The 136,470-nt window shown below is 45.4% G+C and overlaps 4 protein-coding genes and 2 non-coding genes across 10 annotated transcripts in view; 2 read left to right on the forward strand and 4 right to left on the reverse strand.

The window, feature by feature from the left end:
- Positions 1 to 43,370: 43,370 nt before the first annotated feature.
- On the reverse strand, positions 43,371 to 79,794 carry LOC111981998 (LIM and SH3 domain protein 1). Its single transcript, XM_024013505.2, has 7 exons — positions 79,516 to 79,794; positions 69,350 to 69,444; positions 61,255 to 61,339; positions 51,468 to 51,575; positions 48,519 to 48,597; positions 47,577 to 47,695; positions 43,371 to 47,201 (listed from the first exon to the last, which is right to left on the reverse strand). The coding sequence occupies exons 1-7, from the start codon at positions 79,582 to 79,584 to the stop codon at positions 47,028 to 47,030; spliced, it is 729 nt and encodes a 242-aa protein (XP_023869273.1). The 5' UTR covers positions 79,585 to 79,794; the 3' UTR covers positions 43,371 to 47,027.
- Positions 79,795 to 80,304: 510 nt separating this feature from the next.
- Positions 80,305 to 95,066, reverse strand: LOC111980300 (plexin domain-containing protein 1). Its single transcript, XM_024011022.2, has 13 exons — positions 94,662 to 95,066; positions 84,683 to 84,828; positions 83,992 to 84,135; positions 83,830 to 83,899; positions 83,521 to 83,643; positions 83,311 to 83,429; positions 83,071 to 83,170; positions 82,870 to 82,962; positions 82,630 to 82,711; positions 82,487 to 82,547; positions 82,242 to 82,368; positions 81,707 to 81,864; positions 80,305 to 81,591 (listed from the first exon to the last, which is right to left on the reverse strand). The coding sequence occupies exons 1-13, from the start codon at positions 94,735 to 94,737 to the stop codon at positions 81,472 to 81,474; spliced, it is 1,419 nt and encodes a 472-aa protein (XP_023866790.1). The 5' UTR covers positions 94,738 to 95,066; the 3' UTR covers positions 80,305 to 81,471.
- A 1,893-nt stretch (positions 95,067 to 96,959) lies between these two features.
- On the forward strand, positions 96,960 to 97,031 carry trnac-gca (transfer RNA cysteine (anticodon GCA)). Its single transcript has one exon. It is a non-coding gene; the product is annotated as a tRNA-Cys (tRNA).
- Positions 97,032 to 102,980: 5,949 nt separating this feature from the next.
- trnac-gca (transfer RNA cysteine (anticodon GCA)) lies at positions 102,981 to 103,052 on the forward strand. Its single transcript has one exon. It is a non-coding gene; the product is annotated as a tRNA-Cys (tRNA).
- A 3,953-nt stretch (positions 103,053 to 107,005) lies between these two features.
- LOC111982111 (ADP-ribosylation factor-like protein 5B) lies at positions 107,006 to 112,101 on the reverse strand. Its single transcript, XM_024013684.2, has 6 exons — positions 111,749 to 112,101; positions 110,815 to 110,875; positions 110,559 to 110,706; positions 110,021 to 110,104; positions 107,703 to 107,854; positions 107,006 to 107,555 (listed from the first exon to the last, which is right to left on the reverse strand). The coding sequence occupies exons 1-6, from the start codon at positions 111,792 to 111,794 to the stop codon at positions 107,507 to 107,509; spliced, it is 540 nt and encodes a 179-aa protein (XP_023869452.1). The 5' UTR covers positions 111,795 to 112,101; the 3' UTR covers positions 107,006 to 107,506.
- A 3,802-nt stretch (positions 112,102 to 115,903) lies between these two features.
- The window catches only part of cacnb1 (calcium channel, voltage-dependent, beta 1 subunit), a 31,048-nt gene continuing 10,481 nt past the window's right edge, over positions 115,904 to 136,470 (reverse strand). The window contains exons 1-13 of one of the 5 annotated variants that reach the window (XM_070449608.1): positions 133,824 to 133,933; positions 130,341 to 130,460; positions 129,854 to 129,976; positions 129,399 to 129,535; positions 128,815 to 128,882; positions 127,100 to 127,260; positions 124,207 to 124,287; positions 124,045 to 124,103; positions 123,775 to 123,898; positions 121,393 to 121,539; positions 121,154 to 121,249; positions 120,760 to 120,945; positions 115,904 to 118,558 (exon numbers count right to left, since the gene is read on the reverse strand). In XM_070449608.1, the coding sequence (XP_070305709.1) occupies positions 117,995 to 118,558; positions 120,760 to 120,945; positions 121,154 to 121,249; positions 121,393 to 121,539; positions 123,775 to 123,898; positions 124,045 to 124,103; positions 124,207 to 124,287; positions 127,100 to 127,260; positions 128,815 to 128,882; positions 129,399 to 129,535; positions 129,854 to 129,976; positions 130,341 to 130,460; positions 133,824 to 133,859 (1,902 nt within the window). In that variant the 5' untranslated portion in view covers positions 133,860 to 133,933 and the 3' untranslated portion in view covers positions 115,904 to 117,994. Of the gene's footprint in view, positions 118,559 to 120,759; positions 120,946 to 121,153; positions 121,250 to 121,392; positions 121,545 to 123,774; positions 123,899 to 124,044; positions 124,104 to 124,206; positions 124,288 to 126,502; positions 126,532 to 127,099; positions 127,261 to 128,814; positions 128,883 to 129,398; positions 129,536 to 129,853; positions 129,977 to 130,340; positions 130,461 to 133,823; positions 133,934 to 136,470 lie in introns of those variants that run through there. The other 4 variants (XM_070449610.1, XM_070449609.1, XM_070449606.1 and 1 more) reach the window with 4 other exon arrangements.

Here is a 136,470-nt window from a genome sequence, read left to right on the forward strand (position 1 = left end):
CTGCCTGCCTGTGTGTCTGCTCTGCTGGGGCGCCTGCCTGCCAGCCTGCCTGCCTGGAAGGCTCTCCTATCCTCCCTTGTACCCAATCCTCCCTACCCCCAGGCAACCAGCCCAGCTCAGTACGCTATCTCTGCCCAGCCTCCTTATCTCCTCATCAGCCTGCCTGCCTATCCCAGCCCCCTGCTCCACACTGTCAACCGGCCTGTCAGAACAAGCTCACTGGGCTAACTGCAGGGACAACAAGCATTACAGAACACATGACGAGAGAGAGATTGAGAGACAGAACGAGAGAAAGTGTATGAGCATGTTCTGTGTTTACACACATGCAGGATATGATTATGACCTGCGGCAGTGCTGTGTGTGAGTGTGAGTGTTAGAGCCTGACCAACGGGTGAAACGCTGATTGGGGTCAGTGGGTCCACTAGCTGTGAGGAAATCCGTCCCACAGACAGAGAGTAATTCACTGTCTACAGCTCACACTTCATCCACTCCCAACAGCATTTTGATGTTCTGCCATTCTCAAACCAGGAGGATCCTCCCTGATCCGTGTTGTACACAAACTTCCCATTCCGGCAAACTACTAGTGGAAGGTCTTCTACATGCCAGTTATGGGACACACAGGGAGGGTTGATTCTGGTCACTGCAAATGTGGGACTAACAGGACCTCCGGGTCACGACACCCAGAAAGAACAAACACGATTGAATATATGCCATTTAGCAGAAACGTAAGAGTTTAATGTATGGTTGGTCCCGGGAATCGAACCCACAATGCTGGTGTTGCAAGCGCCATGCTCTGCCAACTGAGCCCAACACACTTTGAGCCATATGTGTGTTTTATTACCAGTAGGTGCTGCAGGGAAAGAGGTGGTAAGGTGCATGCCATGTTATTGGGTAATAGAGGGGCTGCAGTTCCCATCTACTTTCCTTCTCAAACTGGTGAGATGAATGTGTCTGTGGCTACCTGTCTGTCACTCAGCTGTCATTCTCTCTTTTCTCTTTCTCTCTGACTCACCAAGTCACCGTCTCCCCTAGCGCTCTCTCTCCCCCCTCCCTCTGTGTTCTTTCTCTCCCTCTTTCTGTCTCTCCCTCTCTCTGTGTTCCACACATTCCTGACAATACCCTGCTGTTCACTAAAGGCTGAGTAGGCAATGTGCTCCCACATCTGACAGGAGCATGGAGACAGAGCACCGCTCAGCTCACTGCAGCCACACACACAAAAACGCGCGCACGCACACACACACACCATCATGCACAAACAGATATACACAATATTAAAACAACAAATACACACCCGTCTCTCTCTCATCTCCCTCACAAACAGTATTCTGTTGTTACATTTGCACCACCAAACAAAATCTTGAAAAAGTTTGATTCATAGATCATGGATGTGAATATGCATATGGGCACACACCCAAAACATCTGTATACATAATCTGACTGGGGGAGGGGGGGGGGGGGGGTACTTAAAGGCCTCCCCTACTTAACCCCCTGGCCTCTGCTGGACCCAATGACAGGGGTCTCCTCCTGCCTCCTTACCCTCTCTTTATTGGGGGCCAAGTGTGTGACGAGGGGCCCCTAACCTCTGAACCCTGTGTGGGCCCCGCCCCCTGGCTTCAGGCTGATCCCACAAACAGATAGACAGTTATCTAGTCAGACAGACAGAGTCAAGGCTGCATCGCAGAACAAGACATGACCTGTCCCCAATTCCTTATTTGAGAGCCCTCCACAACAACAGTCACAGAGACAGGGAGACACACTCACATGTTTTCTTGTACAAGAACAACACACTTGAAACACACACACACACACACACACACACACACACACACACACACACATAAAGGGACACTGAAAGGCCAGACTGTCAGGAGGCTAAATCAAATTAGCCCTGCTCCGTTACTGAGAGAGAGCCTTTTGTTTTTCCACTAAACCACTGCACTCCTGACCATCAGATGCCAACATAATATAGAGACAGAGGATCTGTGCCTTGCTGCCCAATTTATCTGGCCCTCCACCCAGCCCAGGGGTAGGATAATCCACTGTGGAACCATCACTATTTTAGGCAGGCAATCATTAAGGACAGCTAAGATAACAGGACCCCCCATCTCTCCCAGGCGGTTTCCTTGAAAGTGCTCCTTTACGGGAAGTGTGTGTGAGAGTGAGTGAGTGAGTGAGTGAGTGAGTGAGTGAGTGAGTGAGTGAGTGAGTGAGTGAGTGGAATTTCTACACAACCATTAGCAGGGGGAGTACAGTATGTTAGTTTGCCCTGCGCTGCATAGCTGCATTAAAGGGGCCACACCCCTCATTGCCATGGTAAACAAGGTCAATGATAGCAGGTTAGTTTTTTTCAGAGTGGTCACTAGCTGGCACAGCTGCAAAGTCAGAAAATCTGATATTAAACCTAACCCTAACCTTAACCACATTGCTAACCATAATTCCTAACACTAAATTAAGACCAAAAAGGCTACGAAAAGTAGAGTAAATGGTGTGTGTGTGTGTGTGTGTGTGTGTGTGTGTGTGTGTGACCAGTGAGGTCACTGGTCACACCAGACGGGTGTCCTGGACGACGACAGACGGGCGTCCTGGACGTCGACAGACATGTGAAAGTTGCACGGACATTCCTTGACTGGAACACTACATTGAAACGTGGAGCGGATCTCATTTCTAACTTCAGTCTTTAGCTGCGTGGAATGAGACCTGGGATAGGAATGCTTATCGACATTTAAGTCATGGATAGCGTAAAAGATCCATGGTTCTCACTCGCCACTACAGAACCTATCTAGATGCGATTGAAGCATTCAAAACAACAGCATCTCTCTCTCCCTCCCATGCTCTTCAATTCAGGTTCACCCCTATCACTGTCACCACATCAGGCGTAGAAGCAGTACATACCACACAGCCTAGGGCTGCAGCAGTACACATACATCTGTGTTTTGGAGAACGTGTCGAATGAATGACTATGAGTCTCTGTGTGGATGTACACATGCTAGAGTGCGTCTATCTCAGGGCTGCCCAACTCTCTTCCTGGAGATCTACCCTGCTGTGGGTTTTCAGTCCAACCCTCTTCCTGGAGATCTACACTCCTGTGGGTTTTCAGTCCAACCCTCTTCCTGGAGACCTACCCTCCTGTGGGTTTTCAGTCCAACCCTCTTCCTGGAGATCTACCCCTGTGGGTTATCAGTCCAACCCTCTTCCTGGAGACCTACCCTCCTGTGGGTTTTCAGTCCAACCCTCTTCCTGGAGACCTTTACCCGCCTGTGTGTTTTCAGTCCAACCCTCTTCCTGGAGATCTACCCTCCTGTGAGTTCAGTCCAACCCTCTTCCTGGAGATCTACCCTCCTGTGGGTTATCAGTCCAACCCTCTTCCTGGAGATCTACCCTCCTGTGAGTTCAGTCCAACCCTCTTCCTGGAGATCTACCCTCCTGTGGGTTATCAGTCCAACTGTCACGCCCTGACCATAGAGAGCCCTTGCTTCTCTATGGTGTAGTAGGTCAGGGCGTGACTAGGGGTTATTCTAGTTTATATTTTCTATGTTGGTGTTTGCATGATTCCCAATTAGAGGCAGCTGGTAATCATTGTCTCTAATTGTGGATCATATTTAAGTAGCTATTTTTCCCACCTGTGTTTGTGGGATATTGTTTTGTGTTTGTGCATCACGTAGTCACGTTTAGTTGTTCGTTTATTGATTTATTGTTTTTGCTTTAAATTTCACTTTTTAATTAAATAATGTGGAACTCAACATCCGCTGCGCCTTGGTCCCGTTCTTACGACAGCCGTGACACCAACCCTCTTCCTGGAGCTCTACCCTCCTGTAGGTTTTCAGTCCAACCCTAATTTAACACACAACCCTCTTCCTGGAGATCTACTGTCCTGTAGGTTTTCGGTCCAACCCTAATTTAGCATATCTGATTCAGCTCGTTAAGGTCTTGTTGAGCCGCTAATTGGTAGAATCAGGTATCTACACCCTCACCCACTCTCCCAGGGTAGGTTCAGGATTGTAGAGGTGAGTGTGTGCAGTGCAGTGCAGTGGTACGCAGCTGCTGTCTGGCGTAGAGGCCTTGAGGAATGTCCGAGGGGCAGTGTGCTGGTGGTAAGGTGTGAGGAGACGTCGTAGCCGCGTTAAATGGACTCACACAGCACAGGTCTGTAACACTGGGTTTACATTCCATCCCTCCCTCTCTCCAGCCCCCATGTGCAATTCTACCCACTGCCCTCTCTCCAACGCTTCAACACAGGTGGACCAGAAACATGACAACAAATAGGTTTTACTTAAAGTATATACTTCCCGGGCTGCATTATACTCAACCTTTTTGAATGGTACCCACAAGAACACATGCATAAACCCATACACTGAATTTATACGCAGTACATAAGAAGTTTGTAAATGCTTATGTCAACAACCCGTTGGGAAATGCTTGGTCTTGATGTCACATGTTCCTAGGTGGTGAAGGCATCTGCTAAGAATCACGCAGGACAGGGGGTTTTCCCTCTGCAGCCTCACGCACAACACTTTCGATCCTGAGTAACTGCCCTGACCAGGAAATGATCTCGGAACAGCTGAATCAGCATTGCCTCTAGGGGTCTGAGGTCAGGGACCCGACTCACGTGACCGATCTAGGATCAGCTGAATCGGCAGGCCCATTTGAGTGCCGCAGTTTGACGCTCTGCTTGCGTGCAAAAGAGGGGCTTTCAAAGACGATTTGACCCACACTTCAGTGACACTTTACGTATACATCTGAAATGAACAGTTAGAACATGGTGGTCAAAAGATTGTTATGTCGATGGTTATCAAATAGTGAGCGTACACACACCATAATGGGAAGTGTTCCTCAGATACAGATATGAAAGGAAGAAAGCATATGCCTGATTGACATGCACAGAACCCAATGGGAACCACGTGCTACTGTAACACATGGGCAGCTGCATCATTGATTGGCTTAGCAGCAGAGATGGTTTTCATAACAGGACTCTCATATTTCCTATCAATAAGCTGTAGCATCACATGACGCAATACGCTCTTAATGGGCCTGCCCTTGCCCCACCCAGCCATCCATCTCCCCCTGTACCGTACAGTCCTCCCTATTGATTACAGCTACGGCATTGCTGCAACACCGATTCACTGCAACACCCAACCATCCGGCCCTGCAAACAACATGCAGTCCCCACTGGACGATAGAACTGTCCTACTCCAACTGACTCCCAGCAGACTCCCAGCAGACTCCCAGCAGACTCCCAGCAGACTCCACATTGAGCCAACTGACAACAGACTCCTCAGACTGTGGCCTATATTTTCTAATTCAAACGGCTACCGAAAACAAATGTAATATTAGATGTCCTCCCTCTCCCTGTTTTCTCTCTTTCTGCTGGTCGGTTTGCTCTTAATTGAATCAGTGTTCAATCAGGCCAGGCTGCCTGACCAGGGGAGGGGAAGGAGACGGGGAAACACGCACCACTTCTCCCCTCCTTAGACCCAGACAGACAGACACCAAGCTCTGTGGTAACGGAATGCCTGTTGGTCTCCAGAAGAGTCTCTAAAAACAAAATGGCTTCTCAATCTCCCTCTATATCAGGATTGGGGCTGACACTAGTGTCAGGGTTATAGGTGGGGTGAGGTCTGAGCTGAGGGTGTGGCAGGGCAGGGGTCAGGTCGGAAGTTGGGGCCGGAGCCTGTGACCAGGGTCATGTGCTGACTGTTAGGACCTTTAAAAGGAGGAGGACATCATCACTATTGACAACGGGGGGGGGGGGGGGGGGGGGGTTAGAGACGCAGGGTTTTCATAGATGTTTATTACCTTCTATTGCCTTCCTACAACTTTTTTCCCCATCCATCCTTTGTCCCAGTGTAGTCTCGCTAAACAAAATATTGTCTTGTTTTGAGGAAAATGGATTAGGGAAGATGAACTTTGCAGGAGCAGCAAGGAGTGCTTCAGAGAAGTTTGTCCACGGCACAGGAAAGTAGGAGACGTGGGGAGTAGGGAGATTCCAATTTTTGAAAGCAGAAGTTGATAAGACTCAGGTGATGTTGTGAAACACTGTGTGTCACAAAACACATAAGATAGACACCACACACACACAGAGACGAGAGAGAGAGAGAGAGAGAGAGAGAGAGAGAGAGAGAGAGAGAGAGAGAGAGAGAGAGAGAGAGAGAGAGAGAGAGGCGCCAGACAGTGTCAAAGGCCTTGTTAGGCTAAATAAAAGCAGATTCACCCAGACACAGCGCTCTGCGGCCAGGACAGGACATACAAACAGCAAAACTGAGCCCTCCTCTTCCAAACACACATAGACCACCTGGGAGGCCGAGGAGAACCTCTACTCTTATCTTATAGCTGAGCAATGTCACATCACCCTCAGAGGCCTCAACCACAACACTGGATGGAGGGATGGACAGCATTGCAAACATGGGATAATAACGTGGGATAACCTTTCACTTAAAGCCTCAGTACTTTTGGGGCTTTAAATGAAACATACAAGCCTTTATTCGACAGCTTTATGCAAAGAAAACAACTAAATATTGTGTGTGCAAATATTGCCAAAAAGTTTGTGTCTGTGGTCATAAAAAGTCATTTAGAAGGCAAGTCTCTAATTCAATGGGTTCAGTCGACCATTGCTGGGTTACTATGTTGCAACATGTGTAGTTCAAAGTAACAATGTATCAAGAAACCGTTACACTGTATATAGCTTTGTCTGGCTTTATCAAGTGGATACAGAAACATTTTGGAGAGGGAACACATGTCCTTGAATACCCAAAGTAGATAGGGAAAGACTTGCAGGAAAACTAACCGGAAAGACAAGGCAAGAGAGTCCTAAGATTAAAGCTCAATAATGCTGTTTAACACGTTTGTGAGTGAATTTTATTAACCAATCATGTCGACTACTTGAAATGGAAACAAACTGCAACAAACCGAGAAACTTCAAATAAAAAGAGTTGATGAAATTGCCAATTAAAACCGTTATCTGGGTATGGCGAGTATCGCTGGATAATGTAATGACGTGAGTTCCATCCCTGTGCCGGACGTCCCGTTCCGAGTATGACAGCTCCACTCAATGGTCAGACAGACAAAATTACATTATATCGTCCAAGTGTCAGTCCGTGTGGCTTTGAAATCGCAATTCGCACAGGAGCAGTTTAAGTTGTTTCTCTCGGACACTTACCCCCGCGTAATAGCAAAATAAACAATCAACACCTGCAGAAAACATATTCAAATGTTGGGGTGTGGACAAAGTTGCAGAGAACTCGTTAAAATTACGTGTTTTCTGTATCACATGTCTGTGTGTGTACACAGTAGCGATGTGAACTAATCCTCTTAGGAAATCACGCTCTCTGACCAACCCGATTGTCCAATGCAAGAGCTTCTGAGGTAAACCTTGAAGACTAAACATAGGAGACGAGAATACATCGATGACAACACAGTGGGGTCGATCACTTACTTCGTTCTCTGGGAAGGGTGGGATTCCAACAAGGCAGAAAGCAACTCCATTCATTGGACAGCTGGGATTGTTCAGCAGTAAAATGAGAGTGAGATTTGCTGCTACAAGAAGTTACAAAATAAGATATAAAAATCCGCAAATACAGAATAGTCTGTGAAGAACAGACTATTATAGCTTAGCCTGGTGGCGATGCTCTGTGGCATTCACCTATCCAGTTTCCTTCCTTTCCAACCCCCCTCTTTTCCGTTGTTTGGGCTGTTTGGTTGGTGTTGCTCCCCCTCCTCCGCCAGACTGGCTCAGCGTAAATCCCTCTCTTGCTCGGTCTGCCTGTTAAAACTGAGACAAACAGGCCGAGGGCGCGTTGGGAAAATCTGCGCGTCGATCGAGCAAAGCGCCTGCCTCCCATTACGGAGCACTCGGCTTGCCGTAAAGGAGGGTACGGGCTCCCTCTGGCTGTGCCAAAAAGTTTAAGTCGGGAATGTATACACTACTATTCGTGCCTCTTCGGAAACCGCGACGTGTGGGGGTCGCGCATGCCACGGCGTTCCCAAATGCCATTTAAACAAAGCACTTTTGTACCCAGATACAGAGACAGACTTGGGCAAAAATACAAAGAGGGTAAATGAAGGTATATATGAAGGTGAGGAAGCATGGAGCTGTTGCCTCGTGAGGCATGGGTTGAGAGAAACAAAACCGTTTCTGGTAAATTCTTAAGCCAGATGATTGCATACTGTATGGATGGGAATTAGTGGAAAGTGTGACCTAAAGTGGTATTTATAGCCCATTAGGTTGCAGGATAGACCGATTAGTACGTTTTTAGGTGTAACTAAATATATATTACTGCAAAACAACGTTATTACATGTGTTCTGGACTGGTATTGACCATAAAGAGGAGGAAAGAACAGAAAGGACAGAAAAGAGTGAGAGACAGAATAACTTAAGCAGAGAATGAGGGGAGAGGAAGGGAGGAGGATGCAGAGGAGAGAGGGAAAGGGTGCAGTGAGCTTGTTGGTGTAAGGAGACATATAGCGGGGTTGAGGCTTGGCTGGGGACCCATGTGGCTGCTATTACACTGGAGTGTGCAGGGGAGACGGGTGCAGGGAGCAGGCTAGGGAGAGCCACTTCAAAGCCGCCTGCCTGCCTGGGGAAACGGAGTCGAGTCACAGGGAGAAAGATACTTCCCACACACAGCTGCCCTCCCTGCCTTCCTCTCCTCCTCCCTTTCTCCACATGGCTGCAGACCCCCCTCGCCCACCTTGTGTTGATACACCAGCCGTGTCAAGGGCAGCTCGGCACCTGAACACACATCTTGAACTCAACCACGACCTTCAACTACTTCCACCTCAGCTCACTTCCAAAGATATCTATGAGAGTCTGCGAGGCTTCGGCGAGGCCCTGCCAGTGAACACATTTTTAGACACCCATTGCTCCATACCGCTGCCAGAGGGCCAGCCTATAGCTGGTCAGTCGGAGTCCTCCATGGGAGGGTGAGAGACCAGGGTTTTATCTCGGCGATTGTGCTCATAAGGTGGGAGAGCAGAGCAGGGTGGGCAGATGGTGCTGTCTGGAAGGGGTCACGTGGTCCCTGAGTGAGGGGATATGAGGAGGAGGGGGGTAAGGAGGGGGAGATGGGACTAGGGTCCGTGGTGAGAGTCAGAGAGCGTGAGGGCCATAGCAGCTGGTGAGCTGAACTGTTCCGTGTCCCCTGTGACCCTTGAGCACTGTCTATAGTCTGTAGGCTCTCTCTCTCTCAAAATGGCACCCTATGTCCTATAAGGTGCACTACTTTTGACCGCGGCCCATAGGGAATAGGGTGCGATTGGGGATGCAGCCCCGATCTCTGACTCAGCTTGACGTGTGTTTTCTGTTCAACCAGACAGAGGAGTAAATCACTTGTATCTGCTCTGGGTGGGGTGATACAGTGCCACAGCACTCCACCGTTCGGGTTTCTCCAGCAGAAGTCAACTGGCCTGTCAGCCCGTTGACTCTATTATCGATGAGGGTGAGACTGAGAGCGAGAATAAGCCCAGCCAAGGAGCCACTGTGAAGCCTTCTGTGAGGAAGTCTGTCTGTCAGGTGTTTGAGTGGGCAGATTTAGATTTGGCATACTACTACATTGTTACTCTGGTGACTGGAGTAGCTTATTTACTATTGTACTGTAGTGTGTGAGTAGTGTATTTACTATACTGTTGTAAGTCTGAGCGCTGTACAGTATGTGTATCTGTCTGGAATAAAACCACTCGGCCCCCTCCCTCCCTCCTTCTCTTCTTTCTCTGGGTCTGTTGAACAGCCTTAGTCATTGGCACACAGCCCACGGTCCAGAGAGGGTCCCTCTGGCCGACTGAGCGAGACAGAGTTTGACCCTGATGGGTGCTGACACCCCTATCTCTCTCCTCCAGGGGGTGTATAGGGGGAGAGCACCAAAAGACCACAGACCCTCCGCGCCCCCCCCCCCCGGCGGTCATTACATAAAAAAAGAAAAAAAGATGGCGCCGACCGAGATGGCCGCCTCGCTTCGCGTTCCTTGGAAAATTGCAGTATTTTGTTTTTTTGTGTTATTTCTTACATCGTACCCCAGGTAATCTTAGGTTTCATTACATACAGTCGGGGGACATACTGAATATACGATTAACGTCAACTCACCATCGTTATAACAGGAATATGACTTTCCCGAAACGGATCCAGTGTTTTTGCCTTCCCACCCAATACAATGGATCTGATCCAAGCCGGGGACCCTATGCGACGCCGTAAAAGGGGCAAACGTAGCGGTCTCTTGGTCAGCGCTTCGGAGAACGGGCACATCGCGCTCCACTCCCTAGCATACTACTCGCCAATGTCCAGTCTCTTGACAATAAGGTTGATGAAATCCGAGCACGGGTAACATTCCAGAGAGACATCAGGGATTGCAACGTGCTCTGCTTCACGGAAACATGGCTAACTCAAGAGACGCTAACGGAGTCGGTGATGCAGCCTGTTTCTTCACGCATCGCGCCGACAGAAACATACATCTTTCTGTAAGAAGAGGGCGGGGGGGTATGCCTTATGATTAACGAGACGTGGTGTGATCATCATAACAACACACAGATAACTCAAGTCATTCTGTTCACCTGATCTAGAACTCCTCACAATCAAATGTCGACCGCATTATCTACCAAGGGAATTCTCTTCGATCATAATCACAGCCGTATATATTCCCCCCCAAGCAGACACATCGATGGCCCTGAACGAACTTTATCTGACTCTTTTAAACTGGAAACCACACACCCTGAGGCTGCATTCATCGTAGCTGGGATTTTAACAAGGCTAATCTAAAAACCAAAACTCCCTAAATTCTATCAGCATATCGATTGTGGCTACCAGGGCTGGTAAAACCCTGGATCATGTTATCCACTTCCGCGACGGCATATAAGGCCTCCCTCCGCCCTCCTTTCGAAAAGCTGACCACGACTCCATTTGTTGATTCCAGCCTACAAACGAACTAAACACACACAAGCTCCCGCGCTCAGGTCTGTTCAACGCTGGTCCGACCAATCTGATTCCACGCTTCAAGACTGCTTCGATCACGCGGATTGGAATATGTTCCGCATTGCGTCCAACAACAACCATGGACGAATATGCTGATTCGGTGAGCGAGTTCATTAGGAAGTGCATTGACGATGTCGTACCCACAGCAACGATTAAAACATTCCCAAACCAGAAACCGTGGATTGACGGCAGCATTCGCGTGAAACTGAAAGCGCGAACCACTGCTTTTAACCAGGGCAAGGTGACCGGAAACATGACCGAATACAAACAGTGTAGCTATTCTCTCCGCAAGGCAATCAAACAGGCTAAGTCCCAGTACAGAGACAAAATAGAGTCGCATTCAACAGCTCAGACAACAGGTATGTGGCAGGGTCTACAGTCTATCACGGATTACAAAAAGAAAACCAGCCCCGTCGCGGACCAGGATGTCTTGCTCCCAGACAGGCTAAATAACTTTTTTGCCCGCTTTGAGGACAATACAGTGCCACTGACACGGCCCGCTACCAAAACCTGCGGCTCTCCTTTACTGCAAGCCGAGGTGAGTAAAACATTAAACGTGTTAACCTCGCAGGCTGCAGGCCAGACGGCATTCCCAGCCGCGTCCTCAGAGCATGCGCAGACCAGCTGGCTGGTGTGTTCACGGCATATTCAATCAAATCCTTATCCCAGTCTGCGTGTCCCACATGCTTCAAGAGGGCCACCATTGTTCCTGTTCCCAAGAAAGCTAAGGTAACTGAGCTAAACGACTACCGCCCCGTAGCACTCACTTCCGTCATAATGAAGTGCTTTGAGAGACTAGTCAAGGACCATATCACCTCCACCCTAGGACACCCTAGACCACTCCAATTTGCTTACCGACCCAATAGGTCCACAGACGAGCAATCGCAACCACACTGCCACACTGCCCTACCCATCTGGACAAGAGGAATACCTATGTGAGAATGCTGTTCATCGATTACAGCTCAGCATTTAACACCATAGTACCCTCCAAACTCGTCATCAAGCTCGAGACCCTGGGTCTCGACCCCGCCCTGTGCAACTGGGTCCTGGACTTCCTGACGGGCCGCCCCCAGGTGGTGAGGGTAGGTAACAACATCTCCACCCCGCTGATCCTCAACACTGGGGCCCCACAAGGGTGGTTCGTTTGAGCCCTCTCCTGTACTCCCTGTTCACCCACGACTGCGTGGCCATGCACGCCTCCAACTCAATCATCAAGTTTGCGGATGACACTACAGTGGTAGGCTTGATTACCAACAAGACGAGACGGCCTACAGGGAGGAGGTGAGGGCCCCTCGGAGTGTGGGTCAGGAAAATAACCTCACACTCAACGTCAACAAAACAAGGAGATGATTGTGGACTTCAGGAAACAGCAGAGGGAGCCCCCCCTATCCACATCGACGGGTCAGTAGTGGAGAAGGTGGAAGTTTTAAGTTCCTCGGTGTACACATCACGGACAAACTGAATTGGTCACCCACACAGACAGCGTTGTGAAGAGGCTGAAGAAATTCGGCTTGTCACCAAAAGCACTCACAAACTTCTACAGATGCACAATCGAGAGATCCTGTCGGGCTGTATCACCGCCTGGTAGGCAACTGCTCCCCCACAACCGTAAGGCTTCTCCAGAGGGTAGTGAGGTCTGCAAACGCATCACCGGGGGCAAACTACCTGCCCTCCAGGACACCTACACCACCGATGTCACAGGAAGGCATAAAGATCATCAAGGACAACAACCACCAAGCCACTGCCTGTTCACCCCGCTATCATCCAGAAGGCGAGGTCAGTACAGGTGCATCAAAGCAGGACCGAAGAACTGAAAAACAGCTTCTATCTCAAGGCCATCAGACTGTTAAACAGCCACCACTAACATTAGCGGCCGCTGCAACATACTGACTCAACTCCAGCCACTTTAAAAATGGAATTGATGGAAATTATGTAAAAATGTACCACTAGCCACTTTAAACAATGCCACTTAATATAATGTTACATACCCTACATTACCCATCTCATATGTATATGTATATACTGTACTCTATATCATCTACTTGCAATCTTTTTATGTAATACATGTACCACTAGCCACTTTAAACTATGCCACTTTATGTTTACATACCCTACAGTACTCATCTCATATGTATATACCGTACTCTATACCATCTACTGCATCTTGCCATGCCGTTCTGTACCATCACTCAATCATATATCTTTATGTACATATTCTTTATCCCTTTACACTTGTGTGTATAAGGTAGTAGTTGTGGAATTGTTAGGTTAGATTACTTGTTGTTATTACTGCATTGTCGGAACTAGAAGCACAAGCATTTCGCTACACTCGCATTAACATCTGCTAACCATGTGTATGTGACWAATAAAATTTGATTTGATTTGATTTGAACAACGCACAGCAGAGGGAGCACTTTGGAGGGTAACCTGCAAACAATCAACGTTCGTCACGTTTACTCGCTCCACTGCGCCCCATCTCAAACCCCCCTGGGCTGGGCCCTACCGCTGCTGCTGCCCGCTCACAGGGTCGGCTCGCGGTCCTACCCCGAACCAACCAACCAACCAAGGCATTAACGAGATGCCAACTCTGCCAAATTTGATAAAATGAGGAAAGAAAACAACTGCCATGCTAGATATCACTGTGGTTCACAGTCCCATGCCTCTGCACTCACTGTATGTTACAATCAATTCCGCTCACTCCATTTAGCTGGATATCTACAGTCACACTGCTCGTCTCACGGCCTGTCCCATCGCTGTTCTCTCGCCCTCTTTCTCCTCTTTTCATATCATTTATTCCCCCCCCCCAGTCCTGAGATTGAAGCCCTCCTTTCTGTGTGAGTAGATGCATGACACACACACCAAACGCACACACTTTTGTTGGTTCTAAGCTTTGTTGTCATACCCTTTCAACATCATTCACAGTGGGCCTCCTCAGTATGGAGTGGCGCATTAGCACACACTGCGACGCTGTCAGGCCTGTCACAGCACAGTAGCCCTCCATCGGACACAATTACATTTAGTGCTGCTGCTTGGACTGTGTCTGTAGCACTGCTAAGAGCTGAATGGACACAATGTTCGAGTCCAGCCAAGTCGTCTCTCCCTCTTTCTCTCCCCTCTCTGTTCATCTAACATCAACAGTGACCTTCACTCTGACCCCCATCTCAAATGTAATAATTGACGACCATTATAGCGGTCGTGGTCACACGGCACAAAATGTGCTCTGTGAGAGTGAAGTGGGAGAGATGGGGTCTCTGATCAATGTGGATTAGTTCAAGTATGTGTGTGTGTGTGTGTGGGGCAAATGTTACTGAGTGGAGTATCCTGGCGAAATAAATGAAAAGATAGTGTCTGTGTGTTTGAGATAGAGAGAGACAGACACTGTTTGAGAGATCCTCCTGTGTGATCATACAGTCATCTTCATAACATAGACACTTGTGTGTATGTCTGAGTGCCATGTCCCATAGAATGCAGTGAGTTTGACATCCTGGTCTGTCGTGACTGTGCTGCCTGTTGACACAGAGGATCCTGGGGCACTCTGTTGAAGGGGGTAAGGCTGTGGGGCTGTGGGAAGAGGTGCAGTGTGGTGACCCCTCCATGTCCAGATTCCACTGTGAGCCATAAATTCCCCATTCACAGTATGGAGGAGTAGGGGCATGGGTCCTCTCTTTGTTTGCCTGGACAACTGGCATGGAGAGGGGGAGACAGCTGACCAGTCAGAACACAGGTTGACGTTCATTGGGACAAGTCTTGTCCTGGAGGCAAACATGAGGAATTTCTGCCGGGGGTTTGAACTGGTTCAGGGAACAGAAAATAAAACATTATTTGAGGAAAAGAACCCGAACCAAAAGTGATCTATATGGTTCGGGAACCTTTATTTTAAAAGCAAGGGAACCGGTTAATAACGTTCTTTTGAGTTCTGGGCATTTTTTGGTCTCACAAAAATTGCAACAAAGCACCTATGCAAAGCCCTCACTCTGGTACTCAGAAATGTATTCCAGTTTTTGCCTGCCAGCTGGAAATCTCTGCCATTGAGTGTGTGTGTGTGTGTGTAGGCTACCTGCCCCGCCCCTCTGAACCATAGGTTACTGTAGCGTACTGATTATGTTAAACATGATTCAAAAATTAGGGAGATGTTTAATAGAATGGATTAACTTTTTCAATGCTAGTTAAGGATACTATAGTCATCACGTTTCACATTGGATGTATTAACTACAAAAATACGTGTTTGTAATTATAGTGCTGTTCTGCACACACAAGCTAGTTAGCTAGCTAACGTTCGCTCTGGTCCAACGTTAAACCAATTCGTAAATTCAGACATTCAAAGTTTCTCCATAGAATCTGCTCCTCCTAGGTATAATTCTGTAATCCTAATTCAGATAATGCATGTCATAACAAGATGCCCAGCGCCTCATCGCAAACTTCCTCCATCCTCTCTCGCTCTCCCCTCAACCGCAAAATGTCAGTTAAATCTCACGCCCTACAATGTGACTGGCGGCAGTGTGTGTGTGTTGGTCTTTCATTATGATTAAACCATGCCGTTACGGCAAAATACAATTGCTCTTAATTAACGACTTTCCTACACAGATCAAATTGTTTACCCACTCCACAGCAAGTTTAAAAAGGAACAGAAAGGAACGATATAAACCGGTACTTTTTGGGGGGGTTCCAAACAGTTCAGAACTGTATTTTGCTGGTCAGAACGGAACCAAAAAATACATGGTTCTGTTAAGATTTAAAAGATTAGAAAATAATTTCGGTTCAAACCCTTGATTTCAGCTAGATAGGCCAGCTGCAAAGTCAAAATTCTCTATATTGTAAAAATTAATGAAAAAGGAAATAGCTTTTTGGTTTTAATTTAAGGTTTGAACCAGCTAGTGAGCACTCTGCAGAGCTCCCTCCAGAACAAGATTCATGACAAAAAAAGATAACCTGCAGTCAAGACTGGTACAGACACACACCGGCATGGTGTAGTTTTGTTACATAACCTTGACTGGACTTCATAAATGTATGTGGATACTTTTAATAAACCATGTAGTAAAATACACAAAAATATCAGACATGGTGGTGTCCTTTTCTGGTGAAACCACTATGATGGTATTGTGTTAGTGCTATTGGTTAAAGTATTTAGGCTGGTATGTTATTGCAGGAGGCACAGGGCTCTCTCCACTCCTCTGGTAAAATTCCTCCCGGCTGCCCTCTCCCATTCCCCCAGCCCCTACTAGGTCACTTCTACTGGACAATTTCCTCAAACTCCTGTGCCCTTCCACCCATCCCCCAACCATCCTCATCCCATTGCCCTTTTCCCTGGTCTACTACCCAACCCCTTTCCTCATCCCCTTGCCATTTTCCCTGGTCTACTGCCCAACCTCTTTCCTCATCCCCTTGCCATTTTCCCTGGTCTACTGCCCAACCTCTTTCCTCACCCCTGCCATTCCCTTTTCCTCTAGCTGTCTGTCTTCATTCTCCTCTCTTCCACCGTTCCTCTAACCTCCCTCTGCCCCCTCGCTCCCTCTCTTCTTACTCCATATCCTTATAATCCCTCTCTTCTCTGCAGCTGCCCATCTCACTCCTTCCTCTCCACTCTTCTCCGGGCTTGTTCAGCCAGACAGAGAATGGATGAGAAACTCGCCTGTCAGACATACATAATAACTGTATGCCTGTAAAGACAGATTAGACTCAGAGCTGAGGCTGAGAGTGAGACTGTGTCTGGGGCTGAGGCTAAGGTTGAGGCTAAGGTCAAGGTTGAGGCTGTGGAGGGCGTTTGGCCGGCTGCGCTGTGACTCTAGAGAGAGTGACTCACTGGATCATGGTTCAGGGCCTCCAGCAGTGTCACCAGCTTGTGTACCCTGCACTGGGCGTGGTGGACGGGCACACCCCTGCCAAGGTACGTCACATTGGCATTAGTCCAGAAAATGTGTACACACACACACACACCACAATCTGAGGTTGTATAAATGCACAATGTATCCTACATATCAATTCCCCATTATCTGAGATACACAAATACATGGCCTTCACACACTGGCTGCTGATTAGAGGGGTGTCAAGTGTCACAATCGGTAATCAATTCCCAGTCACATCCACTTTGTTTCCAGTGTGGCTCCTACTTCTTACGTGTGTGAATAATAAGGAAAATATATGAGACCCCCGCCCCCGTACTGAGCCGGAACGTGTGCATCACATCCAGGTAATTCAATTGTTGCTATAACTGCTTGGCAGTGGTACACATTCCTCAGCAAGAAGACATACCTGCTATGCTGCACCCTCCACCCCACCTCTTCCCAGCACTCTACCCCCAATCTGGGAGACAGACAGRCRGRSGGGGGGGGGGGGGGGGGGGGGGATAAACAGTGGCTCACAGTTCCAGTAGGTCCCCTCTTTCCTTCCTCTGCCGGTCACTTCACAGGCACATATGCCTGCTGCCCCCTTTACCTTCACCGCTCTGCTTCCCGTCTCTGATGTTACTTCCTGGAGCTAGAGACAATGGAAAACCTACTCACGCTGCTGACCCTCGGACCTATATGCAAGTGCATATACATGTAGGAGTCATGAGTCAAAATGTAGGTTATAGAAATACCACTGCTCAGGACCCAGAGATGAGTGACCCATATACGGTAAACCGTTTCTGTTGCTTCTGCCTATCCTGTTTTATTCACTCTGGTTGTCAGATTCTATTTCCGATTCTATTTCTGTGTGCCAGGCTGAGTAATGGCATCCGTTAGGTAGCTGTGGATCTAAAATGAAATATCACAGTCATGATTTGACCATAGTATAAATATAGTCTGTTCACATCCCTAATCATAGAATACATTCCACTGACCCCATTTCCTGCTATCCACTAATATGGACCAGATATGATTTTTTTGAAAACCAGAATGTCAAGGATTAAAGACATCTTGACAGCAGAAGAAGGATTATACTGTACAAACAATTTAGTATTTGTGTTAAATACTGTATCTCTGTCAGAGGGTCATCAGATCCTAATCCTGGCATTTCCCCAGTGTCCCCTGTCCTAATAACAGAGGGGGACAGCTTGTCTAGACCGGGGCTTAGAAGAGGGACTCACTCCTTGGGTTTGGGGAAGGGAGGCAAGAGGGGGATTGGTGTAGGGGGTCTTATCTCATGGAGATATCTCCCCCCTACCAAACACACACATCCTTACCATATCTTGTATGCTTGTCCTGCTATCGAATTGCACCTCCTAACCCAGTTATATGAATGAAACAAGGGGCCATTAAACAGCTTAGTCCTAGACCCCTCTGCATGTTAAACCAGGCAGTATTTAACATTCAGTTCAGTAACAACAGTTTATTAATTTGTGATGAACTTTACCCTAGCCACCCACTAGCTGTGATCAACACTCAAACAAATATTCAAGCCCCTCTGGAACAGATTAGAAATGATCTTGGATTTAACACAAATGGGCAATAAAATTCAAATAAATAAATCCACATAAATAAACATCTGCCTTGTGTTGGCATGGAGATGAATAAAGAGGAAGGCCATCTGTTCCTTTACAGCACAGTAGGGAGAATTCCCCTAAATATATAATCCATCCAGGCTCTATCACATCCGGCCGTGATTGCGAGTCCCATAGGGCGGCGCACAATTGGTCCAGCGTCGTCCAGGTTTGGCCGGGGTGGGCCGCCATTGCAAATAAGAATTTGTTACTAACTGACTTGCCTAGTTAAAGATAAAACATTTTTGTTGTTGTTGAATAATCCCTTCAACATGGAAATGAATTTCATTTCATCATATGGCCACCGGAGGGCGCATGCAGGGCTGGTGAAGCACAGAAAGAGAGTGTAACTAGTAGGCACTTAGCATGTAAAGACAAAGAAAGTTGCCCCTAAACATTGATATTGGGTCAGTTTAGCATTTCCCCCTAATGGTTAGGATTTGGGGAGGGTAAACTGATCCTAGATCTGTACAATTGCTACCCAGAGCTGTAAAGACACAGTAGATATGTACTAGTCCAGAGCACAGAGCAGACAGAGCAGACAGAGCTGGAGCCATGCTTAAAGGACCAGCGTAACGATCAGCCTAATGAGTCATTATAGTGATGTATGGAGGGAGAGGAGACATACTGGAGAGGAGTGAGGAGTTCAGGTGGACATTTATCCATCTCCAACGCAGCCCAGAGTTACACACACACACACACACACACACACACACACACACACACACAATACTCAAGATAACTTCAAGAAAACTACAGCACACAATGGTTGTATGACATATCTCCATTTCCTTGGTAATGAGAGCATCGGTAGCCTTCAGTGGTTCAGTAATTGGGCCAGGAGGTTAGTGGTATGTATACCTAGGATATAGGATGCAGCTGTGGTGCCTCTGTCTGGCACTCCGAGAAGACAGGACGGCTACTTGGCCTCAAGAATGATCACAGTAATGAAGCAGCAGCTGCTCATTGCAGACTGACATCCTTCACATAGCACACTGCTCAGGGCACACTGTTCACCGACAACACTAGATTAATATACACCGAGTGTACAAAGCATTAGGAACACCTGTCGTTCCCATGTTATAGACTGACCAGGTGAATCCAGGTGAAAGCTATGATCCCTTATTGATGTCACCTGTTAAATCCACTTCAATCAGCGTAGATGAAGGGGAGGAGACAGGTTAAAAGGATTTCTAAGCCTTGAGACAATTGAGACATGGATTGTGTATGTGTGCCATTCAGAGGGGAAACGGGCAAGACAAAATATTGAAGTGCCTTTGAATGGGGTATGGTAGTAGGTTCCAGGCGGTTTGAGAGTGTCTAAAACTGCAACGCTGCTGGGTTTTTCACGCTCAACAGTTTCCTGTGTGTATCAAGAATGGTCCACCACCCAAAGGACATCCATCCAACTTTACACAACTGTGGGAAGCATTGGAGTCAACATCCCTGTGGAACGCTTGACACCTTGTAGAGTCCATGCCCTGATGAATTGAGGCTGATCTCGCTCTCTCCAGCCCAGCCCGGTTAACACACACACACACACACACACACACTAGGCCTATACACAATGTATATCTCTGTTATAAAAACACACACTCCAGAACAGTAACAGCACTCATCTCTCTCTATGGCCCAAAAGGAGGAGTGAGGAATTCCTAACACTGCAGAGATTGGAGGGCGGGTGAGGGGGGACAGGGGGGTGCCTGGTAGGGCTGCCTGCAGATTAGACCACCTGTTCCACTGTGGAAAACACACACTCATTCCCTCCCTTTGTCTCACTCTCTCCCCCCCTCTCGTTCTTTCGCTCTTGCTTATTATCTTTTTATAAACTACCCACTCTTGTCTTCTCTCCCTCAGTCTCACCCCTTTCACTCTGGCTGCCAAGCTCCAAACTGACTGCATTCCATCCATGGGAAACAGACAAAACAATCTGCCAGATAACTTTGGCAGAGAGCCGCAGCACACATAGACAGAACCACACACACACACACACACACGTGTCACCTTGTGTCTAAGAGCAGGCCTCCAGGGAGTGGTGTACAGACAGAGGAGTAAACACAGAGCTAGGGTGCATCCAAATGGCACCCTATTTCCTATATAGTGCACTACCTTTGACCAGAGCCCGATGGACTCCACTATGTTGGGAATAGGGTGGCATTTGGGACGCCGCCTTAGTATATCCATAGTGGCACAGCAATAACAGTACCTGGGCCAGGAGGGAACTCCCTCCCTACACCCTAGCCACATTCTCTATCTGTGCTTAAATGGAATGTAATGTATGAAGACCCACACCATCTTATGAACAAGACGGAGGCTCTGTAAAGGACATACCGTATGTCCTGTATGTCCTTTACAGAGCCTCAGTCTTGTTTATAAGATGTTGTGGGTCTTCATACATTACTGTCCATGTATGTACAGAACATATTTGGAGTGTTTGCAACTGGCTCATGCACATACATACACACAAGTATGTGAACACTCCTTCAAATTAGTGGATTAGTGGCTACTTCAGCCACACCCGTGTATAAAATCGAGCACGTAGCCATGCAATCTCCACAGACAAACATCAGCAGTAAAAAGGCCTTACTGACGAGCTCAGTGACTTTCAACGTGGCACCGACATGGGATGCCACCTTTCCAACAAGTCAGTTCGTCAAATTTCCGCCCGCCCTGCTAGAGCTGCCCCGGTCAACTGTAAGTGCTGTTATTGTGAAGTGGAAACGTCTAGGATCAACAACGGCTCAGCTGCGAAGTGATAGGTCACACAAGCTCACACCGTGTAGTGCGTGAAAATCGTCTGTCCTCAGTTGCAACACTCACCACACTGCCTCTGGAAACAACGTCAGCACAATTCTTTCGGTCGTGAGCTTCATGAAATGGGTTTCCATGGCCGAGCAGCCGCACACAAGCCTAAGATCACCATGCGCAATACCAAGCGTCGGCTGGAGTGGTTTAAAGCTTGCCGCCATTTGACTCTGGAGCAGTGGAAACGTGTTCTCTGGAGTGATGAATCACGTTTCACCATCTGGCAGTCCGACGGACGAATCGGGGTTCCCAAATGCATAGTGCCAACTGTAAAGTTTGGTGGAGGAGGATTAATGGTCTGGGGCTGTTTTCCATGGTTCAGGCTTGGCCCCTTAGTTCCAGTGAAGGGAAATCTTAACCCTACAGCATACAATGACATTCTAGACGATTCTGTGCTTCCAACTTTGTGGCAACAGTTTGGGGAAGGCCCTTTCCTGTTTCAGCATGACAATGCCCCCGTGCACAAAGCGAGATACATACAGAAATGGTCTGTCGAGATCGGTGTGAAAGAACTTGACTGGCCAGCACAGAGCTTTGTGCAGAACCTCAACCCCATCGAACACCTTTGGGATGAATTGGAACGCCAACTACGAGCAACGCCTAATTGCCCAACATCGGTGCCCGACCTCAATAATGCTCGGGACTGAATGGAAGCAAGTCCCCGCAGCAATGTTCCAACATCTGGTGGAAAGCCTTCCCAGAAGAGCGGAGGCTGTTATAGCTTACGAGCAGCCTGAACCAGCTCCAGCTCTGAGGKCAGGTTGAGCTGGGATTGACATGCACAGCCACAGCCCTGATCAGACCTGAGCGGAGCTGAGCAGAGCCCACAGGGTTCACTGAGGTCTCCCTAAATGACTATTGATTGCCCTGCCTGCCTGGTTCTCCCTACCAATGGTGCATTACAGTGGGTCTGGCTGTGCAGCCGCGTGCCCCCAGGCAGGGTTCTCATCCTCAGTGCAGAGCGTGCAGAGTGAAGAGAGTACACTTTACACACATGCATACAGACACACACACACTTACCGAGGAGCACCGACGAGATATGCGTATGGGGTAAAGTGTCCTGTGCGGCCTCTGCTCTCAGGGCAAAACATCAAACACAGATACGTCTCCTCCTGCCGGGGAGGGAGGAGTGTTGCACTAGCCCTTCACCGCTGCCTGTCCTCGATCTGTTCACACACACTCTTTACATAACCAGCCTCTTCCTGTCCCTCTGTGGGCCACTACCCTCCTTATCACTCACTCATGGAAATGTGTGTACGTGTGTGTGTGTATACCTGTGTGTGTGTGTGTGTGTGTGTGTAACGGCTGATTTCCTTCTCTTCGTCTGAAGAGGTGTAGCAGGGATCGGACCAAAACGCAGAGTGGTAAGTGTCCATGTTTTATTATAAAAAACTGAACACTACACAAAACAACAAAGAGAATCTAACCGAACAACAGTCCCGTGTGGCACAAACACTGACACGGAAGACAAACACCCACAAACCAACAGTGAAAACAGGCAACCTAAATATGGCTCCCAATCAGAGACAATGCAAAACACCTGCCTCTGATTGAGAACCATATCAGGCTAAATGAACAAACCTAAACATAGAAACAAATAACATAGACTGCCCACCCCAACTCACGCCCTGACCATACTAAATAAAGACAAACAAGGGGAAATAAAGGTCAGAACGTGACAGTGTGTGTGTGTGTGTGTGTGTGTGTGTGTGTGTGTGTGTAAGAGAGAGAAACAGAAAAAGAGACCAACAGTAAACACTAAAATGTCCAATGTCATCTCAATCTCCACACCCATGCAACTGAAGAGACAGCCCATCACAAAGAAAAGTACAAGTAGAATGTAGAAATAGAATTGACACATCATTGAATTACATCAAAAAACAGACTATCCATGACAATGACATCAGAGCCGAGCTCCGCACCAAGGCCATGTCATGTCAGCATTTCTCAGTTTAGACTCTTATAAATAGTATTGTTTCCCTACCAATGTAGGGCATATGGGATCCAATGTAGGGCATACGGGATCTGTGAAATGTGTATAGGTGCGGAGCTTTTGTGAAATAGCACAGTTACAAGTGGAAATAAAATTGGATGGACAACAGAAATAGAGGAAGGACTAAGAACAAATAAGAGAGAACTATTGTAAAGTGGACTGTGTCTGTAAGATGGGTATAAGATGTAGAAATTGAAGGTAAAAGCAGAAGTGTTTATTAGTTTACTCCAATTGGGGGATCGGTGGTAGGGTGCGGGGAATAATAATAAAGGTATATTCTTTAAAAAAGTATGTATGTCTATATAGGTATGTGTATGTATATATGTGTATATGTATGCATGCGTGTATGGATATATATATTTACCCMAAAAAATATGGGGGATTGGAAATGATGCAGACAATTACATTGGAAGCAACATTCTTTCTGCAAGATTAAGCTGATCCACCCCCCAAAAAAAATATATATAAAAAAATAAATAAATAAATTATATTAAAAAAAAAAAAAAAAATAGTATTGTTTCCTGTTTGCTGCACCGTGGTCAGTGTAAGCTACTGATGCAAACACTGTAGTACTAAGCTCTGCTGTTGTACATGTAAAGTGGTATGACCCCATAGCGAGAAGCTCTCTCTGCTGCGTGGGACACAGTACAGAAGCACGCTGTGTGATTGCCCCAGGCCAATCTCTGAAATGAGAAACTAGGCTAACAAATGGAACACACGTGCGCACACACACACACACACAATTAAATCGGACGCTCTCACGCACACACATACACGGATGCTGGCAGGTAGTGATGATGTCACCTCTACTAGAGTGGGGGGCTGGCGTCACCTTGGCAGACTGACAGGATGGGCATGGTAAGTACACCACGGCAGCATCCCAAATGGCATCCTATTCCCTTTATAGTGCACTACTTAACCAGGGTCCAACGGGTTTGGGTCAAAAATAGTGCACTATAAAGGGAATAGGGTGCCATTTGAAACGCAGAGCAGTTGTCCCCCAGCGGTCCCTATGAATCATTCACCCTGACGTGGGGAGGGGGTGAAGAGTAGCCACCCTAAAACATGTTGTTTACAACCACACACACACCACCTCGGGAGAGGAGGGGTAGAATGGGGGATGAGGTAATCAATGACCAGGGGATACACTGTCTGGGGGAGAGAAGAGAAGGGACTTGTGCCTGTGCTCCTTGCCATCTCCCAGCTTTCCTCTCCTCCTACTCATTCAGCACCCTTTCAGGTCCTAGCAGCTAGTCTACTGCGTCCCTGGGCTGCCTCCAGCCTAACATCAGATACAACCAGAATACAGCCTAACATTAGATACAAGGTTCAAGGTTTTACTGCTAACCTACAAAGCATTACATGGGCTTGCTCCTACCTATCTTTCCGATTTGGTCCTGCCGTACATACCTACACGTACGCTACGGTCACAAGGCGCAGGCCTCCTTACTGTGCCTAGAGTTTCTAAGCACACAGCTGGAGGCAGGTCTTTCTCCTATAGAGCTCCATTTTTATGGAACGATCTGCCTACCCATGTGAGAGACGCAGACTCGGTCTCAACCTTTAAGTCTTTATTGAAGACTCATCTCTTCAGTAGGTCCTATGATTGAGTGTAGTCTGGCCCAGGAGTGTGAAGGTGAACGGAAAGGCACTGGAGCAACGAACCACCCTTGCTGTCTCTGCCTGGCCGGGTTCCCTCTCTCCACTGGGATTCTCTGCCTCAAGCCCTATTACAGGGGCTGAGTCACTGGCTTACTGGTGCTCTTTCATGCCGTCCCTAGGAGGGGTGCGTCACTTGAGTGGGTTGAGTCACTGACGTGATCTTCCTGTCCAGGTTGGCGCCCCCCCTTGGGTTGTGCCGTGGGGGAGATCTTTGTGGGCTATACTCGGCCTTGTCTCAGGATGGTAAGTTGGTGGTTGAAGGTATCCCTCTAGTGGTGTGACGGCTGTGCTTTGGCAAAGTGGGTGGGGTTAGATCCTGCCTGTTTGGCCCTGTCCGGTGGTATCGTCGGACGGGGCCACAGTGTCTCCTGACCCCTCCTGTCTCAGCCTCCAGTATTTATGCTGCAGTAGTTTATGTGTCGGGGGGCTAGGGTCAGTCTGTTATATCTGGAGTATTTATCCTGTCTTATCCAGTATCCTGTGTGAATTTAAGTATGCTCTCTCTAATTCTTTCTCTTTCTCTCTTTCTTTCTTTCTTTCTCTCTCTCTCTGAGGACATGAGCCCTAGGACCATGCCTCAGGACTACCTGGCTTGATGACTCCTTGCTGTCCCCAGTCCACCTGGTTGTGCTGCTGCTCCAGGTTCAAGTGTTCTGCCTGCGGCTATGGAACCCTGACCTGTTCCCCGGACGTGTTTTCAACTCTCTAGAGACAGCAGGAGCGGTAGAGATACTCTGAGTGATCGGTTATGAAAAGCCAACTGACATTTACTCCTGAGGTGCTGACCTGTTGCACCCTCTACAACCACTGTGATTATTATTTGAACCTGCTGGTCATCTATGAACATTTGAACATCTTGGCCATGTTCTGTTATAATCTCCACCTGGCACAGCCAGAAGAGGACTGGCCACCCCTCATAGCCTGGTTCCTCTCTAGGTTTCTTGCTAGGTTCTGGCCTTTCTAGGGAGTTTTTCCTAGCCACTGTGCTTCTACACCTGCATTGCTTGTTGTTTGGGGTTTTAGGCTGGGTTTCTGTACAGCACTTTGTGACATCAGCTGATGTAAGAAGGGCTTTATAAATAAATGTGATTGATTGATTGATTGATACAACCAGACTATAGAGTCCAGCCTAACATGAGTACAACCAGACTACAGAGTCCAGCCTAACATCAGATACAACCAGACTACAGAGTCCAGCCTAACATCAGTCTCATCAACCTCAGCCAAGCACAGGCCCCAACTGGACAGGGACAGGGCCATAGAAGTGTATGAGGTGACTATACTGTAAGCCCCAATGGGGTGATGGAGGCTGCCTGATGACAAGGTAAAGGCTGGGTCATAGGGGGACCTTTCCCTGATCTCTACTGCTGCATCCACCCTCAGGTCATTACGGCGTGGATGCAAACAGACGACAGCTCATGTAAACGCCTCCAAATGTGTGAATGCCAGCAGAAAACATAGTATCACACATCTAGCCCACACGCGTACACTGAGCGTACCAAACATTAAGAACACCTTCCTAATATTGAGTTGCACCCCTCCCCCCTTTCGCCCTAAGAACAGCCTCAATTCGTCGGGGCATGGACTCTACAAGGTGTCGAAAGTGTTCCACAGGGATGCTGGCCCATGTTGACTCCAATGCTTCCTACAGTTGTGTCAAGTTGGCTGGATGTCCTTTGGGTGGTGGACCATTCTTGATACACAGGGGAAACTGTTTAGCGTTAAAATCCCAGCAGTATTACAGTTCTTGACACAAACCAGTGCCCCTGGCACAGACTACCATACCCCGTTCAAAAGGCACTTTAATCTTTTGTCTTGCCTATTCAATCTCTGAATGGCACACATACACAATCCATGTCTCAATTGTCTCATAGCTTAAAAATCCTTCTTTAACCTGTCTCCTTACCTTCATTTACACTGACTGAAGTGGATTTAACAAGTGGCATCAATAAGGGATCATAGCTTTCATCTGGTCAGTCTATGTCATGGAAAGAGCAGGTGTTGATGATGTTTTGTACACTCAGTGTATATGACATGTAGCCTACAAACATGTATTTATGGACTTTTATAAACTGTGTGTTTCGAGCCCATAATGCTGATTGGCTGAAAGCTGTGGTATGAGAGACCATATACCATGGGTATGACAAAACATTTATTTTGAATTATGTTTGTAACCAGTTTATAATAGCATTAAGGCGCCTCAGGGATTTATGGTATATGGCTAATATACCACGGCTAAGGGCTGTATCTAGGCACTCCGCGTTGCGTCGTGCGTATGAACAGCCCTTAGCTGTGGTGTATTTATTTTACATTTATTTAACTAGGCAAGTCAGTTAAGAACAAATTCTTATTTTCAACGACGGCCTAGGAACAGTGGGTTAACTGCCTTGCTCAGGGGCAGAACGACAGATTTTTACCTTGTCAGCTCGGGGGTTCGATCTTGCAACCTTTCGGTTACTAGTCCAACGCTCTAACCACTAGGCTACATTAGCCATATACCACACCCCCCCGGGCCTTATTGCTTAATTGTATGTTTGCGGACACATCTAGACATTTGCAACATTGAAATGGAAACATTGGACACCAATAATTACACAGCCGCACATTGTATTATGCTATCCTATAGAATAATGTAGTGCTTTCTCCCTATGTCTCATTCTCACACCATCCCTATGGAGCAGAAGGCAAACAAGCGGAGAGAGCACAGGAACAGGTGATGCACAGACACGTATATGACTGATGACATACAAACTGTCATAGGGCCGCTGACACAGATGGTCACAGACAATGCATGTACCATGATGACCCCATAGAAAGAATTACTAGAATTTTTTTCTATGAATGACCCACTCACAGCCCCTCATACATCACACACACACACACACACACACACACACACACACACACACACACCTTTGTTTTCGTGAAATTGTAGGACTTTTTGGGGTGTCAAAATGTTTAACCGTTAAAAATCATATTTTCCGTAACCCTACCCCGTCACCTAACCCTAGCCCCCAAAACCCTCACCGCTAAACGTAACCCTTAAGCTTAAAATAGCATTTGAACAAATTCAGGACCTGAAAAAAGTCCTGACTTTTCCAGGAAGGTTATTGTTCTCCTACCTTTCCAGGACATTCGGGTGAATTGTTAGGACACCGGGGTCCTGATCATTATAGGAGAACAAGTACACACCGGTGAGTAAACTCTTTTTATGAGTGAACTTGTGGTCCTGGTTGGATAGCTCAGAGAGAGCGTTTGCTCATCTCTATCCATCTACTCTCTACTCCCCTCTGTCTGCGCATCCTCCCCAGAGAGCCCTGTTGCATGGCGTCCGTCCTCACCGTGACACCCTCCTTAAAGTCAATGGGTTACACACACAGTGACGCATACGACCGTAGTCAAGCCCTGATTAGCGTTGCCATCCCCTCCATGCTAACTGATAATGTGACACGGTGCTAATTACAGGGATCTGGTTAAGAGAGATCATCAAGGATGCCTGCTTAACCACAGCCACACCCCTGTCTCTCTCCCTCCAGTTCAATCCAAAAGGGCTTCATTGGCACGGCAAACATATGTTTACATTGCCAAAGCAAGTCATCTCTCTCCTGTGTATTGTTGATCACAGTACAAATCTGGGAGAAAAATACATAGTATTGAGTGGTATTGTCAACCCTCTAGAGGCCTGGTTTCTGGTGGTGGCTGTTTGACGACAGGCACACCCGGTGGCTCCCTCCCCCCGGCCCGGCACCCCACCGCCCCTCAGCCTGACGGAGACCGGCAGCAGTATCAGGGGGGATAAGATATGGTAGTAGCGGCAGAGAAGAAGCATGCTGTGCTGTTTGTTTTTACCCGGTGGCCAGGGGTGTTGGGACGGAAATAGGTGGGGTGGTGGATGTTATGAATGAATCAGAGGGTCTACTGTGTGTTTAGTGTGTGTAAGGAATGTGTATTGTGTGTGTAGGTACTACGCGGCATTTCCCTGTCCCTCTGCTCCTCCCTTCCTCTCCTCACCTGGTCCATGTTTTCAGTGAGCCTCCTCCCTCCTCCTGTTCCCGCTCATGGTACAGAATCACCGGCGTCTCCTTGGCTCTCCTTCAGCGTTCTTGGCTCAGTATTCCCAACTGCGATCCTCCTCTCCTCAAATAGGCAAGGCAGCCAAGCAGCGGGCGGCTGCGACCCTCTGGAGAGGCATGATTCTCCCTGTCTATACCTCGCTCCTTCTCCCTCCTCTCTGTGGCTCTGACAGCCTGTGTTTATCCTGCCAGTCGCTCCTCTCCTGTCCTTCCTCTGTTTTCTGTCGTTCTGCTTGTTTCCGTGGAGCTGCAGTGGGAAACAGGGCGTGTGTGGAATCTTCACCTCTCTCACTGATAGCAGAATTGCACAGGGAGAGGTCTCCCGCTCTCTTTCTCTCTTTCACTCGCCTCGACTCCCCCTCTGTTGCTGCCCCCTTCCTCCTCTTCCCTCCCTCCTCTTTCTCTCCACTTCCCTCCTCCCCTCCCCCTCTCGCTGTAGCGACACAGAGCCAGAATGAGCAAATGAGAGAGTAGAAGGGAGGGGGGCGAGAGAGGAGTGAGGAAAGGGGTTGGTCGGGCCAGACCATGTGACTCCTGGTAGAGGTCTGAGGGACCCTCTGCCAGCTGTCCAGCTAATGCCTCTGTGAAAACCAAAGTTGCCATAGAATACACCAACCAGAGGTCTCCTGGTACAAAACCATTGGCAGGATGTATGACCCACTGTAAGGGGGGAGCATGTTGGGACATGTAGTCCTGGTACTGTGATTGGGGGAAAGGGGAGAGCAGGGGAGGGCTACAGGGATCCCTGGGCCCCTTTAAGGAATGCATGTTTTTCATGGTGCTTCCCTCACAAATGTTTAGTGATGCATTGCCACAGACAGGGAAAGTGATATAGGGAGTAAGGGTCAACTGTTTGTCTACCCACAGGACATGGGAATATACACAAACATGTAAACACAGAGGCACACACGGTCATTCTTGGTCAGTCAGGAAAAACACATCTTCCATAGTTTCCCTCCCCCCCTCCCCTCAACAACAGGAACTGGACAACTCACTGAAGGCTATGGCTAAACTTAAACACAAACGCTCTCTCTCTCTTTCTCTCTCTCCTTTCTTCTCCACTTCTTTTTCTTTCTCTGCTCTGTCTATCTCCCTCCCCTTCCCTCTCCTCCTCTATTGTATTACTCCTCCCTCCTCCTTTTCCCCTTGCTGCTATATCCCCCACCCCTCACCCTTCTCGCTCAATTCAATTCAAGGGCTTTATAGGCATGGGAGACATATGTTAACATTGCCAAAGCAAGTGAAGTAGATAATAAACAAAAGTGAGATAAACAATAAAACATTAAAAAAATTTAACCGAATGAACAAAAGTTCTCTCTCTCTCAATGCCATGGGGGCCATTGTGATCATACCATGCATAAATACCATCATTCAATCAATTTGTATGCCAAACTCTACATTTTCTATATCAGCCACAACACTGCATGAAACACATGTATAGCCCACTCAATCATCCTACACATAAAAACACCATGGGTTAATCTGGTAAGCAGGGGGAATCCACGGTCTGTCCACATCTGAAAAACAAAACGGCACCTGTTCTGGCTTATTCTGATTCAACTGACACATAACATAGCTGTGACCTGCTGCCTGGATTACTGTGTGATAGATATTATGCTAGCTAGGGGTGAGCCGAGGGGACTAGGGGGCGAGAGTAGGGGAGACAACGATTGGGGGCATCAAACAGCATTTAAAAAAGATGTGGCCTACTTTCTTTTCGTCTTGGTTATTTGTCTCTGTATGGAAGGGTGGATTGTCAGTAATGCTTCTCTCTCTATACCTTCTTTATCCTAATGAACAACGTCGACAGTGTTCGGAGAGCCGCAATTTCATTTGATCTTGTCATTCCAATATTCCTGTTTGAACTGAGAAGTGTGTGTGTGTGTGTGTGTGTGTGAGCTACTGCCTTTCTAAGATAGAACAGCAGGGGTATTGTTGCAGTGAGAGTGGTAGATTATATTATCAGCGGTGGAATGCAGAATATTTGACAGAGTGGGACTGGCTGGGCATGGCCATATCAGGGGGAAACTTTAGTAGTGGCTGAAGGAGGTAGAGGGGGTACCAGGGTAAAAAACGTACCTTTATTGGGCTAAAAGCTGATAATGTAGTTTGAGAAGAAGACAGTGGTGCTGCAAGTAGGGATTCAGACCATCCAGAAAAAAAAGCTAATAAATAGGCAAGATTATAATCGAATGGAAATGTATTATACCCCCTCAATATGCAATAATACAGTCTTTAAAACTGATTGACCTTGTGTAAAATTAGGGACGAAGATTCTAGAGACTCTGGTGCTCTCAGTCCTGTGGGGTGATTTCTGACAGTCACCATCATCTGTTGAATTGATGCCTTTATTCAACAAGACGTATAATTATGTTATGATTGTGTTCAAATTGTGAAATAGAAGCTCCAATGCCATTGAGCAATAATGTTACCACAAATCAAAAGATGGAATACAGTAGAAGAATATGGCATCAGAGCAGGGGAATTTTGGTCTTCCTAGACCTCTTTGACATACTCATAGTTTTCAATTGGCTGTAACAGACGCGGTATTATCATGGAATAATTATCTATGATTACATTGACTTTGATGTGTATGGCTACGTATTATCTGAGTAGAGCGGGACACCTACTGGATACTTCGGGTACTGCATTAAACCTGTCTAGGTGGTGTATGTTGAACTCAATTGTTTTTATATGGGCCTATAATTCGGGCTGTTGACATAAAAAGCCCAATCTACCGAATGTCTGCAGTATCTGAATATACATTCTGGTTTAACATTGCATTTGAAATGTATCCAAATATGGTATTATCATCTTGGGTGCCATTGTCATGCTAGGCCAATACATGAATTTGAACTCTACTTGACTTTTTCCACATTCTGTTACGTTACAGCCTTCTTCTAAAATTGATTATATCGTTTTTTCCCCTCACCAATCGGCACACAATACCCCATAATGACGAATCAAAAAAAGGTTTAGAAATTTGTGCACATTTATATAAAAAAATGAAATATCACATTTACATACAGTACAAGTCAAAAGTTTGGACACACCTATTCATTCATGAATTTCTCTTTATCTTTACTATTTTCTACATTAAAACAAAACTATGAAATAACACATATCATGTGGTCACCAAAAAAGGTGTTAAACAAATCAAAATATATTTTATATTTGAGATTCTTCAATGTAGCCACCCTTTGCCTTGGTGACAGCTTTGCACACTCTTGGCATTCTCTCTACCAGCTTCATGAGGTAGTCACCTGGAATGCATTTCAATTAACAGGTGTGTCTGGTTAAAAGTTAATTTGTGGAATTTCTTTCCTTCTTAATGCATTTGAACCAATCAGTTGTGTTGCGACAACGTAGGGTTGGTATACAGATTGTGGCAAGAATAGGTCAAACAAAAGAAGAGAAACGACAGTCCATCATTACTTTAAGACAGGAAGGGCAGTCAATCAGGGAAAAAAATTTGCAGCCGCAAAAATCATCAAGCGCTATGATGAAACTGGCTCTCATGAGGACCGCCAGAGGAAAGGAAGACCCAGAGTTACCTCTGCTACAGAGGATAGGTTCATTGGATTTAATTGCACCTCAGATTGCAGCCCAAATAACTGCTTCACAGACACATCTCAACATTAACTGTTCAAAGGAGACTGCATGAATCAGGCCTTCATGGTCGAATTGCTGCAAGGAACCACTACTAAAGGACACGAATAAGAAGAAGAGACTTGCTTGGGCCAAGAAACATGAGCAATGCACATTATACCAGTGGAAATCTGTCCTTTGGTCTGATGTGTCCAAATTTGAGATTTTTGGTTCTAACCGTTGTGTCTTTCGAGACGCAGAGTAGGTGAACGGAGGTTCTCCGCATGTGTGGTTCCCACCGTGAAGCATGGAGGAGGTGGTGTGATGGTGTGGGGGTGCTTTGCTGGTGACACGGTCCGTGATTTATTTAGAATTCAAGGCACACTTAACCAGCATGGCTACCACAGCATTTTGCGCCATCTCATCTGGTTTGCGCTCAGTGGGACTAGCATTTGTTTTTCAACAGAACAATGACTCAACACACCTCCAGGCTGTGTAAGGGCTATTTGACCAAGAAGGAGAGTGATGGAGTGCTGCATCAGATGACCTGGCCTCCACAATCACCGACCTCAACCCAATTGAAATGGTTTGGGATGAGTTGGACCAATTTGTGAAGTAAAAGCAGCCAACAAGTGCTCAGTATATGTGCGAACTCCTTCAAGACTGTTGGGAAAGCATTCCAGGTGAAGCTGGTTGAAAGAATGCCAAGAGTGTGCAAAGCTGTCGTCAAGGCAAAGGGTGGCTACTTTGAAAAATCTCAAATATAGAATATATTTTCCACTCCCGCGCTGTCTTGGCTGTGTGCTTAGGGTCGTTGTCCTGTTGGAAGGTGAACCTTCACCCCAGTCTGAGGTCCTGAGTGCTCTGGAGCAGGTTTTCATCAAGGATCTCTGTACTTTGCTCTGTTCATCTTTCCCTCGATCCTGACTAGTCTCCCAGTCCCTGCCGCTGAAAAACATCCCCACAGCATGCTGCCACCACCATGCTTCACCGTAGGGATGGTGCCAGGTTTCCTCCAGATGTGACGCTTGGCATTCAGGCCAAAGAGTTCAATCTTGGTTTAATCAGACCAGAGAATCTTGTTTCTCCTTTAGGTGCCTTTTGGAAAACTCAAATTGGGCTGTCATGTGCCTTTTACTGAGGAGTGGCTTCCATCTGGCCACTCTACAATAAAAGCCTGATTGGTGGAGTAAATTTCATATGAAATTCTTATGAATTTCTGTGATCTTTTATTTTAGCTCATGAAACATGGGACCAACACTTTACATATTGTGTTTATATTGCGGTTGCGATTGGATTTACATGAGCCAACCACAAGATGTCGCCAGCACCACAAATAACAGTTGCACTGCCTACGTGGCAGGATCTGTCGTCATTAACTGTGCAGCATCTCAGCTCACACAATGCCTGTGTGAAATACCGAGATAGGTGAGAACAAATTCCCATCCACCATGTTGATGCTACCTGTCCTGTGTTTTCAGAGCAGTACAAATTAAGGAGAGGAGACAAAGAGAGAAGGCCACTATAAGACTATTGGGATGTATCCCACCCCTTGAGTGATAATCCCTCATTCCCAGACCCTGGCCTATGAGGTCCGGAATACTGCTGCTTTTCTCTTTAACTGATAATGAATTGCACCCATATGGTGTCCCAGATCTAAACCCGTCCAAAATTAGAGGGGAAGAATGAAAAGAAGCAGTAGAACTGGCTTCGAGGTCCAAATTTGGATTTGAGGACCGTATATCATCTATAGTATACTGCTATTATGTATTGTCTGTCTGTGAGAACCAGTTCTGATAAGCCTTGAGTGCCAATGCCATTAAAACGGACAGATGGAGTGGGGGATGAGAGGGGGAGAAGTGGGTGGGAGAAGGGGAGGATAAATGTGCTTATTGTTTTGTTAAAAAAGTTGAAACATGATTTTCTTCAAGAAAACTGGATAGCCTAAATAACATTAAAGGGATAGTTCACCCATATGATAAAATGACATATTGGTTTCCTTATCTTGTAAGCAGTCTTTGGACAAGGTATGACAGCAATCCACGCTTTATCGTCCATAAGTAACTTTGTTGAGTTACACAATAAATCTTTAGATACTGAGGCAAACAGCAGGGCTGTGGAGTGAACCCGGGTCGCTAGCGTGAAAGGTAAGCACCCTATACATCGTGCCAATAACGTTAATCCACTTTGTGAGAATTGTAACATGGTTCATATAGGGAGGATCCCTACACTGCCCCTTTCCGAACGGGGAAAGCAAGTCCCCAAGCTTCAACTAGTCAGTCCCCTAACATGCCCGCTATCCCACTTCTGACACCAATGTAGCAAACTACGGGGCAAGGAAGTGAATCTGGGTTGCTGGCGTGAAACTTAAACATCCTACGCATCGGGCCAATAGGGTTAACCCACTTGGTCGGAGATGTAATGTCGCTCATATAGCGCGGATCGCTACAATACTTTAGGATGATGTGGACATGAAGCGCAAAAATGCTAACGTCCTCTACTATTGACTTTGTGCCACAAATGCTAAAAAGTTAGCATTTGAAACAGTGGCCAGGTAAAACAATATATGTCCAGGTCTATAATGAGGGCCAGGCTGTTGAAATGCCCAGTTGATTATCTAAATAGTCTTGTAAAACTCTGTGTATTGATGGTCCTTTTGAAGGGAGGGGGGGGGGGGGGTCATTGATATCGATACCCAGAGTGAAAGAGCTGTGAACTCACCTGTGATTGCTCAGGTCTACCACAACCTCTCCTACTGGGCGCGTTCCTCTGCCCAGGCGTTGCTGACGCCTGCCAGATCTTATGAAGCCTGGATAGGTATTTTACGTATCAGCTAACCACATCACATGTTATAGGAATCTGTCAGTCGATAGCACAGTCGATGACGTGGCACGCAACCATTGGTTGATTCATGCAACGTCTGAGCAGGGGAACGCGACCGCGCCACAGCAAGCAGGTACCACAGCATTTTAGGCAGCAATTGTTAAAAATGTGATGGTGCATAAAGTGGGATGGGATACAGCACGCCCAGGGGAGGACCAAGAGATTGAACTCAAATGTCTATTCAGGGCTGCGTTTAGTACGACAAAACGGTGCGCAACGTTCAATTAAACGGAACTGTTCTAAATGATCAGTTGAAAAACGGGGGGTTGGGTTGTGGGTTGAACGTTTTGGGGAAACGTTTCGTTCAGTATAAACAGTCACGCAACGTAGCAAACGTTTAAACAAACTGAACGCACCCCTGGACTGGGCTCCTATCCAGTGTTTCCAGATTGACAGTGAGGGCAAACACCAGTGGACAATATTTAGGGGAGAACGGCTAATAATGGCCGGACAGGAGCAAATGGAATGGCATAAAATACATGGAAACTATGTTTTTGCTGTATTTGATACCGTTCAAATTATTCCGCCCCAGCATTACCACAAGCCTCCTGTTGCAAACACTTATGCATAATGTCTCGTGGGCAGATTCTACGTGTAATTCCGCGATAATGTACTTCTGGGTAACTGAGATTACTGTTTGCAGGAGAAGGGTGTATTCATAAATCGGATTCCGTAGCAAAACATTGTCGGTTGCAAAATGTTTTACAACTGAACCCGTTTATCCAAACGGAAAACGTTTTGCAACGGAAACATGAGATTCTATTCTTTTCGACAAATTCAGATAGGTCACTCTTGTTTCTTTCCGTTTGCTTCCTCGCGTAAACGGTTTCTGTTGCAAAACGTTTTGCTACAGACCAAACGTTTTGCTACGGATTCCGATGAATGAATTCACCCCTGGATTCAGAAATGGCATCAGTGAAGCTGGAAGACTACAGTCTAACACTCAGAATGAATGTCAACATTAAAGATGAAGAAGAGAAAGAGAAGATTGGGAAATCTGTTTATCATGGTAAGAGCAGATGGTTCTAACCAGATGGTTTATCATCATAAGTTATACATCCAGAAGTGACGATGACCCAGTCTAGTACAAACCAAAGCAGAATGTTTATAAACAAAGCCTTTCTGGTAGCTCGGGAAGAGAATCGGAAAGCTGAACTCGAGAACCCATAATAAACAATGCAGACCACCGCCGTACTAGCTTATCTAATGAATATACTCCGTTTATATAAAATCACCAACACCACTTTCTTGCTATAAATCACTATTTTCTAGGTTGGTAGCTAGTTAGATAGTTTGCTTCGTTCATGGAGGAAATGGAATTCTAGCTAGCATTGCAGCTGACCTAAATACAGTAGATGACCAGCGCGAGCTAACGTTAGCTTCTTCTCCAGTGAGGTGCAACGCCGGTTGGCGTCCAATATATGCTGCATTACCGCCACCAACTAGACCGGGTATAAATCCCTTATACTTTACGCAACAACAACAAAACATGATACAAGTATAAAAACGACCCTGCCATCTAACCCTACACTCATTAATAACTCAATTCCACGATTTAACCCTATCTGTTCCTAGCCCAGGCCAACGGAGGACGAGAGACCACCACTCAACACACCCTGTAACTCTTCTGAAGTCAAATCTCCTTCACCCAAATACTTCTCTGCGGCTGCCACCACAACCTATATTTTCTGCGATTTTACGTTCCATCCCTGCGGTACAGTTGACAACCATTGCTATAAACGCTAAGAAGCCAAACTTATATCACTCGTTGGTCTATACCTCTGCTGACACAGATCTCCTACTCACACGGATCCCTCACCTTTGACCCATCCTCACCTTTGACCCATCCTCCTTTATTTTCTTCACTGCCTCAGCATACGACACAATCTGCACTACTCTAACCCTGGTAACCTCAACCTGCCTCTCTCGCACCGGACACTTCTCATCCTCAGCACCATAGGCACACCTACATTTAACACATAGCGCTTCTTTCCACAATACTACGTATTCCTTTGTCTCACGCCCTTCTGCACACTTCTCACACCTAGGAACCTACCTCCCACACACTGCTGCCACATGCCCATAAGCTCATACGGGATAACTGAAATATCCTAACATCACTTTGTAGGGCAAAGACTCAGCATCAAAACTCACGCCACTCTGTCTGCGTCGCACCAAACGACGAGCATCACAAACACCGGGAATCTTCCCCTTCATCTGGTCCACCTTCACATTTACCGCTACCCCAGCAATCACTCCTTTCAATGGCACCATGTTCTTGAGGGAAAAACAAGTCACCGCTCTTGTCCCCATTTGTGTGGCGCGGAGTGCCCGCCCCCTGTGACGGACAGAAACACAAACAATTATTACAAACCCACCTCTGGTTACCTTCACTGACTCCACAGCACCCAATTATGTTTTCACCCAACCTGAAACCACATGTTGATCAGCCAAAAGGCGGGTGTCTACTTTCTCCAAAAATAACAGACTCATCTTTATCCTGACCATCAGTGCAAGGCTCGGGCTCCAATAACCTCACCAAACCTGCCACCTTTGGTAATTCACCCTAATTAAAAAAAATGTAATAAAACCTTTACTTAACAAGGAAGAGCCCACTGAGACCCAGAGTCTCTTTTTCAAGGGAGATCTGCCAAGAAGGCAGCAACAATCAATACTTTACAGAATTCAAACATACAACAATACAATTCAACAACATGATCCAGCCTAAAAAAAAAAGCATTTACACTCCTCTGTAACGGAGTCTTCCATCAAATTTAAATTCATTCAGTGGCACTAACATATCTAGATGAAGGATGGATTGTGGTCTATTCCATGTCTCTGGTGCACAAGACGAGAAGGCAGTCTTGCCTAATACTGTAAATGTCCGGTAGACTTTAAAGTAGGAACCACCTAGCAGTCCGGGTATGGTAACTGCTGGTGGTGAAGGAGACCAGACTTCAGAGGTAAAGAGGGAGTTTACCCAAAAGGGTAAACACATACAAAATGTAGCTTTCTGCGCATACAAAGTGAGGTCCAACCCACCATTTGGTACAAGGTGCAATGGTGGGTGAGTGACTTAGCATTTGTAATAAAGCGCAAGGCTGCATGATAAACAGAGTCCAGTCTCTGTAGAACAGAGGAGGCTGCATGCATATACAACAAGTCACCATAATCAATGAGAGAAAAGTGGCCTGAACAAGTTTCTTTCTAGCCATAAGCGGGAAGCAAGCCTTATTACGAAAATAAAAACCCAATTTCAATTTTAAGCGTCCACACAAGATTATCCATATGAACTTTAAAGGACAACTTGTCATCCAACCATATACCTAGGTATTTGTCGGATGACACTTTTTCAATGGATAAGCCACCAGATGTGACGATGCTAACCTTCTCTGGCTGATTGCGAGCTCTGGTAAAGGTCAATCATGTTGTTTGCTGTACATTCAAGACCAGTTTAAGACCGTAAAGGGAGGCCCATGTTGACTCCAATGCTTCCCACAGTGTCAAGTTGGCTGGATGTCCTTTGGGTGGCGGACCATTCTTGATACACACGGGAAACTGTTGAGCGTGAAAAACCCAGCAACGTTGCAGTTTGACACACTCAAACCTACTAACATACCTCTTTCAAAGCCACTTAAATATTTTGTCTTGCCCAAATTGATTTAACCAGTCTCCTCCGCCAAATCTACACTGATTGAAGTGGATTTAACAGGTGACATCAATAAGGGATCATAGCGTTCACCTTGATTCACCTGGTCAGTCTGTCATAGAAAGAGCAGGTGTTCCTAATGTTTTGTACACTCAGTGTATATCACACTAACTGACTTGTTCTTTGGATGTTGTTCACACAGGAGACCGTGTTGAGACACTTTTGTGTCCTATTGTTTGTTTCTCACTGTGAGAGAACTGTGCAGAAGAAAGGGAGTGTTATTGATTGTTAGCCTCTTTACTTTACTGATCAGTATGCACCTTGTCAGTTTTGGTGTGTTTTGTTAGCTTATATATATTGCGAAGATATTTACATTTCCTTGGATTGGCCCTTAGAGTTGAATAGCCTCGATGAGCCTTCACACATTAGAAATAAGCAGGCCAGAGCTAGCTGTTATTGGGCAGTTTCCCATTGAAGAAAATTGTCATGGTTCCTGTCTGCGTAAGTGGGCATTCTCTCTCACGTGACCATCTTGAGCATATGCTTTCCCACGTCAGATCACAGCTCACGCGAAAGAGAGACCGCATACTTACAGACAGGAACCATGACCATTTCTTTCATTGGGGGGAAAAAAACATTTATGCGACATCTTCATTTATTCACCATCTTTGATATACAGTGCATTCGGAAAGTATTCAGACCCCTTGACTTTTTACAAATTTTGTTACGTTGCAGCCTAGTTCTTAAATGGATGAAATTGTATTTTTCCCCTCATCAACCTACACACAATACCCCATAATGTTGAATCAAAAACAGGTTTAGACATTTGTGCAAATTTATAAAAATAAAAACATTTACATAAGTATTCAGACCTTTTACTCAGTACTTTGTTGAAGCATCTTTGGCAGCGATTACAGCGTCGAGTCTTCTTGGGTATGACGCTACAAGCTTGGCACACCTGTATTTGGGGAGTTTCTCCCATTCCTCTCTGCAGATCCTCTCAAGCTCTGTCAGGTTGGATGGGGAGCTTCGCTGCACAGCTATTTTCAAATCACATTTTATCGGTCGCATACAGGTGATTAGCAGATGTTTTTGCGGGTGTAGCGAAATGCTTGTGCTTCAGGCTCCGACAGTGCAGCAATATCTAACAAGAAATATCTAACAAATTACACAACATATACCCAATACACACAATTCTAAGTAGGAAGGAAGACTACATACATATGGACGAGCAATGTCAGAGCGGAACTGACTAAGATACCATAGAATAGTATAAAATACAGTAGATACATATGAGATGAGAAATGCAAGATCACTTAGTGAGCTGATAAAATACAGTACTAGTGAATTAGATCAAATTAAGAAAATGCAAGAAATGGCCCTGCCTGTACTTCAAACAACATGATCAACACGGGTTGATTAGGATTCCAACCTTCTCTCAGACAGCTAGTTAGTTACAAGCCACAGCAGGTACAAGCTGCAGCTAGCACCGACTTGTATGTCATCCTGCCTTTGAGCTCGTCTGTGGGTACGTCCCAAATGGCACCCTATTAAAAGTAGTGCACGACAATAAAGGGAATGCGGTGCCAATTGAGATACACACCCGTACCTCTGTTTTAGCTGCCATGTCGTCACAGAGAGACCACCAACACCAGACAATAGGATTCAGACCAGGGTTCAAATACATGTGTATTGAAGAATTTGTTATTTAAATACATATATTCAGTGTTTTTGAGAATGTCCTATTAATGCAAGGCTGCCGAATCAACTACTTCTACAGAAGTATTTGAAAATATTTGAACATATTTTGAAATACTTATTTCTAAAAACTGAACTGGGTCAAATGCATGGGATTGAAGCGCCTTTGAATGGGGTATAGTAGTAGGTGACGGGCACAACGGTTTGAGTGTGTCAAGAACTGCAACGCTGCTGGGTTTTTCACTCTCAACAGCTTCCCATGTGTGTCAAGAATGTTCCACGGCCCAAAGGACATCCAGCCAACTCGACACAACTGTGGGAAGCATTGGAGTCAACACGGGCCAGCATCCCTGTGGAATGCATTCGACACATTGTAGAGTCCAAGCCCTAACGAATCGAAGCTGTTTAGAGGGCAAAATGGGGTGCAACTCAATCTTAGAAACGTGTTCCTAATGTTTTGTGCACTGTATGTGCACAAACATTCCCTCTTGAATGCAACTGACACGAGGTCCAGCTGGCTTGCGATCTTGTTTCTTCTGTACTCAAACCTTCAAAATGTAGGCTTTAAATTTTTTTTAAAAATCCTACGAATGATTCACTCCCTCTCGAACACCTACGCACATTTTGAAGTGAAATAAAGCTAGCCAGGTTTCCGTGTACAAATCTTTATTTGCTTAACACAAAACTATCGCCATTTGCCTTGGCTCTGATAAATATAACACTTGTGTTTTGTGAGAGAAAAACTAACTGCAGTGATGAATCTGAGGGATAAAAACATGCATTCAGTGTGTGGACGACTCAACTGTTATCAATACTGTTTAAGATAAATCAGTCATTCATGATTACAGTGCCAACAGTGATGATGTGTGAGTTACTTCCGGATCCTATCAATTTAATGCAATAATTAGATGGAATTCCTCTCTTCCAGGACAACAGAGCTCCTGACAAACAGTTTAGCTCAGACGTAAGACAATCTCTCTCCCCTAACACGATTCTTATTAATACTTTTAATGTATACATTTTTTGTTAGTACTGCCATGTCAATATAAATCTCTGTCTGACTGTTGCTAATAGCTGTTAAAGGGCAGAGAGGATATATTCCTGTTTCAAGACATATCAAGTAGAGGTCAATCAAGAGCATCTCAGCATGTTCATAGAAAACCACTATGACTAAGAAAATAGCAATCAAAGTTCATTGGGACTTATTTATACAGCCTAACACAAAACCATGCACTTAACATGGAGATATTGTACATTGCACAGTTTGGGGGTTAGTGTTAACCCTCACGGTGTAGTCAAATAGGCACAAACAATACTACTGCAATACAACCTTACTCCTTATAGCTTTACATCCTTACTAACTCATATCCATTTTACACACAGATAATAATTTTAGAAGAGTCAGAAGGGATGGAGCGTAGGGTACAGGGGTTGCCAATTGGAGCCTACTAGGGTACAGGAGACCCGATCTCGAGCGGGTCATCATAGTAGGTTGGCTGAATCTACACAGAGGGGATGTGTCCATCGGCTGCCAGTCTGTGTCCTACAAGGTCTTCCCCCTCTGATTGGCCATCTTCATTTCCCCCAGAGTGGCAGTAAAAGCCCACCTTCTCCTCCATGTAGAAGAGCACTCCTCCCTGGGACAGAAATGCAGCAGGATGCACAGATGTCACATTTATTATGCTCCCCGTCTGTGTTACGCTTTCCTTTTATTTATATCCCAAGGGACACGTGGTAAAGGGAGTTCACAGCACCTTAATAACCAATAATATTGCTTCATAAGTGAAAGAAGATAAATACAGGTGGAAAGAATTCTAACAGTATGAAGTAATATTTCCGTATCATAAAGCTGACTACAAACACTGGTTTCATATTATACTCAAATATTATTTGCCCATCAATGTTTCAGCAATGTTATATACACACACACAAAATGAAAGACTAAATTATCTGTTCAATGTTACATCTATAATTCAATAACTACAGAGCATAAGAGGCTGACTTCTTGCAATACAGCTATACAGAATTCTTACTATAAAACGTGTTAATCTGTGTGCGCTGTTTACCATTGTCAGCGATGGGTACCGCGGATGCAGGAGAGGCTCGCCACATCTCCGGCCCGTCCACCGGCTGGGACCAAAATCCGGACACACATCATAACATGTAAATGATGTAGGATAGGAAAACGAGTCCCATGATGGCGAAAAACATCAACATTAAAATGTCCAACATGATGAGAATGCCAGAAACGGAGGATGCAGATGTATCGCAAGAACACACGACGAAGAAATAGGCAGCCTCAACACCGGCGCAGATCGGCGGATTCCGGAAATAGCCGGACCAGAATAATCTCTTCCCTACATGAAACCCCTCCCGTCAGATATGTTGTATAATATTTCACGCGTGGAAGCATACCCGTAGACATTAAAACCAGGGTGGGACATAGCAAAAATAAATATGTCCCTTGTTTAACGCTAAGGGCCCAGTCCCATATACGTTTAAGACATACAATCTGCGTTCAGCAAACTCGTAGTCATATAGCCAAGTAATCACAACGAATGAGGAAGCATTTTTCACTGAAGGAAGCAAATAATACTGGACGCTACTGAGTAAAAATGACATTTTATTGAATCTGTAGAATGTTTAAGTACAATTCGAAGTGCTGTAACAGGGCAACATTATGCTTTTCTCAGGTCCTTAAATTCAACTGGAGTCTGTTTTTTTTAAAGAATGTCAATATATGCATGTTAAAAAATAGGAATAACAAAACAAAATCATTTTTTTGATGGATGCACAACATCGGTCTGAATGCTAGGTCAGTGTTTGGTTGATGTGATTTTATATACCAGTATCATACAAAAGCAGGGAATGATTGATTCATCAGAAGCATAGGATATAGGAGTCTTTAATTGGGGTAGAAGGTTGGAGGACTCTTGGCCATAGGACTGATAGGACCACATTGGGGGAGGAGAACAAGGTGATGATATGAGATATGATACAGCAGAGTTCAGGAGTGATACCAAAGCCGAGGAGCATATTGGTCTCCTGGCAGATTCAACTTCTTTCCTTGCTCCCCCTCTCTCAGGTTGGGGGGGGGGGGGGGGGTAGTAGTATGTGTTAACAGCATCTCTCCCCCTCCCCTAACCCCATCCAACCCAATACAGACTATAACATGGTACAGTAAATGTCTATGCCTTGCCACTGTGGTCTATCATCACTCCAGTCACACAAACACCATTGTCTCGTCTTTGGCCACTTCGGATTCGTTTCCCGCCAATCAACCATCACCGTCATTCACCTCCCTCCTAAGTCTACCTAGCAACTAAAACAAATCCACATCACTTCAATGCGAAGGGAAAAACAGCTGTGGCAGCCAACGTGGGCTTGGTTTATTCCCCATCTGTAAAACACACCAAAGCCTCCAAGTAGCCAAGGCAATTTTCTTTTGAGAGGCATCGACTTCAGATACTGTACAAGGCAATCCAAATTCATAAAAACTCAGAGAGCACTCTATTCACTTCAAGCCAAACTGCCTCTTCTTCCTCCTCACTCTTTATTCGGTTACTGAAGCAAAAACAATGAGACTTCCAATAGCTCGGCCCCAAAACTGCCCTTCATACAGTGTATGAGTTTAAAAACGTCCAGTTGTCACAAGTAAAGAGGTCTTAGATGCTAAATGCAGGCCTAGACTTACCTTTAAATCTGCATGGCAATCTGATTATCTAGTCAGGTTGAGGTGTGCGTTGTGTTCATTCCAATTCATTTAAAACATTGTTATAACTCATCACATTCCAAAAGTTGAAGACAAAAATGATATGAACGGTCAACACCTACTTATTGTCCAACACGTTCCACCACACGGGTATTCAAATGGGTAGTGTTTACCCTTTATACTGCCCCTCACCTCATTAAATCAAATCATTCCACACTACATCTTTAGTCTGCAGGCAAAGCCCCTTCCCCCAGCACCATGACCTATAACCCAAAACAACTGTACAATATCATCAAACTACTTGGGGAGAGTATTGTTTTCATAAAAGGTGAACATTACTTTCAATCCCATGTTGTCCCCCTCATCTGTGACCGTCACAGTGAAGAGAAAGAAACAGTAGGGTGGGAAAGAGAGAAGTAACAGAGGTCAAGGAGGAAGTAGAGTTCACCCTCTACTGAAACCACGTCCCTCTCCAAGCCTCACGCGGTCCCTTAGGACATGGAATGTACAACGATCGTGGTCACTGGAATTATCTGCCCATGATAGGACAGCCAGACGGATCTCGTAGCTACTACTATGACAGTTAAGTCATTGTTGCATAACATTTCTACGTTTTCCGTGCAACAAAGGAACACAGGTTCGCCACTATATTTGGTAGGGAAAGTCCGCCCGTAGAGTGTCAGAAATATCTCTAACGCAGGTGAGAGGGCGGGCCTAATGTTACTACGCGCCATGACAACTGCTCATTAATGAGCATGTGAATATTCATGAGCCAGTGGCACTCCAGAACATCGCTGTCCACTTCTCAAGAGTTACAAGGACAAGAGCACTGGGTGAGATAGTCCAGTCACGAGTTTGCACAATAAAACAGGAAAATTGGGTTGACGATTATCTGGCAAAAACATAACCCGGGAGGTTGAAGGTTGATTTACCCCATGAATCTAAATCTGTGGGATTGCTAACCCAGCACACGCACACGTCTAGACAAACTAGCGTGCCTTATTGGCTCATCAATCGAGTTGTCGTTTTATTTCTGAAACGTATTTGATACATTGACATTTTTAGAATAAGCCTCTTACAATAACAAAAAAACAACAAAAAACACAGCATGATATGAAATAGAAACACTAACATTTACCACAGCCTGGATTTCTGACCTCCGTTCAACACTTCTCATAAGGATTGGAATGTTAAACAACCGAACAAAAGAAAAGAAAAAGAAGATTCACAATACAGAATTGTTTTGAGAATTGTGTTTGGCCTTCGCGCTTACGATCGATCAACTCGGATGTTGGTCATCTTGGAATAGGGGGCAGGGCCTGGCCTGATCCCGCCCCCTCTCTCCCCAAACCCCCTCCAACCATAACCATCACGTCACTCATCTTCCTGTAAGACTGTCGGAAGGCATTTGAGGCTGCGAGCGGGAGACAGCAAGAATGAGGAATATCTTCACACCCACTGACTAAGGTGATGACATGATTGTAATTAGATTGTAACCACGTCCCCTAACTAACTCGTCCCTGATCCCTCCTGCACTTAAAATGCCTGAACTTGAGGTACAAGGCATGGGCAGGAGGTGCTCTTCAGTTAAGATAGGATTCCAGTTTAGTTTCAGAACAATACCCACAATGCAGTGCAGGACAGGGTAAGACAGGTGAGGGAACAGATAAGTAATATTGATAAATGCGCATGTGTAGTAATATAGAAATATATAAGACCTCTCTGGTAAGACTGATACTGTAGACTGCTCACTGACTGGCTGATGCGACAACAATGGGGTATTGATGGTTAATGGAATGTACACAAGTCAAATGTTCAAGCTTAGTTCTAACTGCCCAGATACAGTAACATTCTACACTGAGCTTCCAGTTAGGCCAATTTCAGACAGTTTCAAAAATGGGAAAGAAGAAGAAGAAAAAAGAAAAAAAAACTTCTGAAGATGCCACACCCACATTCCAAACTCATTTCCTCAGGACCACATTGGCCTCAGTTCTCTGCCGTCATGGCAACTTGATTGACGAGGTGGGGGAAGGGTTCATATCGTTTTGCGTCATAGTTTGCTGGAATATGAAGTGCTGTAGCTAGGACAGTTGTGATACACTGTATGACCCCTGACATGTGTGTGTATATATATATATATATATATATATATAGATGGAGGTATGATACTTCAGTAAGACTTAAATTCCACTTGGGACAGCACTTAGTGGACCGAAGAATTGGGACAGAGACAGGCAGACACATTTAGACAGACGGCAGCACAGACAGAGACAGACAAGGCAGACAGACAGACATTCAGACAGAGAGACAGAGAGGGAGCCTGTCTATGGGAGGAAAGCAGACCAAGGGTACACCGGGGGAGGTTGGAAGAGGAGATAGGGGAGGAAGATGGGGTCTTATAGGACAGATCTCTTATACACATCTAGATGTGTATAAGAGACAGGGACAGATCAGAGAACGGGTGAAAGAAATAGAAAGCGGCATTAAGATGATGGCACTGGGCTTTTCACTTGCTTCTCTCCCCCCCACTCCCACTTCTCTCTCTCTCAGATCAGATGGCCTCTACATAGTTAGCAGGTAGCATGCCCTGCTGGCCAGTGCGCTCCACACGGCCATACATCCAGCCCTCGTCGATCACCTGCGCGTCTACGATCACGTCTCCCTCCAGGAAGCCCACCTCGTCCTCATCGGCTGCAGCATAGTCATACACTGCCTGGTACCGCTTCTACACACAGAAAGAGAAGGGTTGGGGGGGGGTGTAAAGGGAATAGGAGGGAAAGGAGACGGTATGGAGAAAGGGAGAGAAAGAGAACATGAAGTTCCTATAACACCACATTCAACAGAGACAGGAAGAGTCTCTGCTAACGAGACAAAGCTACAAGGGCGGGTCATGTGTATACTGCCAGGCACAGTGGGGTCCACCTGGACCACGCGGAGAGAACAGTGGCTGCGTCCCAAATGGCACCCTACTCCCTATATAGTGCACTACATTTGAGCGGACCCCAATGGGCCCTGGTCAAAAGCAGTGCTTTAAAGTAGGGAACTAGGGTGCCGTTTGGGACGGATCCTAACACAGTAGAGAGGTGGGTCTCTGTCGTACCCCGGAGCTGGGAGGGGGGGCGGCAGCCGCCTGGCGGACAGGTCCAGGAGCAGCAGCCGGCTCATAGTTGTAGTTCTTAGACGCAGCAGGGGGCTGGTGGGGCAGCTGCTGCTGGAACACTGGTGAGAGAGGGAAGGAGGGGGAGGAGAGAGAGCGAGAGAGTAATGTGAGAGGGAGAGGTTGAGTGACTGAATCAGAGTGAAGGATAGACATTTCTGGCTATTCAGTCTGACAAAAAGATCCCCCCAGTCCCTGGCACTCTGAAACAACCCACCTGTCTCTCATCTCCTCCTGCTGTATTCCCCCTCTACCTAACTGGCATTCCATTGGTCAGCCCCAGGGCTCTGAATTCCACAGCAAGTCAAAACTTGTAGCCATCATTTAGCGCCTTTCAGTTAATTATTGGCGCCTTTCAGTTAGAGTCATTGTTATAATAGTTATGTTAGTGATATTGAAAGCTGATAACATGTACACAGTGAATGCACAGGTAAACCACTAGCTCACAATCATTGTGTGCTACAAACAGGAACTGTCCACAGAGCAGAAAGATCAAACACATTTTATGACCAGGGATAATGGAACCATGTCTACTCTCACGGATGTTAAAGCTCCAAAATGTAACAAAATTCACAACAAAAATGTGAGTTATAGATCTGTCATCCTCATTAAAAGCAAGTCTAAGTGGTAGATCTGTTCTATGTGCGCTATTTCGATGCTTCCCGTTATTCTGTCGAGTTTTTGCGTCTTTTCCTTTAGGTTTTGTACACAAACAGCTGAAAACACGATATTTTTGGTTGTGAAAAACATATTTTATAGATGGTACAATGATTCTCAACACTTTACTTGCTTGTGGAATGAGGCAAACTACCAAGAAATGGCACAGTGAATCTTTAATAAATGCATTTTCATAGTGTGTGTGTGTGTGTCTCTCTGCATGTGTACCTGGATTGGGGCTGTTGGGCTGGGGAGATGGGATTTCTCCTCCCATCCTGTTCTTCTCAAACTCCTCATGGTACTTAATCTGTACAGACAAAACACACGTGCGAAAATCAGACATTATATTCCCATTGTGACATTTTGCTCCTAGAGTGACTAGATATAATACCCAGATATCACGTATGGTGCTGCTTAGTTTGATAAGAAAACCCTGATTGCATCCTGTTGACTCTCAGTCCAGCAGATAGCAATTTCGAGAAGCAAAATAAAACAGTTCCTGTTGTGTCCAGCAGGTGTCTCCAGATCCCTCCCCAGGCAGGCAGGCTGTGTGTAATAGGTGGGGCGCTACAGTGCTAGGCTACATACTGCTGTGTTTCTACAATAGGCCTGCTGACACAGAGGAAATTACATCGCAGCCAGGAAGTTGGGTGACCTCAGCGCTGCCTAACAACCCTTGCTGACACATGAGGAACGAACACGAGAGAGACAGAGACCTAAAGCAAAGGTAAGACATTGAAAGAGATCCAAAGTAGGACAACAGAACGAGAACGGTGCTAACTATATCACGCCTAAACATCTAACAAAAGCAGTGGGTGAGAACGTCCCCTTGTTTATTCAGGTAAATCAAAGCGGCATCAACACCAGCCCTAACATAATAACCCAGCCAACATCACAGAGAGAGACAAGGACAGCATTCATCTCCAGATGACCACCAGCCCAATAAACCTGAGACAAATCCTTTACTGCAGTATAACAGCCCTACTCACATTCCCAGCCTGACTGACATAAAACTGACTGGCACACACAGCCTAGATTCTGCCCTCTTTCTCCCTCCCGCTCTCTCTGTCCGGCTGGGTGAAAGAGGCCTGTGTGTTCAGGTTGTCAGAGAAGAGTGTATTCACAGACTGACTGGAGGAGACGACAGTGTTACGTGTGAGTGAGGACGTTGCGTTCAGTGACGGCGAGACAGAGCGAGCAATATGTTCAATATGTTATGTGAGAGAGTGCGTCTGACATTACTTCGGTTTGTCCGGAAGGCGAAGGCTGCACAGAGATGGCGTGTGCGTGCGTGAGACTGAACAGGAAAAGCCCAGCCCAGTCCCAGTCCCGGACACAAAAGAGCCCCCACCCCTCTTAACCTTCACTACACGAATCAGGAGAAAGTAGAAGGCGGTAGGAAGGGAGAGAGGGATGGATGGAGGAAAACAAGTGAAAGTTCAAAATAAATGTCAATTAGAGTCATATGACAGAGAGATAAGAAGGAGAGAGATCGAGAGAGAGAGACAAGTCCAGACAGACGGCTGTGAACGAGAGGGGGCTGGAGTTGGACATCTCACATTTCAAAGATAGCCGGACATGTCTGACATGTCTGTCTCTCGCCGGCCTACTGCGCGTGTGTACAGCCGAGGTGGGAGAGAAAGACGGAGATGATCAGCCGCGCCCCTTGGCTTGGTCTGTCCACACATACTCCTAACAGCTGGGACGTTGCTACGGACTTCTCAAAACACTTCATGATGTTTCTCTCCTCTCTGCATTTGCCTGGGGTTGCAGAAGTGTTGATGTGTGTGGGGAGGGGGTGGAGGGGTTTGGTAATAAGTGTGTGTCCGTTTCCACCGTCTCAGACACACAGGATCTGTTCCTGTATGAAAGCAGTAATTAACCAACACCCTCCACATACTCATTAAGTCATTAGAGAAGAGCGGAGCAGGGCAACTGCGTGCTGCGATGCCAGGGTGTGTTTCCTTGGTCTGCCAGCGCAAGCAAGGCCCTAGGCAGCGGCCTTCCGCAACAGAGGATCACACAGAGGGACATAGTAACGTAACCCTGTGCCCGGGCTTCACTCAGCCTTGATAGACACACTGTACTTCTGGACTCAGAGACAATCTACACATCAATGGAGTGCTAAGGAGGTGCATGTAGATATATATATATATCTATCTACATACAGACACACCCTATTTCAGCCACACCCATTGCTGACACCATGTGCAATAGTGCCATTACTCTTAGAGCAGTGGAAACGCGGTCTCCGGAGTGATGAATCTCGCCTCACCATCTGGCAGTCCGACGGACGAATCTGGGTTTGGCGGATGGCAGGAGAACGCAACCTGCCCGAATGTACAGTGCCAACTGTAAAGTTTGGTGGAGAAGGACTAATGGAATGTGTCTGTTTTCATTGTTCAGGCTAGGCTCCTTCTTTCCAGTTAAGTGAAATCGTAACGCTACTGCATACAATGACATTCTAGACGATTCCGTGCTTCCAACTTTGTGGCAACAGTTTGGGGAAGGCCCTTTCCTGTTTCAGCATGACAATGCCCCCGTACACAATGCGAGGTCCATACAAAAATGGTTTGTTGATATCGTTGTGGAAGAACTTGACTGGCCTGCACAAAGCCCTGACCTAAACCCCATCGAACACCTTTGGCATGAATTGGAATGCCGACTGCGAGCCAGACCTAATCGCTCAACATCAGTGGCCGACCTCATTAATGCTCGTGGCTGAATGGAAGCAAGTCCGCACAGCAATGTCCCGACATCTAGTGGAAAGCCTTCCCAGAAGACTGGTGGCTGTTATAGCAGCAAAAGGGGGACCAACTCCATATTAATGCCCATGATTTTGGAATGAGATGTTCGATGAGCAGGTGTCCATATACTTTTGGCCATGTAGTGAATATATATATATATATGTGTGTGTGTGTGTGTGTGTGTGTGTGTGTGTGTGTGTGTGTAAAGGCTGGGCACTTGTGATGATTGGCACCCACTCAGAATATGAAGTGGGTGGGCAGTGTAGGGGCTGAGTCCCAAATGGCACCCTGATCCCTATATAGTGCACTACTTTGACCAGGGTACCATTTGAGACAACCTGAGGGTGAAGGGGAGAGAGATGGACTGGTTGTTGATCCTGTCCTGTGATAGCTACTGTGTGTGTGTGTGAATGTTGACAGACAGACGTACGTTGCTGATATGGTCCTGGGTTTTCTTGATTCTCTGCATCTCCGGCGTGTCGGCCACAGCACTGAAACCTTTCCCTTTGTTCTTCTCAAACTCCTCCTTGTACTGCACCTGGAACACACACACACCAACCACCCCGGTCAGACCACACTGTATAGTCATAGTAAATCCTCACACACACCCGGTCAGACCACACTTATAGTCATAGAGTAAATCCTCACACACACACACACCCGGTCAGACCACACTGTATAGTCATAGTAAATCCTCACACACACCCGGTCAGACCACACTGTATAGTCATAGTAAATCCTCACACACACACCCGGTCAGACCACACTGTATAGTCATAGTAAATCCTCACACACACACCCCGGTCAGACCACACTGTATAGTCATAGTAAAATCCTCACACACACACCCGGTCAGACCACACTGTATAGTCATAGTAAATCCTCACAACACACACCCGGTCAGACCACACTGTATAGTCATAGTAAATCCTCACACACACAAACCCGGTCAGACCACACTGTATAGTCATAGTAAATCCTCACACACACACCCGGTCAGACCACACTGATATAGTCATAGTAAATCCTCACACACACACACACCCGGTCAGACCACACTGTATAGTCATAGTAAATCCTCACACACACACACACCCGGTCAGACCACACTGTATAGTCATAGTAAATCCTCACACACACACACACACCGGTCAGACCACACTGTATAGTCATAGTAAATCCTCACACACACACCCGGTCAGACCACACTGTATAGTCATAGTAAATCTCACACACACACACACACACACACCCGGTCAGACCACACCGTATAGTCATTGTAAATCCTCACACACACACACACCCCGCAGACCACACTGTATAGTCATAGTAAATCCTCACACACACACACACCCGTCAGACCACACTGTATATCATAGTAAATCCTCACACACACACACACCAAGAGTCAAACGTTTCAGAGTCAAAAATAACAAAATAATAATCCCATTTATGTCGGTACATGATTCGTAAACAACAAATCAAATGTAGTTATAAAGCCATTTTTTAAATCAACAAAGGTAGACTAACAGTGAAATGCTTACTTACCCAACATCGTAGAGAAAAGAGAGAAATAATAGAAAAGTAATAACACCATAATAAATACACAATGAGTAACGATAGCGTGGCTATATACACACGGGGTACAAGGTAATGAGAGAGCTATGTACATATAACTAATGAAAATGTAAATATAGGCTATAGTTTAATGATTTTTAGTGTGTGTGTGTGTGTGAGAAGCCCGCCCCCCCCCCCCCCCCACCCTCCCTCAGTAGTGGTGTTGACAGTCACTTCCTGTTGCCAGGGCAGTGAGACCATACATACAGGATGTGCTGACATAGCCTTATAAGGTCACACCAAGAGGTGTGTGTGTGTGTGTGTGTGGGTACAACAGAGAGGGTGTATATTAATGCACATGGATGTATGGTATAGGCATAGCAGGGATTCCATTAGGAAAACGTGGCGCCAGACATTTGACCGGCAGCATTTTAATTCTACTGGACATCTGATGTGCACTTTGAAGAAATTAGAATAACGGTCCACATTCACTTTTCCTCAGCCAACAAGACAAGTAGGCCTAATGAACAGGACAATCACTAGCCTACGCCAATCTACAGTCGTGGCCAAACGTTTTGAAAATGACACAAATATTCATTTCCACAAAGTTTGCTGCTTCAGTGTCTTTAGATATTTTTGTCAGATGTTACTATGGAATACTGAAGTATAATTACAAGCMTTTCATAAGTGTCAAAGGCTTTTATTGACAATGACATGAAGTTGATGCAAAGAGTCAATATTTGCAGTGTTGACCCTTCTTTTTCAAGACCTCTGCAATCCGCCCGGGCATGCTGTCAATTAACTTCTGGGCCACATCCTGACTGATGGCAGCCCATTCTTGCATAATCAATGCATGGAGTTTGTCAGAATTTGTGGGGTTTTGTTTATCCACCCACCTCTTGAGGATTGACCACAAGTTCTCAATGGGACTAAGGTCTGGGGAGTTTCCTGGCCATAAACCAAAAATATCGATGTTTTGTTCCCCGAGCCACTTAGTTATCACTTTTGCCTTATGGCAAAGAGCTCCATCATGCTGGAAAAGGCATTGTTCGTCACCAAACTGTTCCTGGATGGTTGGGAGAAGCTGCTCTCAGAGGATGTGTTGGTACCATTCTTTATTCACGGCTGTGTTCTTAGGCAAAATTGTGAGTGAGCCCACTCCCTTGGCTGAGAAGCAAGCGCACACATGAATGGTCTCAGGATGCTTTATTGTTGGCATGACACAGGACTGATGGTAGCGCTCACCTTGTCTTCTCCGGACAAGCTTTTTTCCAGATGCCCCAAACAATCGGAAAAGGGATTCATCAGAGAAAATGACTTTACCCCAGTCCTCAGCAGTCCAATCCCTGTACCTTTTTCAGAATATCAGTCTGTCCCTGATGTTTTTCCTGGAGAGCTGGAGAGAAGTGGCTTCGTTGCTGCCCTTCTTGACACCAGGCCACCCTCCAAAAGTCTTTGCCTCACTGTGCGTGCAGATGCACTCACACCTGCCTGCTGCCATTCCTGAGCACGCTCTGTACTGGTGGTGCCCTGATCTCGCAGCTGAATCAACTTTAGGAGACGGTCCTGGCGCTTGCTGGACTTTCTTGGGCGCCCTGAAGCCTTCTTCACAACAATTGAACCGCTCTCCTTGAAGTTCTTGATGATCCGATAAATGGTTGATTTAGGTGCAATCTTACTGGCAGCAATATCCTTGCCTGTGATGCCCTTTTTGTGCAAACAATGATGACGGCACGTGTTTCCTTGCAGGTAACCATGGTTGACAGAAAAAGAACAACGATTCCAAGCACCACCATCCATTTGAAGCTTCCAGTCTTTTATTCGAACTCAATCAGCATGACAGAGTGATCTCCAGCCTTGTCCTCGTCAACACTCACACCTATGTTAACGAGAGAATCACTGACATGATGTCAGCTGGTCCTTTTGTGGCAGGGCTGAAATGCAGTGGAAATGTTTTTTGGGGATTCAGTTCATTTGCATGGTAAAGAGGGTCTTTGCAATTAATTGCAATTCATCTGATCACTCTTCATAACATTCTGGAGTATATGCAAATTGCCATCATACAAACTGATGCAGCAGACTTTGTGAAAATTAATATTTGTGTCACTCTCAACTTTTGGCCACGACTGTACTATCCCCCATAGTAAAAACAAAGTCGACCTATTCTATTGGTCAGTTTGTTGAGAAAGAAATAGCCTGTTCCAAACAGATTCTGGGACAGTTGTGGGATGATAGAGCCCAAATTCATACAACCAGTAGGTCAAATTGTTAAAAAGCAATGCGTCTGATGAAACAGATCAGAACGTTTAGCTTAAAATGTTGATGCTATTCATTCATCACATTATAAAAATGGCAGCAATGCGCAGAAGGATACGCGCGGATGTTCGTTCCATAACGCAATTAGCGGGAAAACACGCACCGCACACGCGAGCGGTTTCATGTGAAAGATGAAAACAGCTGTTAGAAAGAGGGGAGATCTGATATGCAACAAGTAGCATGGGTTGTTAATATGACTAAAATTGTGCCTTTGGATAGGGGGGGGATAAAATAAAGAACTAGCTCCGACTGGGAAAACTAGTTTTGAACAGTCATCCAACTCGGGAATTCCAAGTCTGGAACTCGGGCCTCTTTCTAGAGGTCCGGCTTCCCGACCTGAAGTTCCATGTTTTGAAAGCACCCTATGCATTTGTCTTTTGAGACACTTCAGCAGCAGCTCTCGTGCTGTCTGACATGTATGATACAAATGAACCTACAGACCGATAAGCATGACCAGTTAAATGTATTTACATTGACTGGTATTACCACCAATGAATAGGCAAAACATTCATTATTTCGCAATTAGATTTTTTCCTCCACCGGACAATTGGCCAATTTATTTTATTAAATCGGCTTTCCTATTTATATATAAAAATAAAAGCTAAATTAGAGCCAAAAGCCTGCTATTACCGGAAACCCTGATGCATAGGTCTTTGTGTGTGTGTGTGTGTGTGTGTGTGTGTGTGTGTGTGTGTGTGTGTGTGTGTGTGTGTGTGTGTGTGTGTGTTTACCCATCCCTTCCCAGTGTGACCCTCAGTACGACAGGAAGTGACCAGCCCATGTAATCAGATGGGTATCACTCTAATGACAACACAGCAGCTCTCCCTCACACACAGCTGGCCTACTGTACCGATGACGCAACACTTGTGGATTCATACACACACAGAAGTACCAACTCATACACACACAGAAGTATATACATACTCAGGTTCCCTATGAAACACAATACAGGCCCAGTGACATTTCAAAAATGACAATCACTTCCCTCTCTGGTGCTAGACCGCACCAATAACTAATATCCGGCTGCCTGCCCCCCCCTGGAAGAGCCTGCTGCCATAATCCATTACCAAGCAGCACCCCATCCAGTCTCACACTCAGAAATACAATATCTATCCTAAATCTAGATATTCTATTTCTATGACTACACTCCTCTCCTCTGACAGCCAGCCAGCCTGACTGACTGTTGTTTTAAGGATTGGGCAGTCCCACACCCTACGTATTTGATTGGTCTATTGGTAGACAGGAAAGTAGGTAGAGGTGCACTCTGGGCCAGATTGGAACCCATGCTGACTCATGTTGGTCAGGGTCTGCGGCTCTAAACACTCCTTGACCACAGGTCACCTGGCTGCTGTTTGACTGACACAGCTCTACAGAGTGCTGACCTGTCCCCCCCCACACACACACACATTGTGAGGATAGGCAGGAGATGACTGGGCCATAATTCACAATGTGTGTGTGACGGGTGTGTTCCATTAGTGCTAAATTCAGGCTGCACACACAAACTCTTTTCAACAACATTTGATCTTTCTGGTTCCTCCCGTGTTTAAGTGAAAGACAGAAAAAGTACATCATTTTTGCATGTAAACTGCCAATTTGAATTTCTGGCCATACAGCGCGTTTGGAAGGTATTCAAACTCCATCACTTTTTCCAAATGTTGTTACATTACAGCCTTATTCTAAAATGGATGAAATAATTTCAGTCAATCTACACACAATACCTGATAATGACAAAGCGAAGGCAGGTTGGGGAAATCTTTGCACATTTATTAAAAATAAAAATACAAAGAAATGACTTACCGAAGTATTCAGACCCTTTGCTACACAACTCGAAATCGAGCTCAGGTGCATCCTGTTTCCATTGATCATCCTTGAGATGTTTCTACAACTTGGGAGTCCACCTGTGGTAAATTCAATTGATTGGACATGATTTGGAAAGGCACACACCTGTCTATATAAAAAGGTCCCACAGCTGACAGTGGATGTCAGAGCAAAAAACAAGCCATGAGGTTGAAGGATGTCAGTAGAGCTCTGAGACAGGATTGTGTCGAGGCACAGATCTGAGGAAGGGTACAAAAAAAGAGTCTGCAGCAGTGAAGATCCCAAAGAACACAGTGGCCTCCATTCTTAAATGGAAGAAGTTTGGAACCACCAAGACTGACAGAACTCCAGAGTTCCTCTGTTGAGATGAGAGAACCTTCCAGAAGGACAACCATCTCTGCAGCACTCCACCAATCAGGCCTTTATGGTAGAGTGGCCAGAGAGAAGCTACTTCTCAGTAAAAGGCATGACAGCCCGCTTGTAGTTTGCCAAAGGGCACCTAAAGGAAAGGACTCAGACCATGAGAAACAAGGATTCTCTAGTCTGATGAAACCAAGATTGAACTATTTGGCCTGAATGCCAACAGGAAGAAACCTGGCACCATCCCTACAGTGAAGCATGGTGATGGCAGCATCCTGCTGTGGGGATGTTTTTCCAGAGGCAGGGACTGGGAGACTAGTCAGGATCAAGGCAACGATGAACAGAGCAAAGTAGAGATCCTTGATGAAAACCTGCTCCAGAGAGCTCAGGACCTCAGACTGGGGCGAAGGTTCACCTTCCAACAGGACAACGACCCTAAGCACACAGCCAAGACAATGCAGGAGTGGGACACGTCTCTGAATGTCCTTGAGTGGCCCAGCCAGAGCCCGGACTTGAACATCTCTGGAGAGATCTGAAAATATCTGTGCAGCAAAGCACCCCATCCAACCTGACAGAGCTTGAGAGGATCTGCAGAGAAGAATGGGAGAAACTCCCCAAATACAGGTGTGCCAAGCTTGTAGCGTCATACCCAAGAAGACTCGAGACTGTAATCGCTGCCAAAGGTGCTTAAACAAAGTACTGAGTAAAGGGTCTGAATACTTATGTAAATTTTCAAAAGTTTGGGTTCACTTAGAAATGTCCTTGTTTTTGAAAGAAAAGCAAATTTGACCATTAAAATAACAAATTGATCAGAAATACAGTGTAGACATTGTTAATGTTGTAAATGACTATTGTAGCTGGAAACAGCTGATATTTTATGGAATATCTACATAGTCCAATTATCAGAAACCATCAGTCCTGTGTTCCAAAGGCAAGTTGTTAGCTAATCCAAGTTTATCATTTTAAAATGCTAATTGATCATTAGAAAACCCTTTCAGAATTATGTTCGCACAGCTGAAAACTGTTGTCCTGATTAAAGAAGTAATAAAACTGCTAGTCTTTAGACTAGTTGAGTATCTGGAGCATCAGCATTTGTGGGTTCGATTACAGGCTCAAAATGGCCAGAAACAAAGAACTTTCTTCTGAAACTCGTCAGTCTATTCTTGTTGTGAGAAATGAAGGCTATTCCATGCGAGAAATTGCCAATAAACTGAAGATCTCGTACAGCGCTGTGTACTACTCCCTTCACAGAACAGCGCAAACTGGCTCTAACCAGAATAGAAAGAGTGGGAGGCCCCGGTGCACAACTGAGTAAGAGGACAAGTACATTAGACTGTCTAGTTTGAGAAATAGACGCCTCACAAGTCTTCAACTGGCAGCTTCATTAAATAGTACCCGCAAAACACCCGTCTCAACGTCAATAGTGAAGAGGCGACTCCAGGATGCTGGCCTTCCAGGTAGCTGGGAATAAAATCTTCCGTTTCTAGCTACAATAGTCAAGTACAACATTAACAATGTCTACACTGAATTTCTGATCAATTTGATGTCATTTTAAATGGACAAAAAAGTGATTTTCTTTATATAAAAAAAGGACATTTCTAAGTGACCCCAGACTTTTGAACAGTAGTGTACATACATTTGCAAACATTTCTAAAAACCTGTTTTTGCTTTGTCATTATGGGATATTGTGTGTAGATTGATGAGGGGGGAAAAAATTACTTCATTCATTTAAGAATAAGGCGCCAATGTAACATGTGGAACAAGTCAAGGGGTCTGAATACTTCCCGAATGCACTATATGTGATCATTAGTCGTAAAACCAAATAGTTTTACTGACGACTGACTTTCAGATCTTCCCATCAATCCCTGTACTGTAGTCTACTGGCTACAACACCACTCTCCTGTTCTAGCAGTATGACAAACCAATGCATTTTCCAGACAGTGTTATTAGGGCCAACTGTCTCTCATAACCTTTCACCCCCAGTCTTAACACTCCCAACCCCCCAAAACCATGTCCGGATCTCCCAGCAGCCCCCAGGCCTCAGACCCTAGAAATCAGCCTTCTATCACAGGATGTACCAGAATAACAGTCTATTTGGAGGGTGGAAAGAAACAGACCAAAATACTCAAACTGGGTCACCTGTTATTGCTATAATAAAGATGAGATTGGAGATTTGCTCTCTGCACACTAAAGAGTTGGTGGTGTGTGTGTGTGTGTGTCCGTTTCAGAGCTACTGCACGTTGTCATATGATGTAGGCTGTGTGTGTGTTTACACGTAGCAGAGACGTGGAGCTGGTTGATCTTCTCTGTAGGTTGCTGCTGGAGATACTCGGCTCCAGCATCTGTCAGTGGTCTCATTAGCCTCCTCTGAGAATGTGTGTGTGGCTGGACTCTTATCTCTGTGTGGCCATGTTGCCTCGGTCTGTTTGTTTACTGGTCTTCTAGGATCCTCCCAGTCCTCTTGGAGGCCCCCTGGGAGCCGATTGAAAGACTACACACACAGACTGTCAGTCAGTGTGGCTGCTAATCCACAGCTAACGTCGACACACACACACACACACACCACCCCTCCCCTCTGCATGTAATCCGGATTGGCGGTGGTGCTATTAATGAGCATGGGTCCGGACTGTGACTGCGATGGCCATTTCTCCGACTCTAGTCTTCTAGTCATCCTCTCACTTTATACAGAGAAAGAGATGGAACGAGAGAGAGAGACGCCAGTGAGGGGGCATCGGGGCTCAGTCGGACTATAGTTTCCAGGCCACATGACTCTTGTGGCAAAAAAAGAAAGAAGAGCTGTTGGAGAGATCAGAGAGAAAGAGACGGGCACAGATGGCGGTTTTTCTGCACGGGGGGTGTTAGTCTGCTCAACCCACAACAACTAATAACCAGTCCTCCTAAATACGTATCGTAGTCACACATATGAGAACATGCTTGTTAATATATACGAAAGGATTTATGAAATGTAGCTGTGTGTGAGTTGTGTAAGTGTGTGTGTGTGTGTGTGGGGGGAATACTCCATGTAATTGTGGCTGACTACGGGTCCATTGTGAGCATCCCATAGATGTTTCCTGAATATAGTGTGTGGCCGTAGCACAGAGGCCCTGTCATAGATTATTAGAGGAGAAGACAGGAAATAGGCTCTGACTCAAACTCTCCGTGCGTCTCGGGAAACCGTCAACATCTGTGTGTGTGTGTGTGTGTGTGTGTGTAGCCAGCTACTGTACGTCCCGTGTGTGCGCGCGCGTGTCCATGCGAGCTCATCATGTGAGTGTGTGCGCGTGGAAGTTGAGGGTGCGTGCGGGGAACTGGGGCCGCTTCTCCTCTATCCCCCTCACCAACGCCTGCAGTGTTGCCACGGGAACCCTATTGCTATGGTAGCAGGGTAGGGAGGTCTGTCACACCTCATTACAATACTTTACGAGAGGGAGAGAGCAGAGAAAGGAAGGCACTGACACAGGAAGAGGGAGGAGGGCGGTCGAAGGAGGAAGAGATAAAAGTGAAATCTGAAGAGGAAGGAAATGAGAGGAATGCAAAAAAGAGAGAAGCGGAGACAGAGAGAGGATCTTCGTCATAAAGAGGGGGGCGCTCCATTGGGGGGGGGGGGGGGGGGGGGCGTTGGGGGGGGGGGGGGAATGAGGGGGGGGGAGAGGGGGGGGGAAAGGGGGGGGGGGAGGGGGGGGGGGGGGGGGGGGGGGGGGGGGGGGGGGGGGGGGGGGGGGGGGGGGGGGGGGGGGGGGGGGGGGGGGGGGGGGTACTTTGTCTGGAGGAGGTCAAATATGAATGAACGAAAGAGAGGAGAACAGTGGGAGGGGAAAGCGCCGAAGTGGAGGAAAAGGAGAGCCACGAGTTGAGGCGAATCAGCGATGACACAGGCAGAGAACAGAGGAGGAAGATGGCGAAAAATGGAGGATGACTCTACGCTAACATGTGGGAGAGAGACTGCACATAAATCCCAGCAGTTTAAAGGAGTGTCTCCACAAATAGGCCTGAGCGTCATAGGTCATTAGAGCGTCATAGGTCATTAGAGCCAGAGCGTCATAGATACATTTCAATATGAGGATCAGTGGTGAGGCCTTTGTACGCATCTCTAATTACTTCCACACTGACGGCCTTATGAGGCCTGTGGACCGGGAGTATCTGTGTTCTGGTGAGTAGGTAGGTACCTGGCTCTGCATCTTGCTCTGCTGTTTGAGGCGGAGGTTCTCAGGAGTGTCGGCCACGCAGGTGAAGTTTGTCTTGGGGTAGTGTCTGTAAAAAACACAGGAGAGGGAGGAGGAGGAACACATTAGCACAGAGCATTCACACAGGCACACCGTCTAAAACTGTGGTTCACACACACGCACACCTTTTAACCCGCTGTAATTACAGCCACAAAACGGTGATGCATTTTCAAAACACAAGATAACATTTCAATTATTTGTCACATGCAACAAAAACAAAAAAAAACAGGTGTAGACTTTTTTGTTTTGTCGATTTGACTTTAGGCACAGAAACAAAGTGAGTTTTAAGCCTGCGTTTTGAACTGAAAGTCATGTTTGCAGCCAATATGAACGAGAGATCTCAGGTCACTTCCCTGGAGTCCAGGCCAAGCAGGACCACACAGCCTACCTGTACGCAGCGGGGGTTACAGGATCAGACGGAAATCATGGTCCGTCTGTAGCCTCTCTTCCTCGCAAATACCGTAATTCATTTGCCAGAATGTTACACCTTCATCGCATAAGGATTGAAGGTTGTGTGATGTTACAGCTATATTTAGACATACAGCCAATACCACCCACCGAGGTATATAATGACAACCCACCCAAACTATGTCTATCTGAAATAGGAAAATGATCAATGAAAATCGCCAAGGAGCCATATTGCCGTAGCAGATTGCTAAACTGTATTTTATGTGGATAATACACACTACCGGTCAAAGGTTTTAGAACACCTACTTATTCAAGGGTTTTTATTTTTACTATTTTCTACATTGTAGAATAATAGTGAAGACATCACAGCTATGAAATAACACATATGGAATCATGTAGTATGCAAAAAAGTGTTAAACAAATCAAAATATATTTTATATTTGAGATTCTTCAAAGTAGCCACCCTTTGCCTTGGTGACAGCTTTGCACACTCCTGGCATTCTCTCAACCAGCTTCATGAGGTAGTCACCTGGAATGCATTTCAATTAACAGGTGCGTCTTGTTAAATTCATTTGTGGAATTTATTTCCTTAATGCATTTGAGCCAATCAGTTGTGTTGTGACAAGGTAGGGGGAGTATACAGAAGATAGCACTATTTGGTAAAAGTCCATATTATGGCAAGAACAGCTCAAATAAGCAAAGAAACGACAGTCCATCATTACTTTAAGACATTAAGGTCAGTCAATACAGAAAATTAAGAACTTTGAAAGTTTCTTCAAGGGCAGTCGCAAAACCCAACAAGCACTATGATGAAACTGGCTCTCATGAGGAACGCTATAGGAATGGAAGACCCAGAGTTACCTCTAATGAACTTATCCTTTGCAGCAGAGTTACCAACCTCAGAAATTGCAGCCCAAATAAATAATTCAGAGTTCAAGTAACAGACACATCTCAACATCAACTGTTCAGAGGAGACAGCGTTTTCCTTCATGGTCAAATTGCTGCAAAGAAACCACTACTAATGGACACCAATAAAAAGAGACTTGATTGGGCCAAGTAACACGAGCAATGGACATTAGACTGGTGGAAATGTGTCCTTTGGTCTGGAGTCCAGATTAGAGATTTTTGGTTCCAACCGCCGTGTCTTTGTGAAACGCGGTGTGGGTGAACGGATGATCTCCGCATGTGTATTTCCCACCGTGAAGCATGGAGGAGGAAGTGTTATGGTGGGGGGGCTTTGCTGTTGACACTGTCAGTGATTTATTTAGAATTCAAGGCACACTTAACCAGCATGGCTACCACAGCATTCTGCAGCAATAATCCATCCCATCTGGTTTGGGCATAGTGGGACTATCATTTGTTTTTCAACAGGATAATCACCCAACACACCTCCAGGCAGTGTAAGGGCTATTTTACCAAGAAGGAAAGTGATGGAGTGCCGCATCAGATGACCTGGCCTACACAATCTCCCGACCTCAACCAAATTGAGATGGTTTGGGATGAGTCGGCTTCGCAGAGTGTAAGAAAAGCAGCCAACAAGTGCTCAGTATATGTGGGAACTCCTTCAAGATTGTTGGAAAAGCATTCCAGGTGAAGCTGGTTGAGGGAATGCCAAGAGTGTGCAAAGCTGTCATCAAGGCAAATGGTGGCTATTTGAATAATCTCAAGTATAAAATGTATTTTGATTTGTTTAACACTTTTTTTGGTTACTACAGGATTCCATCTGTGTTATTTCATAGGTTTGAAATTATTCAATAAATACTCTTGAATGAGTAGGTGTTCTAAAACTTTTGACCGGTAGTGTAAACGTACTGTTTTTGCCAGGCAAGTGCTTTCTAGTCACTATTCTGAATATGCGCTTCCCGCCTTGGCACTCCAATGCTAATGACTGGTCATTGGTCAACAATCCAGACCGATTAGATGTTTTTGAGACAATAATTTGATGCAATACTGTAAGCCTGTGTTAGTAACCAGGTCGAATGGGAAAAGGTATCAATATAAAAAAAATAACGTAAATGCAGCCTATTAAAATGAAGGGGGAAAAATGTATTTGATCCATTCAGATTCACGACCCCCCAAAAGCTTTTTTCGGGAGCCCTAGTCTAGAAAAGGGGTAAATCAGGGAATTATTTTTTAAAAAGCAATGGAACTGGCTTCGAGGTCCAGATTTGACTTTAAAGGGGCTAGAATTTTAAGAAAAGCAAGGCATTTCAAATAAACCTTAGTCATTGTTCGAGTTTGTCTCCCGTGTGAATTAGGAACCACTGCAGACAGATGACTAACAGATGACTAACAGAATCTCTAGATCTCTAACAGAATACAAAAAGTCTGTTTCTATGGGTCTCCTGTCACCGTCAACAGAGGTGACTGTCAGAGGGGTATGGGTTGTGGGGAGCCGTTTCTTTCAAGGTTACTAAATGCCTGGTTGAGAGTCGTAGCAGGTGTGGAAACAGGAAGAGTAACAGAATGCAACACAGAAAGAGGGAAAGAGGGAGGGCCAGGGAGAAACACGGTCACAGGGAAAATTGTCATGGTGTTTTCCACCAGAGCATGAACACAAAGCTCTTCTTGAATAGGTTTTAGGGGATTTCTGGTCTGGTCAACCACACACACACGGAACCAAGCCAGTCAGTCCCACCTCCCACTGCCCTTGAAAAACGCTCTGCCTCAAACACACGCTTCAAGGACCCAAACACATTCTACATACACACCGAGCACAATTCCAAAAGCCCCGCACTGCAGACTTGCGTACTGATTCCTGATCTGTGTAAGCGATGCGTACAAGTATGTTTTTATACACCAGAGCTTTTCCTGCTAAACTCAGCTGCACTCCTCCTTATGCGGCCTGCCAGTTCACTCAGTTGTCCTGAAGGCAGCGAGAAGCACAACGAGGTTCAGGTCAACATGGAGAGAAAAAAAAAATCAACTGAATCTAGCTGCTCATATGGACTCCACTACCCAGCATGCCCCAGGGGGTGGGACGACCTCAATCTCCCCCCTCTCCATGCCTCGGGGTATCCCAGTTAGGTCATATGTTTTGTGTTTCCTTGACGACTTGGTAAACACATTGAATTTCCATTTAAACTGATGTAGAGAGATGGACGAGCTCAAAGCCTCAAACAATGAGGCCTTCTGAAGAACGCGGTGCAATTATCTACTACCAGGAATGAGAAGCTAATTAACAAGCACTTTTAAACCCACACACAGCAGAGAGGGAGTGTGAGCCCAGAGTACTGTGAAAGTGCTGAACAGAGCACTTTACAGGCTCTGTGTGATATTAAGATTACTTTATTGGTAAATTGCAAACGAGGACCAACCAAAATGTTACTTCTGCTTTTAACCAACCCCCCCCCCCCCCCCCCCCMCATACAGGTTTTTTGGAGAGGTGTGGGGAGCTGCCACACTGAGCAACCAGGGAGCTGCTGTTGTGTGGGGGTTAAGGGCCTTGCTCAAGGGCACAACGGCAGGCAAAGGCATCGAGGATTTGACACCGGCAACCATCTGGTTGCCAGCTCACTTCCTGGACGATTTCTCCTGTCGGACCCGGGATTTGAACTGGAAACCCTCTAACGGTTAGGCTACCTGAAACGCTCCTTGCACTCGAGCATGCAAGCACACACAGGCCCGCGTATGCTCAAACACACACGTTCCTGAAAAGGCAGAGAGGCTGCTGCTATCAGATTCCATTCAAATGTAGCGGTTGACTGTGCTAGTGGCGGCATAGGTCAGGCTGAGCGAGCTCAGTTTGCCATTGTCACGCGTTACGTTCGGTAACAGCACCCTGTTGTAACCCGCGGTGCTGTTCTTTAGAGCACTAGGAGTGTGACTGGGTGGCTTTGGTCAACAGATTGCTTGTAGGTTTTATTTGGGGATACGGGTGTGTCTGGTTGGTTTGTGGTGGTGGCCAGCGTGTGCTCTACAGAGCGTCTTTGTGCTTTAGGCTGCTTCAGCATGGAACAGAGAGACCAATGTGCAGCTGGCACACAGATACCTGATACTCATTGTGTGTTTGAGCTTGTATTGGTGTGTAGTATGCGTGTGGACGAGTTTAACTATACTTGCTTGTTCCAGAAGTCCCCACAAGAAAAGTAAACAAACAAATTGGGAACATTTTGTTAGTCCCCACAAGGTCAAATGCTATTTCTAGGGGGTTTAGGGTTAAGGTTAGAACTAGTGTTAGAATTAGGGTTAAGAGCTAGGTTTAGGGTTAAGGAAGATAGGATTTTGAACGGGACTGAATTGTGTCCCCACAAAGTTACAAAGTTAGTCATACAATAATGTGTGTTCTGCGCGCATAAAGGCTATGCAATGCCTGTACATGCATGAGTAGGTAACCGACAACACTCATCTGTCAGGCTGCAGTGTAACAAGGTTAGGAGTCACACACTGCCTCCCCCTGCTATCAATGACAGCCACAAACACACACTACTGCTCTCTTAACAGTCAACATGATAGAACAGGAACTAACCCCTTACTGGAGGAGAGAGTGAGGGTTAGTAGCATAGTGGAACTAGGAGCGGGTGGAAAAAGAACTTTCTGGAAGGTCACACCCACTCCTGTCCATAGGGGGCACTCAAGGACAAAGTAGCTGATCGAGGATCAGTTTAACCCCCAACGCTAAATTAATTAGCCTAACCCTTAAAACGGGATGAGAACACCTGACGTGACCCCGGATCATGGTTAGGCAAAACGTCAATGGCAGCTACTCTGAGGTAGGCTGGGGCAGAGTACTATAGAGTAGATATATAGTAGTAGACCTCTGGTTTTACCTGTGGGACTGAGCTGGTGTAGACAGCTCTGTGTTCTACTAAGACCGAGCCGTTGTGAATTCTAGTCGGACTTGACATCCACACAGGGAGACCGACAGAAGCCATTAGACCGAGTCGAAAATGTTAAAACATGTCTGGCTGAGATATTTCACTGACTGGGGTTCTTATCCAAATCAGTTTCTATCAAGACCCGGCACTGAGCGCTTGGGCAAACTGGAAAGTACCTGTGTGGCGACAACACTGGGATTATGTCATTCTCTCTGAAAGAATGGCTCGTGTTGACTTCTGTTATTGACGAACAATACAGCTGCACACAATTTGAAAGTCAAACTTGCCCACTGTGTTACTAGAGAACAGGGCTATTCAAATCTGAGCCTGGAGGTCCGGAGTACTGCTGGGTGTCTGTCCTACCCATCCTGATAATTCATTGCACCCACCTGGTATCGCAGTCACAGATAAGAGGGGAAGATCGAGTCAAAGTACTACAGCTGATTATCAAAGTATCGATTTGTAAACATAAAATAACAAAAAGTGGGGTTAAGCTAGTGCTCCTCGGCTGTACCTGCGCCAAAACGCCGGGCATTGTCATCCAATAGTTCCTTCTCCATCTTCTTAAACAGTGAGGCAACATGTTTTCAGCACTTATTTCCATGACTGATCAAAACTCATTCCTCCCGTGCTCTCTCTCGTCTCTCTGCAGCAGACACACATGCACAGAGTCATATCTTTGGAACATCAAATCGGTATCGAATGGCAATGCATATTGAACCGTGCGTCGCAATGCATATAGAACCGTGCGTCGCAATGCATATAGAACCGTGCGTCGCAATGCATATAGAACCGTGCGTCGCAATGCATATCGTACGGGCACCTAAGTACAGTGGATAACATCGTACGGCGAGGTCCCTGGCGGTTCCCAGGCCTAATCAACAATGGTACTGACTTGGGAGGTCCAGATTTGAATTTGCCTGCTATAGAACATGGTGGGACTGGTCAAGGTGAAACGGCCTCTATAAACACTATTGATTCAATTCCAGTTTGTTTGCAGCGTTTGTGAATCCGGGGGTCATGAGAACAACAACGGTATGACAGTAGCTTGCCCAAGGCGCGCGCTTCTCCCTCTCAAACTCCACGGAAACAAATCGCCGAGAAAAACGTCCAATCTGTCACGTCCGTCCTAAATCTCCCGCAATCCCCCTGTGAGCTGGCCGACTAATCAGGGCACAGGGATTCCCAGCCCAGCTGTGGGTGGGCAGCGTTCAGGGTAAACAAACAGGCGTCTATCAGCTGCTGACAGATTTTTTTTTTTAAACGATGATTATAGCATAGTTTACCACAGTACAACCACAACACAGATAGAGGAGTTAGAGCCAGCATTCTTTCCCTGGAGAGGGAGTCTCCTCCGCTGATGGGGTGTAAACCCTAACTAACGGATAGGGATTTACACAAATGGAAAGAAGAGCAATACAGTCTGGACGGGCCTGCTTCCTGACGGAGGGATAGCGAGAACGGAGGTCTGAGGAGAGAGTCGAGATTATCCTGCTAAAGGCAAAGCCGCATGATTTCTCTGAAAGATCGGGATCTAAGAGCGACTAGAGAAGTAGGATGTTCGTGGGAAAATCCCTACTCTCCAGTATTCAAAATGGACGCATGTGTTGGATTCTGGGCAGAGGGACGAACATATTGAGAAGCGGTGGAGGAGGTTGCAAGGGTGTAACATTAGTAAAATAGAGTTTGTATTTTCCTAGCTAGGCATGTATGTATTAAGTGCATGCATGTAACCAACTGTGTGTGTACGTGAGGGAACCAACTGTACCAACTGTTGTTCGTGAGGGAATCCTGTGTGGTACGTGAGAGAGGGGGGGACTAACTGTGTGTTACGTGAGGGAAGGGGGGGGGGACTAACTGTGTGTGTACGTGAGGGAAGGGGGGGGACTAACTGTGTGTGTACGTGAGGGAAGGGGGGGGGACTAACTGTGTGTGTACGTGAGGGAAGGGGGGGGGCTAACTGTGTGTGTACGTGAGGGAAGGGGGGGACTAACTGTGTGTGTACGTGAGGGAAGGGGGGGACTAACTGTGTGTGTGGGGGAGGGGGGCTAACTGTGTGTGTACGTGAGGGAAGGGGGGGACTCTGTGTGTACGTGAGGGAAGGGGGGACTAACTGTGTGTGTACGTGAGGGAAGGGGGGGACTAACTGTGGTGTGTGAGGGAAGGGGGGCGTGAGGGAAGGGGGGGACTAACTGTGTGTGTACGTGAGGGAAGGGACTAACTGTGTGTACGTGAGGGAAGGGGGGGACTAACTGTGTGTACGTGAGGGAGGGGGGGACTAACTGTGTGTACGTGAGGAAGGGGGGGGGACTAAACTGTGTGTACGTGAGGGAAGGGGACTGGTGAGGGAAGGGGGGGGGAAACGTTGTCGTGACGGGAAGGGGGGGGGACTTAAACTGTGTGTAGATGAACAGAACATGAAGCCACGCCTTCTTTCCCCAAACACACAATCAAAAATGATTGGAGCGGAGAGATTGGAATTCCAAGGATTCCTAACCAGCCGTGGGAGCGTGGGCTTGAATGGGAGTGGGAGTGTGTGTGTGTGTGTGGGCTGGTGTGTGTCACTGCTGAGGAACTTCTGGAATTTCTCTTGTTGACCCCCAGAGGACGGGGTGTGTGAAAAGGGGTGTAAAGCGTGCTCTTTTCCACACCACACACAGCCCTTCTCTTTGGTGAGCCAGAGACACAACTGGAGACAAGGAGATAAGGGAGCCTCTACACTGCTCTGAAGTACACAAAGCTGGGTCTGTAACATTACACACACCACCTTGGTTTCTCAAACACACACACACACACACTTGGGTACTACTTACGCATTGCAGTATGGTCTCTTCTCAAAGCCTTTGTAATTCTTCATGTTTAGAGTCATTTTGCAGATCTCACAGCTGAAGCATCCTTTGTGCCAGTACTGTCAGAGAGAGAGAGAGAGAGAGAGAGAGAGATTAGACATTCGTTTCACTGTTCTCAATGCTAGCATGGAGGACCTAAACCACACAGCATATTCACACCAGGAAGTGCCATATTTGGATGAATAAGGCCATAACCATCTTAGCTGGAGGAAAGAGGGAGAACGGAGAGAGAGAGAGAGAGGGGTCTGTTTGTCGAGGCAACTTCCTCTGGACATCTCTACGCGGTGGTTATTTATAAGCCATGCCAGGGGGACGTGTGGCTGTGTGGCGAAAGAGGCTGAGGGCGAGCATGTTTGCAAAAACCCATGCCTGAAGCCCAGCGGCTGACTAGACACCGTTTAGAGCACAGAGCCACATCCACTTTTAGAGAGAACTGCCAACGTCCACCGTGGCACCCCACCCGCCGACTAAGCACCCATCTGTAAAAGTAAACTCCCTCATAGAACAAAGCAGCATTGAGGATCCCTGAACAGTTTTGATCGTGTTTTAGTGACGAAACCTGCTCGTTTGAGCAGCCTGGAAGAAAGTCCTGCCGTGGTGGATGGAGAGGCAGGTGTGTGCAGTTGGAAAGTCATTCCAACTGCCCCAGGCATCCAGCACTCCTTCTTATTCCATTAACGCCACTCGGAAAACGGTCAGCCTATTCTCTGAAGAGGTTGCACAATGATGCGAACAGCTGAGGACAAACACGGTGTTTAATTAAGAGCCAAATGTCCTGGAAAAGGTTGTTAACCTAGTTGGCAGCATAATCAGGGCCTCAAAGTCACGACCCCTTGATATTCCTGGCCTTGTGTGGAGATCGAACGTTACTCAGAAATACGCACGCGTCACACACACACACACACACACACACACACACACACACACACACACACACACACACACACACATCTAGTGACTGAACCAGTTTCCCTGCCCTGACCCTACTCACCCATACAATACACTGCAAACAGAGCACATGGCCTCTGGGGATGACTGAACTGGCTGGAAAAATCCCGTGTTCAAGTTGATTGCACCCTCTCTCTTCCTATTTATGTCCATCTGTTCGAATCTCCACAACCGGGTCTGTTCTTCCCGTCGAAACCATATTCACAACAGCCCTTATTCTTCGTAGTCCGACACCCCCACCCACCGCTCTCTCCCCCTCTCTCTCCGAGGCACGGCTGTCTGTGGCCTGAGGCGTTCAGAGGGGAACCGAGGAGGAGGCCTGGAAGGGAAAGAGGAAGGAGCGTGATAAGGGAGGGGGCGACAGGGAGGGAGGGGTGATGAGAGCAATGCAGGGAGTGAGGCATGCTGGCGTTCTGCAGTCAAGGGAGGCGAGAAGAGAGAGGAGGGAGAGAGTAAGCAAGCGGTCGTATTAACATGGCTCCTGGGGTTCTCTAACTCAAGCCATCCCGTTCTCCTCTTCATTTTCATCATAAACATTCTCCACTACTCGCCTACACACACCATACATGGGGCAAAAGTAATTTAGTCAGCCACATTGTGCAAGTTCTCCACTTAAAAGATGAGAGAGGCCTGTAATTTTCATCATAGGACACTTCAACTATGACAGACAAAATGAGGGGGGGAAATCCAGAAAAACATTGTAGGATTTTTAATGAAATTTATTTGCAAATTATGGTGGAAAATAAAGTATTTGGTCCACTAGAAACAAGCGCAAGATCTGTCTCACAGACTGTAACTTCTTCTTTAAGAGGCTCCTCTGTCTCCATCGTCCTGTATTAATGGCCTGTTTTGAACTTGTTATCAGTATAAAGACCACCCGCCACAACCTCAAACAGTCACACTCCAAACTCCACTATGGCGAGACAAAGAGCTGTCAAAGACACAGAAACAAATTGTAGACCTGCACCAGGCTGGGAAGACTGAATCTGCAATAGGTAAGCAGCTTGGTTTGAAGAAATCAACTGTGGGAGCAATTATTAGGGCTCCACGGAAGATCTCACCCCATGGGGTCAAAATGAATCACAAGTGAACGGTGAGCAAAATCAACAGAACCACATGGGGGGACCTAGTGAATGACCTGCAGAGAGCTGGGACCAAAGTAACAAAGCTACCATCAGTAACACACAACGCCGCCAGGGACTCAAATCCTGCAGTGCCAGACTTGTACTTAAGCCAGTACATGTCCAGGCCCGTCTGAAGTTTGCTAGAGAGCATTTGGATGATCCAGAAGAAAGATGGGAGAATGTCATATGGTCAGATGAAACCAAATATAACTTTTTGGTAAAAACTCAACCTCGTCGTGTTTGGAGGACAAAGAATGCTGAGTTGCATCCAAAGAACACCATACCTACTGTGAAGCATGGGGGTGGAAACATCATGCTTGTTGGGGCTGTTTTTCTGCAAAGGACCAGGACGACTGATCCGTGTAAAGGAAAGAATGAATGGGGCCAAGGGCATTGAAGATGAAAACGTGGCTGGGTCTTTCAGCATGACAATGATCCCAAACACACCGCCGGGCAACGAAGGAGTGGTCTTCGTAAGAAGCATTTCACGGTCCTGGAGTGCCTAGCCAGTCTCCCAGATCTCAACCCATAGAAAAAAAGTGATACAGGCTGGGGTATCATCAGGTCCCTGTGTGTTTACAGTGATATAGGCTGGGGGTATCATCAGGTCCCTGTGTGTTCTACAGTGATACGGCTGTGGGTATCATCAGGTCCCTGTGTGTTCTACAGTGATACAGGCTGGGGGTATCATCAGGTCCCTGTGTGTTCTACAGTGATACAGGCTGGGGGTATCATCAGGTCCCTGTGTGTTCTACAGTGATAAAGGCTGGGGGTATCATCAGGTCCCTGTGTGTTCTACAGTGATACAGGCTGGGGATCATCAGGTCCCTGTGTGTCTACAGTGATACAGGCTGGGGGTATCATCAGGTCCTGCTGTTGTGTGTTCTACAGTGATACAGGCTGAGGGTATCATCAGGTCCCTGTGTGTTCTACAGTGATACGGCTGGGGGATCATCAGGTCCTGTGTGTTCTACAAGTGATACAGGCTGGGGGTATCATCAGGTCCCTGTGTTCTACAGTGATACAGGCTGGGGTATCCTCAGGTCCCTGTGTGGTTCTACAGTGATACAGGCTGGGGTATCATCAGGTCCCTGTGTGTTCTACATGATACAGGCTGGGGGTATCATCAGTGTCCTGGTTGTTCTACAGTGATACAGGCTGGGGTATCATCAGGTCCCTGTTGTTCTACAGTGATACAGGCTGGGGGTATCATCAGGTCCCTGTGTGTTCTACAGTGATACAGGCTAGGGGTATCATCAGGTCCCTGTGTGTTCTACAGTGATACAGGCTGGGGGTATCATCAGGTCCTGTGGTGTTTCTACAGTATACAGGCTGGGGGTATCATCAGGTCCCTGTGTGTTCTACAGTGATACAGGCTGGGGGTATCATCAGGTCCCTGTGTGTTCTACAGTGATACAGGCTTGGGGTATCATCAGGTCCCAGTGTGTTCTACAAGATTGTAGAACAAGGAGTGTTTCCAGAACATATAGCAGGGTTTCCTGGACGCAGTTAATCCACTACATGACAAAAGCATTTGACTTAAATCCATGACCCCCATTCGCTCTGATACCTTTTCAGAATTCTAGTCTGGTGTGTTCTCACACTGGCCTTTACGGACGGACCACCCAGGGCTGTGTGTGTGAAGCTGCTGACCAGCAGAGCCGGGCTAAGGCAGACAAAGGAGTGGGCTCATTCTGGACACCGGCCCTGAGCCCTGGTCAATGGAGCTCTGATCCAGAGCCAGCCAGCAACACTGGGCAAAACCTACACCCCAACCACACTACACAGGCCCAGTCAGAGAGATAGGACCCACTGGCGGATGCATCGTCTCCGCCTCTCTCTCTCTGTCATATCAAACCCCTGACAGTTCAAACACAACTACCCACACAGCGGTTTCCATTTCTACTAAATCTAGGCCTCAGCTTTTTCCAGATGCGGTGGCCATTTTTAGTCTGTCCACCTGCCTAAATATTCATCCCAATCTGACGTCTAAACTCCAGTCTCTCTCTGTTACCACACTCTCCACATTCCCTCCGGGCATCACCCCTAATCTGTAATCCCAATATGTGTTATGGAGGAGGCCTTCAAGCTGAGGGGTAAAGGTAAGCTGAATGGCAGCAGTGGACTTTGATCCTGTGTTTACCGGGGTAAACTCAATATTGACCTTGGGTGAATTCCAGCGCCATAGAGAACAGGCTTGGATTGCAGCCGCGGCAACAACAAAAAAATCTACCCGGCCTTCACCCACCCTGCTAACCCACATTCCACCAGGTCAGGGCTACCCCACCCTCCCCCAGATCCCATGACCGTCTCTGGGGCTAACACACTACTGAGCGAGACAAGGAGAGATTCATTTAGAACGAGATGATGATGAGTGTCAGTGTTCAGACTCCAGAAGAACCCGGCCGGGGCCTGGGCGGGTGCTGAGGCTGAGAGACTGGCAGTCAGTAAGAGAATCAGGACACTGCAGACACGGAGGCCGAGAAAATTTTAACTCTGTAAAAAGCTGGACTGTCTCCCTGCATCAGCGCAGCTCCGGGGTCCAGGACTACATGTTGTGAACGTGCTCGGGCAGCCTAACGATCCCTCAGACTGTGGCCGAGACCCCAGCCAGTATGGACAGACCCCAGGCTATAGGAGGCACTCCAGACACGCTGTCTGGCTGTGTGCACACCCGGTAGGGACACTTCTAGACTCACAAGGTTTTCAGTCACACACATACTCATTCACTGTGTGTGTGTTGCCTCAGTGAGCCCACATCTGGCTGCCACTAACTCAGTGTCCCAAACTGGGTCCTCGGGCCCCTAAGGGGTGCACGTTTTGGTTTTTTGCCCTAGCCCTACACAGCTGATTCAACTAAACCAACCAATCATCAAGCGCTGATCATTTGAAGTCAGCTGTGTTGCGCGAGGGGCAACAACCAAAACGCAGAGTTTGGGAAATGCTACAATAACTCACTGATGCCCACGGTTAATTATTGACCTACTTGATGCAGTCTCTTTCACCACACTCAACCTCTTATGTTGGCCAGTGGGAAAAGCACAGCACTCGCTAAAGTATGCACTTAACACTCATACACAGACCACTTGTGGTGTGTGTGTGTGTGTGTGGATCTGCTGTAGTGTGCTTAAACAGACAGACACCGCCTGCCCGGCACCAAACCATTCTGAAATCCCTGACTGGAGAGCTGAGAGACTCAGAGCATTTTGGTAAAATGTTGACTCACTTGTTTCTGGACAGGAAGCACACACCCAGCTTGAACTGTTCATTTACACTTCGTCTGAACTGTCCCCCTTTTCCACAGTCTCATCCCAAATCCTCCATCTCACACACAGGAGAACAGGAGAAACAAATCGCTCTGTACTCCTATTAATAGAGCCATAGTATTGAGAGCAACGGGTGTCCCAGTTCCGTAGACACACATACAGAGGACAGAACCTCAGGTGACTGACTCCACCATGGACCATGCCTCTGATCTGAGTCACAAATGGAGGCGACTGGATGGAGGAGAACAAAAAAAAAAACGCTCACCCATCGGACAACATGAATCAGCTTTTAAATATAATCCATTCCACATTTTGCCAGCCCGTTTAAAAAGGCCTAATCTCATTTCAGTGGGAAACCATTTCTAGACACTACCAGTGAATTACACGACTTGTTTGTCTGATCCGACAGTATCAGAAAGGCCTATTTGAATAAGATCAACTGACAGATCATCAGTGTTAGTCGTTGACGCCGTGTATTTGAATGAGCCTGTTATAAAACAGTGTCTGTAGAAAGGTCCAGTCAAGGCTGACAGGCGGTAGGCAGACTAGCGTGCAGAGAGTTCGCACTGTTATTACTGATAGATAGCCAGAGGGGCTATTTGGGGGTGGGGGGGGGGGTGTTGCATATGTTTTTTTGCAGAGCAACAGTGCATGATGAGGCTTGTGCCTGTGGAGGTGTGACTGCATCAGCCAAGATGATGAGGAGTGGGGGAGTGGACATGATTCAGCTACATGGGAGGAGTCGGGTTTGACCTCTCAGCTTGTCTTAAAACGATGGTGGTGGTATCTCTGTTGGTTCCGAGTCAGATTGCATTCTGACCTTTGACCTAACTAAGACTGCACCCCCCCCCATTACATTTTAGAGGTCCCCCATCATAACTTACTTTAGCATTCTAAGCGCATTTCCTGAAATTCTACACATTTCCAATTATATAGATCCATCATCTTTTCTACATACGGTATACATTTGCTTTTACTCGTGTCAGTTTACACTGAAAGCATTTCCCCCAATGTAATTACATTTTCTTTTTTTAAACAGTTTAGATTTAGTCAACCCGAAGGGAAAAAATGACCCAACCCAAGGATTTCAATGTCCGGGGAAAAAAACAGTCACGGATTAATACTATACACTGGGCGTTACGGATGAGGCACTCCTCTCTGTTCCTGAAAGGTCATATCATAAGTGTTTGCTAGATAGAACACAGAGCATCAGACAGCTGTGCTGGAGCCACAAAAATCTTCATCTTATCCCCCAGGGCTCTATTTTATAATAATATCTGGAGAGTGATTAGACCTAACCATAACCAAATATATATATATATTTTTTTTATGTATGAAAAGGCACACAATTTGATCATCTAAAAACACACCTTGAAGGAACCTCACTGATGAGGTGAGCCTTCCTTTACCTGTTTATGCATGCTTTATATGGCTGCATTTTGTCCAGTCTTGTTCATTTGAATCCTCTGCCCTGCATTTACACAGAGCAAAATAAGCTACGGCTTGTATCTAGAAAAATCTGTACAAATGAAAGTCCTAAACCAAAAACCCAAGACTGTGACCTTTTATGATCTTTAACAAAAAAAACTTTATCGAGTTAGCTTATCGGCGCGTTCCGACATGTCAAGAGACGATATTTGAGCCGGGACAGGGGACAGACTTTTTGTTTTGTTCTTCTTTAGGACCTTGTGCTCGCTTCCCCTCCCCGAACCTGCCCTTCTTCCAGAGTTGAAGAAGATCACAGGTTTCTCTCTCTCCCTACTCTACCTCTGTGTGTGTCTGCTTTTCAAAGAGGAGAGGAACTTATCTGTGAGCTTCTTCCCTGCTAGGCCTTCACTCTACTTCCTTGCACACTGCCTGGGCTGCTGTCACACACATTTGAAGCCACAGAGCAGACGTATAGTGGTATGTATGTCACAATGAAATATTGATAAAGCATGCAAGAACCCTTGCAGAACGGGTTGCGGATAGGGAGAGAGAACGTCCATCGAAAAGAGAAGGAAAAAAAGCATAGGTACGAGTAACAGACACACGCAAAGGCACAGGGTAGAATATTGAGTACGTGATTACCTGTATACAGAATCTCCCACACAGGAAATCATTCCATCAATATAACAGAGACTCTCAGAACGCAGAAACATCATCATCATCTGTCTAGTACTTGCACACAGTCAAACAAATTCAGTCTTTCAAATAGGAATACACGCACACAGCCATGTTTCCAGGCTTGGTTCAAACAGTTTTGCATAGTGTGTACAGTCGGCACTCTGGTTATGAATAACCTACTATCTGGCAAAATCCCACCTCCTGCAGTTAACATAACCCTTACAGCGAGGCTCCAGGTCCTCAACAGCACTCAGCTGCTTCGATAGCTAGGAGGACCTGTCAAAAACCTCTGAGGCATAGTACTGCATTACTAACAGGCAACGTCCACATATTGAAAGCAAGACAGCTGAGTATGCCTAATCTCTTTAGTCTCACATAACATTCACTTCCTGTCTTTACACCTCATCCTCAGGTGCCCCCTCCTCCTGCAGATCCCAGCCCTGTCCCACTATAATGAAATGCAGGGCGGCAGACAAACAAGCATCTGTGGCCCAGCTTCTCCACAGCACAGCCCCATACATTACACCAGAAGACAGTTTGTCAGGTAAGCAAGTATTCAGCGGCCGCCGAGGGAACCGCACACTGCAGCCTTGACTACCGTCACCTGAACCAGACTAGGGAAAAACTGCCGCCCTTCGCGGCCGGCCTCGTCTGGTTTAAACAAACGAGAAGGGCAGCCGGTGCCCAGGAGGGGAATAGGGAGGTTGTTTTCGTGTGTCTGAGGAGGAGAGCGCTGATGCGGAATAGCAGCTAAGACAGACAGACGCTCCCTGGGCTCAGAGTAGCAGGCTCTGCTCCTGTGTGTAGCTCAGAGGGGGAGACAGGCAGCACAGTAGGCCTCTGACAGAGCACATTTTTATGGGAGTGTCTGTCTGCCGGAATGTGCGCTGCTTTCGGCACGATTTTCCAGAGAACGCGGTTGCGGTTCTGCTTGTGTTCAGTAAATAGTTTGCATGAATGTGTAAGGTGTTGTTTTATTTTGGGATCTACATTTTAATCCAAGGCGAGGGTTGTCAATTCCATCTACATCCTGTTTGACAACAACAACAAGGGCCTTCTTCTAGCACAACAGGGAGTATGACGAGTTCAAACCCATGGGCATGCAGTGTACACAATTATTGGCATCTCTGATAATGTGCTCTATCGTCTCTCACCAGACGCTCCATCTATCGACCCAAACAGATAACACCCACTTACGGCGATCGGCTCCACAAGGCCTTCCCAATGCCCATTAGACAAATGATACGCTCGGCCCCGGCATCACTAGACTAGATTGTGTAGGAAATGCCCATGCATCCTTCTCTCACCACAAAAGGTGACCCCGCCCACATCCTCCACTAGATTAATGCGATGTGCTCCGTGCGCTCTGGCAGCAAAAAGAAGGACCACATGAGAATATATGATTATTATAGCCTTGGTCTATCCGGTGGGCAAAAAGAAGTGGCGACAGGGATTGTGTGGTTCAGTCTGATTGACGTGCCATAAAGGTAGTGTCGTTTCAGTTGGCAGCAGAACAACATGCTGCAGAACGTGTTACTGCAGTACTGAGTGGCAAGAGACTAAACAGACAAGACCACGATAGTACAGTGACTGTTTTCTAATACACTCGCTAGGCTACGCATGCACACAAAGCCCACACAGATGGATGTTGTGATAGACATTGTGTGAACTTAAAAATGTTTAATAAAAAGTTAATTTCACTGAACGTGTGAAGCATGGCTCTGTTCCCTTGGTGTTTTAAATCTTCCACACCCTGATAGATTACACTTCCTTATCCGGGGTAGTTTGTGTGAGCTGCTAGCAAACACTGGATTTTGATAAGGCAATCTATTGCAACTGAACAACCCCAAACTATTGTTTCTACTTGGAAACAGCATCCTGAAAAACCAAGATGCTTAGCTTGAGTTAAATTGACAGGGATTTAAATTACACAGTGAAGTTTTGGCTATGGAATTGGCGATGGTAACGCATCACCCATGTTAATCTCTGGATTTGGGGAGAACTGAAACTAACATTAGCTAAATAACTTTGAAATCACGAACATACTAATTCATCTCTCTATCTAGCGTGGTAACGTTACGTTAACTGAAATCATCAATTTGGACTAACCTAGTAAGGTAGATTTTACAATACAATGTAGTAGTAGTTCATCTTTAGTGACCAACAAACTAGTTAATCATAATTGATCGTCGTATGCCATCAATCACAATCTGATACGGACTACTCTGATGTTCAGCTGATGGAAATGCTAACCACATTCCGGTCTTTGATAACGTTAGCTAGCTAGCCATACGTTAACGCAGCAAGCTAAAACTGGCTTGTTTGTGGTGAAAACAGGAAACGCTTCGTTCAAGAATTCAAATGTGAAAATCCAACGTGGCAAATGTAAAATTAAAAATCAGATAATTTAAACGACTAGTTAGCTAGCAAACCTAATTAGCTAACTAGCTAAACGTTCAACAAATCAAAGAGCAAGCTAGCTAACGTTACTAGTCTTTCACATTCACATACACACAGACAGGTAACGTGCTATCTAGCGAATGTTAGTTAGCCTACCTGCCCGGGCATCACAAATCATTAACAAACACGCTAAAGATAATTGTATTGATAATGGAATGTATAATACACAAACAGAACAAGGTGACTGCGAATTCAAATGCTTAGTTGCAAATAATTTTTTTCTTACCTTGTCCAGACAATTCACTTTTTCCGTAGGGTACACGACTGTGCCACATCTGCCACACGACGGATTCATGTTTGAGGAATGCTGTTTAGCTGGATAAATTAGACGATAAAAAAATAACTGTCAAGTAAACGTGTTCTTCCCAAACAATACGGGTCGAGTTTGACGGCTGGATTTATCAAATCCCGGAGATTGTTGTCGTTCTAATCGCACAGCTGGCTGTCAGTACACGAACCAGACACGTAAAGCGCGGGCACGGCACCTCTCTTTCCAATGCCGCGCTCCCGAGGAGAAAGGAAAGGGGGCGGTCCCACAAGGAGACGCTTGATTTCAAAGGCGGCGTATATAATTGGATAAATCCTGTAATCAGATATCAATCTATGGAGATCGATCAGCGTATACTATATTTGATACTTAAATCCAACACAAATAGCAATACTCAATGATTTTAAGTTGGTTGATTCCATGGAATGCGGAACTAGATTTTTCACACCACCATCACTGGTCATCACTAGTTATCACAGCCACAAAGTCATAAACCCCGCCCATTTCTTCATTTTATCTTCTTAAAATGTGATTCTAAACCTAAACCCAACCTTAACCCTCAACTTAACCACACTGCCAAACTTATGTATAACCCTAATATTAAATTAAGACAAAAAATAAAATGTGTGTTTTTATGAGTTTTTTCGATAGAGACAATTTTTACTTTGTGGCTGTGCTATCCAGTGGAAACCACCATTACCGTGGAACAAGCGCACGAAAAATCGTGTACAATGACATATAGAAAAGGTATCTAGAATACACGCCAATGCTTTTTATTTCACATGATGATCATGACATCTGCTACAATCTGTATGTAGGCTGCTGTGAAGGCCTACATGGAATAAAGTTGCAAATAAATTTGGTTTGGGTGACATCTGCTGTCGCAAATCAGAATTGGTTTCACTGGTCGGGGTGCAGAAATTATAGGCCCACTACTTTTCTGGTTGACATAACAAATAAACATTATTCATTCAAATGCCTTTATTCTTTGAAAGTACTGTATTTCAAAACATGATCCTCAATCTGGGTTTAATTTACAAGGTCAAAGTCTTGTATGAAGAGCACTCTGCCGTTTTGAAGTCATTGAATTGCCTCTGAGCAATTTATTAAATACATTCTTGGCATATACAGTACCAGTCACAAGTTTGGACACGCCAACTCATTCAACAGTTTTTCTTTACTTGTACTATTTTCTACATTGTAGAATAATAGTGCAGACATCAAAACTATGAAATAACACATATGGAATCATGTAGTAACCAAAAAAAGTGTTAAACAAATCAAAACATATTTTAGATTTGAGATTCTTCAAAGTAGCCACCTTTTGCCTTGATGGCAGTTTTGCACACTCTTGGCATTCAAACATTAACTATACAATAATAAAAAAAAGTTGAAGAGTTGATCATTGAAGAACATCCACAACCGGTCTTCGTTCTTGTCATGGAAGTGCAGGGATACAGAATCCTTCATAGTGTTTTTTCCATGGATGCTGATAGTCATAATGTACCACAGTTTATTCCAGTTACACATCCCATGGAGGTGTGTGGTAAATGGTGAGATAGCAATCCGTACCTGCTGAGAAACTTGGATCTCATCCACACCCATACTGAACAAAGAAATTCTAGCAAAGCCTAAAAGTGGCCTTTTCTCATTTGTCCCTTTCCCTAAAACCTGAGTCGCGGATGTCTAAAAGAAAAGTAGAAGACTTTGTCCACCAAAAATTATATAAAATGCCACCCACTTTTTAGCCAACAAAGACAGGGACTATATTGAGGTGATTATTGAAAAATGAATGAACAGAAAAACATTATTTGTGTAATGGAGTAAGGGATGTGTGTGTAGCTCTAAGCTCACTCCTTCCTCTCCTACAAACTCATTTTTATCTCCTCATCATCCAGTTGCTCCTCAGTCCGGTCAGCACTGGCCAGCTTCCATGATGCCCTCCTTCTCATGACCTTCGACCACCACCTCTGCGTAGCTGGAGTGGAATCCCTGCTTCCTGAACTTCATGGATGGCCAGTAGCTGTTGCGTCGCTATTGAAATAAGATCATACAGTTCATTGTTTTAAAGGTTAAAGAGAATGGGAGGAGAAGTCTACATTGAACAGGACAGAGCTGGTTGAATGTGAGCCCTGTTAGTGTCACTAACCTGTAAGACGTAGAGGGGTGAAGCAGCAGAAGGATGAGAGTTGACGTAAAGAGCCAGCAGTGTCAGAGCCAGCAGTAGCACCAATGCAGCTACTACACCTGCTATAACTCCTGTGTGAGCTGACCCGTCGTGTTGTCTCGGGGGGCCTGTCTTCACGTCTAACCAGGAAAGAGAGACAATGTACAATCAAAATCCTGTAACATGGCTCCATACACACAATTCAAAGTGAATCAAGATCCCACCCACCTTTACCATTGTATAGAATCACACGTTTGGTTTCATCTGCAGGAAGCTCAAATGTAGGATCAGTTTGAATATTGAGCAGTTAGGACTCAAACTGCTTCCATTGTTATTTTCCTGAACTTCATTTCTGTGCAATTTCTTTGCATGTTCTGAGAACACATAGATTACTGTAGCAATAGAGCATTACTATGCAGGGCCTTCTAGCTCTGTTTAACGCTGCTGCATGCACAGTTGAACTCTGATACTCCGATATAAACCCTCCCAGGCACACTCATTTACACACTTGACTTACTCTCCGTGGCAGGGCCTTCTAGTAGGGGCCCCAGGGGAGTGGTGACCTCAGAGTCTGGGGGAACTGAAGGGTCAATGGAGCTGTCTGGTCTCCCCATGGAATAATCCTCACACGTAACATCTTTGGCCTGTCCATATAATGGATGGGAAATGTGGTTTTAACAGAGGAAGCTGAGACTGTGATTTACATTTGATGTACAGTACATGTCAAGTATGTGAACGTTCATTGACATTGTCCAATTCTACCTGTTCTGAACAGGCGTAGTCCAGCCACTCCTGCCTGTGTCTGTCCATTCCGTCTGAGCACCTGAAACAGACACAGATGTCAAACACAAAGAAACAAGGACTCCTTTATTCAGATAGTGACCTTACACTCCTCTCCTGCTCACCTCTGGAGGACGTTGCACCAGGTACAGCCAGAGGTTAGGTTGGACGAGAGGCAGAGTTCACAGCTGTCATGCTGCAGACAGGCTGGACAGAGGGAGGGAGAGACAGAGAGACCTGGGTTTTGATTCTGTAGCGACAYGATTGGCATTGGCATTAACATTATACTAAGCKGTGCCTGTGACTGGTTATTGAGGATGAAATGTCTGAGAGGCCTGTATGGGGGATAGAGATTAGATGCTTACTAGGCAATGCAGTGAACTCAAAGGCAGAGTTGTTGGTGATCTTAGTTGTATCGATGTCCACCCGATGGTACTCGTAGAGCCGACGTTGGGCATCTATGTGAGAGATATCATTTCAGATCATTTTAGCAAAAGTCTTTGACATCAAAGATTTGCCAACCTGGATAACTGTGGGTTAGGGTTAGGGAACCCTTTTGTGCTAACCTGAGGATTGAGGGGATGGCAGGTTTACCATGAATGCATCTGACAACCCTGCCTTCACTTGGTGCTCAGCAGAACGTATCACCTCCACTGGCAAAGGTATCTGACAGAGCAAGATTGACAGGTGGAGAAGAATGGACAGAGAAACAGAAAAGTGTGACTGTGTTATTAAGATGGAATACATTAAAATCAAAGACGTGTTGAACAAGATTCATAAGTGTGCATGTTGTAAGTCTCTCTCACATCTCTGTAGCTGAAGGTGATGGTCCCTGTGAGGTGCAGGGCAGCCTGGAAGGTGTATGCCCCCTCTGCTTCCCTCCCATGGAGTCTCACCCGCTCCCACTGCACCACAAACACCTCACCTGTGGTCAGTACATGACAGGTCACACAGAGGTCAACCAAGGGTCAAAAGTCAAATAACAAGCGCTGTCTGAATGTTACTCTATGGCTCACCATTGTCCAGGTACTGCACAATAGACTCCTTGGAGAAGCTGGGGTCAAAGTTGGCCATGAGGGGGGCGATGTACTGTGTTGCTGTCAGCATGCGGTGTGTGACCTCTCCCATGAAAATGAACCCTGGGGAAGGTCAGAGGTCAGGGTTCTGTGGAGATGCATGGCAAGTGGCAACTGGTAGTTACAATAGTTCATTCCTTCTAGGCTTGACGTAAGTAACAAGCAGGGAGTAGAAAGGAAGCATTATGATAAGTGGCTCCATCTGAGTTTGAACAACTTGCCATGTGTCGGAAGAATAATGAAATGTACCTCCTGTTGCTATGGTAATCTGCCTCAAGTAATGTCCGTAGAAGGGGAAGTCAAATGAGAGGGCGACCTTCTGGAATACGAGGAAGAGAGAGAGGGAGGGAAATGAAATGCGCGTGCTTGCACGTGCGTGCGCGTGTGTGTGTATCTGTGTGTATGACTCACCGCAGCCTGTCTGTGTGTGTTGGACAAAATGCCATGCATTCTGACTTGGCCTTGCTCTAGGTCGTTTAGATCTACCCAGAGTTCATCTGTGCGCTGGTCATCAGGGCCAAAACTACGCCATGAGTAATACCTACCAGCGTCCTCCTGTTATAGAACAGTAGAGGTGAGTGCAAGAGGGGAAGTTGAGGGATGAGACGGGAGAGATAGAATAATGGTGTGAGAAGGGGTGGAGAGGAGATGTTATAAGGAACAGCAACAAGCAACATTTGAATGCAGGCCCACACAAACAAACAAACACACACTCTACATTGAGTTCCAGTCTCCAGTTTATTACATAGTAGTATAACAAGAGAGGGATACTACATATAAAGAATGCAGGGTGCATACTAAATAAGTGAAGGGGATACGCTTTTAGAAACCTTAGGATATCCTTGAATGTCTTGGACTGTACATTTCAGCAGCAAGGTTGAAATGATTCACTGCAATTTGCTTTGATCTACATTGTTCAACTCTTTTCAATATACCCTCTGCAGTCTAATGCGGTTCAACATTGATTTGTTTTGTCTAAGGCCAGCAGGGAGCAGTATTCTACCACCACAACTGGAACAAGCAAATCTCGCATTGACATACTGTACGTACACATCTTGCCCACACTAGTGTGTTGTTGGACCACTGCCCCAGCGCCACTCACCACTAAGTGTGTCATGTTGTCTGGTAGGGTGTCAATGGTCAGTCCTCCTCCCAGTACTTCCCTGGCCACCCTGGCGTCACCCAGCCACGGCTCTCTGGGGGTCCTGTGTGATGGCTTCTCATGTCCATTCACATGATACCGCATCTCTGTCCAAAACACAGTGAGTCAGTGACAAGATCAAGTCAGTGTCAGTCAGAAGATCCATGTTTGAACCCACTCGGTCAAATTATAAACAAATCAAGCATTTGCTTTAGGCAGAGTTGGGGAAGATTCTCTGAAAATATTTAACCAAGCAACCAATTACTTCTCACTGGTAGAAGTTAAGCTACACTCAAGCTAGCCTTAAGAAAAATATAGGTTACTCAACTAAAGTTACTTTGATAAAGTAGTTCACTACATCAAAACTACTACTGTTGTCAGATGTCAACAGAATGTGTAATTTAGCCCATTAACACAAATCAGTTTAAAGTGGGAATTAGGCAGGTCTAATGCTGAAAAAAGAAAGGACATTCTTGCCTACATCACCCAGATTTTCTTTTAGCAAAAAAGAAGTGTGTAGTTCAGTAGTTAGCTACACCCATGGCAGAAAAAAAGTAATTCACTTCTGAAAACACTACCAAGATTAGAATTACGTTCAACTACCACCAAGCTACTGCAAAATGTAGTTAAATTACTAGTTGAACTACATGTAGTTCACTACTACTGCATAGCCCTGAACCAGGTGTGTATTACTCAATGCAATGGTTTGGATATTGTGGGCTGAAAGTGAACATAGCATTAACATAGTATCTCTGGCCATGAGGGAATGCTGACATGCATTTCAACTTCTGAACTCCTTTTATCAGAGTTCCTACACCTGCACCTGCATGCACCCACGCATGCACGAGCACACACACACACACACACACACACACACACACACACACACACACACACACACACACACACACACACACACACACACACACACAGTATACTCTGTCTCTTATACACATCTAGATGTGTATAAGAGCACACACACACACACACACACACACACACACACACACACACACACACACACACACATTAAAACGTGTGATGGCTGGACCACAGTCTAATCACAATACAACAAACTAGAAAGGCCTTGAGGATTTCTTGTTTTGTCTGCCACTTTGCTTTTCTCTCCTCCTCCTCCCCTCCTTGTCTTGCATATCCCATGGACTGCAATGTTCTGTCTCTTGGCACCAAAGTTGTGAGCCGTTCCCAAAGCTACTAACAACACAGCATATGTTCCACAGCATTCTGCTAAAACGTGATCCAAACAAATAACTCAATGTGGATTTGAGATCATCTGGGATTAGGAGGGACAAATCTCTGAGGACCTCCGTTGTTATCAGATAACACACGTCCCCACATCACTCTGCTTGAGGCCACAATGCATCTGGTTATACTGCTTCGCAGGCCGCAGCCACATAGGGATTTTCTGTCCGGAAATTACCGAAATTACCGATTCAACAAGAATGCATATAGGATTTTATCCGTTTTTTATTTCTCTATGTGTGGCCTTAGCCTCATTCAGGTTTTGTATGCACATTGTGATGTAGAGCCCCCCCCCCCCCAGCAGTTGCTGTCATTTTTGTTTTTGTTTGTTTATTCTGGCCCTGCATGGCAATTGCTTGTGAGTTATTGAGATGGTTAGTTGCCAGTTCATCTAGCTAAGTCAGGAGGTGTTTGACATGAGTGGTGCTGGAGATGTTGTCTATGTGTGGCGCTGGAGATGTTGTTGTCTACGCTAGCTACATTCCATTGCTAATTCTGCTGGCCTTTCGCCATCCAGTGTCATACAGATGCTGGCTAGCAATGTTTGCAACATCCAAGCCTTCTCGTTTATATGTCAGCAGTGTTGTGTTTTATGTGCACAGAACATTGTACGTGCATTCTATCTTTTATAGTGCACTTCTGTATAGAATACAGTTGCGAGATAAAGTTGTATATCAAGCTTTATCTTGAAAACTTGACTGTTGACATGCACGTTTTTGGGGGATTGTATTCATTGCACTAATGATCAAAATACTAAAATATACGTTTTGAGTGAACTATACCTTTACAGCTAGAATCCTTAGTTGCTACATCAATTTTTGGACAAATTAACGATATATAGCCATTACATCCTGAAGAATATAACTTATAAATACCTCATGAGTATAGTTCAACTGTTGTACCCCATCAGAAACTAACATACAAGCTTGTTTTACTCCAATGTCGGTACATAATGGAAATGCAAACCACCAATATCGTGTAGCCTCAAAACATAGTTACAACTATACTTTTGATATCATGGATGGTCAGTCCTTGCATCCATAGCTCTGACTATGAATTTGAGAGTGGTTACATTTCTCTAGGCCCATTCCTCAGCTTTCAGAATATAAAACATGTGGTAAGAGGTCAACTTGAAATAAGCTCGGCAAAAAAAGAAACGTCCTCTCACTGTCAACTGCGTTTATTTTCAGCAAACTTAACATGTGTAAATATTTGTGTGAACATAACAAGATTCAACAACTGACACATAAACTGAACAAGTTCCACAGACACGTGACTAACAGAAATGGAATAATGTGTCCCTGAACAAAGGGGGGGGGGGTCAAAATCAAAATAAACAGTCAGTATCTGGTGTGGCCACCAGCTATATTAAGTAATGCAGTGCATCTCCTCATGGACTGCACCGGATTTGCCAGTTCTTGCTGTGAGGTGTTACCCCACTCTTCCAACAAGGCACCTGCAAGATCCCGGATATTTCTGGGGGGAATGGCCCTAGCCCTCACCCTCCGATCAAACAGGTCCCAGACGTGCTCAATGGGATTGAGATCCGGGCTCTTCGCTGGCTATAGCAGAACACTGACATTCCTGTCTTGCAGGAAATCAAGCACAGAATGAGCAGTATGGCTGGTGGCATTGTCATGCTGAAGGGTCATGTCAGGATGAGCCTGCAGGAAGGGTACCACATGAGGGAGGAGGATGTCTTCCCTGTAACGCACAGCGTTGAGATTGCCTGCAATGACAAGAAGCTCAATCCGATGATGCTGTGACCCACCGCCCCAGACCATGACGGACCCTCCACCTGCAAATCGATCCCACTCCAGAGTACAGGCCTCGGTGTAACGCTCATTCCTTCGACGATAAACGCAAATCCGACCATCACCTCTAGTGAGACAAAACCACGACTCGTCAGTGAAGAGCACTTTTTGCCAGTCCTGTTTTGTCCAGCGACGGTGGGTTTGTGCCCATAGGCGACGTTGTTGCCTGGTGAGGACCTGCCTTACAACAGGCCTACAAGCCCTCAGTCCAGCCTCTCTCAGCCTATTGTGGACAGTCTGAGCACTGATGGAGGGATTGTGCGTTCCTGGTGTAACTCGGGCAGTTGTTGTTGCCATCCTGTACCTGTCCCACAGGTGTGATGTTCGGATGTACCAATCCTGTGCAGGTGTTGTTACACGTGGCCTGCATGTCTGTCCTTTCTCCCTGTAGCGCTGTCTTAGGCGTCTCACAGTACAGACATTGCAATTTATTGCCCTGGCCACATCTGCAGTCCTCATGCCTCTTTGCAGCATGCCTAATGCACTTTCACGCAAATGAGCAGGGACCCTGAGCATCTTTCTTTTGGTGTTTTTCAGAGTCAGTAGAAAGGCCTCTTTAGTGTCCTAAGTTTTCATAACTGTGACCTTAATTGCCTACCATCTGGATTTGGATTTTTACGAATTATCTTTGAAAGACAGGGTCCTGAAAAATGGACGTTTCTTTTTTTGCTGAGTTTACTGACACATTTTTTTTTTTGTTATCTGCATTGGACTATTTTGTCTATTATCATACAGTACATCTCAGTTATTATCAGCGTCATCATTACATTAATCGTTTTTTTCTGGTGAACTTCCCTGCCTGATCCAGACTTCAATGTTGCGCAACTTTTAGGAATACTTCGTCCTACTCTGAAAGATGGGGTGTGTTCATGACGTCACACGTACTATATAAATCTCACCGCACGTGTTTGTTTTTTCAAACGGAGTGTCTCTTCTAACCCTAAATTTGGTCGCCTTCCTGTACTACATACGTTTACTGTTTTGTCTCTTGCTTTCAGTAGACGACAGGAAGTTTTCGAATATCGGTAGGCATATGGCAAACAAAAAAAGCAAAGAGATTCACTCTGTGACGCTCACTCTTCCCGGTGGAATCACCATGAACGTGCCGTGGTCAGCATGGCTGCCGCGAAGAGTTCGTCTCTGCTGCTCTGGTAATTTTCTCTGGAAAGAACTTGTTGAGCAGATCAAACTGAGCTGGATAACAGGCGGATCTAAATGATGTTTCTGGTCGAAAGTCCGTGCTCAAACATTTTCAATCTTTTACCAGTTGTAAAATGTGCAGTCTGTTCACGTTTGAATTTGCTTGCTAGATCAGAGGGAGAGAGATGTTCGTTATTTTCGGATACCGTGTGTGATAAAACTCCGACTCAGAACACGGCCTTTTTTGTTACCAGATTTTGTTGTTGCACTAACTGGGTGGAATCATTTCTGACTGGCACAGGCATGCGTTGTATATTACCAGCGCCCTTACTGAATCAAATCACTAAATTCATGATAACTCTTCAGAACGTTTAGGTATAGTTAACCCTAAATTGAAGAAGGCTGTGTCACATCCGGCCGTGATAGGGCTGCGCACAATTGGCCCAGGGTAGGCCGTCATTGTAAATAAGAATGGTTTCTTTACTGACTTGCCTGATTTAAGTAAAAATTATCTGGTGCTTGACTAACACTAGGCAACCGTTTGTGTACATGTGGCTTGTTTCTGACAAATCTGAAAAGAAGCCTATGTTTAGCATATAAACAGAAACCAAACACTGAAATAGCCTGCAAGTGGAATGTGTTGAGGGAGCTAGGGGGGTGTAGGGAGCAGGGCTGTAGTTGGCCATCTCTGATCAGTTAAGTGGTCTAGAATAGAACGCTCAAGGCCATCGGTACTTAAATCACTGGCTAATCACCAAGACAACAAGAGGAGCCTGAGGAGGGCAGGAGGTGGAGGAAGAGATGTCACTTCCTAGTCGTAAAGGACTGTTGTGGTAAAGAGTCACGCTTCCATCCAGACTGTTTTGCATGTGCTCTGTCCCCCCCCCCCCGTCCCTCCATCTCAAATAGACTCAGGAAACCAGGGGTTTATCATTCCATCATATTTGTAAATCATAAATGTCTTATTTTATTGCCATTATCATTTGACATTCTTACATGGTACACTCTGAATGGCTCTAGCAGATGTCTATTTCAAAGGAAATGTTCAGTTATATATATATATATGTCACTAAAACATAATGACCACCATGTACTACACTGTCCAACTGGATGTATATAACTGATATAGATCCTATAAATCACTGTTAAATTCCTATGCGTTCTATAGCCTGGTCCCAGATCTGTTTGTGCTTTTGCCCTGCTCCATTGTCAATACAAACATGTGTTTGGTAGTCCGCTCCGAGTATTTGAACCAGCAACCTTTTAGTTATTGTCCCAACACTCTTAACCGGTAGGCTACCTACTGCCTGCTTGGCAAGAGAGCAGAAACAAACCGACTAGCACCAAGGCTAGTAATTATATGGCATAACCCTACAGACTATTATACCCAGAGCAGGGGGAGACCAATTAAATACATCAAGAGGCTTCAAGTCGAGATCAGGAGTATATAGAGGGATGTGAAGGGGGAGATAGGAAATGGAAGGGACTAAAGGACAATTAAAAAGCTAAAAGAGTGTGAGAGGCCAATGATAGTGGGTAGTGTCACGAGGGAGATTTGTTTTGTATCTTTGCTCTTCTTTTTTTAGGAAAAGTACAGGGACAGTCTGCAAAATAAAATATAAAAAGTCTAATTGGATCTTTGGTGTCACGTTTTCCCCATAGACGTATGCGTTTGCCAGCACTGCAGCATGTTTCTGGTGATGTGAAACGTATAGGACCGTTCTATTTCTATGGCTACAACATCCAATTATCTTGTGAACCCAGTTTCAGCACAGTACTACAATCCAGGGTCGTCTCCCCAGATGGGAGAGAGAACACAGAATCAGTTTGAAGAATGAGGCACGTGTGACTATGGTGTTTGAGAAGGTCTGTTTTTAAAATCAGCAGGCGTGGGTGATATATCATGTATTGCAGTGGCTCCCAAACTTTTTCACTCTGGGCCCCCCCTACCATCATTGGCGAACGTCCTGTTGTTTGCTCATGTGGTATCTGAGTGACTCAAGCATTACAACAAAATCAATGGGCAAAAAAATCGACCTAAACAACGTTAGCTAACATGGGCTAGTTGATCTGGACATTTCTGACAAGTTATAAATATCTCTCTAAGGTCTGCGATGACTGACACGGCAAGAGGAAAACTGCACATGCACTACCCAATTTGGTGCGTTCTGCTATTACAACTTTTAAAAGTAAGTTGAAAGCCCAACTAACCCGACCCCTCGGCCCCACAGTCTGGGAACCACTGATGTATTGGAATGCCTGATGACAGAGGACAAATAGGATATGACAAGTGAGAATACCATTATAACATAAACACCTCTTCTGTTAGAATATAAGGCTCACACGGGGTGTCTGGCCTGCTTTATCACAGGCAACTGTCACTTTACACCATGTGTATTCTACTATTATAATTCTCAACAGTAAGTTGAGACCCCGACTGAGTTCCTAAAAATATATATTATTTTGTACTGGTCCACGGGCCTGCAAAAAGGGGGCCTGGCCCCCAGCTGCCCATCCCTGCTTTACATTGACACATACTGCATGCACACACACCCACTCAACAGCTGCAGTGGTAATTGTAGGGTCAGACCCACAAGAGAAACAACCACCATACAGACTGCCCACAGAAAGTGACTGTGAAGAGTCTGAAAACCTTGCGTGCAGCTAATCAAGCAAATTGTCCTCACATTATAACTTGGACACATTACTAATATCATTCAAATAAAATTGATGCCACCTAGTGGGTGGCATAAAGCACGACCTGCATGATAAAACTGATAAGGCAGCAAGAGTTATGCTGAAACAAGATTTTCAATTCTGAAAAAACTCCAAGATCTATTCTATGAAAACAAGAGAGCAGTGATGACCTTACACTTCCTCTGTTATGGTGAAACCCAATCTCTCAGTGGATGAGGGAAAAGGAATTAATTCTGGTTTTCATTGTATGATAAGACAAAGCCCATAACGAACTAAGTCAGGCATCTCAATGAAGATCAGGGCTGAACCATGTCTTATTCCCCAATGCCAACATCACGCCTCATCATCCAAGAAATCACTTTATTTAATTCTGACAAAGAATCGTTAAAGGGCAATTCCACCACTTTTCAACCTCATTTTCATTATTTCCAGCACAATAGCGTTGTCGACATGTGTGAAGACGGCGCATTTATACACTTTGTAGAAGAAAAATGTAAAGTTAAAAAGTCATCAAAAGTTGAAAGATTTTAAAAACGGCGATTTTTCAAACACTATGAGATTTCACTGTGACACGGCGAGCAAGAAAATACCCCCCCCCCCCTCTGGCTAGAAACAAGGTTTTAAAAATCCCTGTTTTATTTTGTTTCTTTTAATCCTACTCTGTGATGTCAGAGGAGAAGCACATTTTAGGGCCTTTTCTTACATTTACATTTAAGTCATTTAGCAGACGCTCTTATCCAGAGCGACTTACAAATTCTTCTTATCTCTTTAACCCCAGATCATAGAAATGTGACGGTAACACGTATGTACCCCCTGGCATGGTGCTGGAGATAATGAATATGTGGTTGAAAAGTGGCAGAATTGCCCTTTAGGATTGTAGGTTCTTTTTCTCCCTCCCTGCCTCTCTATCCTTACTTCACGGATCCTGTTCTCCCGGGACTTGCCAGAAGTGTCTGTATAGATGTCACAATGACCCTTGCTGTTGCCGATGAAAATCTCCACGACAGCGAAATCACATCTATGGAGGTCATCCACACAGATATTTAGTATATCCAGATTTATCCTTTCCATTTTTATTCTGTTCAGGCTTGGCCCCAGTATGGCTGCACCAGACACAAGTCGTTTGTTAAGTGAAATTCTCAACAGGACAAAGAACAGAGAGCCAAGCGCTGAGGTCAGCAGCCTCACAATTCATTTTCATCCCTCAAGCTATGTTTTCATAATATGCGTTAGCTGCTGCAGATAGCTCTCAAGGGGTAGCTCCACTTGATCCTATATCAAACAGCTTTTTTACACTGCAAGTAAAAAAATAAATGATCTAATTTTATTCTGTGTAAGATAAACACGAAAAGCAATTAATTCAGCCCAGTGAAGAGCTGTTGCTGTTTTGAAGGTGGCAGATAGTATCAGGGAAGAGCATTTAAAACAATAAATAATCAAATTTGATGCTGTGTAAGATAAACACGAAAAGCAATTAATTCAGCCCAGTGAAGAGCTGTTGTTGTTTTGAAGGTGGTAGATAGTATCAGGGAAGGAGAATGGGATGCATCTTCCTTTCCCATATTGGAGCAAACCAAAGGTCACGAGGGGAATACACTCAGCAAAGAGTACTAGGTGAAGGGAAATAAAATATGACTTTGGGAGCAGAGATTTGGCCAATAAGAGGCTTACAGGATTTATTGAGAAGTGAGGAGGTCATCGAAAGAGGAGTGCAGTGGTGGGACAGTGGTAGTGACAAATCTAAGTACTCAGTCTCTAATAAAAGGCGTTATATGGCTAGGAGGAGAAACACATCACGATGCATCCCCCTCCATCGGTCTACCAGCATTCCTGTCACACCCCAAGCACTCAGAAATGCATATACTTTCGAAAACGCGTACATACAAACACACATGTAATATGTCATTGTTGTACTGTATGTGTGTCTACAGTTTTGGTCAATGTTGTGTTAGTGTATGTAAGTTGTTTTGTCTGAAACTTTGTTCCTCCTGCTGCTGTTGGACCAGGTGTCTCTTGAAAAAAACAAAATGATTTTTATCTCAATGAGAAAAACATGGATAAAAGAAAAACATGATTCATCAAGCTTTTTGCCTACATTCCTCAACAGTTTTTTCTCTCTGTCTGTTCACCTCTCCTTTCCCACCCTGGACTGCCTGACTTTTAGGCTGGGAGCAGAGTGGCAGGGAGAAACATGTCCAAATCTAATTTTAGGCAGAAGCAATGCTGTTTTGTGGGTTGTTGTTCTGAGTCATTCTGGAACATGGTGTTTTTTTATGGTTACACTTTCATTGCAAACTAGGTCACTAACTTTTCTGCACAAACAAAAAGTATAAGGGTATGCCAAACACAATCATGAACCTGCACCGTTTTCCATTTATAAGTAAGTTAGTAAAAACAATGTCTTCAAAGATATCTCTATGTAGGTCATGGAAGCCATGAGATATAAAAAAAAAATTATGCCATTACACACACACATCTTTTTTATGTTAAATACAAAAGTTATTATTCCATGTGATCATAAATTGCTGTGACATGTTAGGATGGAAGCATGAGAGAGCCAGGTGGACAGATGTAAATGGCATATATTATGTAAATAAAGGATGATTCTGGGATTTAAAAAAAAAAAAAGTAGAGAAGAGTCTGGATGAGGTTACTATTGTACGGCAGAAAGTACAACACCTGATTGACCTGGAGAGAGGCAGTGCGAAGCATTGGAAGCTGCTGAGGGAAGGACGGCTCGTAATAACGGCTGGAACAGAGCGAATGGAATGGCATCAAACACATTGAAACCATGTGTTTGATATATTTGATACCATTCCACTAACTCCACTCCAGCCATTAAGACAAGCCCGTCCTCCCCAATTTAGGTGCCACCAACCTCCAGTGTAATGAAGAGAGTGATGCATGGGGAAAATGAGGAGGGAAGGAGGGAGGAGACAACAGGTGAAAAAAGGTGATGAAGTACAGTGAGAAAAGAGAATCAGGATGGAAAACACAGGAGCGGTAGGGGAGAAAGAAAAGCTTACCTGTTTGTTGCTGAGCCCAAACTCTCCCCAACTCTGCCTGGGAGAAACAGATGAGTAGCAGGGCACTGAGACACATGTTGTTCAGCAACAACAAAAACACAGCTCTTTCCCTCTCACTCTTCCTTCTTCTCTCTTCTCTTTCAACTACATGGTTTCTCCTGGTCCCAGTCACCCTGTAGCTCCCTCTCCCCCCTCCCTCACATGCTCTCTCCCCTTACACACTCTCTCTCTCCCTCTACAACACCCCCTTAAAGATGTTCTTCCGTTGCCATGGTGATTACAAAGACATAGGGATGATAAGGCGTAGCAGCTGAGGAGATGAAAGTGTTCTCTCGCTCTCCCTGCATGTCCTGCCTCTCTCACGTTTTCTATCCATCCTCTTTGCTTTGATGTGCCCCACTCTCTGTCTCTCTCCCTCCATATTTTGACTGGGATGCTAGTGAAATCATCTGGAATCACAGTGGAGCCCTCTCTCTTATCTCTGAGGGAACTCAATAGCAGAAGAGTACATGCATGCCATGGCATCTCCTAGCCTTGGACAATGATATAGTCTCTCTCTGTGTTCATACACGGCTGCTGCAGAGAATTAAATGAATGCAGTAAAAACAGTAGAATCTCTTCACGGAATCTGTCTATTGACCTTCTGGTTATAAACTGAAGAACAAACCGTTAACAGCACTTCTAACCATACAGCCACCATACCAGATCATTACCACAATGACATTTACAGGTACTGTCCATTAGCACTTTAGTTTTGGTATTCCATGCCCGCTGCTATGAATGTTTATTTGGTAAATAAAAACAACCATATTGTCTTGAGTATTGAGCATACATTTTGTGGGTCATATGAAAAAGGGGCACGTCTTGTTTTGTTTGGCTATGGTTTCATTTCCAGGCACATGCGATAACAGTTTTGTCTGTTATGCGGTTCAAATAAGCGTTGCTTTACAAGCACTGTGTGGTTGTCTCCACCATCACTCCGCTTCTCTCTCCGCTGTTTCATTACAATCAGTTCCACTTCGAAGAATCAGGCTAGAGAACGATGGCGAGGAAATGACTTTACTACAAATGTAGCCTACATACTCGGGCTAGGGGTATATTTAGTAGGGCATGATACTCAGAATGTCATTGAACATTGGAATGTTACAATAGAACTGACTATTCTCTTGCACATTGAAAAGATACATCTCGGTTTTACTGTAAACAAATGTATATAAGCATGTTCTGAATAAGCTCCCACAATTTAATTTGCTTACACTGGTCTCTACTGGTCATCTGGGGAATTACAACATTATTAGAGGGAGAGACTTGATTTGTAAATGACTCACATTATACTGCGGTCGGTATGTGTTCAGGCTTTTCCACGAGTCAGTCAGATTCAGAGAGGTCAATAACATGTTGGATCTGGATGTAAAAATACAAACTTCAGAAGAATGTTCTGCTGTTCCAGTGTCATTCGTTTCAACCCAAACTATTTCTCATATTCAGCTCCTCTCCTGTATTACAAACACCCTCTCAGTTCTGTAATCTTTCCCTCTCATTTAACACAGCTCTCTCTCCATCGTCCTCATTCCCTTTTTTTTTTTAAATTGCCTTTTTTTTTTATACCTCCCTCCTCTCTTTTTCTCTTCCCCGGCACCCAGTCTCTCTCCCTGGGACCCAGTCTCTCTCCCTGGGACCCAGTCTCTCTCCCTCTACATTTTTCTGTGTATATCTTTCATGCGTCTGTACATCTGATCCTCCTGTGCTCTGCAGCCAGCTGGGTAAATATTGGCTCTGTGTTCTAGATGCGGTGCGTTTGTTACTGAAAGTAATCAGATTATGTTACAAAATGTGGGTAATCCAAAAGTTACGTTACTGATTAACAATTTTGGACAGGTAACTAGTAAATTACATTTAGAAAGTAACCTACCCAAACCTGCACACACACACACACACACACGCACGCACACACGCACGCACACACACACACACAGCGGTCTAAGGCACTGCATCTCAGTGCTAGAGGCGTCACTACAGACCCTGGTTCGATTCCAGGCTGTATCACAACCGGCCGTGATTGGGAGTCCCATAGGGCGGCACACAATTGACTCAGCGTTGTCCGGGTTAGGGTTAGGCCGTCATTGTAAATAAGAATTTGTTCTTAACTGACTTGCCTAGTTAAATAAAGGTTAAATAAAATAAAACACACACTTTATAATTACATAAGAGGTGAAGCAATGTTCTAGTAGCACTAACCTATAAAACACTTACTCAGAACATTGACTAGAACACATCTGTTGCCTAGGCTCTATATCAGGGGGTATAGCTCAGTGGTAGAGCATTTGACTGCAGATCAAGAGGTCCCCGGTTCAAATCCGGGTGCCCCCTCATTTTCTTTGAAACATATTGATCACAGATCTAATAGTTGTTATCAATGGTGGGTTGGTGACTAACTGGATATGTAAGTCCGAGATAAACATGGGCCTGATTCCGACACGAAAGAGCTTCATTCCCTTTCTATGCAGTGTATTCTGAGTTTGAGAATACCATGCTATTCACCTGCTATTTGTTTTGGGTGGAGATCAAATACATGGTGTGGTGAAAATGTGTCTACAGATATCCGGATTCGGACCTTGACTTAATTCCCTAATAATGCCACCATCTTTGCGCAGAAGGAAACCATGAAGAAGGTCTAGAGAACCCAGCGCTTCCAAGTGGAAAAAGCATCCGCTTTATTTTTTTCTGATAGAAATTCAGTAACACCATTCATCATGCACTGCAATTTACAACTTGATAAGAGCTGTTGATAAGAGCCGTTGATAACAGCTGTTGATAACAGCTAGGTAAATGAGTAATCCATTTGGAGAAGGGAATTGTAAATATAAATAGATATAGATGTATTTTACCTTATTATCGCGAGAGACAAATGTTGAGCCAGTCACATGGAAGCATATCAACATATCAACTTTCACACAGTAAAGTTGATGAAATGCTGTGCCGTTATGCATAATTTAAGTTGTACAGCATTTTATTGTAACTTGCAGGGATGGGTACTCTTGAATGTCTTAATTATAGGCTACCCCTGTTTCCTATTTATATCATGTTAAATATTAGCCACTATCAGTATTGACCGTCAGTGGGCCTAATAACAGCAACTTACTGTTAGTTCTCTTCAGTTGGTATAGCCTACATTATCATTCTATTTAATTACATTGTTTCGTTTACCCTCATTTTATTCCTCTGTAAGCGCCGTCACGGCCATGTGGTTGTTGCTGAGGATCATTAGTAACAGTTGATAATATATATTTTTTTAAATGGCATGTAAACTAATTCAATCGTTCCGGAGCTGAGCGCGGACCAAGCCATAACAGTTTGAACCGGACGCATGGCGCAATACTTGGCCGTGTCGTCACACAATTCCACGGTTAGTGCAGGCAATAGACAAGGGTATAGCCTACTATTGTGCACGATTCTCCCAATTATAATTCTATGTACAATAATTTTCCAACGTTACCATGGGTTTTAAGAACTGAATGTGCCAATTTTCTGAAGGAATCAAACCACCCTGTTCTTTCTTTCGTGTGTAAAGGCTCTCCAAACCAGTTTTTTGTGATTCATAAATACTTTTCTGACCCCTAAATAAGATCAAATCTAATCTAAGAACATGTTAATTGTCACATGCTTTGTAAACAACAGGTGTAGACTAACAGTGAAATGCACCTTCAAAACAATGCAGGATACGATCAACAAAAACAGACTATAATAGAAAAAAATTGTAGCGTGGAATAAATACACAATGAGCAATGATAGCTTGGCTATGTACATGGGATACCAGTACCGAGTTGATGTGCAAGGGTGAAGAAATTGAGTTAGATATGTACATATATGTAGAGGTAAAGTGACTTGGCAACAGAATAGATAATAGACAGTAGCAGCAGCGTATGTGATGAGTGTGCCTGTGTGTATGTGTTACGTGTGAGTGTCTGTGTTGCAGTGTAAGTACATGTGAGTGTGTGGGTAGAGTTCAGTGTGTGGGCTTAAAGTCAAAAAGAGTTAGTGCAAAAATGGTCAATGCAGATGGTCCAGGTTAGCTATTTGATTAACTATTTATCAGTCTTATGGCTGGGGTAGATGTTGTTCAGGAGCCTTTTGGTCCTAGACTTGGCGCTCCGGTACCGCTTGCCGTACGACAGCGGAGAGAACTGTCAATGACTTGGATGGCTGGTGTCTTTGACCATTTTTAGGGCCTTGCTATAAAGGTCCTGCATGGCAGGGAGTCCAGCCCCAGTGATGTATCCTCTGCAGCGCCTTGCGGTCCGATGCCGAGCAATTGCCATACCAAGCAGTGATGCAGCCAGTCAAGATGCTCTCAATGGCGCAGCTGTAGAACTTTTTGAGTATCTGCGGGCCCACGCCAAATCTATTCAGCCTCCTGAGGGAGAAGAGAAATTGTCACACCCTCTTCACGACTGTGTTGGTGTGTTTGGACCATGATAGGTCGTTAGCGATGTGGACACCGAGGAGCTCTCAACCTGCTCCACTACAGCCCCGTTGATGTGAATGCGGGCGTGTCCGGCCCTCCTATTCCTGTAGTCCATGATAAGCGCCTTTGTCTTGCCCACGTTGAGGTAGAGGTTGTTGTCCTGTCACCACACTGCCAGGTCTCTGACCTCCTCCCTATAGGCTGTCTCATTGTCGTTGGTGATCAGGCCTGCCACCGTTGTGTCATCGGCAAACTTGATGATGGTGTTGTAGTCATGCGCCACCACGCAGTCGTGGGTGAACAGGGAGTACAGGAGGGTACCAAGCACGCACCCCTGAGGGGCCCCTGTGTTGAGGGTCAGCGTGGCGAATGTGTTGTTGCCTACCCTCACCACCTGGGGGGTGGCCCGTCAGGAAGGTCAGGATCCAGTTGCAGAGGGAGGTGTTCAGACCCAGGGACCTAACATGCTGACCAGACCGCATGCGCGTGTGTGCGTCCGCGTGCGCCATCACACGCATGTTAATTATATCCCCTCCACATCAGATGCAATCAGGACATGCAGGATGAAATATCAAAACAAACTCTGAACCAACTACAGTATATTCATTTGGGTACAGGTTGAAAAGCATTAAACATTTATGGCAATTTAGCTAGCTAGCTTGCTGTTGCTAGCTAATTTGTCCTGGGATATAAACATTAGGTTGTTATTTTACCTGAAATGCATAAGGTCCTCTACTCCGACAATTAATCCACAGATAAAAGTGTAAATGTTTGTTTTCTAGTAATCTCTCCTCCTTCAGGCTTCTTCTTCTTCTTTGGACTTTTTATGGCAGTTGGCAACCAACTTTAAGGTGCATTACCACAACCGACTGGACTGGAGTGTGGGCCTCAGTTCATCTTTCAATCCCCCATGTGCTCTATGCTCTTAAAAACCAATGAGATGGAACGTGGGTATATTCTCCTAAAAACCAATGAGGAGATGGGAGAGGCAGGACTTGCAGCGCGTCGAGCATCACAAATAGAACCAAGTTCTATTTTAGCGCCTGGCTACGCAGACGCTCATTAGTGTATGTAAACTTCTGACTCACTGGAATTGTGATACAGTGAATTAGAGGTGAAATAATCTGTCTGTAAACAATTCTTGGAAAAATTACTTGTGTCATGCACATAGTAGATGTCCGAACCGACTTGCCAACACTATAGTTTGTTAACAAGAAATTTGTGTGAAAATGGTGCATCAGAAGGCCAAGTTCCCCCTGACCTTCATCCCAGAGGCCAACTGCCAGATTCGGGATATATTGGGGGGAGGCTACAAACAATGACAGACAACATTTTTGTTTGTTTCATAAAATGAGCTAATAGTACCATTTCATAATAAACAACCCTGGACAGGTTCATCTCCCTCGTCTCATTTACCCCTAATATATACAACAATAAACGTTTGAGATTTGTTTTTAAAATGTTGTTACGTTACAATAACATTTCATTTGAAGCAATCCCTAATATATACAAGACAATCACAATATGATACACGACAGGCACCAAAAGTCAGTCCATATACTGACCCGGGGCATTTTCGTCTCACCCACATAGTACCTTTATTCAAGTATTTTACTCATCTTTGTTTCCTTATGACAATGTATAAGTAGTACCACAACCTGTCCAGTAGATGGGAGCATTTTATTCTTACCCACATACTGTAGACATGCTACTATTTAGCCATTGTTTGTGAGAAAAAACATGGACCATGGAGGTTATGAATTTCAAGTTCTTTGGAAGACTATTCCAAATAATGACAAAAACCCAACTATTCCTAAAAGGTTTCTTTCCCAATACTGCTCTTAAATTTGAAAGGAACAATGTTGATTTCACTCCATCTCAGTGGTGGAAAAAGTACCCGATTGTCATTATTGAGTAAAAGTAAAGATACCTTCATAGAAAATGACTCAAGTAAAAGTGAAAGTCACCCAGTAAAACACTACTTGAGTAAAAGTCTAAAAGTATTTGGTTGTAAATATACTTAAGTATCAAAAGTAAATGTAATTGTTAAAATATACTTAAGTATCAAAAGTAAAAGTATAATCATTTCACATTTCTTATATTAAGCAAACCAGATGGCGCCATTGTTTTTATTTTTTATTTTTACAGATAGCCAGGGGTACACTTCAACACTCAGACATCATTACAAATTAGGCATAAGTGTGTGAATTAGACAATTTTCCTGTCCTGCTAAGCATTCAACATGTAACGAGTACTTTTGGGTGTCAGGGAAAATGTATGGAGTAAAAAGTACATCATTTTCTTTAGGAACGTAGTGAAGTAAAATTAAAAGTTGTCAAAATTAGAAAAAGTAAAGTACAAATATCCCAAAAACTACTTAAGTAGTACTTTAAAGTATGTTTTACTTAAGTACTTTACACCACTGCTCCTTCTAGTGGAATAGTTATGATTATCCCTGACCAAGTTAAAGTAGTTACATAAGTACTTGGGGACCATACAGTGGACAATCTTAAGTACAAGATACAATTTAAAAGACAATAGCAATAGTAGCTCATAATATTAGCTGGCAGTCTAAAACTGTTGAGGAAGTGTAGGAGACATACCTGATGGAAGGTCATTCATTGTATTGCAGGCCTATTGCAGGCCTATTGTATTCCTGAAGTCAGAGTCGATCTCTAGTCAGTCACATGTTTTTATCACCACCAGATTTACTTTTGAAATTCTGAGGCACGCAATGTCCTTGTCGGGGTGCAAATAAACCTAATTTTACACCCCAGTGGCTGGGGTGTAAAATGGCCTGCAGAGCTGTTTTTTTTCATTGTCTTCCCAACAGGCCTTTTCGCACGCTGTTTGGTTTCCGCGGTCACGATTTTAACAACACTCTGCACCCTTAATTGTCTCATCATCAAGGCGTACCCTATACACACCATAAACTGCTAATCGAAATGAACCTAAACTGGTCGAAATGTGTCATGTGAGTGGTTGTTGTTGTCGTTTTATGGCAAATGCACGAATGAAATGCACGACAGAACTAGAGCTTTACTATCTGTGGTTTACCATTGTGACCAAACCCATATTTTTATCTAATGTGTTTAGGGTGCACGCATGTTCATAAAAAAATATATTTATCACTGGCCATGCATGAGAACCGACTGATGTTGTTACTGACAAAAAGATACAAAGACACACTAACGTTATTTTCCCCCTTGATAGCCTATATAAAATACTGTGTACTGAACAGTACTGACAACACATGTATTTGTCTCCTCCTGTTGGAGGAAACGAATGCACAGTATGCACTCTCCTAACAGACGAACACGTCTTGAAAAACGTCGATAAACCGTTAAACACATTATTATTTTTTACCGAAAAGAATTATACCTATATAACTATAATTTATTAACATAATTGACATTATCCTTCGCATAATTCGTTTTTATTTCCCTAGTGAAGTGCAACGGGGGTATAGCTCAGTGGTTGAGCTGTCTCTTATACACATCTAGATGTGTATAAGAGACAGGTGGTAGAGCATTTGACTGCAGATCAAGAGGTCCCCGGTTCAAATCCGGATGCCCCCTGTTTTGAACCCGGGAGCCAGTCGCGCCTAAGATCTATATAAAATACTGTGTACTGAACAGTACTGACAGCACCCAGGAGACACAATTATTTGTCTCCTCCCATTGAAACGAATGCACAGTATGCACTCTCCTAACAGACGAAAAACGTCGATAAACCGTTAAACACATTATTATTTTTTACCGAAAAAAACGCTACCTATATAACTATAATCTATTAACATATAATTGACATTATCCTTCGGATAATTCGTTTTTCTTTTCCTAAAGAAGTGCAACGGGGGTATAGCTCAGTGGTAGAGCATTTGACTGCAGATCAAGAGGTCCCCGGTTCAAATCCGGATGCCCCCTATTTTGAACCCGCGAGCCAGTGAAGTGTAGCTGTTAGAAACAATTCGGTATATAATATAACATAATACAAACCTTGGATTGCTGACGCTTTGTTTTGGCAATTATAAACTGGGTGGTTTGAGCCCTGAATGCTGATTGGCTGACATAAGTGGTATATTTAGGCAATAGAGGGTCTGGTATATCAGCTAAGGGCTGATCTTAGGCGCGACGCATGGCCATATACCACAAACCCACGAGGTGCCTTATTGCTATTTTAAACTGGTTACCAGCGTAATTAGAGCAGTAAAAATAAATGTTTGTCATACCCGTGGTATACGGTCTGATATACCATAGCTGTCAGCCAATCAGCATTCAGGGCTCGAACCACCCAGTTTATAATTAAGCAATAGGGCATCAGGGGGTGTGGCATATGGCTAATATACCACGGCTAAAGGCTGTTCTTACGCAACACACGGTGTCTGGACACAGCCCTTAGCTGTGGTATATTGGCCATATACCACAAACCCCTAAGGTGCCTCATTGCTATTATAAACTGCTTACCAACATAATCAGAGCAGTAAAAATTAATGTTTTGTCATACCTGTAGTATACGGTCTGATATACCACGGCTGTCAGCCAATCAGCATTCAGGGCTTGAACCACCCAGTTTATAACAGACCATATACAACTGGTATGACAAAACATTTATTTTCACTGTTCTAATTACGAGGGTAAACAGTTTAAAATAGCAATAAGGTACCTCGGCAACCCTACAAAATGTACATAGAAATGTGAGTTATAGATCTGTCACTTTTATTGAAAGCAAGTCTAAGAAGCCATATATCTGCACTATTTCTATGCTTCCTGTTCTTAAGTTTAGTTTTTGAGTCTTTTAAGTTCGGTTTTGTACAGAAGCTTCAAACAGCTGAAAACACAATATTTTTGGTTGCAAAAAATATATTTCACAATGGGTTGGATGGTACAGTGATTCTCTACAATGTTTAGCGCCATAATTATAAAGTCTGCATTAAGGTGTCTGTAATAGCATAAACCTGGCAAAAACAAATGTAGACATTAATAAATGCATTTCTATAGCTTCCAAAATATTTTTTTACAGAGGTGGGGGAGTGCGAAGATGGAGAGGTTGCTTCAAAACAGCGCCCCCTGTCAGTCATCTAGTGCAGTGGTTCCCAACCAGGGGTACTAGGACCCCTGGGGATACTTGGCCTATCCACGGGGGGGAACTTGAGAATATTATTTTCATGAGCTATAATAAAATATCCCAGAAATGTGCCATATACACAAAAAGCATATTCCTCACAAATTTGTTTACATCCCTGTTAGTGAGCATTCCTCCTTTGCCAAGACAATCCATCCACCTAGACAGGTGTGGCATATCAAGAAACTGATTAAACAGCATGCTCATTACACAGGTGCACCTTGTGCTGGGGACAATAAAAGGCCACTAAAATGTTTTGTCACAGAACACAATGCCACAGATGTCTCAAGTAGAGGTCGACCGATTATGATTTTTCAACGCCGATACCGATTATTGGAGGACCAAAAAAAGCCAATACCGATTAATCAGACGATTTTTTTATTTATTTGTAATAATGACAATTACAACAATACTGAATGAACACTTATTTTAACTTAATATAATACATCAAAATCAATTTAGCCTCAAATAAATAATGAAACATGTTCAATTTGGTTTAAATAATGCAAAAACAAAGTGTTGGAGATGAAAGTTAAAGTGCAATATGTGCCATGTAAGAAAGCTAACGTTTAAGTTCCTTGCTCAGAACATGAGAACATATGAAAGCTGGTGGTTCCTTTTAACATGAGTCTTCAATATTCCCAGGTAAGAAGTTTTAGGTTGTAGTTATTATAGGACTATTTCTCTCTATACGATTTGTATTTCATATACCTTTGACTATTGAATGTTCTTATAGGCACTTTAGTATTGCCAGTGTAACAGTATAGCTTCCATCCCTCTCCTCGCTCCTACCTGGGCTCGAACCAGGAACACAWCGAGAACAGCCACCCTCGAAGCAGCGTTACCCATGCAGAGCAAGGGGAATAACTACTCCAAGTCTCAGAGCGAGTGACGTTTGAAACGCTATTAGCGCACACCCCGCTAACTAGCTAGCCATTTCACATCGGTTACACCAGCCTAATCTCGGGAGTTGATAGGCTTGAAGCACAGCGAAGAGCTTCTGGCAAAACGCAGGAAAGTGCTGTTTGAATATATGCTTACGAGCCTGCTGCTGCCTACCACCGCTCAGTCAGACTGCTCTATCAAATCATAGACTTAGTTATAACATAATAACACACAGAAATACAAGCCTTAGGTCATTAATATGGTCGAATCCGGAAACTATCATCTCGAAAACAAGACGTTTACACTGACTCTGCGTGCAATGAACGCAAGAGAAGTGACACAATTTCACCTGGTTAATATTGCCTGCTAACCTGGATCTCTTTTAGCTAAATATGCAGGTTTAAAAATATATACTTCTGTGTATTGATTTTAAGAAAGGCATTGATGTTTATGGTTAGGTACACATTGGAGCAACGGTACGCACCGCAACGATTAAATGCAACGCAGGACACGCTAGATAAACTAGTAATATCATCAACCATGTGTAGTTAACTAGTGATTATGATTGATTGTTTTTTATAAGATAAGTTTAATGCTAGCTAGCAACTTACCTTGGCTTCTACTGCATTCGCGTAACAGGCAGGCTCCTCGTGGAGTGCAGTGTAAATCAGGTGGTTAGAGCATTGGACTAGTTAACTGTAAGGTTGCAAGATTGAATCCCCCGAGCTGACAAGGTAAAAATCTGTCGTTCTATAAGATAAGTTTAATGCTAGCTAACAGTTAACCCACCGTTCCTAGGCCGTCATTGAAAATAAGAATGTGTTCTTAACTGACTTGCCTAGTTAAATAAAGATTAAATAAAGGTGTAAAAAAAAAAATGTTTTGACCAAATCGGTGTCCAAAAATACAGATTTCCGATTGTTATGAAAACTTGAAATCGGCCCTAATTAATTGGCCATTCCGATTAATCGGTCGAACTCTAGTCTCAAGTTGAGGGAGTGTGCAATTGACATGCTGGCTGCAGGAATGTCCAACAGACCTGTTGCCAGAGAATTGAATGTTCATTTCTCTACCATAAGCCGCCTCCAACATCGTTTTAGAGAATTCGGCAGTACATCCAACCGGCCTAACAACTGCAGACCACAAGTAACCACGCCAGTCCAGGACCTCTACATCCGGCTTCTTCACCTGTGGGATCGTCTGAGAAGGGGGGTGGGGTACTGAGATTTATGTCTGTAAAAAGCCCTTTTGTGGGGAAAAACTCATTCTTATTGACTGGGCCTGGCTCCCAAGTGGGTGGGCTATGCCCTCCCATGGCTGCATTACTGCCCAGTCATGTGAAATCCATAGATTAGGGCCTAATGATTTTATTTCAATTGACCGATTTCCTTCTATGAAGTGTAACTCAGTAAAACCTTTGAAATTGCTGCATGTTGCGCTTATATTTTTGTTCAGTATAGAATCATTGGTTCAGGCGTTCCCAAACTATTCCATCTGTAATTCCCCTACTACAAAGAAGGCAGCCCATTCACCAGTTTATCAATAATAACATTTATTTGTACAAAAAATATTTTGTACACCGTAAAATACTGTATATGTATAAAAAATAATAATCATGATTAACCTGTTTTAAATCAGACAATACTTGTTTGTCTTCTTGCTTTTTTCACAGAAATCATGATACTATTTTTCACTGTCAAGCAACCACCTTTTTTTCTTCTTTGATATAAATACTTCCAAGTCATTTGTGCATTTATAGCTTAGAAGGCTGAGCACCAGTCTGATCCTCATTAGGTCTGGCCTCTTAACCTGTGTACTGTGGTTTTCCTCAAGTCAGAGGTACAAAACTGTATGTTAAAGAAATCCAATGCAACCTCCCATTCCATCTCTGTGGACTTCATGAGGACAGGAGGCTTAAATACTGTGATATGTCCTTATTCAGCTTATGTGGGACATACTGTCACCCTCGTGGAATCAGGTCTGACAGGTAGGATTCTTATGTAAACATGGTGGACATCTAGAACAGAGTCTCACACACTATAACACACACACACACACACCCATGCTAACGCAAATGCACAATGGCATACCCTGGCATGCCTTGTTGAGGTTCTGCCAGGTTCCTCCAGGCCTCCTCTATCGCGATGGACCCTGGTCAGCCCTTGCAGACACAGTAAGGCCTGGGTAAGGCATGCGGGTGACAGGGCAGGTCTGGGGCCAGCCCTGGGGCTCAGAGGGGCAGCGTCACAACAGATAGTGGAGGTCCTGATCTGGGCACTGTGGCTTCAGCTGCAATGTCTGAGAGGTTGTGTTTGTTGGGTCAAAGGATAGCTGTCCTGGTTCCAATTGGGATGAGCCCACGGAAGGAGTTCTAACCGGCCAGTACACGAGACCTCATCCAGTCCAGACTGGCAGGTAGTCTGGAGGTTAGGAGAAAGAGATGGAAATGGTTTTGAAAATTAAACTGTGTTTGAGTGACTTAAGGTTATTTATGATGGGAATGTTATAACACACACACACACACACGGAGGAGGCCAGGTGTGTCTGTAGTTATGCAGTGTACTCACCCCTCCCCTGTGAGGGCACAGCAGGCCTGTACATGCCAGGAGTGGGCTGTGATGGAGTTGAGGGTGAGGCACTGGGAGATCTCTGCCACGGTCATAGAGTCCTTCATGTCCTGCTTATTGGCCAGAACTAGAATCGCAGCATTCTGTAGGTCCTACACACCAGTCAGACAGGACAGGAGAGATAGGCAGGGTTAGAGTCTGTAGGTACAACACACACCATTCAGAATGGACAGGAGAGAAGAGAGAGAGGCACAGTTCTCTCTTGTTTTTATATTCAACATATTGACACGTCTGAGCGTTTCCTGTGGTAATCTACAGAATCTCACCGCGGTGACGTCTCAGATAATAGAAACGAGCAGCGACAGCGGAACAGAAACTGAGGAGCTCAGCTGTCAATGCACAGATTCACACAGGGGAAATGTTGAAACGACCCATCGTGGTTTTGCGATCAGTTTGTTTGCTCTGTAGTGGTGATATGAGTCATCTTGAAAGCATGAACACAGCTCACGCGTCAACACGTTAAAGCTACAATGTGTCACTTTTTGGGCAACCTGATCAAATTCACATAGAAATGTGAGTTACAGATCTGCCATTCTCATTGAAAGCAAGTCTAAGAAGCGATTTTATATCACCAGCGTCAAACAGCTGAAAATACTTTTTTTTTTGTTAGCAAAAATATATTTCACAGCGGTTTGGATGGCACAACAATTTTCTACACTACACATTGCTTGTTGAATCACATCACTGAAATTAGGTGAACTATTGGAATTTTAGCAAACAGGAAATGGCGGAGCGATTTATGCATATTGCACCTTTAAAAAAACACAACAACAAAGCTTTCCTAGTGTCCAACAAGTTTCTCTGCCATTAACCTTGTTCTGAACACCTCCAAAACAAAGGTAATGTGGTTTGGTAGGAAGAATGCCCCTCTCCCCAAAGGTGTGATTACTATCTCTGAGGGTTTCGAGCTTGAGGTAGTCACCTCATACAAGTACTTGGGAGTATGGCTAGACGGTACACTGTCCTTCTCTCAGCACATATCAAAGCTGCAGGCTGAGGTTAAATCTAGACTTAGTTTACCCTCTTTCACCACAGCTGCCAAACTAACCCTGATTCAGAGGACCATACTACCCATGCTAGACTATGGAGACATAATTTATAGAGCGGCTAGATGTTCTTTACCATTCGGCCATCAGATGTGCCACCAATGCTCCTTATAGGACACATCACTGCACTTTATACTCCTCTGTAAACTGGTCATCTCTGTATACCCATCGCAAGACCCACTGGTTGATGCTTATTTATAAAACCCTCTTAGGCCTCACTCCCCCCTATCTGAGATATCTACTGCAGCCCTCATCCTCCACATACACCCGTTCTGCCAGTCACATTCTGTTATAGGTTCCAAAGCACACACATCCCTGGGTCGCTCCTCTTTTCAGTTCACTGCAGCTAGAGACTGGAACGAGCTGCAACAAACACTCAGACTGGACAGTTTTATCTCCATCTCTTCATTCAAAGACTCAATCATGGACACTCTTACTGACAGTTGTGGCTGCTTCGCGTGATTTCTTGTTGTCTCTACCTTCTTGCCCTTTGTGCTGTTGTCTGTGCCCAATAACGTTTGTACCATGTTTTGTGCTGCTGCCATGTTGTGTTGCTACCATGTTTTTGTCATGTTATGTTGCTACCATGCTGTGTTGTCATGTGTTGCTGCCATGCTATGTTGTTGTCTTAGGTCTCTCTTTATGTAGTGATTTATCTCTCTTGTCGTGATGTGTGTTTTGTCCTATATATATATATTTTTAAAATATATATTTTTAAAATCCCAGCCCCATCCCTCTTGCATTTGAAACTGGTCTTCAGGAAAAAAATATTTAAACAGTAAGGTTGAGCTGACCCNCAGTTTGGATGGTACAACAATTTTCTACACTATCGATTGCTTGTTTGTCACAAACTGAAATTAGGTGAACTATTAGAATTTTAGCAACCAGGAAATGGCGGAACGATTTCTGTATATTGCACCTTTAAAAAGATACATAAGGTGAGTGACAATGGAACGTGAACTACCTAGTAAACAAAGTGCCCTTATTCATAAAAGTAATCCTCACTCATCCACCTGTTGATAAAATAAGGAAATTCCAATCGGCTAATATTTCTGGTGTGTCATATACAGGAAAAGGGAAGTTAAGAATGAATAGTGTGCTTTCCTGCATTTGAAACTGGTCTTCAGAAAAAAAAATCTTAAACAGTGAGGTTGAGCTGACCCTCCTTCCCCCCTTCCCATGATCCCTCCAAAAAACCCAGGTGGTTGTTACCTCATGTTCAAGCATGCGGTGAAGTTCATCTTTGTTCAGAGTTAGGCGCTCCCGGTCTGTGCTGTCCACAACCAGAATCACAATCTAAAGAGAGACAAAACAACTGAATAGCCTGGCCAAAGGGGACCAACGTACTCACTTAACTGTACCCCCAGGCTCTGAGTGCTCTCCTCTCATCAACGTTTAACACGACTTCAGTAACAGTCTAAAGTGTTAGAGGAATACTCAGGACAGCAGACTGATATGGTTAGTTCTGTAACAGATGATGTAATAGTGTTCCCACGCCTTATCAATGACAACAACAATCAGCTGCTGGTTCAAGTGTAATAACTCAATGTTGGCCTAATCGTTGGGCAGCTGAAAAACACCTCGTCTCCGGCTGTAGCTATTCAGACAGTCTCGGAGGGAAAAAGGGGAAGTTAAAGCAAAAAGTGTTCACCGGGGCTCTATTTCTACACCAGCTGTAACTGGCCAGAAACCAACACACACGTTGCTTACGTAGACTTTCTGCGGCGCACACACGTCAACAGATCCGTACCTCTGTGTTGCAGTAGTAGGAGTTCCAGCTGGCTCTCAGGCTCTCCTGGCCTCCGACGTCCCACACCAGGAAGCGGGTCTTGCGTACAGAGATCTCCTCTACGTTGCTGCCAATGGTGGGGGAGGTGTGAACCGCCTCTTTGGTAAGGCTGAGAGGACAGAGTGATTGTGGTGACTAAGTGGTTATACATATCACTTGCATACATGTTTGACTTTTGTGATCATGAATTACACAAATCTATTTTGATAGCACTCACAATTGGTAGAGGATAGTGGTCTTCCCAGCATTGTCCAGGCCCACTATGATCACTTTGTGCTCTATGAGAGAAGGAATGAGTAAAGTCATTTACACACTTCTACATAACAAACACACAGATTGCAATTCACAGATCTGTGACCCCCAAAGCTAATCAATCCTCGCCATGACAACACATCAGACTGATGGACTCTCTTTGAAGAGTCTGTTCGGGATAAAAAATACCAGATCTGAAAAACATGGGCAGACGTTCTTTATTATCCAAATGGGGTCAAAGTCTCGCTGTGTTTGTTTGCAGTGTTACGATTAGGTAAAACAAGGACCATTTGACTATTTTTTTTTAAGTACATTTTATTTCACCTTTATTTAACCAGGTAAGCTAGTTGAGAACAAGTTCTCATTTACAACTGCGACCTGGCCAAGATCCTGATAGTAAACCCCAGCGACCTCTTACCCTGCCATCATCTCATCAACGAGGTAAACAGTACTGATTGACAAAATGTTATTGGTTGCATAATATTACTGCAATTCACTACCGCTACATAGAAAACAGACACGGGACACGTGTGCATTACGTAGACACAGTGAACAGAACATCCAGTACGGACTAGCTCGCGTCCCACAGAAATTAACCAGTTATTGGAAGGTGCCCGGTGTAGTTAGAGAATTGAAGCACATCGACGTAGGCTATGCCGAAAATGTCAATTTTATATAACTGGTCACTATAACGTTATTGAAAATCACGTCTAACAGCTTTTCTTGCGTTTTCTCATCATTTACATCCAGTTCATAACGACACCGTGCTACAAAGCAGCTGACGTTAGTAAACCAAGCAAGCACAAATGATCAGGCACTGAGTGGAGATTATTTAGGGGCAACAATAACAGCAGTAAATTAGCTAAATGTACCCAGGCAGGCAAATGATTAACGTTTACCTCTATCTCCGAAGACAGTCATCAGCTTGGTAAAAAGTAGTCCCATATCCACCGCCGATGAAAATGAAGACAACTCAAAGGAAGTATGAAAATATTTCCAACAGAGCAAATCTGATAGATGTTAACGTTAGCTGGCTAGCTAACACAATAGGCACTCCACAATTCGAGCTAACGTTAGATAGCTAAGTTACTGTACTGATAACTAACCCTGTGCTGTGCTTTGATGCTTTTAAGCCCAGCTACCTGGAAAACATTAGGTAGCACAGCCTAGAAAAGTATTTTTCCTACGTTCATCGACACAAACACAACTAGATATGTGCCCATGGGTTGTCTATCGATACCAAATTGATTCTGAGATCAAAATAGGCAATGCATTCTTGTACTTAGCTTGCTAGATTTTGGGGGATGACTGGAGCGAGTCACGGAAAAAGGCGGGGCAAAGGAATTCCTCAGCTAAAAGAGGGCGTGGCCATGCGTCTGTAGCAAAACATGACGCTAATATGACGAATGAGGAAAACGCAAAACGCATCAACCCACACATGGATGCGGAAGTACTTTATAGTTCCTCAAGGGGAATTCTACATGTTTATTAATAGTGACCAAAAGTGAAACAATGACGGTGACATTTACCTGGAATGTCCTTTTTATTCCTGTGATTGAGATTGTGTTTCTCAAAGTCTTCAGGGCATGACTTTCCAAATTAACCTCACCCATGAGCACACACTGGGTGATTCAACGTTGTTTCCACGTCATTTCAATGTAATTACATTAAACCAACTTGGAATAGACTTGAATTGATGTCTGTGCCCAGTGGGCAGGGTCACTAGCTGATCCCCTTCAATCACATGAATATCCATCAATTGTTTTAAAAACGTCACTCTGCACTAATATTAGTTGCCCTGTAAAGTACTGTGTACTTTGATCAAGCCTCATTTCAAGGGGATTCTACAGGTGATATTTATTGATAGTATCAAAAAGTAAAACAATGACTGTGACATTTCCCTGGAATTCCCTTTCTATTCCTGTGAATGAGAATGTGTTTGAATAAACTTCAGGGCTTGACTTTCCCAAGTTAAAATGTCCTCTCAACACTGGTGGTAGAAGTGATAGTCCCACAACATGAGGCTTCTGCTTAGAAGTCTGGATCTTTATGGCAGTGGAGGGGGTAATGTGTTTGCCATGTAACTTCAGGATCACTAGCTGTTCCACTTCAATCACATTCATATATTTTAAAAACGGTATTATCACACTCATATCTTAGTTGCCCCTTGAAGCGTATGCCCCAGTGCTCCTACTGAATATCATAGCCGGATCCCACCTGAATATTTCCAACACTGACATCCACCCTAATCCGAACACTGATCAGGCCTCTATTTATTTACACGGGATTCACTCAAGAATCGTGTAATGGTAGGACTCAGGGGTCACTTTTTTTTTCTCACCTTTATTGAACCATGTAGGCCAGTTGAGAACAAGTTCTCATTTACAACTGCGACCTGGCCAAGATAAAGCAAAGCAGTGCAACAAAAAACAACAACACAGAGTTACACATGGGATAAAAAAAAGTACAGTCAATAACACAATAGAAATATCTATGTACAGTGTGTGCAAATGGAGTAAGGAGGTATGGCAATAAATAGGCCATAGTGGCGAAGTAATTACAATTTAGCAAATTAACACTGGAGTGATAGATGCGCAGGTGATGATGTGCAAGTAGAAATACTGGTGTGCAAAAGAGCAAAAAAGTAAATAAAAACAATATGCGGATGAGGGTTGGATGGGCTATTTACAGATGGGCTGTGTACAGCTGCAGCAATCGGTAAGCTGCTCAGATAGCTGATGCTTAAAGTTAGTGAGGGAGATATAAGTCTCCAACTTCAGCGATTTTTGCAATTCGTTCCAGTCATTGGCAGCAGAGAACTGGAAGGAAAGGCAGCCAAAGGAGGTGTTGGCTTTGGGGATGACCAGTGAAATTTACCTGCTGGAGCGCGTGCTACGGGTGGGTATTGTTATGGTGACCAGTGAGCTGAGATAAGGCGGAGCTTTACCTAGAAAAGACTTATAGATGACCTGGAGCCAGTGGGTCTGGCAATGAATATGTAGAAAGGGCCAGCCAACAATAGCATACAGGTCGCAGTGTTGGGTGGTATATGGGGCTTTGGTGACAAAACGGCTGGCACTGTGATAGACTGCATCCAGTTTGCTGAGTAGAGTGTTAGAGGCTATTTTGTAAATGACATCGCCAAAGTCGAGGATCGGTAGGATAGTCAGTTTTACGAGGGTATGTTTGGCAGCGTGAGTGAAGGAGGCTTTGTTGCGAAATAGGAAGCCGATTCTATATTTAATTTTGGATTGGAGATGCTTAATGTGAGTCTGGAAGGAGAGTTTACGGTCTAACCAGACACCTAGGTATTTGTAGTTGTCCACATATTCTAAGTCAGAACCATCCAGACTCCAGAGTAGTGATGCTGGTCGGGCGGGCGGGTGCAGGCTGCGATCGGTTGAAGAGCATGCATTTAGTTTTACTAGCGTTTAAGAGCAATTGGAGGCCACGGAAGGAGTGTTGTATGGCATTGAAGCTCGTCTGGAGGTTTGTCAACACAGTGACTTTGGGTCATGATGTGGGCGTTAGGGAAAGCCTTAAAAACGATGCAACATATGATCTCAGATTCAGGAAGAGGGACCACCACACCCAAACTTCTAGATATTGAGTTAACTACTTCCTCCTATGGAACATTATATGGTTCTAACTTCCTTTTAAAGTGTCTGGAATTTAAAAATATATACATAGTTTCCTCCACAGTGTATGCACGACAGTACAGGGCATGCCACGTGCTGCGCTGAGTCCTGCGGCTGTTGTGTTTTCAACCAGAGATGAGTCAAAAACCACAAGTTCTTAAGAAGCTTTCTTCTTTTTTTTCCTTTGTCAGAGAAACAGAAACCATATTTTAAGCCATAGTTTATGTAACAAAAGGTGAACTACAGCAAGCTTCAGCTATCATACCTATTGTCACGTCATGCACCGGATGAGGTTTTCTGTTATTTGACAACGGCTTCAATCATCAATATACTTAAGTTACTGTATGGTTTTGGGTTGCATTGCAAGAACTGAGTGATCGTTTAAATGAAAGTATAGCTAATTTAAATGGCAAACTAATGTATTCAGTCGTACAGCCCTCTAGGTGTGGAGGATGTGCAAGTGTGTGTCCCTGATAATCAGTGATATCATTTCACAAAACAAAGGAGATGATTGTGGACTTCCGGAAACAGCAGAGGGAGCACCGCCCCTCAATGTGGCTTGCCACCTTTAAATTAGCTATATTTTAAGTTAAACGATCACCACATCGACAGGACAGTAGTGGAGGTGGGACGTTTTAAATTCCTCGGCATACACATCACAGACAAATTTAAATGGTCCACCCACACAGACAGTTGTGAAGAAGGTGCAACAGCGCCTCTTCAACGTCAGGAGGCTGAAGAAATGTGGCTTGCCACCTAAAACCCTGACAAACTTTAACAGATGCACAATTGAGAGCATCCTGTCGGGCTGTATCACCGGATGGTATGGCAAGTGCACCGCCCTCAACCACAAGGCTCTGCAGAGGGTGGTGCGGCATGCACAAAACATCACCAGGGGCAAATTACCTGCCCTCCAGGATACTTACAGCACCCGATGTCACAGGAAGGCAAAAAAGATCAAAGACAACAACCACCCGACCCACTGCCTGTTCACCCCGCTACCTGGGACCGAGAGACTGAAAAGGCCATCGGACTGTTAAACAGCCATCACTAACACAGAGGCTGCTGCCTACATAGACTCAAATCATTGGCCACTTTAATAAATGGATCACTAGTCACTTAAATAATGCCACTTTAATAATGTTTACATAACTCATCTCATATGTATATACTGTATCTTATACCATCTATTGCATCTTGCCTATGTCGCTCGGTCATCCATATATTTATATGTACATATTCCATCCCTTTAGATTTGTGTGTATTAGGTAGTTGTTGTGGAATTGTTAGATTACTCGTTATATTTTACTGCACTGTTGGAACTACAAGCACAAGCATTTCGCTACACTCGCATTAACATCTGCTAACCATGTGTATGTGTCACGTTCGTCGTAGTGAGGAGACCAAGGCGCAGAGTGATGTGAATACATTCTTTTTTAATTAACGAATGAAACACTAAACAAAACAAAACGAACGTGAAGCTATAAATAACTGAGTGCTGACATGCAACTACACATAGACAACTACCCACAAATACAGGTGGGATAAAGAGCTACCTAAGTATGGTTCTCAGAGACAATGATAGACAGCTGCCTCTGATTGAGAACCACACCCAGCCAAACACACAGAAATACAAATCATAGAAAAAGGAACATAGAATGCCCACCCAAATCACACCCTGACCAAACCAAAATAGAGACATAAAAAGCTCTCTACGGTCAGGACGTGACAGTATGTGACCAATAAAATTTGATTTGATCAAAGGAGTGACACAATGAAATTCCCAAGCATCTTTTTTTTTGATTAAAATTTTAATTAAAATACGAATTTATCCACAGATTAAAAATGAAAGGCAGAAAAAGCAAAATGTAGCTACAATCAGGCACCAATGATAAATGTCCTTTCATCTTTTTAACAATTGCGATAACGCAACAATAAACATTATTTACGAATCATTATTTAATATTTATTTATTTGACTGAAGAAAGGGGTGGGCAGAAGGAGCCCACCAAAAACATTTGTGGATCCTCCATTTAGTTAACTGAGTTGAAGACCATGTTTTGTACCTATCCCCGCCCCCCTTTACACTCTTCTCACTAGCGCTAAATAACTGAAGACCTTATAAAATACAAATGTCCACAGGAAAAAACGACACCAAAGTCAGTTAGAAATCAAGAAGAGAAGTGCATGGCATCTGACATTCAGACATGCTAGCTGTTTGGTTGAACATTTGGGGTGATTTACCACGCAAAACAACTCTTACATAACTGTTAGCGTGCCCTATAACAAGTAAACAACACAAAGCTGGTGCAGAGAAAACAAGATGGTGGTGGACATCGTGCTGGAGCAAGAGTTGGCTACAGTGCAGGGTAGTAGCCAAGAAGACACATACCGTAAAGACACACAGATATGAAAACAGTGAGTGTGACAAGAGTTAAGACATCCCACCATGACAATGGTGGACGTGGCTTGGCGAAACGTTCCGGCACTTGTGATTGGAGTCTTCTTGAAGTGAAGTCTGCGGGTGTGAGAGACTATTAGGTAGGACATTTCATTCACGCGACAACTACTGTAGTGCTGCTTTTGAACAGTACCACATTCGAAAAGACAATGTATACTAACACGAGCAAAGCTATCACCCACAGACAGACAGTATCCCTAAAATAGCAGGAAACAGATGGGGACAACCAGACCAGACACATACAGTTCTATTTAAATGCTATGGCTGAAGCCGGTTAGGGAAGAAGAAGTAGTATCTTTGGGGTGTTTCCTTTTATTCTTAGCATTAAGGTAAGCGTCAAACGAATAAACCAATTATCTGAATAAACTATTCTGAAGACAATATGGCAACTTCTCCACCAGATAGCTTTTAAGGTCTGGGTGATGAGGAATCGGAAGGAGAGGGACTCAAAAAGCTTAGGATCCATCCTGAAAGTGTCTGAATCCTGAAGCTGAGCCTGAAGCTGTGGGGATAGAGATCCTGATGCTCTGTACTGTACATGGGACATACAACCCTGTTTAAGACTGCAGAGGACGGACATGACGGACTACAGCTCTATCAGCCTTCACATTCTACACTACAGAGATTAAGCCATACAGATCACACAATGATGAATTCATAATCATAATGATAACTGTCCTCGTGCTGTCAGTTCAGTAGGATTCCATGGTATTCATGCAGTAGTACTAACAAAAGAAACTAAAAAGAGACCAACCAAACTGCTTTTTTTCTCTCAAAACATAAATAAATTGAATATAGCTAACATAACCGGATGAGGTGTATGGCATCTGGCAGTTGTTTTTTTCTTTACAGCGTACTCAACGATGAGAAAAGTACCTCTTTAATAAGGGTTGTAAACAGATCAATTCATGAGCTTCTGATTGGCATGGCCCCCAAACCCACCCTCATCTCCCCGCTAACCCCCTAGCCCTAACCGTGAACTTCCTCCCTCCCTCCCTTCCCCAGTCTGTCCATCAGCCTCCTAGCCCATGTGTTGTGATGTGTGTTTAACGGATGTACACGTCCCTCCCCCAGTCCTCCTGGTTCTTGTTGCGGCCCATGTTGGCGCCGGTGTCCCCGGGTTCCTGGCAGTACCTCTCCCTTAGCTTGGCCCGGCTGTGTTGCCCAGGCTGGGTGTGGGAGGGTATGGGAGGGTGGTTGAGGTTCTCTTGGTCCGGCTCGGCCCCCTCGTCTTCCCAGGAGGCCTGGCGGCCGTGGTGCTGGGCCAGGTGGAGGCGGCTGCCCCCGCCCCCTACCCCGCGGTACATCTCAGACTCCTCGTAGGGGTCGGTCTCAATGTCCATGCAAGAGTCCCCTGCTTCAGTGTAGGCCGAGTCCCGACTGCCCTGCGTCTCCGAGTCAAAGGTGTCCTGCCGGGACAGGCCCCTCCCACCCCCTCCCCGTAGCTGGCCCCGTGACGAGTGCAGGTAGGTCTGCTGCTTCTGCTGCTGGTGCTGCTGCTGTTGCTGCTTCCCTCCCTGGTCACTCTGGTAGTCATGGAGACTGCCGCTGCCACCGCACTCCGAAAGAGGCCCTTCCCGCTTCTGTTCTCCGTGCACCAGGTATGGCCCCTGCAGCGAGCCACGCCCATACCACACGACACGCCATGCAGAGACACAGTGAGAGAGACAGAACAAGGCCCAGGCAGTGGGTTAGTCAACAGGGTTAGGACAGGTTAAGGTGCAGTTAGATAAAAAAACAGGATATCAGTAACGTCAGTCAGTTCACAATGCAACACAAATAGAGGTTCACAGTATAACAATAAATGTATTTATGCAGTACTTAAAGCACACTGCTATTGCATTGTTATTGCATTGAAATCATTACTTGGTCAAAGTGACATTATTTTTTGTATGTAATACATGCACGCAGACTCTTTTCCATAGACTACAGAAATGTGTTCATTCATCATCTGTAAGAGAAACAGCCATGCAGTCATTAGGCAAGCAAAACACCACGTTCAGCTCCTGGCTGCAAAGCCAACAGTGCCCTCTTCTGGCTGACTTTTCACAGCAGCTAAAATGATGTTTCAACTAATTGTGATATCTCTTTTTCATTCACAAGCATGTTCCTCATCCTAAGTAGTAAGTATTACATTCTGATTAAACTCAGCACAATTAACAAGACACTTTAGAGTTGGGTCAAGCCAACATTTGCCTGATCCTTGCTCTCATGAATAGGCCCGAGCTTAAGTCATACCCATTGACAGTAAAACAATAACTGAACAAAATCTCCTCCGTCTGAACGAATTCTAATGAATCCATACAGCCGCCATTGTCTTATGTCAGATCGCGTTACTCGTACGCGACGCTCGGCCCTCAACCGAGACAGGTCAGCGCAGGCGGAATTGACGCGCTGTCTGACGTAAGACAATGTACAGCCAGCCGCACCATATCAAATATGACCTATTGTATCAGAGAAAGCACTGTTCATAATCGTGCATTTATGTCTAACTGAACACGATTAAATCAATTCTTGTGGGTATAACTCATTGATATATGGAAGCAGCTTGGACACTTTCACAAGGTCTTGGACTATGACAGCCATGAGTCATGCTGTATGTATTTGGCTGAAGCCAGTGGCTGATTGTAGATGAGACCCAGATGATCATTCTTCTGCTGGTTAGAGTTTCCTGTGTGAATTAATGAAATAGGACATTCCTATTAGTCATGGCCCACATCACTTCACACACACGCGGGCACGCATATTCAAGCTCTCACACGCACACAGCCCATCCCTGCCACGCCACACACATCAGAAAACCCAGAAATGATGCCACAACAACAAGACACACATTGGCCAAGTGGCCGAGATGACTCGCTCCTTTTCAGGGACGGTGCCATGGCAACACGGAGAAGGGAAGTAAACTGGACACCGTTTCCCAGACGATAAAGGAGTGCTGAAGAAAGGAGGCCAGGCAGGGAGCCCTGAGGTTGGGTAAGGGGCACGCAATTTTCTCTACCAATTACAGGAAACAGGGAATAGGCAGCAGACCAGAGACAGAGGTACTTCACTGACTGATGGACGGACGATGGAGGATTTTCACTTCTTCCAATAACTGCCCGCGTCAATTCATTTCACAACTTCAATGTGATTGTGTGGGTGTTATTCTCACTGAAAACCCTTGCCAGTGCTGGTTTGGTCTGGATCCAGTGTCCTGCCCATATAAACTCTCCTTTGCTAATTTTGCTGTGTGTGTTGCTCTAAGATACTGTGTCATTTGCAGAGAGGTTTTCTTGAAGAGGACGAAGCTCTCTGTTTGTCCTCTCGGTGTTTGTGTGTGGGCGTTTTTGAACGCAGAAGGATTTTACAGTAATGTGTGGGGCCTATATTGTTCTGAGTACTCTGATGTGTGTGTGTGTGTTTGTAAGTGTGTGTGTGAATATGAATGTCTGTGTAAGTGTGTGTATGTGCTATTGAGTTGGATCCAGTGTGATGGACCCAGTATACTCTCCAGTAAACAGCCTCCTCCCTCTCTCCATGTACGTGGTGTTTCTCTACACAGTATAATGAATGAGAACGTAGTCTAAACATAATGTGATTCGGTTCTTTCCTTCTTTCAGGTAAAGGGGAGGGATGGAGAGAGGGAGGATGGGGGGAGGTATATCTGGAGAGCAGGCAGCCGGGTTCGGAAGGGGGTGTTGCTCCCCCTGAGCCCCCCCACAGCTGGCCTTTAGAGGGCGTGCTCGGCCACCTTCCCGTGCTCGGCCCCGGGGCCATCCAGGCCGGGCCAGAACTCCAGGTTGCGGCGCAGGGAGGTGAGCACCTGTACCTGCAGGTTGGAGACGGGCTCTGGGGAGGCGGCCAGGGCGGCCGTGGCCATGGTGCGGTTGAGGAGGGGGTTGGGGGGGTTACTGCTGGGGGGGTGSGTGGCCTTCCAGTAGGCCTCCAGGTAGTCAGCCAGATGCTCACAGGCGTCCTCCAGCTGGTTCTCATCCAGGATGATGTCAAACAGCTCCTACATACAACACAGAGGGACATTATGTTCGTCTCTCACCTTTCAACTTCAGAGATTCAGCCAACTACCTAAAAGGGCATTCATTTCAATGTTAAGCCAATGCCATTGTTCAGACTGGTCATTGTGAATTAATTTGTTCAGGGCAAACAGCATGTAAGAACATGTGCCGTTCGGGCCACAGAATCCAGGGTCACAGACAGACACTCACAGGGGGGCACTGGGCCAGCTTGTCTGCTGCCACCATCTGCACGTTCAGGTGTTTGGCCTGGGACTTCCCCCGGGATTTAATGAGCCTCTGGAGGACCTGAAGGGAAACAGGCAACAACATAGCGCTGGTCACTGACAGAGATGTCACATCTACAGACATTTCAGTCACATACATGCCATTTCAGTAGGACGTGATAGAGGAAGTCAATCGACCACAAAGTCATTCCGCTCAGAGGGTACCTTCGGTGAGGCTATTTTGATGTAGACGATGATAGGAGCCAGGGAGGTCTTAGCCAGCTGAGAGGGGTGGTTAATGGTGTCTGCGTCTAGSGCAACCAGCTGCAGGGTGCGGGCCAGCTCAAAGATACGCTCAATTTCACTCTGCACCTCCGCTATGTGGTAGAGAACAACATGGAAATGCAATAAGTAACAGGGTGTAGTAGGTGAACACACAGAGTATACAAATTGAATTGGTGGTCAAATCCCAATTCTGTCCACACTTAAATCGCTTCTGGAGTATACAGATCAGTGTGACTACTGCCACTTTGCGAACTCATATTTAACACACTTACCATTTCAAAATAACAGGATACACACACGCACATGCAAACGTGGCATGGTAACACTGTATCATGCATGTCAACATTTTGGCAAAAGGTTCGGTGCGTGTGAAACGGAACCCATCGTACTCGATGTTCCATTTACACACCGCTAAATGGAACATTGGGGCCATTCTCATTCTGCTGCCACATTCCAACGAGCAGTGACTGATGTTTTGCAAATATGATCTCTGACACAACTTTTTATATCGACTCAAACTCGGGGAAGGAAGGAGGCTTGTGAGAATGAGATGCCTTTGGTAGCACTTGATATACTCTTCTGAACATATCAACGAATAAAACACTCGGAAACGGATGAAGTGTAACTGCATTCGCTGTTAGAGCTATCAGGCATCGCAAACGTGTTAGTCTGTCTGGATGTTCCGGCTTTGTACACTCTCGTTCTCCTTTTGGGTACGTAAGGTGGGGGGGGGGGGTTGTTCCAGCCACAATGACATAACAGGGGAATCTACAGTGGGCTGCAGACGGTCTCCCTCCGAAGGGCTGAGGTAGAAAGGGAATTAAACCTGCAGGCGGAAGGCAGCGACCAGAGGCTCCACAGAGAGATAAGAGAAATGAAATTTACCTAAAAGGATGAAAACCTAACAAACTGTCCTAGCTTTTATTAACCTGCAAATGTCCTCCATTTACACTCATCTCTGTGAAGAATGTGTTTCCCTGTATCAGAGATTGGTAGTAACCAATGATGTACTGTATATAAACTCATGAATACATGAACGTCTAATTGTGTATGCATACAGGCTCCTTGTAAGTAAAGTGTTATTACATGTTGCTTTACAGTAGGGTCCCTGATTCTGGGTCACAGGGTGGGAGGCAATGGAGGATGGAGGGGGGAGTATCAGTTTCCCCTGTACACGCATCCCTGACTACAGTTGGCTCCCCAGCCCCCCCCCCCTCCTATCACATTTCCCCTGAACCTCAGACAGACAGACAGGCAGACAGCAGGCAGACGCTCAGCTGAGCAGCCTAGAGCCACCAGAGCCAACCAGCCAACTCATTCGGCTGTGTAATTAGTCTACTCTTTCCAAGCCTGAGTTCAAGTTGTTTTATTACTGCAAGCAACAGGCTTTCACAAACATGTGTGAGGAACAGACAGGCAGACAGGTGCATGAGGTACGAGTGTAATGAGGGGACGAGGAGAGTAGTGAGAGACAGACAGGGGAGGAGAACAGATGGGGGAAAAAGCTCTTGGTTGTTTTCCTCATGGGGTTGAGAGCATACGTACCCAGCACGTCTGAGAGACGTAGAGCGAGTGGAGGGAAGGAGAGTGGTGGAAGAGAGGGACGGGTGGGTGGAGGGGAGGAAAAGACAGGATGGAGAAAGAGAAGAGGCCAGGTCAGAGGGGGACAATGAGTAATAAAACTAGAAGGCTGACAGCCCTTTCGGGGTTGTCAGGCTACACTGCCCCTCTCTCCTCAGCTAGCCTCTCCTCTAGAGGGGCCTTCCTGTTCTGTGCTTAGCCCTACTCACTGATATTGAAGACTATCTACGCCAAATGGAGTGGATTGATGACCTTCTAAATAAAAACCTTTGCGTAATTCAATTCCATTTCAATTCAATGGTTGAATGGGCGACTATGAGGCTCCCTACTGCATGTTATCAATAGATGCTAACATCCAATCAACCAATATTCCCTGACCTTTCGCTGACCAGGTAGCTATTACCAACAGAAACAATACTTTTAAATATCTCTCTCCCAATACTCGGAGACAGGTTAAACACCGGTCATTGTCCAAGTACAAACTGGTGTTTCATTTAGAATCGGGCAGGTCATCAGCAGGATCAAACACTTACACAAGCTAAGATGGATATATGAAAACACGGATAGTGAAAGGTAACAACACAATAGCCCAACGGATGATAAGAAACATGAACTAACAAAGCTTTTTGAAATGTGTCACGTGTGGTGTGTGTTGGAAAGGCACAGAGCCAGTCCTGGCAATTATTGTGAACAATAGTTTTCTTATAGGTACAAAGAAGGTACAAAGATGTCTTGCTCTACTGGTCCTGTCTTACCCAGGCTGGAGCGCGTGCTGGAGCGCTCGATGATGGCGTGTTTACTGGGGTTGTTGAGGACCGAGCGCTTGGCAAGGGAGATGTCTGCGGTCACCCGGGTGATGGATATCCTGGAAGAAACACGATCAACCAATCAGGGCTGAGAACTGGAAACGTCTTAAAGCAGGTGAACTAAATACTAAGTTGAAGACATTTTCAACCTTTACTAGATATGGTAAATATTTCAGTCGTGTTCTTTGGCTGGCCTGAAACTCACCTGCCCTCAAACTTGTGCTTGAGAAAGTCAAAGAGAGCCTTTTGCATCATGTCAGTCACCTGGTGGGAGACGGGCAGAAGAAGAACAAAGGAGGCGTGGAATACGACCGGTATAATAAACCGTGAAGAAAGTTGGGGAGATTGAGCTACACAGTAGCCTTACCTCGTAGCCCTTCAGTGACGGCCCCACTAGAATGATGGGTCTCATGGAGGGGACCACGTCGTAAGGGGGGACATGCTCCATCTGAGTCAGGCAGGAGAGCACCAAGAGCGGGGTGAGACACTATAAACTACTGTGTCTGAACACAGACACACACGCGCGAACGAAGCTCACGCATACTCTGAGACGCACAATCTACAGCCACTTTGTACGCACGCGTACGGAGCTGCACAAATCTACTGCCACAGAAACACACACATAAATCAACATTATGTCAACACTCTCCCTCTCTCTGTACAGTCAGAATGATATATAAAGCATTTCGGACAGAGCCCATTTATTATCTTGGAGAGGATAAAAGCACCAAGACCAAGCACAAAATGTTCACAGAAAGCACTCATTTCCATTTCTCAGGTCTGCTCTCCCAGTCATAGCAAATKAAATAAACTATAATTCAACTGGATCAGAATGAGCTATGGGGAATGGTAAGAGCCATTATTGATATCTAAAAAGTCTCAGGAGCTTTCGTCCAGCCAAAGGCTTACGTGACTGTGGTTCCAGTCAAAGATAACTCTCTCTCTCCTACTCTCTCKTAGTATGTATCTGTGTGGTAGACCCCTCTTGCTGTATAGAAAGAAGCCAGATAGACACCAAGCCAAATGGGTTTTTAGGCCCAGAGAAAATGGACAACAAGCACACACTAAACCTACAAAAAGATACCCAATTTTGAACCAACATACAGAGAATACATTTCAGACACTTACTTCAAACACTCAAATCACATTGAAGATGACATGCACTCTTACGAAAAACACCCACACACAGTCAATCAATATTCTAACAAGTAAAACAAATGCATACATTAACATTCCATCAATATGAATCATGAGGAGCATGATTCACCTGCCCAACGCCGCATCTATAAGCATCTGTTCTGTTATAGAAAGCGTCCTGTTTTGGAATGACAGGTGAGAGGAGAACAGGTCCCATGGTCTATCCACTAACAGATAGGAAGGCATTAGGAGATTACAGATGTAGGATCTTCATTTGACCTATATTGTCATAGCAAAATAATCCTGCRGCAACAGGTYTTGAAGGTTTAGTCCATAACGTTGGTTGATCCATGGTTAGGCTATTAGCTGGCCAAAAGTAGTGTACATGAAAAGTGCAATACTGTTAATATAACGGTGTGTTAGTGTGGGTTTTCAGTAAATGTATGTAWATCMCGCTGCAGGAAATGCAAATGAGCTTCAAGATTCTCAGCAACAAAAAGGGATCAAATTAAGATCCTACACCTGTAGGGTGCTAGTGTGTATTCGGTGTCAGCTCTCTGTATTCTCAGCACGCCTTCTCCTCTGTATTCCATGCAGCACTTTAGTGCACTGAGAGCAGTAGCATAGAGGCTTGAAGAGCTCTCCTCCACTAAGTTACATTACGTTACATAAAGCCACACCTCCACAACCAGGCAGTGGACGCAGTTCACCTCATTACGATTCACTRCATCTAAAAATGCACTTAAGAACTTTTCCAAATGGTGCTCATCTCTAGAGGGGCAGTGCTGAGGGAAGTGTACTGTGTATCACCATTAATCTCTCTTTTTCTGAATAACATGAACTTTCACGTAATCTATAGAAAGTGTTTTTGCTATTGGAGGACAAAGCGTGCCTCTGTCTCCACAGTCTCCTGTGTCTATGGGATCGTCTCCTGTATCTGTGGGATCAAAGCTGTGTTGACAGCTCTGAGATAGGGAGGGATAGCGAGGTGGGCTGATGATAGGCTACTGGCTGTCACTCAAAGCAGCCGTCCAGAATGGGAATGAAAACACATCAGGGAGCATTAACGCTCACCAGAACAGTGTGTGACAGGGGCCGTGACACGCCTGCACACTGACAGCCCGTGTTTACCCAATCAGCTCTGACTGCATACTGACAGCCCGTGTTTACCCAATCAGCTCTGACGACAGAGACAAATGGAAGCCCTGCTTGCATTTGGAGGGTGGAACTAACATTTCCCTTCCTACAGTTCCTCCCTATAATTTCTAATTTTCCATAATTTCTTAATTGATCATTTGGGAACACAATATCCCTGGGGACAACTGCAACACGGAAATCTTCTTCTTGGGTAATAAGTGAAAAACTTGACAAAAATGAGGAAATGTTCAAATCCAGTCACCTCCCACTCTCTCTAGCAKAAGCTGACATGAGAGCAGACTGAGGAACATTGAGAGACAACAGAGAGGAAGAGGAGCACGAGACAGAACAGAAGGTAAAGGTGAATTAAAAGGTCAGCACCGACTCACCGACTTCTGTTTCTGTTTAGCTGGACCACCTACAGTATCATTCCGCACACAACCCCCACGAGAAGACAACGCAAAAGGGACAAAAAAAAGAGACAAAAAGCACAAAAGACGTGTTGTTATTGACAGGTGACGGTTAGTTGGGAATTGGGCGTGGCGCTGTTCAATAGGACAGCGGAGACCACACCCACTGTAGTCTGATCGATCCGAGTTGCACCGTCGACGAATATTCATACATTGCTTTTGCATCGGCGAATGTATGAACGTGGTCAGGTTCGTCTTTAGCTCAGCTCAACCCCTCCCCCAGTTGACCAGCGCAGAAACACACAGGCAAACATAACTCAATGTTACCACGGTGACCAGAGACTGAGGGGCCAATCGGGATTAGAGAGTCAGACAGGCGCTAGCTAGCGGCGGGAACGGTGGGTCAGTTTAGGGCAGTAAGTCAGAGACGAGGGGGGTAAGAGGGGCTAGTGGGGACAGACAGAGGTTATTATAGCCTAGGACTGGGCCATAGCTGCGTGCAGTACGGGGGGTTTGGTTGAAGGGAGGTGGGGAGGGGAAGCAGCCGTGCTGCCTGGGTCCCCTGGAGGGCTTTACCTTCTTAAAGAAGGGCAGGCGGTGGATTTGGCCCTGGGGGGAGGTGACGCTGCCTGCGCTGCCCTTGGGGGAGCGAGGGTCACCCTGGGGCTCAGGGGGCTCCTCAGCATCCAGGTCCAGGGGGTCAAGGTCAAAAGCCATCGTGGACATGTCCACATGAGCTGAGGGGTGGGGCGGGGTAGAGAGAGAGAGAGAGAGATTGAAGAGAGGAGAGAAGAGAGAGAGAGAGAGATGAGTGAGAGAAGAGAAGGAGAGAGAGAGAGAGAGAGAGAGAGAGAGAGAGGAGAGGAGAGAGAGAGAAGAAGAGAGAGAGGAGAGAGAGAGAGAGAGAGAGAGAGGACCAGGGAATGAGAGAAAGAGAGAGAAAGAATATCGAGCAATGGTGAAAGGGGAAGAAAAAGGGGAGATGTACACAGAGAAACGAGGACAGAGAAAAAAGGGAGGACAAGAAAGGCACGATAAGAAAGGCAATCAAGAGCAGAGTGAAGGCCAGACTCAGATCTAGAAACGGGAGAAATGACAGAGTTCTGAACCAGAAATAACAGTGCTGAAATAAAAGTCAACAGGCGACTAAGTAAAGAATAAGTGCTTTTGGCCACGACGAAGTCGGTGTATGAGCAGGTCAGAGAAACAGTGATGGAAACAGAACAGTGAGTAATAGAGAGATGCGGAGAGAAAGGAGGCGGAAGAGATTAGTCACTGCTGAGGAAGAAGTGGCGGAGACGAGGAAAAGAGAGAGAGAGAGCAGAGAAGAAGAGGTGCTAGGAGGTGGAGGCAGAAAAGGGTGTGTAGCTGCCCTGAGAAGGGTTTGCTGTGTGCTGGGACTGGTTAAGGTGCTGAGGGCTCTGTGTTTTGGGGGTGGGTAGGGGTGTTTTAAGCCGGCACAGCCAGGCAGGAGTAGGGGTTTGGTTTATCAGTTGAGGTGTAACAAATATGGTTGATAAAGAGAACCATACTATAACTGTCGTGTATTAACGTAGCACATCCATCATTGTTAGGTAATCCATCAACGGAGAAACAACGGCAGTTGCAGTCAATCTGCGTGTCTGATCTAGTCAGTCTGTCCTCAATTCAATTATTCAATTCAATGAATTCACTCCCAGTCAGTTCTTATCTAATAAAAACATGTATATATTTCTGTCAATCTTTCCTTCTGTCTCTATGTCAGTCTATTTATTTCCCTCAGTGAACGGTACTGTCTATCCAGCAGCATGACTGAACTGAACTATCCCGTTGCTGCCCGGTGCTAACACTTAAGGTATGGGCTGCGTCTCAAATCGTGCATCAAAGGGCATATTACCTTTGACCAGGGCCCATAAGGCTTCGGTCAAAACTAGCGCACTATGCAGGGAATAGGGTGCCATTTGGGACGCAGCCCTGGTCTGGCCAAGCGTAGTGATCAGATTGAATGAGAGGAGCGCTATATCCTCAGCTGTATTTCAGGCTGGTCCTGTTGGCCATGCTAATGACAAACCTGCTATAGGACCCCTCTCTTTCTCTCCATCTGACTCTCACTCCAGCAGCAGCAGCACACCCACTGAGACGCATCCCTCCACACTGCAGATATCTCATTCATCATGGATCACTAACTATCCAATTCAAATCGACACGGAATATTAGCGACAGGCCGCGGCAGAGGGCTATATCTATAGCTATCGTGTGTGTCTCTTCTAGCCAGCCGAGCTGTGACGATGACACCCTACCCCTGACCTTACCTGTGCCAGGAGGGGTGGACCTGCGTGTTCCCGTGGCAACGTCCAGGCTGGAGCTGCCACCAGATTTACTGTAAGAGTGAGGAGGAGAGAACAATGAGTGGATGGTTACTGGTAGGTGAAAATTGAAGTGGATTGAAAAAAATTGTCATTGAAAATAAATGGAACTTTCCCCATTTTTAATTGTGAAGTAGTGACTGTTGTGAAGTGGTGATTGGGTGATCATTGTACTGTATTATGTTGCATGCATTGTGGAAGCTAATTGAATAACAGGGTTGACTCAATTCAAATTGAAGACAGTCAATTTAAAAAGTAAACTAAAATTACAATTCAATAAGGGCATTTATTTTCATTGACTTCTCAATAAACTGAAAAGTAGACGCTACTTATTTCTAAAGTTAAAAAATTCAAATGACTTTTTAAATTCAAATGACTTTCTGAATGAACTGCCTTCAATTCGAATTGAGCCCAACCCTGTTGGATAACAGCTCTGACATGACGGTAGCCGATAGGTAACTGATCTACGTTGCTGTAAAGTGACTGGGGGATGGGTGCCAGGGGACGTGGGTGTGGGCAGCAGCCAGTACCTAGAGCTGAGGCGGTTCTGTCTCATCTTCTGCTCCTGCAGTAGCCGGGTGTTCTCCAGTTTGACTGGGCTGGGGATGAACCCCACCTCACAGCCCTCCTTCACCAGACGCCCAATCCACCAGTCATTATTGTACTTCTGCACAGAGCACACAGACAGACAGACAGACACGTAAATGCTACCCAATAATACACGCACCAGTCTTCTCCTCCCTCGCTCACAGAGCCCCTGCGGTTGTTGCCAAGGCAACCGCCGCCGCCATCGTAGCTTGCTTATCGACACATCAATCAGATATAAATATAGAACCCGGATGTTCATATTACAACAAAATGCCATTTCACCATATCCCACTGTCTTCGTAAAGCTCCAGGGGATGGGGACTAAATCATCTTCAGAAATGATCTAACCATAAGGAAATAAGAAGGCCCAGTGTTGGTTTACGCAGCTTCCGGGTACCTCTTTGATGTGTAGGAAGTCTTTGGCTTCAAAGGAGATGGCCATGCCCTGCACTGGGACGTCGTCGTTGGGCCCAGAGTTGTAGCCCACATTCGTCCGCACGGCAAAGGCCACTGGTTTGGTCTGGAGAGGTTGAAGCGAGAAGAGAAAGCAGAACAAAGAAGGAGAACGGAGGATAAGAATGATGAACGACATGAGGCCGATAGAGCGGACAAGACGGGGGTGAGACATTACTCACCTTGTCATGTCGCTCGATGTCTATGATGTCACAAAGACTGTTATTGAATGTTAATTGACTAGAAATACAGGTTATAATATGTGTTAACCGTGTACCTAAAACATTGAGGGGACACTGTTAGCGAGATTAGTCAGGTGTATAGTTCGGGTCAGGGCGAACGGTTAAAGACCGTGCTGTTCTGGATGGCTGTATGGGGTACTGTATAATAGAAGGATAGTGTCACAGGGAAGGGCCATGGTGACCTCTGACCTTAGCTTTCTCGAGGGTGGCCAGGGCCTGTAGGTCTGCCTCCTTCCTCAGTGCCTCTGGGTCCTCCTCCAGGGACACATCTGAGTCCGACGGCCGGCTGGTGTAGGAGTCGGCAGAGCCCTGCAACACACACACACACACATACAGAGTAAGGAAGTGAGAGTGAGTGAGTGTGTGCTTATGTGTGTGAGAGAGAGAGAGAGAGAGAAAGAAAGAGGGCAGAGAGAGAGGAGGTATAGAGAGAAGGAAAGAAGGAGAATGTGGGAGATGGTGGCATGGTCATTTTTTCTAGCGTGCTGTATGTTTGTTCGAGCAGGGGTGTGTGTGGGTGTGTGTACACAAGCGTATTCTATGGCATGACCACATGTTCTTGAATAAAAACCTGTGTGCCAGTAAAGGCAATAAAGACAGCAATAGTACTACTGGAACCACACACACACACACCACACCACCACCCACACACACACACACACACACACACACACACACACACACACACACACACACACACACACACACACACACACACACACACACACACACACAACACACACACACACACACACACACACACACACACACACACACACACACTACCATAAACAACACCAACAGACAGACAGGGGGAGAGAAATGAGTGGACTGTAGAGGTGTGTGTGGAATAACACAATCAAGGCCTTGTGCCCAACGTATAATCCGTTTTTTTCTTCCATGGGATCTCTCTCCCTCTCTGCTTTATGTATCCTTCACTCTGTGCCTCTCAGTCTCTTCTCTCAATATTTTTTTCCCACTGCCTGTCTTTTCACATCTCCCTATGCTTTGCTCCATCTCTGTTTAGACCATAATATGTACTGTAGTGTGTTCTGTCCATCTCCGTTTAGACACCTAATATGTACTGTAGTGTGTTCTGTCCATCTCTATTTAGACCATAATATGTACTGTAGTGTGTTCTGTCCTTCTCTATTTAGACAAAATATGTACTGTAGTGTGTTCTGTCCTTCTCTGTTTAGACCATAATATGTACTGTAGTGTGTCTGTCCTTCTCTGTTTAGACCATAATATGTACTGTAGTGTTCTGTCCATCTCTATTTAGACATAATATGTACTGTAGTGTGTTCTGTCCATCTCTATTTAGACCATAATATGTACTGTGGTGTGTTCTGTCCATCTCTGTTTAGACCATAATATGTACTGTAGTGTGTTTCGTCCATCACTGTTTAGACCATAATATGTACTGTAGTGTGTTCTGTCCATCACTGTTTAGACCATAATATGTACTGTAGTGTGTTCTGTCCATCTCTATTTAGACCATAATATGTACTGTAGTGTGTTTGTCCTTCTCTGTTTAGACCATAATATGTACTGTAGTGGTTCTGTCCATCACTGTTTAGACATAATATGTACGTAGTGTGTTCTGTCCTTCTCTGTTTAGACCCTAATATGTACTGTAGTGTGTTCTGTCCATCACTGTTTAGACCATAATATGTATGTTGTGTGTTCTGTCCATCACTGTTTAGACCATAATATGTACTGTAGTGTGTTCTGTCCATCTCTATTTAGACATAATATGTACTGTTGTGTGTTCTGTCCATCTCTATTTAGACATAATATGTACTGTTGTGTGTCTGTCCATCTCTGTTTAGACCTAATATGTACTGTAGTGTGTTTCTGTACATCTCAGTTTAGACCATAATATGTACTGTGAGTGTGTTCTGTCCATCTCTATTTAGACCATAATATGTACTGTGGTGTGTTTCTGTCCATCTCTGTTTAGACCATAATATGTACTGTAGTGTGTTCTGTCCATCTCTGTTTAGACCCTAATATGGTACTGTAGTGTGTTCTGTACATCTCAGTTTAGGACCATAATATGTACTGTAGTGTGTTCTGTCCATCTCTATTTAGACCATAATATGTACTGTGGTGTGTTCTATACTACTGACTGGTGGCCTACCTCATTCTGAATGGCTCGAGGGCAAATATCCCAATCACCTTTAATTGTCATCAGGCCCACCTCTCTGTGGTATATCTTGTGTTTCACCCTTTATTTATAACTTGGAGGCACAAAGGGAACCTGCCTGCCTGCCTGGCTGCCTAACTGGCTGCCTGCACTCAAGCCTACTCCTCAAATACACACATTACTGTCTGGCACAGAACACTTGGCTGGTGTAATATGAGTGTGAAGTGGATGCATCAAAACACATATGCAAACCTGAATCCCATCTGATCAGGCGCTTTCATGTGTTTAACACCCAGTGCCTACAGATTCACTGAGTGTGGGCGTGTCAGAGAGAGAGGGGGAGATAGAGAGAGAGATAGAAAAGAGAGATAAAACAGCCTAAGGCCCGGATTTAATATTAGCACTGATATATTACTCATGAAGTGGCTATGGTTTTTGTCTACTTCCCCCACCAGTGATCAATGGTAACCTGAGCCTCTCTGGCTGACCCTAATCCATCCATCCACACAATAAAAACCCTGGCCTGGCCTCCTCTCCTGGGGGGCTCTGCTCAGAGCGGAGCGTTCCCTGCCTGGCATACTGTACACTACAGCCCAGCACTGGTAGTACAGCCTGGCTCACTTGTAAAGTGTTTGAGTGTTCTCTTTATGTAACTATCCCACTTGTTCGGGTTTTTCCAGGTGTCAGACTCTCTCTCGCTCGCTCGCCGCAAACACCCGTGGGAGGTGCAGACAAGAATGCGGACAGCTGAAAGTGCGAGGCAGAATGAGTGAGTCATTAGGTGTGGCGTTTTAAAATAGAGGTGAGAATGTGGTGAGAATTGACATCCACCATATGTAATGACTTGAAATAATTCCCAGATGAAAAAAATGGGGAGTTCTAACACGTAGGTATTTGGTAATTAGCACATAAGTATGTGCTTAAACAAAACTGCTTTTTAAAAAAATGGTGCGATCGCAAAATCAGAAAACTTCCCGACTCCCTATTGGTCCCTCGGTCTCTGCCTGTTATAACAGCAACGGCAGGTACTGTTGCTACGTATAGAGCTGTGTGAAAGAGGAGAAGAAATGAAAAGAAGGGTTGAGTCCCAGAATGCCCCAGAAGGTAGCACGGTTCAGGGGTCGGAGGTGAAGGTTCAGGCCCCAGCCCCCATCTTTACTCCAGACAGGACTCGAAGGACTAAATATACACTAGGGCAACCTGTCACAGACAGACAGAAATACTGTATGTGAGTGAGAGCTAGGTACTTTGATATTTATTGTGTCACTTTATATGGATTGAATGAATAACAAATAGAACGTTGATTCTAGTGCAGCCACCTGTCGCATCAAAATCAATCGGTGGCTTAGCCATGCCACGCCCGGTAACCAAGGCAACAGGCAGTCACTTCCAGGGGAGCCACCCCTGACCATCCCTACTTCCTGTTTCATTAACACAAACACACCCACCCTTGCCCATCTCCTCGACACAGACAGACAGACATGCAGCGTTTAACAATGATGATAATAGCCGTTGCCACTTACCGGCTCTGAGTCATCCTCTAACCCATACAGGTGCATCCCAACATGGAGAGCTGAATATTATAGAAAGGTTAATTAAGCTAGATGAGAAACCAAGAGGACTGTGTCTGTCTACGAGAGAGAATAAAGAGGAGAGAATAGCTTACTGCCTCCTCAGAATAACTCAGAGAACAGCAACTCCCTAACTGCTGCAACAGGTCTGTGATGCAGTGAAAGCGGCAGAGAGGGAGCAAGAGGGATGAGTGAGTCTGCGTGTGTGTGTGTGTGTGTGTGCGCGTGCATGTGTTTACAGTATGCGTGACTCACTCACTCAACCTGGTCACGCCACATAACAAACCCGCAGAATAGAAAAAGACAGAAAGACGGGAGTGAAATCGATGGAGAGAAAAAGAGAGGGAGACACAATTAGGGACTTAATCCATCCTTTACTAAACAAATAAAGTCTGGAGGGGGAGGGGAGTGTGAGGCAGAGACCAGGGTGATGTACCGATCAACAGGCAGTATGGATACCTCTAATTAGTCGAGGATGCCGCTAGAGCCGGCCCGCGTTGAGCGAGGTCGATGAGAGCCGCCAGGCCGAGACTCCGCCAATCAGTTACAGGAGCCGCCAGAGGGCCTAGCCGCCTATCAGTAAAGGTAGATAGACCGCGGCGGGAAGAGCGCGGCATCCTGGCATGAGTGATCATGAGAGCCCATGCCAGGGAACGCACACTAGGGGCCAGATCATATCACTCAGTGTATGAGCCGCTCATGAGCCCAGATGCACGACAGAGCAGTCAGGAGCAGCCTAGAGCCGTGGCACGTCTACAGTCAGGAGCCGCCAGAGACGCCGCCAGTCAGGAGGCGCCAGAAGCCGTGCCCGGCAGTCATGGACGCCAGTAGCTAGAGGAGGTGCCCGTGGCGTCCTGCTGGTGGTTGCAGTGACTAGTGGAGTGATGTCCCAGCTAGGTGAGTCCGCCGTCCTGCAGTGCTAGTGAGTCGCGCGTGAGAGGCCGCGCTCAGTCCTTGAATGGGATGGAGGGGGCAGTGCTATGTTGAGAGCCTGCGGCAGGAGGGCCGCGCTCGCAGGTCAGAGGCCTGCGTGCAGCTCAGAGAGGGACAGCTTGACTGAGGGGCAGCTCCGATCGCGACTGTAGGAAGGGTAGAGCCGCCAGTAGCCGCAACCGCCCAGTCAGGAACCGCCGGAGCACCGCCCGCCAGTCAGGAGCCGCCTGAGCCGCCCGCCAGTCATGAGCCGCCTTCAGTCATGAGCGCCCGCCAGTCATGAGCCGCACTTCAGTCATGAGCATCTCAGTCATGAGCTACCTCTCAGTCATGAGCTGCCTTCAGTTATGAGCTACCCCTCAGTCATGAGCTGCCCCTCAGTCATGAGCTGCCCCTCAGTCATGAGCTGCCCCTCAGTCCGAGCTGCCCCTCAGTCAGAGGCGCCCCTCAGTCCAGTGGGGTCATTTAGGAGGGTCACCGTTCCGAGGAGGCCACGGAAGCGGGATTGACTATGGTGGATTGACTCTATTGACTCCAGCGCCAGAGCCCGCCACCGTGGACAGATGCCACCCAGACCCCCCTATAGGTTCTGGTTAGCGGCCGGAGTCCGCACTCTTGGGGGGGGGGGGGGGGTACTGTCACGTTTCTGACCTTATCTCCTTTGTTTAGTCTTTATTTAGTTGGTCAGACGTGAGCGGGGTGGGTATTATCTATGTTGTCTGTTTCTATGTGGGGTTTCTTGTTTGCCTGATATGGTTCTCAATCAGGTGTTAGTCATTGTCTCTGATTGGGAACCATATTAGGTAGCCTGTTTTTGTAGTGTGTTTTGTGGGTGATTGTTCCTGTTCGTGTGTTCATCTGGTCTGTGTTCACTAGTTCGGGACTGTAGCGTCTTCGGTTCTTTCTGTCAGTTTGTTGTTTTTGTTCGTTGTTTAAGTAGCCTATTAAAATATGGATTATCATCACGCTGCAGTTTGGTCCTCCTCTCTTTCACCCGAGACAGCCGTTACATTCTCTCTACTATTATTCTGACATTCACATTCTTAAAATAAGGTGGTGATCCTAACTGACCTAAGACAGGGAATTTTTGCTAGGATTAAATGTCAGGAATTGTGAAAAACGGAGTTGAAATGTAAGGTGTATGTCAACTTCTGACTTCAACTGTCTGTCTATAGGCCCAGCTCTCAGGCAAAGCCTTGAAGCAGGATGTTTATCAAATAAGCTCAGCTGTAGCCATTAGTCACCTTTTGAGTATGTTTCTGAGAGCATGTTAATCTAGCCATTTCTCCCGCCTTCACCACTTCCAAAAGTGAGGGTGCTATTTTGATGGTGTCTCTCATCCTCTCCATGTTTATCTCTCTCTCTCTCTCGCTCTCTCTCTCTCTCTCTGAACTAAGCAGCTGGGCTGGTTACTATGACACTACTGGGATCTCTGGCCTGGCCAATGGGAGAGCAGCTATGGGATCAGGTGGCCTTTAGCTATTTTGAACAGGAGCTGTGAAGTGAAGCAAGCAACTAAAGGAGTGACAGAATCCATTGACAAGAGGGAGGGAGTGGAAAGAGAGGGAAGGACAGTATGCAGTAAAGGAGCATGTAGAGAGGCAATGGGAGAGAAGAAGAGAAAGGTTGAGGAGAAGAGAGAGACCGTAGGAGAGAAGAATAAGAT

Source organism: Salvelinus sp. IW2-2015, linkage group LG20 (genome assembly GCF_002910315.2).
Source record: "Salvelinus sp. IW2-2015 linkage group LG20, ASM291031v2, whole genome shotgun sequence".
Taxonomy (NCBI): Eukaryota; Metazoa; Chordata; class Actinopteri; order Salmoniformes; family Salmonidae; genus Salvelinus; species Salvelinus sp. IW2-2015.

What these genes read in the sequence shown, in the direction of transcription:
- LOC111981998 (XM_024013505.2), bottom strand. Translation starts at nt 79,584, where the DNA reads ATGAATCCGTCGTGTGGCAGATGTGGCACAGTCGTGTACCCTACGGAA. An exon ending in GCCCAACAGCCCCAATCCAG is followed by an intron (nt 47,696 to 48,518) that starts GTACACATGCAG and finishes CTCTCTCACCAG; the next exon opens with TGTTCCAGCAGCAGCTGCCC. An exon ending in CCCCCCCTCCCAGCTCCGGG is followed by an intron (nt 47,202 to 47,576) that starts GTACGACAGAGA and finishes TTCTGTGTGTAG; the next exon opens with AAGCGGTACCAGGCAGTGTA.
- LOC111980300 (XM_024011022.2), bottom strand. Translation starts at nt 94,737, where the DNA reads ATGTGTCTCAGTGCCCTGCTACTCATCTGTTTCTCCCAGGCAGAGTTG. An exon ending in TCACCTTCAGCTACAGAGAT is followed by an intron (nt 83,171 to 83,310) that starts GTGAGAGAGACT and finishes TTGCTCTGTCAG; the next exon opens with ATACCTTTGCCAGTGGAGGT. An exon ending in AGAAGGCCCTGCCACGGAGA is followed by an intron (nt 81,865 to 82,241) that starts GTAAGTCAAGTG and finishes TTTCCTGGTTAG; the next exon opens with ACGTGAAGACAGGCCCCCCG.
- LOC111982111 (XM_024013684.2), bottom strand. Translation starts at nt 111,794, where the DNA reads ATGGGACTACTTTTTACCAAGCTGATGACTGTCTTCGGAGATAGAG. An exon ending in CCTACTACTGCAACACAGAG is followed by an intron (nt 110,105 to 110,558) that starts GTACGGATCTGT and finishes GTCTCTCTTTAG; the next exon opens with ATTGTGATTCTGGTTGTGGA. An exon ending in ACCGCATGCTTGAACATGAG is followed by an intron (nt 107,855 to 110,020) that starts GTAACAACCACC and finishes ACTGGTGTGTAG; the next exon opens with GACCTACAGAATGCTGCGAT.